Below are 143,836 nucleotides of genomic sequence, written 5' to 3' on the forward strand. Positions count from 1 at the left end.
CATCTCTGTCCTTCCGGGGGAACTGGATGCGCCGCAGATCCAGCCGCTCCTCTGTCACCCACTCATCCAGCCGCTTGTTGTCTGAGAGTGGGGCGGGCGGCCCATGTCAGCCACCGTCTCACCAGCGAACGAGTCCGACTAGTCCGGCGAGGCACCTCCACTCTGCCAGCTCCTAGAGACACGGTAACACTCGCTTGCAAGCGTTGTAAGCAAATGACACACCACCAGACCATGGCAGAGCTGAATGGATGGCCTCTCCAATCACCAGGCTGCCATGAGACGAATGCCGTGATAAGAATGATAGAACCTGGCCTTCGATGCTTTCTCCCCATCTGAGGCCACATATCGAAGCGCAGTCGCAACGCACCGACTCGCATCTTATGATCGCAGTTATAAGGCTGGGAGACGCGCGGCGGGCAGACAGCGGACCGTGGGAGACGCGCGGCGGGCAGACAGCGGATCACAGGAGACGCGCGGCGGGCAGACAGCGGACCATGGGAGACGCGCGGCGGGCAGACAGCGGACCGTGGGAGACGCGCGGCCGGCAGACAGCGCCCTACCCGCTGCCGGCCACCACCACTCACAGTCAATGTAGTGGACGTAGAACCTCTGTCGGCCATCCTCATCCTTTGTGCTGACAATCTCGGCCAATGCTGGAACACGCAAGTTTGGCGTCACTATCGGCATGGGGAATGCGCACTGACTCATGGCACTGTGGCTTATCCACCACCTAAGCAAATCACCATGGTCCAGAACAAAGTGAGTCTGGACACCAAGCTTACAGTGCCGACTGGAAGCTGCATTAATGGTCCAGTGTTGATCTTCAAGAGGTGTCCACACTAACCTGACCATCAATTAATCTAAGCAACTTACGCCACTCGTCGGTTTTCAGCATGTGCACAGGCAGCTGACATCCTTCCACAACTGAGGCCTGTAATGAAGGAGTCATGTCTGGTAAGTTCACACTTTGGGTCATGATACTTCAATTCAACTTTGTAGTCAAATCAAAATGTTATTTGAATCTACACAGCACACAATCAGTATTGAAACAGGTAGTTTCTAGAGTGATTACAGTGGGTGGCAACACGGGGTGCACAGCATCAAGGCAGATCACCTGACATTGCTACAGGTAGCTTCTAGTGATTACAGTGGGTGGTAAAACAGGGTGCACAGCATCAAAGCAGATCACCTGATATTGCTGTGTGTTTTATGAAACCAATAAATGATACTGACTGGGGTCTTGATAACAATACTGACTGGCATGATGGTTGAGGTCTTCTGGCATAACAATGATATGACAACACATGAACTATAACACAGTTTTGAACAAAGCTAATTAACAGTTTGAGGCTGCATTGAATCAGGCATATGCAAATTGAATATCCTGCAACCATGGGCCTCAATTCTTGGAGGAAGGGGGACAAGTTTCACCTTCTCTTGCATTCAACATTGCACTTGTGCCATTGTACATGGTCCTTGCTGGATGTTTTGTTCTATTTGTTCAACTCTCCCATTTACTCACTACAATGTGAGAGTTCCCAATGTCATGCACAAGTTCCTTATGCCAGTTGACTTAGCTTGTTGCCAATGCCAAATGACACCTGCATACTGTACATATTTTACAGATCATTCTGCACTGGCAATCATGCTACATTCTGTTAACATGGTGCAAATGGTCAGTGTGTAGGACAGCAGATGTTACTGACCTTGCTGTGTCGGACAACACAACAGTGGGGTGTGGAAAGTGTCAAGCCATTGCTGTTTGCAATGTAGTTGCAAGATGGAACCTGACCCTATTTAGTGCATAAATTGCATTAAACCTTATCAGTTGCTATCATGCTGTCCATAAATTTATCAACATATTTTAAGCCAGTTTTTACCTTCCTCCCCTAGAGCTGTGCACCTCTGACACTGGGATGAAAATCCTCTGCTACCAGTTAAGGCATTTTAAACATAGCACCCCAAGAAGATGCAACTACAGTGGAATGATGTGTCCTGGCCTTGATACACTTAAACCATTGTTTTTGATTGGATTACAATATTTCAAAATGATTGAGATGAAGTTAGTTAAGGCAAGGCAAGGCAAGGCAAGGCAAGGCAAGGCAAGGCAAGGCAAGGTGGGGCAAGGTAAAGAAGGATTAGGTTGTGTTTCATTGCTGCCATGACATTTTTGTTGGATATCCTAGTGACGTCACAAATGGTTTGCAGTAACGGTTTTGTTCTTAAATGCCACAAATGACATTTCAGAACAAAATCCTTACTAAATACTTCCATTATCTTCACATCCCCTTGCTTCCAAGATGTGTGTGGTGGCCACTGCTTAGAGCATCTGAGCAGCATGAATTGTGACAACCGCTTTGATGCAATAACCACTCAGTAATATGGGGACACCAATATAGTGTGGCTATGCGGTATGCCTGTAAAAACATTGTGAGCATATTTAATCTACTATATACAGATCTTACAACTTATGTTTGAAAATAGCATCACACACATCACAATAAACATCACTGAAATGTTTACCATGAGCTGCAAACCTTCACAGTCAAATCATGATCATACATTTTTCACTGTATAAGCATTCTCAGTTAATAATGTTCCATTTTGGCTGTATGGGAAACACTCATGGTCATGACCTATTTGTAAAATTTGATGTGGAATAAAACATTTTGTATACTTAATATTTAATTAAAATCCATTCTTTCTGCCACTTAATGTGGTATAGGATGCTTACAGCCCATATAAAAGTATCAGGGAATTTTGAATTGGTTGTACATGACAGCAATGAATATGCTGCAAATTTTCCCAACTTGCTTTCCAAGCACAATGTGTCTGTGAAACTTACCAATGAAAATTCAGAAGATGTAGTAACACACATTTTGGAAACATCCATGAATGTGAGTGATACCTTTACTCGACAATTATAACGCGCAGGTGACCGAAATCGAAGCCGCAAAATCCAGGCTAAAAATGACAAAAAGATGTGCTTTACTTACAACAGAATCATTAATCAGGTCTTCAGCATCGGGTAACCCTGCCATGGTATGATTTCGTTGACTGAATTTCCCCACTTTTTAAAATGAAACGCATATACCAGGCTGAACACCGAACTGACAATCGCCACAAATGCCTCCAAAAACGCCGAAAAAATTTAGGACCTAGAGAGAAGTAACAAAGTTTTTAACAAGAAAAACTTCGTTCATGGCTCCGTGTTGAAATCGATCAATAAACCAGGGTAGGTTGGGGGATGGATAAAGCTGGTACTCTAATGATCACAGAGACATCGATATTTTATTCTGCTGAGACCGCATAAAGCGAATTAAGCTACATGGCCGCCTTACACGCGCATCGAACGAGCGGTCCTCCAGGCAAGGCGAATCCAGGATTTCGTCAAGGAGAGGCCATGCTTCACTGTCTGTCCCCTGGAAGTTGGTGCCGCTCCCCTCCCGTCCCAAAAATTAGAGAAATGGGCTGTCCAGTGCAGTCTTTTGCACTAAAAAAGCTTACGAATAGTTAAGAGTGAGCTTGTTTCACCACACTTAATGCTTGCTTCAACATCTTCAGATGTGAAACATTCCCTGAAATTGGTTGCTTGGATTCGGCACCTCTTGAAAACAACTGTTATGGTGCACCGAAATGAAGGTTTTGGTGCCCCGCGCACAAGGGGTCGATTCAGGATTTCGTCGGGACATAAGGCAAAACACCATCAGCTCATTCACTTATCGATGAAGCATTGCGAACTACCGCCGGCCTGCCCGCGGAGCGATGGCCAGAATACGGCGGACCGGCAAAACCCCTTACTGTCGCCAGCGAAGAGTGCGACTGTACCTTAGTGTCTAATGCCTTAAATAGTACCTTATACCAGCGCTATTTTACGAAATCATCTGTCAGTAAAACACTTGTCTGCTCCTGGGGTCAACTTTATTTGGCCGATAGCGCATCACGGACTCACTCAATGCTGGCGGGCTGGTGGAACAGGCGATTTACAAGGCTACGATGTCCATTTAAGATACCCTATGTGATGCGCAGTAAGTGCAGCCATAAGCACATGTCATTGTAGGAGCACTATCGGCCAGCAACGTCGATCACTCCTTTCACTCAGGGCATTGTTCAGACCGCCCCGCGACGGCGTGCCGACGGCGACCGGGCTGCCGGCAGCTTGATATCCAATATACGGCAAATAGGTAAATACACTTGTGATCGCACGCAAAGAGTACCACTGGGCACGTTCCATTGCACTGGTATAGGGCTATTATCTGCCAGGATGACGCAGTTCTCCGGTTAGGGAATCTGTTTTGTTCGGTCCAGCTTCCCCGCCCCCTTCTCACTGGATATTTTCTAATCGGAGAAGTGCGCTTGACTGCCACTTGATAACACTCTACAAGTGCCCACAAGTGCTATCAAATGCGCACAGTCGCACTCTTCAAACAATGTTCTTAGCAATTGTTTTTACGGGCCGCCGTATTCTTGACTTAACGCCACAGGAATTTTCGGTCACAGTTAGCAACGCGATGTCGAGAAGTGGGTTCAGCAAAGAGGGTCACTCCGGCAGATGAACAGCTCACGATGCCGGCCCATGGCGTTCTGCAATGAAATCCCGCGCATTGTTGCATCCTCTTCGCACAAGCAGCCGTGTTTGATATTGGGAAATATAAAAAATAGACCGATAAAAATTGGATAACTTTTGAAAACCTCTGTTGCGGCGACCCGATAGCAATAAGTGGTGCGCTGTCAGGTGTTCAACTAAATGAAATGAAAACCAAAATCTTATAAATATGGCTGTATACAAGCGCTATCAAATGCACACCACCGCACTCCTCGGGGACAGTTCAAAACATTTTTCCAAGGGCTGCCGCGTTCTGGCCATCACGTTGCGGGCCAGCCGGCCGCGCTTGGTAAGCGCCGCCAGGGGTGATTGCAATAAGAAAGGTCATGTCGATAAATAAGCGATTTACAATGCCGGTCGATAGCGCGCCGACAATGGCACCATGTCTGCAAGGTCAAGCCCGACGTGTACGACTCAAAGTTTATTAAACTGGACGCCTTATCTTTTCAAGCCTCTGGTTCCACCGGGCCGCGAACATTGAGTACTACGCTGCCTGGGGTCGACTGAATAAAATGCAAACCAAAATCCGACAAGCATTTTGTACTGTCGGCTGGTAGCCCTGTACCAGTGCTATCGAATGCATACATCAGCAGCATTCGTGCACGGCTATAAGAGCATTTCCCGGGCTAATGCATTCTGGCCATGCCACGAACAGGCCGGCCGCAATTAGCAATGCGCCTTCACGGGCGAATAACAAAGGCTATGCCGGCTGATCGGTGATTTATGTTCGTAGCGAATAGCGCGCAGCAAATGACCTCGTGTGTCCACGGCCGCATCCGGCGCGCGCGAACGAGTGTTTTAAATTGGACGTGGTAAGTTTACACGCAGCCGCTGCGCCACGCTCGAAAGCACTGAGCTAACCCCGTCGGGAGCCTCCCTAATGAAACAGATTCTCTAATTGGAGAAGTATGTCATGCTGGAAGATAATAGCGGCCACCCAAGCTAGATTACACGAGCAATATCGAATTCACGCAGTCGCATTCTCGGCCCATTAGGATGCCATTTTTTCGGGTCACCGTAGTCCTGCTATGACCCTGCGGGCAGACTTGACGTGGTTCGTAATTTGCCGCCGGCAAGAGCTAATTTCAACATAATTGTCATGCGCATCGAAGTGCAATAAATTTACTGACAGGCAGTACTCTCACAATGACATCATGTGCGCATGGGTGCACCCTCCGCGCACGAAACATTCTGTTTTATAATTTGACGCTGTATCTTTGTAAATCGCCACGGCGGTCTTCTCGCCAGCTCTGAGTGTTGTAGTGTCCAGTGGTCGACCGAATTAAATGAAAGCCAGAGTCCGACGGGTGTGCTGTACTGTAAGCCAATATTTTCATTCCGGCGCTATCAAATGCACACGGTCGAACTCTTCGCGCACATTTGTAAGTATTTGTGTGACTAGTATGTGTGTGATTTGTGTGGCGACTAGTGATAGTCGTAGTGTTTTGGCCACCACGCTACGGCCGGCTGAACGCAGCTAGCAATGCGCCGCCGATGGATGATCAAAACAGGAACGGATACGTCGGCCGATGAGCGATTTACATCGCCGGATGATAGTGTATCCGCAACGACATCGTGTGCGCATGTTGCACACTTCGCGCACCAGTAAAAGTTTTCTTTTTTTAAATATGCATCGTTACCTTGCAAATCATATGTGTGAGCGACCCACCGGCATTGAGTGATATGCTGTCGTTGATCGACTGAATCACATTGATACCCAGATCGGAAATGTATGCTGCGCTGGAAGATGATAGCTCCATACCAGTGCTATCAAATGTACGCAGCTGCACTCTTCACGCACGACCAGCAGCATTTTACCCGGGCTACTGTGTTCTGACTGTTGCGCTACGAGCAGGCCGGCCGCATTTAAAGGGAGTGTTCCGCATTTCAATGGTGTTTTGAACTGAAATAGCCATTTCTGAGCTAGCTGCCCGCAAATTGGTGTGCACTATTTCGTGCTGGGTATTTCAAGGTCACCCAGGCATGTATGACGCCATAGAAATGTTACGCAAACTTTACCACCCGAATGACCATACCGTGCTCATGGTCAAGTTGAGTGTAATCTTCAAACCATTGGTGTCTGGGGTACATAAGCACGATTTCTGGCAACAACAGCGTTCAAGTGGCTACAAAGAAATGGTACGCGTGCAGTACGAGTTTCGCCCACGGATCACGTTTCGTATTACACAATACAGGACTTTGGACCCTGCTACTAGATGTGACAGAAATAAGACTGGTAATCGAATAACTTGAAGATAACGCTTTAACCAGGGGTATTAATGCAACTAAACAACCAAGAATCATGAATCAGCATGCAAGAACACCTTGAGAAAGATCCAAAACATGCGCAGATGACGATACTTGGGTTCTGCCAACAACGGACCGACAGCACAACACCTCTCAAGAAGTTGAAGTGCCACAAATGAGTCAGCCCCTCCGCTACGATAAGAATTTCACACGACCAGTTTGGCAATACTTATGTTTCATGGCGCAATCGAACAATTATGTATTGAGGAGCATACTTACAAAATAATTGAATATTGTTGTCTAATGCAGGTTTGGGCGCTTAAAAAAACATTCCAAAAATAAGTTGGATTATTTCATCTGATCTGATCTGATCCCTGCCCCAGTATCCTTAAGTGTAGAGCGTTTTCTTTGAAGAGGGCGCTCGACATGTGTATGAGGGTTTTGAACTGAAACAGCCATCTTGAAATTCATTCAGTACAGTTCAAACTCCTGAGCTGCTGAAAGGGCGTGTTCTATGGCCGGCAGTGTAACTGGCTTTTCGGCCAACGTAGCGTTTTTGTTGAAATCGCATGTTGAAAACGCATTGATAACTGTTTCCAGCTTGCCCGTAGCATGATGGCCAGAATACAGCGGCCTGAAAAACGTACAATTGTGAGCGAAGAGTTCGACTCTGATGCTAAGCACTGCCGGCGATGCCGGCATTGTCACTGTGATACCACGGCCGTCCTACCCGTAGAGTGATGATCAGACTTTGGTGGACCGAGAAAAATGCTTGCAAACATTCGCGAAAAGTGCAACTGCGTGAGCTTTACAACACTTATATAGGCTATCGTCCTCCAGGCGTAGAAATTTCTACGAACAGGTAAGTCTATTTTGTTCGGTCAACCTTTGGAAACAGTGCATCTCAGTGCGGTGCGGTAATCTGCAGCGGCGAACCAGGAAATAACTGCGCCCAATTTCAGATGCTGCTCATCGTTAGGCACAAAGCTCATCGTCGGACGTTGCCTTGTTTCTTGAAACAATTACATAATGAAAGTTAGTAGTCGTGGCGGGAAATAAAGTAATAATCCGATGTGGTAGAATTTGGTATTTGGTAGCACTTAAATCAGCTGATTTTCCTCAGGATAGGTCGGGCTGCTCGAGACATCGCATATCCTGCGAATGAAATCCGTAGACGTGGGCTGAAACCAATCAGTGTGCGCTAAGCTCCGGTTGTAATCTACAATTGGCGAGAAGCAGGGAATGTTCGTTTTTGTTGGTTAGAATAGAGCAACTTTCGTTCTGGAAGTGTAAACAGACAGAACGTGCAAGTGATTGTCGTGGATGGTGTCCACGAGGTTGCTGCGGTAGTGGCTATTGCGTTCATTTTTGTGGGCCTTACGTATTAGTTGGGTTTTGCCACAAGACGTCATCTGAAGCTGCTCAGCGCAAATGTGTGCTCACCGGCTGCTTTAGGCAGGAACGCTGGTGAGTGTTGGAACGCGCGCAGTCCCTTGTACATGCATTCATTTTCCCACTAATCATCTCAGCCATAAGGTGCTTCTCCTTGCCTGGTGATAATGGATTTGTCATGCTTTCTGACATCGCGAGGATGTTTTGGGAGTAAGGAAAGAAAGGACACCAATGTTAATGGTCATCGTACACTTGCATAAGCTAATTTGACAATTTTTCTGCCTGATAAGTGTAATGGAATTTAGGTACATACATGAGAAATCAGGATGGTCTTATGTATGCCAGCTTGGTATTTCATCATTAACCAGTGGTGTGAACTACTACAAAACCTCAGTTGTCATTGGTTATGTTACCATATTTATGCTTATGTTGTTGATTTCTTTATGATTATACACTTCTTTGTGTGTTTGATTATAATGCATATCTAATGTATGGTTATACACTTCTTTTGTGTTTGATATTCAACATGCATATTAATAGGAGGCTGCATGCTGCACCTCATAATGGATATAATTTTGCATTATGATGGTCAATGCCATGGCATAACATTGATGCTCAACATGCCTAGCATGTCAGGTATGTGGTTGCTGGTGCCTAGTTTACCATTCAGCATAGATAGCTTTGAGTTTGCAATCCATTTCCAGCCATTGTGTTTGAATTTAGATGAGAAAGCACCACTGACTTAAAGTTAGCTCTGAAGCAACTGAAAGCTCAATAGTGCAACTGGAAATACTGTTTGAGACCAAAAGTGGTATATGTAGGGATTAGACCAAACAAAGGGAAATTGCATGCTTGTTATCACTTTCTTATTTCACCAAGAAAGGCCAAAGTAGATAATTCAGTGCAAATGCTCGGAAGTCTGTTTCAAGGTATCTGATCAACTTGTGTGACTTAGGAATTGCAAAAAATATATATTCAAATTGTAAAAGTACCTGTTATCCAATTTAGAATACATTTAAAGTTTTCACTCTTAGTTCTTGGCAGCAGTGCTCTTTAGTATTTAATTCTCTTTATGGAAAACATGACATCAGGTAAAATTATCCACCAGGCTTGCTGTGTGCTTGCATGGTGTGACAAAAGCTGTTGTTGTATATGCTGCTGTAAGCTGAGACATGTTGATGTGTGGGTGTATGCAGCAAAGCATCATCAGATCTCACTTGGAACCATGGGCAGGCAGGTTACAGAGGCTCTGATTTGGATGCTTATTGGGTGATTGAAGCATAATGATGATTCACCCATGATTTGGGTGAGGGCAGGGCAGGACACCACAATAGGAGTCCAGGTTCCATTGAACCTTGTTTGTGGTTTAAGTGTTTCTGAGTCATCCATTCCCTGCAGGGTCAGGGTCGCACACAGGAGTTCGGGGTGGGGAAGAGGATGGCGCAACTCCAAATTTTTCATTGAGACCCCTGTTAAGCATGCCATAGGGACACAAAATTGTGTGCTTGTATGCTTAATTTCATGTTTACATAAAGGGCTATGGCCTGGTCTCAATCTGCTTATTTTTATGCATTTTATATCTTATTTTCAAAATGGTGGCCTTTATCTATGCTCATAGAAGTGCATATGATACTTTCAACAAGGACGAGAGGGATGTGTGCCCCTGGTGTTACTTCGTGAATGGGCCAAAAATTACACGTCGATCGCGTTGGAGAAGGCCCATATTGAATTTAGACAGAGTGATGAATGTTTTGCTGATTGTTGGGGAAGGTGTTACGCTTCAACAAGCGAGCTGCGTTAACCACGCCCTAGATCACGTGACTGTCAGCCAGGCTCACTTAAGTTTTTGAGGTGATTCATGTTGGCTTGGATTGTCTTTGGATCTGATCTTGGGTCACTGGATTGATTTGGTGGCCAGAGGGGGCACAGAGCCTGTCAGGATCGGGTGGAGCTGCTGCCCACGTCACCGCTCGATGGACGGTGACCGAAAGCCTCGCCAGTTGTCTCCCCTCCAGGACTCAGATGTCGCCATGGTCCACAGTGAGTGTCGCTTCTCACTGGGAGCGCGCTGCTGAACTGAAACACGCAGAGAAAACGAGTAAACGTTGGTAACGCCTGCAAGCATACTGACCTGCAGACACGTTGTGGCTTGTTACATTCAGACAATATTGTGCGTTTGAAGGAAAGCTGATGCGTTCCGATCAATGTAATGATCGCTCAGCGAGATCGCGCGGCTGGATCACCTGATGGCGCCCAGGCCGAACGCACGAGCCCCGGCCGATCCCAGTCCAGCTGTCTCCCGCAGCTGAGTGCCTCCCTCCTGGGACAGGTCGCAGGCGGCGAGCAGCGCTGCCGGCGGTTCCGTCGGGGCCGGGCCGAGCTGAGGCTGCGACTTGTGCTGGCCTTCCGCCCTCGCGTGTCGGCTCTTATACTACCGCTCTGACTGCCACTGGGAGACCGACATCAGCTTCCCACCTTCAGACCTTGTCTGACCGTGTCAACCTAACGCGGTTTTCTGTAGGCATTCCTCTCTAACCGTGTTATATGACGCTGGCCCTCTGAATATTCTCCACAGCTAAACAAAACGACAACAGTGGGGTCCTCCGGGGCCTTTGTTTTCAGATGCACCTTATCATGGTGCTAGTTTCACGCGACATACACGACAAAATCTTCAGGTCCTGGCGTCGTTGTGACAGTCCGGACCACACGCCTCCTACCCAGGCCACCAGGTGGCGCGTGTGTACACGCAAGGGCCGTCCGGACCCCTCGGGCCTCTGAATGGGAGGACTGATGCGATGGCAGGAGGAAAAGCCGTGCGCCCGTTAAATGCCGCCGGGCCGATGAGCCTTTTTACAGACATGCCATTCTCGTGAACACACCGCCGCGGGCGACGGCTGGTGTAGCGTTAATCCCGGGGCAGGGCTATCACTCTCCATTTGCTGCTATCTACCAAGTTGGAGTCTGTAGATGATTAGCCTACCGGAGTCAGGATTGAACCACAGACCTATCCCCAACATTGCCCTCCGCATTAACCACGGAAAGTGTTCATGTTCTGCATGGTTACCTCCCCTTTGACGCTGTTCCACCGCCGCCGCCGTTCCATACCCGACCCTCCTGTCTCTCTGTGACAGGGTTCCATCCTGTGGTTAGCTCCCTCTGACCTGTCGCTTCGATCCGAACCACCTGAGCCCGGCCCTCCACTCGTGCTCTGGACACGACGGCTCTGTCGACACCGCTGACGGCGCGGAGCTGGGTCGTGGCACCGCCGCCCACGCTACACACGCCACACACGCGCACCGCCGGGTGGGACAGTGCGCAGGCGGTGGTCGGCGCGGCCCGTTACTGAACCTCCTTTTCCGGGCGCCACCAGCGCGGTGGCCCATCGGTATCGGCCATCGCCCACGCCGATGTGCGTCTGTTGCGATGAACAGCATCCAAGATATCCAGCTGTCTGCACGTGTTTCTTCTCCGTGAAGTAGGTTATGGTGTGCTCTACAGCCCGAGAAACTCTGTGCCCTCGCCATCATTATGTACTATGGGATGGAGAAGCGCTTTTAGAGTCACCAGAATCGAGTGCTGCTCACACCCGTTAGACTTCCCGTGTTGCGGTTTGCAGCAAGTTGGGTGTGTCCAACATGTTGCCTTGTTGGCTGTGCTACGTCTTGAATTGAAGGCAATGAAGGAGTCACGCCGCGTGTTGTCGCCGAGGCCTGGATCGCCTGCGACCTGTCGTCGGGCGGCTCTTGTTCGGTATCCGCATCACTAGGGCTGTTCGCATGTCTTGCGTGGGCGGCCGGTCACTGGGCTGTCGTTGGCCCATTGCCGGGTTCTCTGACATACGACGCTGGTGGGGCTTGCCGGGTCAGGCGCGGTCAGGCAGGCATGTGGGCTGGGCTGGGCTGAGTCGATCACTCTGGGCAGGGTTTTGATCGGCACAGAGGCCCTGATAGCGGGGTCATTGCTATGCCACTTAACAAGTCGGTGGCAGCCAACCCTCAACGATTCCGATGCAATCTTGTCTACATTTCTTTCGCCAGCTCTACACTCGATTGTGAGAAAAGAGCGATGAGAGCTTCCGCTGTGAAATGGTAGCCGTGTTTCACACTTTGCATGTTTCGAAAAAAGTACTCATACGTTTTAAACGACTGTGTCTAGGAAAGTGTCAATCACAGTCCCGAAATTCAACAACAAAGCGATAGACCACAAGCACGGCTACATTTCACATATCAGTATGCTATAATATGTATGACATACATGTGTAAATTATTAGTTCATTTTAAAAATATGCGTGTAAAAACATCCCTTTATATTGCAAAATAATTATGACTGATTCCCCATACCTTGTTACCATGGATTCCATGAAAAACACACGGCCATTTTCATAACGACTCATTCAGCAAGCCCCGAATCGGCCCTCCCGCGCGCAACGGTCGGCCGCCATTCTCCCAACCGCCGCTACCCCTAACGTCGAGTTTCTGACACTGGCTGAGGCGGCGCGCAGGGGGAGGGAGCGGCGGACGTCGGCTGGCACGCGACATGGCCGACTTTGAAGGAAATGTTCCAAATTTGGGGAGATTTAGGCAGCATCAATTATGACGAAAGAACTCCTTGCTAACTATTGGTGTGCTTTTAAGTGGAAAAGACTTCAAGACAAGACAATTTTTAAAATAAATGTGCTCGTTAAAACGGCGTTGTTTAGCTTCGTCATTGTGCCTTGCAGTACATGGATTGAGAGCCAATTGACGGCCGTTTTATCTGGAAATCTGGCTCACCAACACCAGATACGAACGTCTCGACACTTATATGTTTCTCGGCCTTGATCGCCGCATGCTAATGGAATGACGGGCTTTGAATGACGGTGTTGTGGTGTCACGGATGCCTAGGTGACATTAAAATAGCCTCTCCGAAATAGTCTGCGCATCTTCGCGGGTGTGTAGCTAAGAGATTAGAGGGATTTAGGTTTTAAGAAGGACGGCTGTAAACCGCACCGAATGGTCTTCAAGATGACTATCTCAGTTCAAAATACCGCAACAAAAGTGAAATACTCCCTTTAAGCGCGGTCTAATGGTCTTTTAAAGGAAACATTTGAAGATATTGAAGCAAACAACAGATACGATGAAATAAGCTCACTTACAGCTGTTGCTATACGTTGAGGTGGAAAAGACTGCTACACACAACACACTTTCTCTGTTTAGTGAATATGCTCCTCAAAACGCCGTTGTTTTATTGCGTCATGGTACCCCCGCACTACACTGATTGAAAGCCAACTGACGACCATTTTAGCTACAAATTGTGCTCACGAACGCCACATCTGAACGACTCGATCACTGTATTTTTTGGACCTTGATCGCTGCATGGCTTATGAAATGGCAGGATTTCAGTAACGTCATTATGTTGTGATGGATGCCAAGGTGACTTTGAAATACTCCCACCGAAATGCTCTCCCCATTTTCGCGTACGTGTTAGGTTGAAACTAGAGGTGTTAGGTTGAAGGGAAGGGCAGGGCTGTGAACGGCACTGAAAGGTCATCAAGATTGCGATCTCAATTCAAAATCCCATGTAACTATGGAACACTTCCTTTAATGCAGCTAAGGGAGAACAATTTTATTAAGGAAAGGGAATGCATTGCATGCAGGGTTTTGGATCAGTATGCATGCATTAGAAACACGGAAGGCTACATAATTAGACCAAGCAGAAGAGAAGTATGATTTAGTTTCACGTAACCAACATCACCTAGACGTCAAATCACTTTGAACTATGCAAAGGTTGCGGTTCAATTAAAGTCATGACAATAAAGAATGTTTCTTCACATGAGAAAGCAGACCGGCTCAGTCCTGGGCAGCGGAAAAGTTTTTGGTAGTATTCCCAGCCCAGCCCGACTCGACGCGGCTTGACCATGACGCCATCCGAGTGATCGCACCGTTGCAGTTTTGCAGTTTCACGCAGTTTTCGAAAGCAAGAAACTGCACGTTGTTTTGCACTTGTTGCCTGCAGTGTTAACCACGTCTGTGCGCACAAGCTATTGGAGTCTGCAAATTGTCATGCTACAACGATCTGACACAAACAGCCTCCTTTTGGGTGTTGTGAGCCTCTCTCGCAATGGTCGGCAAAAAGAAACTTTTGATATGGCCTGTTGAAGAACCACATTTCAGGCCTTTGTATCTTCCATGAACTATTTTTTTGCGTATGAGCATATTTATATTGCATTTTGCTGGGCTATATCTTGTCAAAACACCTAGTGGTACCACTCATTGGCAAAAGACTATGTGAAAAATGCGGCCGCAATGAAATTCTCACGAGAGCAAACCATGCCAAAACTGCTGTGCTGGGACTCACCAGGTGGTTTTGTCGCGCAAATGCAATGTGCGTTATCATTTAACGTGGGCTGTATGGCTCACTCTATGGTCCACTCGCAGTCAGTGACAAGTTTTTAGTTTGGTTTAGTTTTTAAGTGTAGGAATTAGCGTTCTATGACGATGGCCGTTCATGAATTGCCGGTTTCCTTACAAAGTTTAATGCTAGTATGCACACACAGCCAGTAAACTAATTGTCAGGACCGATGTCATAAAGTTGTTATTTTTTTAGAATGGTATTGAGATAGGACTGCAGAGTAAGGTGCTAGGATTTTCGAACGATATTAAATTAGTAGGGATGTTGAAAAATATCGGCCACGTGAACCAAATTCAACTTGAATGAGGTCAATTAATGAATTCGGCTCCTCTGCGGCAGATTTCATACCATTATGTCAATCAGCTAAAGCATAAGCTGAGGTATCTGGGTAGTTCGGGCAATGAGGGCATCAGCTATAAAAGGGGAAATTAGTTACGCGCACGGGACTCTAGTGGTCGCACCGTTTGTGGGAAATTAGTGTGAAGAGAGCGCCCCAGCGTGATTTATCTCATTCTTGCCGAGCACCTCCCTACTTTATCAACAGCTGCCCCTCCCCTTCCCCCTGCGCGCCGCCTCAGACACCAAAGCTGGGGGGAGGGGGCGGTTGGGGGACCGGCGGCCGACCACTGCGTGGAGGACCGCTTCGGTGTTCGCTGGATGCAGCTGTATTTTTATCGATAGGGCTGTAACACGTTAGTTGGCAATTTATAGATATGTATGTCGACTTTTTAACACCTTTGTCGTGAAGTCTAGCCGTGCTTAAGGTCCATCGACTTGTTGAGTTCTAGGTCTGCGACTTTTTCCAGATACGGGAGGTAAAAAATGCCTGTTTTCAAAGGACGAAACATAAAATTCGCCTTTTTCTCCAAAATGATAGCTGCAACGTTCCAATTTGCTCAGAGTCGTGTTCAGAGCTAGAGAAAACAGCATGGAAAATTTCGTCGAAACCTCGGATGGTCGGGTGTCAAAAGTGATCTTTTGTTGGGTGGGGCGGCAGGAAACGACCAAACCAGTATCACCTGTCCCAATATGTAGCCCATGCTGATCGGATCCTTGCTGTCATCCGTGCCGGGTCCGGCGCTGGAGACATCAAGCCTTTATGGCGTATCACAGTGCTGTGTTGGGCATGGCCGACGAGCCGGTCAGCCGTGGCGTGGCGTCGGGCGGCGGTGCGGCGGGCCCACTGCCAGGGCGGCGACTGTTATAGACGCGGTCGACGCCGGTCTGCGCGAGCCGCGGACGCCGGCGCGTCGCCCGGCTCGGCCCGGCCGTCGCCGCCTCTCGGCCGGCCGCAGACGCGACGGACGAGCGGGCGTCGTCGCCGCCGCCGCCGCCGCCGCCGCCGTGATCGGCTCCGGGCACGGCCTGGCGTGGCGAGCTGTCGCTCGGCGTCCGACGCTGGTCGGCGTCCGTGCATCAGCGGTGACCGCCGGCCAGCGCGTCTCGGCGCGGGCCGGTGACACCTGTTCCACCCGGCTCCACCGACACCTGTCGGGGACATTCCCGTGAGTGGCGCAGCACGCACAGAGTGCTGGCTAACCCCGCATGTAAAGGCTGCAGCCCGTCCTCTTCGGCTCGGTGTGGGATATCGTGTCTCCGGGGCGCTTTGCCAGGTCTTGCCGGGGGGGCCGTGGGATGTACTCTGTTCCCAGTCTTGTTGGGTCCTGTTTCTTGCCCGGACTTTCAAATAAGCCTAACTGTACGAGCCGCGCGCATTGTACGTTTACGCGTACATTACGTTCCGTAAAAACTGATCGACCTGTCTTGGAAGTGTTGCCTAGTGCTTTGACATGGCCCCCTCCCCCCGACTTCGGTTGATTGACCGGCGTTGCCGCTGCTTACTTTGGCGAGTTGCCGGGGCGTTGTTTTATCGAACCGAATCCGGCATATGATCACCGTCAGCAGCCTAGGTTTCGTTACGTGTTGAGATCGGACTGCGGGTGGATCCCCGTCCAATTACCGCCTCCTCTGAGGTCGGTGGGGTGGCTGTCGGTAGTACAGTCGGTACAGTCCCGCTCTGGCCGCAGCGTCCGTCGTTACGCAAGGGCCAAGTGAACGCCCTACCTCCGCCCTCCTCACTGGAGGACCGGGCGACACGTTCTGGCCCTTGTTTTGTCCGTCTGCCCAAGGGAGGCCGGCGGTATCGGGTCGCCCGTGCCTTATCGTGTTGCACATGAGTAGGTGTGGTGATGGAGATTGAAGATAGGTTGTAGCTGGGGAGATACCTACCCAAGGAGGGGCCAGGGTTCAGGGGGGCCCTTTCAGAGGTGGTTCACGTTCCCACCCCTCACTCCCCGTCCATTGAGCCCTATGGGTACCTACTCTGTGTAGCGTATGGCCATTGCATGGCGTCTTTCTGTAGAAAACGGATACGAAGGGATTAAACGGAATGCTATTGAAACGGTCGACTCCACTAACGTGGAAAATTCCCGGATCATGCGAAAAGGTTCTCGAAGCCTGGAACGGTCTCCGGGCTTCCGAAGGGCGTACCCTAAGCGCATAACTTAATGAGTTCCACTTGCATTGAGAAGTAGCCCCCAAGACAGAGTCCACTGGAGCGAACAGCATGTCACTTTCCTTGAGAGCTGCCCTTAAGGAAAGTTAAGGTAAGGAAAGTAAGAAAGTCTTTCCTCGCGCCTGGAACGTATGATGTGTCAGTGGGTCCTGCCATGAACCTGAGATGACAATCTGTAGCGGACTACTTGGGATCGGCACTCGGAAAAACCCGTTGTGATTTTAAACGGACCTCTCAGGTTTGTGGCAATCTCTCGCTTGTCGGGAGAGAAGCCTCAAAATTGAGAAGCGCTCATGAGCTTAGAAAGTCAGCCGTTTTCAGGTCACGGGCCAGCCTGTAGGCAAGGATCCATCACTTCCAGCTGCAAGAGCGTCTCTCATTCAAGGCACCCATATGTTCAGTGGTGCCTTACTCGTAGAAGGGCTCAAGCATCTTGGAAACGTCCCGAAGCTGCCAAGGATGCGTTCTCCGCAAGTGATTTCCAGAACTGGGGATGTTTCGACCGTCCTTGTTGGTGCATCTAGTGCAGAAACATAACCCAGTGGGTATGCAAATATTTTTTGGCGTAAACTGGTCCTGTAAAGATGCAGTGATTCAGAATCCGAAGCATCCTGTCAGACTCTCTATGACACCACCTTGATCTCTGAAATCTACCTTTTGTGGCTTACCCTTCTCTTCCTCAAGATCTCTAGAAAAGGTCCCCAGGCCATGTGTGGGTCTGCACGGAGAGGTCAGGGTTTGCAGCAGCGCCCACAAATTCGATATGAGCTTATCCACCGGCCGAAAGGTTGTCACAGGGTTCAAAGGCCCTGAAAGCTACTTGTGAGATCCTCTGTCTCAAAATGGGCGGTTTGAACTAGTACCGGCATCAGGAGCCAGTGTCAGGGACTTGAGAACCCAAACGACCTCTGTACGTGGACTATGCAGGCAGGCAAACGGATTCTCTCAATACGAGGCGATCTTGACGGCCTTTTTTGATGATGGTAGGCATGTCGGGTGGAGCTTTCTTGCTGTGATCAGTGTTCGTTGTAACAGTTCCTTACGCCCCGAATACCACGGCTCCTTTTTCACACTTGGCCCCCTTCGTGACGAAACTCCTTGTACGCCACTGGTCGAGGGCACTCTTGCATGTCCCAGAATGGATTACACCCGTCGCGCATCACATGATGGACTCATGGTCTGATCTAAATCGAAGGTGTCCGTTTGCATTGGTTTGCTTAAGTTAGACAGGGTGTTAACGCCCTGCAAACGTTGTTTGACGTCATGACCCCGTGATATATATATATATATATATATATATATATATATATATATATCCATTCAGTAAACGATCTATCTGAGCAGGCAACAAAAACATCTGCGTGCAGGGTATCCAATCGTTTTCCTTTTCGCTGTTATGGTTTCTTCTGAAGTCTCCGCTGATCAGGTAACTGGCAATTCTCGTTTTGTAGGTTCTAAACCTATGTTTGCGATGGTATTGGATCAGTTCGTCATGTCTGGCTTCCCGCTGGATGCCTTACATTACCCTACTTTCTTACGTGAGGGGTGTTGTATGACAGCTGGTTTGCGCTTTCACCATGCAGACGTCTCGCGTGCTGCTCTGCAGGGTGTAGATCGTTACGAATGTGCCAGTGTGACCTTCAGCTGGTCGGCCAAAGGCGCTGACGGCGGCGCCCATGCTGGGGTGAGTGAGTGAGTGAGTGAGTGAGTGAGTGAGTGAGTGAGTGAGTGAGTGAGGAGTGAGTGAGTGAGTGAGTGAGTGAGTGAGTGAGTGAGTGAGTGAGTGAGTGAGTGAGTGAGTGAGTGAGTGAGTGAGTGAGTGAGTGAGTGAGTGAGTGAGTGAGTGAGTGAGTGAGTGAGTGAGTGAGTGAGTGAGTGAGTGAGTGAGTGAGTGAGTGAGTGAGTGAGTGAGTGAGTGAGTGAGTGAGTGAGTGAGTGAGTGAGTGAGTGAGTGAGTGAGTGAGTGAGTGAGTGAGCTCTGGGTGGGCGGGTGGGCGGATGGTTAAAATGTGCCGTTGGAGTTACGAATGGCATGCAGCTGCAAACAACACAGCCATGCTTTGTTCTCAGTTTGCGATAGCAATATGCCATTAGGACGTTAAAGATGTATGTATTCAACTTAGACTGTGATCAATAAATTCCGCCTCGTTGTCTGAATATCGTGCCACGACGCTAGACTCCTGGTAATGAGCCCACCACGCGGCCCATGTTGTTGCTCATCACAGTTTGCAGAAATATTGCAGCATGGTGGGCAAAAGCGAACGAAGAATGAGATAAACGTCGTACGGTGAGACGCTAAAGTTTGGGACCCTAAAGGGTGCGTGCTACCTTGTAGGTCGGCATTTTATTGTACAGTTACGTATGTAGATGGAGCGTATGTCCGAGGGATGCTTCATGCGGGCGACCAAACCAAGCTTTCTAATTGGTCGCCCCAAGCTCGTGTGTCATTAAAAAATATTTTATGCCATCGGACTTTATGCTCATGACCGTCAACAACACTGCCTTCGCGAATTTACTGTGGTTTGTATCCACTTACCGCTAAGAGGTGTTAAGTAGACTTTGTGACCAAACCGCTGGTGCGATGCATCTTACGAGAACGTAGGCATCTTTGGTGTGTGGAACGTCTTCTTTGGGTGAAGTGTCTCACGTCGTCTTGCATTCCATTGCTGTCGTTATGAAATTATTCACTCCATTGCAGTTTGGCAGGTTCCCGTAGTGTCGGTGCTTCCATGCTCGTATAAGTCCTTCGCCGCCCATGTCGCTCAGTCGATAGAACTAAAATGCTTCGATCGCTTGGCAAATAAGTATGTGGGTTTTGTACCCCAAAAACGGAGCCGGTGTTGGCGTTGTCTGGTTGTCAGTTGGCACTGGTCGATAGAGTCAGGCTGAAACAGGTCGCGTCGAGGCACAACCTCTCACTTCAAAACTTTGTCGGCAATAAAACTTCGTCAGCAAAACTTGTGTTTCCTGCTGATTTGTTTTATGTGAATGTTGAGGGCCGGCGTCCTTAAAGAAACTTATTTTAGGTTAGTTTGTTAACCTATTGGCTGTAGGGCATGGCGGCGAGTTGGTTAGATCTCGAGTTTTTTTTACTGTAGGTTTTCCTGTCGCCTTTTCACCATGACACCGTGCTTGACCCTCAAGACCTCACCGTGTGATCTGCATGGTAAGCATGTTTTATGTGCGGCCTTGTACAGTACGATAGATATGGGTGCTGCATGACCTCCCGCAATCGACGCGCTCAAAAACCCCAAATCATTATCATCAAATATCTCTATCGTCATTGGTTACCGACCAAAACAGTGACGAAAGTATCCATGCTTGAGGAAGGATAGCGCTGTCCACCAGTTACCTAGTTTCGCAAAATACGTTCGGGGGGGGGGGGGGATGGCGGGTGTTAGGCGGGGGTTAGGTGGGTGTTAGGCGGGGCAATTATTAATTGGCGGGGCAATTATTGGGAGACATTATGACAATATTTCGTTGGAGTCCCAACAATAAGAAACTTTGCCCTGCTGTCCACCGCCTTGATTGACTTTTTGTAGTTGGTTTACGCCAAACAACAGGGTTATTACATGCATCAGGTCACCTGGTTGCTCCTGGTGTCATTTGTAGCCCGAATGTTTTCCGCGTTCATCGAAATTTTGTGATGGCCTCCAAGGATGACACTTCCTCATCAAGAGGCTTGAACCCGCCCAAAAGCTGCTCTTTGGTTACATTCATGGGAAATTGCTACGCCCGATTGATGTGTTAGTTCTTGCAAATCGTTCATCCTTTACTGTGATGACGCTTAGTATTTGGAGCCACGAAAAATACTAGTCCATTTGGCTCCCTCGATCTTTGTGCTGCAATGTCTGCAAAGTTTTGGCATATAAAACGGGATCTATGGGAGACGAATGCGTTTTATAGGTTAATCACCAGCTCCACGCGATTGTCATGGGTCAAGGCGTTGTTGTGCCTTGTGTTGAGAAAGAATCTCCAGGTGTCACATTTTTACCCACCATGAACAAAATATTCTTCAATGTCTTCGCAGGTTTTGTCCCGTGTTGTGAGTAATATGGTGAGTTTTTAGAACTTTCAAGATTCAACTTCTTGGAGGCGGACTGCAGCTTTCAATCAGATCCGTAACAGCCTTTTTTAGCGGGCGCGCTTTGTATCTTGATTTCGTGTCGGTCAAAATTCACACGCTTATTATTGCAGTGCTGTACTGCAGCAGCCAGCTCAACTAAGGTCCCTTTATAGCCCTGAAATAATGCTTGCTGTTACATAGCTATGATTTCCAGTGGGTGGCCCATCCGTTGTCCTCCCTCCTCAGCATTTTGCCAGTATGTAAATTCTGGAGCGGGTTTCCCCGTTCGCAGTCCGTCTGACAGTTGTTTGTGCTCGCTGCTTCGATGACTGCTCTCGTTGTGTCTCTGCGTGTTGGCTTGCGTTATGTTGGTGTGATGTACGGCAGCGTTGGTATGATATACGGCCAGCCCACCCTTTTCGGGACCATTCTGCGGCGCCGGTAATCGGCTGGACCGCTCCATCCTTTTACATTGAGGCGGCGCAGCCCCCGCCGCGCATTGTGTGAGGAACCGGGCCGCCTTCCAATCGGTCTGTTGTCATGGCTACGGCGTACTGGCCGCCGTCGTCATGGCGACGTTTACGGAGGATATTGAACATCTCGTGCAGCCGCCGGCCGATGACTCCGACCGGTCGGCGCGGGTTACCGGCGCGCCCGGAAGGGATGTTCGCCGTGGGGGAGGGGGGTGGGGGGAAGGGAGCGCAAGTTCGGACGAATTGGTCAGCGCTCGCGCGTCCGTCTATAAGGCACCTACGGGCGTGATCTGGGGTGTAATGACAGGCAGCGGATACTCTGAAAAGGGAATGCGTTTTTGTGTTATTATGATGGTGCGAAACACCATGTGATTCCTTTGGGCATTTTTGCAGAGATTCGACACGGGCCGCTTTTTCCAATCCTGTAATACTGAGCTGGGTGCAGCGAAGTCACTCGAGTTTTTTTGTGCGTTCTTTATAGAGAACGGTCTTCTCGGTGTGATCGTAATCGCGACATTTTGCTTACGGAGTGAGACCAAACCATGAGTTGTCCTGCGCTCGAAACAGCCACTACGTGTGCGTAGTCGGAAGCAATGCTGACATGCCGACGAACCGCTCCAGAAGTGAGCTTGATGTAGGATCTTCACGCCGAAGAGTTAGTCGTGCTGGTTCACGTAGATTTACTGCGGTACGGGCGGATTCCCTACTTGCTCCTGCATTGTTTGGGCTCACTACTTCTCTCAGATATGCAGATTACCATTGAAGGTCTCGTATGCTACACCACCACACATGAAGCTCACGCCCGATCATCGTTGAGCTCATATTCATCAGTTGTGATTGTGTGATGAAGCTGGGCTTTACCGCCTGACAGCAATGCGATGAAGCTGTGTCGGAATGGAAAATCGGCTCATCGGTCCATATTAAGGCCAATAATCACGCTTTCATGTGAACCTTTGTAACGAGTTTGAAAGTGTGTGAGGAATACGATTTAATGGCTATATGTTGCATGCAAGACTGGTCGTGCGGTAACATTTGGTGGATTGTGGAATGGGTAATCCGACATGTCAAAAGCCAGGAAGTCAAAGGACAAATTCAAATGTAAAAAACTGAAATGATAAAAAGGCAGGTGGGACAAAAGTTAGCTGGACCAAAATGAAACGGAATTAAATCGTAGGGAGAAAATGGCAAATGGTAGGAAGCTCGAAACATGTCAAAAGCACCACATGCCAAAGTGATAGAAGGCAACACAGTAAGGGTCAATCGGAAAAAAGTCGACCGGGCAAATTCAGAGGTAGGATAAATCAAGTTAAAAAGGCAATAAATCGAAATGGAAAAGATAAGTTAAAGGAGTTCGAGTCAAAAGAGTATGCAGATTGCAACAACTCAGACGAGGAAAGCGTGAAAAGGCATCGAAGTCAAGGGTGTCCTAAAGCAACCGGTCGTGCGGGACCTCATTCAGACCAAAAATTGGGCATTTAACGGGAGCTCCTCCGCGCAGCTGTAAGGCTTGTTTGTCCCATTTACTTGCAGGCTGAAACCCAGTTACATGTCTGTGAGCCTTGACACACCAATCAAAGTCAAGTGAGCCCTGTTTGTGGGCGACGTTTGGTTCGGTGTACCCGGCAGTGGGAGAGGCCGTGGAGTGAGGTGACTGCCCCGTGCCCGCCGGTAGGACTGGGGCAAAAGTGTGGTTTTCCCCCTCACTTCACCATTTTCGTAGGCCCCTTTTAACCAGTTGAAAGTCGTGCAGTTACGCATGCGACGTCAAAATTCAGGTCAAGGTAGCCCTGATGTATGTGGCCCCCAGTTGGGTTCAATAGACGCTTTTCTACATGAAAAGACCTCCAGATTGGGAGACACCGCCTTTAGATTAAGAAACCACTGTTCTGGAACGGAGATCGCTTTACGTATCAGAAGGCGTCTGTTCTGGATCAGAAGACTCTTTCTGGATATGGAGATCCTGCGCCGGATTCGACGGCTCCCTGAACATCAAGGAGCCCGTGGTGGTTCCGTATCTGATATGACCCGAAGCCGCGGCAAATCACGCTTGACCTGCGCTGTGATGCGCAAGCTTCTCTCCACTTCCCCAGTTCTCGAATCAGTTAAACACATTGGCCACACTAAACGTCCTCAAACCAGAATCACCAATGCTTGGATTATGAATTAATGGCTGCCGGGTCGATTTTAGCCCCTTTTCCTGTGAACCCTTAATTTAGGTAATATTACGTGGTTATTGATGTCACACACAGCATTGTCGTGATTGCCGTCGTTACTTTTCAGTTATTTTTGCGTAATGCACGGCAGACGGATACCAGCCGCCATATGGAGCCCGCCCTCCTTTGAGAGACAAGAACCTGTGTGCACTAAGTGATCGAAGTGTCCGACTCCTATATTGAAAAAAAAAACAGAGGCCTTTAACGTGCCTGCTTACAGAACCCATGAATAACTGGCCAACTAATTCGAAATCAGTTTCTTCCCATATTTATCAAATGTCTGTGTGGTCAGCAAGTGATAACAAACCGAGCACGACTTTTAACAGCAACTCCGCTGCTTTTCGTGTCTTAAAACTGTCGACAATAATGTTCATGTCACAGGGTGAGGATTAAAATGGTTATCAGGAAAAAATAAATGTCTTAAGTCGTAATATGCTCTTATTACCGACTATGACTCGCAAGATTGGGCTGCCTTGGCTCTTCAAACCCCCAAAGCTCTTCAAAACACGATAGAGAACGAAAGAGAAAAGCGACTGAAGGGAATCGCGAACACCGTTTTCTCCAAGTTGGGGAAGTACTGCAGGCATCGTTTTGAGGAGTAGGAATAGGTTGTTGTGGGGTCTTCTTGCCCTCTTCAGGCCCAACTCAGCAGGCCCGTTGGAAAGCCCAGAAGGTCACCCTGCGAGGCGACCCCATTTTGTCGAGGAGCCTTCGGGAAAATCCTTCCCCAACTCAAAATCCATGGCTACGCCTCCGAACATAGTAACTGTATAACCATGGTGTTTTGAGGTCTAGGGAGTCCATAGCAAGTAAGTGAAAAAACCTCTAACGTCGCGCGGATGACCCTTCCGATCCCATTTCCGGCCCTTCATCCCTTCGACTTCCATGTCTTCTGGCCTGTCGCACTTCCCTTTTATTCGTTGGCTTTTTCCCTTGGTCTTTTTTGGTTCTTTTCGCCTATGACCTCTTTGATCCCTATCCATTCCTCTGCCAACTTTTCAGTAGTGGTACAATAGTAGTTTTTAGATCGTCTCTTAATTTCAATCAGTGATGTTCGTTTCGATGAAGGCTTGTTGACAAAATATCAATGCATTTATCTCTCCATTCTCTGGGTTGTTCTGCTCGGGATAAGACTATTAGTTCTGTATTATTTATATGCATAATGTTCCTTGCAAATGCACTTATCAACGTACGTAATTCACTTTTTGTTCGTTGATTTTTCGTCATGGGTTTGTTGGATTGCTCAAGTTAATGCGCGGAAGGAGAAACGCTCGGTCTTTTCCACCATTGACCACTTCGAGTGGCTTTTTCGTTGAGTTAGCATGTGAAGAGTTCATAGGACTTGTGTTGCTGTTTTTTATCTGACGCACTTATACCAGTGCGTTTACGGTGAAACTTCACAGCGTTGGTGCGTTGTCAAGCTCTATTGAGTGACATGCAGTACATCGGGCTTTTATTGGGTAGGTTCGAACAGCAGAACATATTACGAGGCGGGAACGTGTGAACGGCGCTCTGCGGGGTGGTAAGCGAGGTCGCCGACCCGACGCGGGACGAGCGCGCCTTCCAGCCGGTACGGGCAGCATTGGGCCGGCCTCAGTGCGCCGCATGTCTCGTGATACGCGTCCCGGGACGCCACCGGTGTGAGGAGCGGTCAGGTATGCATCAACTCTGCCGGACCCGCTTGGCAGCAGGAAGGCCCAACTATGTGCTCGGACACAGGTGGTGTTTTTGGGGGGAGAGGGTGGAGGGGGAGGGGGACAATCGCTTTCAGTGATGGCGACTGGCAGGAGGATGCCGGCGTCCAGTAGTGCAAAGTGACCTACCACACATCTGGCGTTTTGTTACCTAGGCGATGAAACATTTGTTTGTTGCCAAGGTAACAAAATGGACTTACTAATGCGTCTAACACGCCAGTGGTACAAATACTAGCATTCTGTGCGTGCACGGATAAGTTGCCTGTAGTTTAATGCTATGAGGTATGGCATGTTTTTTTTTTACTTGTGGTTGGGAGTACCCGTAAAATGCACCAATTCGCAAGGGAAATGCGTAGCTTAGATTTCATCGGGATGATCACGGAGTCTAAGCAGCTGCATTATTGGAAAGCCGACAAACAATTTCAAAGAGCCAGAGCAGAAAACGCCCTCGGGAGAAACGGAACTTCCGCCCGCCCTGCTTTTGTAGTGGTCATGCTCAGCTGCCCCCTCTTCACTTTCGCCTTCTGTTGAGCTGCTTCTTGAGCTTCAGCCCAGTTAGCGTACGTCGTCGGTCGACGGTCCGCAGGTGGCGGTCTAGGATATTCAGGGGTGTATGGAGAGGGGGGGGGGGGGGCGTTCCCGTCTTATCAAGGCCATGCGTGTCTGCGCACGCATATGAATAAGTTTCTACAGTAAAATTTGCCTTATATGTACGTGTGACATTAGAAGATTGAGAACGTACCATGTTATTTCACGCCATGTAAAATCCCGCGCGTTTATGGTGCTCAGAACTTTGTTGTGGGCACATTTGAGTCGTGTCGGCCTCTACTGCAGATTCCTGCATGCGCACCTGCGTGTATCCATTGCTTAGCTCTTATCTGTACGGATAGTGTTCGCTCACCAGGGAAACTTGTTCCAGCAGGTCGTGTAGAGTAATTACAAGGAATGGAAGGAGTGATGGGCTGAGAGTAAAGCGCGATCAACCGATTGTAGACGGACGTCAATCACCGCCACATCCATCGGGCTTCAGTCGGAGAACCTATTTGCAGAATCGGTCAGGTCGTTTTACCGTGCCATCGTCGGCCCAGCTGATCAACTGATCTGAGCCAGTCGATCAGCTGGTCCGCTGGTCAGCCAGGCCGGCTGTTGTTTTAGGGCTGGTCCACTGGTCGGCCGCCCCAGCTGTTCTGGTCAGCCGGTGCGGTTGGTCGTCTGGTCTGCTGGTCAGCCAGGGCTCTGGTTTGCCAGTCAGCCGGTCCGGCTGTTGTTCTGGCCAGTCGGTCGGCATGGTCCGCTTGTCACTGGTCATCTGGTCGGCAGGTGGGCGAGACCTGTGTTTCTCGCTACGGGGGCAGCTGCTTAACGATCGGACAGCACACGAGCTCGGTCCACTTCCAATTGGTGGCGAACAGTGCGATGATGCCGTAGCGTCTGTCGTCGGGACACTGGGCGGTCCAGGCGGCGTTCGGGTCGGCCGCCTGCTCTTCCGTCACGTCCAGCGTCGTCTGCGACGCCAGCCGCACCTGCACGCAGTCTTCGCCGACGCTCCAGCCGGCGCCGACCGCCGTGCACTTGGCGTGGCGCGGCTGCTCCAGGTAGAAGGGCTTGGTGATCAGCGAGCGCTTCGGGTCATGCAGCGCCGTGATGACCATGTGGACGGGACAGGCCGTGTCGGCGTTGCCGGCCGTGTCCAGCAGCGGCAGCAGGCGCACCTTCTCGTGCAACAGCCGGAAATCGTTGCCGGGCCGCGCGCACTTGAGGTAGTCGATGTCGGCGCTGTGCGGGGAGTTTAAGAGGGACAGGCTGTCTGCGATGGCCAGCAGCACGTCGTGGCTGGTGTGGTCGCGGTTGCAGTCGACCGGCCACGGCTGGCCGATGTCATTGGGCAGCGGGCCGACTTGCGATTCGGCGGGCGTCACCCGCCGGCTGGCGTAGGCCGGCAGACACGCCGACGCCGTGTCCCAGTCGCTGACGAAGCCCGGACGGCACTCGCAGGTGGCGCTGACGCCGCAGCGGCTCTGGTTGGTCGGACAGTCGGCGTCCTCTAGGCACGCGCCGCTGGCGGGGGGCGCGGCGGCCGGCGGCGCCCAGCGCACGTACGTGGCCGCGCCTCCCTCCGCCAGCGGCGCCGGCGCGACCTGTTGACAGAGCACGCAGCGGCCGGCCTGGAAGCGGAAACTGTCGGCTTCGCGGCGGCTGGCGAGCACGGCGCAGACAGTCTCGGCCGGGGCGGCCTGGTCGGAGCCCACTGGCTGGCAGCCGACCGGCTGCAGTCGCCAGCTGACCGGCTCACTGGCGGCCGGCGCCAGCAGCAGTACAGCCAGCGCCGCCAGCGCCGCACGCGGCACCGCGCTGATGAAATGACCAGGAAACGGTCTCTTGGTCCCGCTGGTGGGCTGACCTGGGGATGGCTTCATGGCCTCGCTGGTGGGCTGACCTGGGAATGACTTCATGGCTCCGCTGGTGGGCTGATCCAGGCCTCGGGTCGGCCGGGCGGCGGCTGGGGTCACGATCCGTGGGCCTGGATCACAGTCGAGGCGACGATCGTTCTGGGCCGGTGCCCGCCGACCGACTGGCCCGGCTTGTGCGTCGCCGGCCGGAGCCGGCGGCTCCACACAGGGCCGCCGGAGGTCGTGTTCCGGACATCACGCGGCGAGGAGCCATGGTCTGCCGGCCGGCCAAAGCGCCCGATCATTGTCCTGGCTCTTTTCAGCAGCTGTGCGAACGGAGACAGTAGTGAGTGTTTGGTGTACACCTGTGGTGGGCGCCTGCCTGGCCGGGCCCACACCGGGCTGGCACGGGGTGATTGGTCACCTAGTCCAAGTCCATGGTGCTGTCACCATCCCTGATCGGCTAGACCTGTGTGACGGCCGTGTCTGTTCCAGCGGCCGACCTCGCGGCCGATTTATTCGTGAACGGCAGGAGGACAGTGCGGCGGCGGCCCTGCCCTATTCAGAACGTGTCTTTTGTGTCAGTGTTACGGACGTAACGGCGCATGCAAACCCCCGTGGGGGTTTCTATCATAAGGCCTGGGGACCTGTTCACAAGTGTGCGGTGGTGTATGTGTGTTCGCTTGCAGCAGCTGTGACGCTTCCAGCTTTGGTTCATGCGTCGGTGCGCGCAGACTGCCGTTGACTAACACAGCACGTGTAACTATTTTCGCTCATAGCGTTCACTAGGCGAAGTGGAAACGTCGCGTATGCACCGGACTCTTATGTTCTTGATCGCTAATGCATTTCTGTATGTGCGTAAATAACGCATACAATGCCAATGACGAAGGCGTTACATGCTTGGTGAAGTGAATGACCGTTCTTTATACGACGGCCAGTTTGCGATTATCGGGTTCAATCATCAGCTGAATGGGAAGTATTCATTCGGTCAATCTCACCACTTCAACCATGGCACGGTACTGTTCCTGAAAACGAGCAAGCACAGGCCCCGCGAGCATCGACCCGCAATGAGCGCCTAATGCCTGCTCATTCATGGGTGATGATATGGCCCGGTGATGGTGCCGGAAGGCGGGTAAATCAGGTGTCGCACGGCATGCAATAGCAGGCTGTAGTTCTTCCGACGTAAAGTGCCCCTTGGTGATGGTCGACATCGCAGGTGGTGTGGTACAGATAGGCCGCCGCTGCTGGCCCGCTGTCTAGGGCAGGTGGTTGGTGCGGACGGGCCCGTTGCTGCTGGCCCGCTGCCCGGGGCGGTCGTCTGGGACAGGTGGTGTGGTGCAGACGGGCCCGCCGCTGCTTGGACAGTTGGTGTGGTGCAGGCGGGCCCGCCGGTGCTGACCCACCACCCGGGGCGGTCGTCTGGGACAGGCGGTGCGGTGCAGACGGGCCCGCCGCTGCTGGCCCGCCGCTTGGACAGTTGGTTTGGTGCAGACGGCCCCGCCGCTGCTGGCCCGCTGCCTGGGTGGCTGTCTGGGACAGGTGATTGGTGACCACCTGCAGCCAACCGGGTATGCTGTAGGGCCGCCATAGCGAGTGAGGCCAGTGTATCTCGCCGATGAGTCGACTACGGCAGGTCTGGCGGGCACGACCCTGGCTCGGTGGGGAGAGCAGCTCACATTGGGCACGCGCTGGCGGACGTAACGCATCGTTGATGCCGTGGCCACGGGTCATAAGGTCTGGGCTCAGGTACTAAATTATGTATCAGTTGAAAGAAGTATACAGTTTTTGATCTTGCTGTTGCTTCAATGAGCTGTTTCTGCTTCTTTGTGTGGATGATAAATTTTGTGATTAAGATATGATTGCATAAGTGCTAAAATTACTGCTATTGACTTACCAGGGTTTTATCAGTGTATGCTGGCAAAGCCTTTTAACCAGCTGGCAAAAATGAACGGTGTAAACTAGAAACTGGCATAAGGTAGTTTCTGTAGGCTAGAATGCCAACCCGGACCTTGGAAAGAGTCCCGAAATCTTTGACAAAGCACAAACAGCGTAATAAAGCCTCGTTTTCAGTCAGTGTAGTCTGTTTACTGGTCGGTTAATGATGAGACGTAGGCTGAGGCGCGGCAGGGGAAACACAGATGTTTCATGGATATACCGCTTTGGTGCTTCATTACTTCAGTAGCGCCAAAAACTGTTTTGTGCAGCTCGGTTTCAAAATTTTCCCAAACGCGGGTTTTGAGTGCGTGTATTGCTACGTACGCAAGGCCTCACGATGCCGGAAACCGAAGAATACGATCACTGCTGACGGCCGACGCTGACGTGCAGGTCCAGCGCCGGCTCTGACGTGCAGGCCCAGCGCCGGCGCTGGCGTGCATTCCTGGCGCCAGCTCTGACGTGCGGGCCCAGCGCCGGCTCTGACGTGCGGGCCCAGCGCCGTCTCTGACGTGCAGGCCCAGCGCCGGCGCTGACGTGTGGGCCTAGCGCCGGCTCTGACGTGCGAGCCCAGCGCCGGCTCTGACGTCAGTCCCAGCGCCGGCGCTGACGTGGGGGTCTAGCACCGGTGCTGACGTGAGGGCCCAGCGCCGGCGCTAACGTGCGGGCCCAGCGCCGGCGCTGGCGTGCGAGCCCAGCGCTGGTCGTGCCGCAACGGCTGAGACGCTCCCCTGGCCGTGGTTGGGCTGTCAGCCGGCGCTTGTTTGTGTGGGCCCGCGGTGTGTGTCAGCGGGTCTGACCTTCGGCCGGCAGCCGCTCCGGCGCGCCGTGCCACCGCGTGCCGTCCGCACAAAGCAGATGGGCTGCGCCGGCATCGACGCGCCGCCCTGTGTCGATGCCGTTGCCATGGGGACCACGCGGCGTCGGGGCGCTGCGCCCGTTCTGGGAGGTGTGAGAGAGCGCGCGCGCGTGAGAGATCAGGCCGTCACCAGCCGCCAGCCTCGTGCGGAGCAGGCGCCGCCGCCGGAGGCGCGCTGACTGCCGGCCGTCTGACACCGCCGCAAGCTGGTGAGGTCGGATCTGGCGGCGCCGGCCCCAGGCAGCACCATTGCCGACCGGCCGCGTTGTGCTCCCCGCGCCCGTCTGCCGCTGGCCCGAGGCCTGACCATGTAGAGGAGGGCGGCGTGGTTATGCCGGCGGCTGCTCCGGTGCCGCCGTGACGTGGCTGTGCCGGCGGCTGCTCCGGTGCCGCCGTGACGTGGCTGTGCCAGTAGCTGCTCCGGTGCCGCCGTGACGTGGCTGTGCCGGCGGCTGCTCTGGTGCCGCCGTGACGTGGCTGTGCCGGCGGCTGCTCCGGTGCCGCCGTGACGTGGTTATGCCGGCGGCTGCTCTGGTGCCGCCGTGACGTGGTTATGCCGGCGGCTGCTCTGGTGCCGCCGTGACGTGGCTGTGCCAGTGGCTGCTCTGGTGCCGCCGTGACGTGGCTGTGCCGGCGGCTGCTCCGGTGCCGCCGTGACGTGGCTGTGCCGGCGGCTGCTCTGGTGCCGCCGTGACGTGGCTGTGCCGGCGGCTGCTCCGGTGCCGCCGTGACGTGGCTGTGCCAGTAGCTGCTCTGGTACCACCGTGACGTGGCTGTGCCGGCGGCTGCTCTGGTGCCGCCGTGACGTGGCTGTGCCAGTAGCTGCTCTGGTACCACCGTGACGTGGCTGTGCCGGCGGCTGCTCTGGTGCCGCCGTGACGTGGTTATGCCGGCGGCTGCTCCGGTGCCGCCGTGACGTGGCTGTGCCGGCGGCTGCTCTGGTACCACCGTGACGTGGCTGTGCCAGTAGCTGCTCCGGTGCCGCCGTGACGTGGCTGTGCCAGTAGCTGCTCCGGTGCCGCCGTGACGCACGCTCGGTCCGGCAGGAGGCGCCCGATGGTGTCGCTGGAGGCGCCGGCGCCGGCCGCCGCTGACGGCGCCCAGCCGCCGCCGCCGGTGCCCGGCCGGCGGCCGCTGGCGCTGCAGCCGGCCGCCTGCACTGGCAACGCGCTCGGCTTCACACCCACCCAGCGGGTCCTGCTGCAGACCGGTCAGTGGCGGCCGGCGGGGCCGCGCTCGCGGCGGGACACGTCCGGCCTGCCCCGCTCGACACCTGCGGTTTACGCGCTCCTCGCTGTATGCGAACCCATTTTTGATGATAGTTGGGGCTTTAGGGCGCGCCGACTTCTAGGTCATTTTGCGCTCAGTGAAAGCATGTGCACATGTGTGTGTGGTGGCAAGGTGTTTGCGAGACAGCTTAACTCGCACCCGATATTCCCATTGGCTGCGCACACGTGATGAATAATGACCCGCCTAATGTCATATCCAGGGGGTTTGAAACTCGGTTGTGATTTGATTCATTGGTCGACGATTTTGTATTTTTTTTTCCGTTTGGAACTTCGTTAACCCATTGCAAAGGGGAAGAGGACTCGCTCACAGCCGCTCGCTCAGAGGACGCTTCAGAAGAGCGAATTATGCTCCGCGTGAGCATAGTGACTGACTGGCGTTGTCCCCGGTTCTAAAGTCAACGCTGAAATGCTAGGCCCCCGCAGCTACGTCAGCAATTTTAGCCAGCTCATGGAATTGTAAATGTCTATGTCACATCTATTTCCATTGTAGCCGGAATGTTTTAGATGTAGGCCATGCCAGGTCATTGGCTCAGACGGCTGTACTTTGCTGCGTGTCGGAACAAAGTGTAGCTTGGTGAACATCTGCTAAAAGTGATGCGCTCCAGCGTGGTTATTCCCCACTCTTGTGAGTTTCTCATCTCGTTAGCGCGCTTTCCTGACATGCAACTAGTATCTTGAGACTCAGTAGAAGAAATCACACCGCCTACGTCCAGTGACCCACTACGTCCCCCTGTCACGTACCTCCACGTGACAGGGGGACAGGGGGGTGACAGACCAGTGCCGCGACGCTACACGTACGCGTAAAAAGGCCCTGCGGGTTTTTGATCGGCACAGCGCTACGGGCGACTCAGTCGCATTTCCACCAGCTCGGGCGGCAGCCCGACGTACTACTTCGGAGGCAAAGCCCACGTCGTGGCGCTCATATGTGGACCGGCGGGTAAAGCGTATAGCAGGCCAACACTCCTCAGTGCCGCGCCCCGTGCTTCGTATAGATGGCCAGGACATACTGCACCCATCTGATGTGGCGAATGAAGTCGCTCGCGCGTTTGCGGAGCGTTGTGGGCGAACAAATACCGTCCCCGAGTCTATGCACCGCCGTGCTCGTTGCAAAGCAGCCGAGGTAAACTTTCATGCAGCGGAGGAACTCCTATGTAACAAAACTTTCACAGTGTGACAACCTCATAACAATGCGACCTAAGAACATAGCATATAACCATAACAACATAACATTGTAAACAATAAATAAAATGAATATAGCCAACATTTCACTCAACTTTGTCCGCAATTGAAAGAGTGCTTCACATTTGCATGGGGTTTCGAACTGAAATAGCCGTCTTGAACATCACTCGGTGCAGTTCACATCCCTGCCGTTCTTAAGACCTAAACCCCTCTATTTTCTAAGGCGCACGCCCGCGGACCTCTTTCGAGGAGACTAGTAGACTAGTAGACTAGTAGCCTCTGTCGAGGAGACTATTTCAAAGTCAGCTAACCATTCATGACGCTACAGTAAGTCATTCAAATCCTGGCGTTCCAATAACCACGCGGCGCTCAAAACCAAGACAAGTATGATTGTTTAGTTGCTTGTATCTGGCGTTCGTGAGCACAATTTCCAGCTATAACGGCCGTCAGTTGGCTCTCAGTGTTGCGTAAGATGCGGTGATGTACTCAGACAATGACGTATTGAGGAGCAGTACTCAAGCAATGACGTATTGAGGAGCAGTACTCAAGCAATGACGTATTGAGGAGCAGTACTCAAGCAATGACGTATTGAGGAGCAGTACTCAAACAATGACGTATGAGGAGCAGTACTCAAGCAGTGACGTATTGAGGAGCAGTACTCAAACAATGACGTATTGAGGAGCAGTGCTCAAGCAATGACGCATTGAGGAGCATATTTACTAAACAGAGAAGTTGTGTTGTCTAAAGCAGTATTTTCCACGTAAAGTATGTCAATAGTCCTAAGTTACCTAATCCTATCATATCTGATGCTTGCTTAAATGTCTTCCAATGTGGACCATTCCCTTCAACTTTCTGCGCAGCGTGACGAAAGGCCCAGCCCTCATTTATAATGATATGCTCCGGTGACTCCTACAAACAGCAGCACAAGGGATATTGGCGGCATGCAACCAGTTGTGGAAGAAGAGAAAGTTTCCGACCACTTGGCGGAAGTTGTGCATAGTTCTGCTGCAAGGGCTAGTAAGAACGTGACAAATTCTTCTGACTACCGCTCAGTGGCACTTACCTCGTACATGTACAAAGTTGTGAACGAATGGCTAAGACACGATTGTCTCGGTTTTCAAAAAAAAGCATTTTTACAAACGCTATTGTGGTTTTAGACAAACCGTAGCATTATTGGTCATATTTTGCCTTTTGGCACTAAGACACCGAACTTGTTGAAATACGTGTCACGGACATAATACGGAGCAGATCGGAAACTGCTTTTATTGTTGTATCGTCCACTGCTTATATCTAAACTTGACTACGGTGTGTTATATATATGACCGTGCGTCCACCTCCTTCGAACGTCGTTTAGACACCATATATCACGCATCACTGCGCATAGCAACCAGTGCGTTCGAAACGGCTCCAGTTGCAAGCCTTCTGGCAGAGGGAAACGAACAGCCGCTCTCATTTCAGCGTGAAATGATGCTTGGGATGTGGTATGCTCGTAAATTGGCGTAGTTCCTTAAACATCCCACCTGCCCGACAGCCTTTTCGTGGAAGAACGTCTGTATCACTTTGAACAGCGTGACCGGTCCTGACGCGCTGTGATATAATAGGAGACAACTCGCGCTGCCTTGAATCTAGCAGCTCTCTTTGTTTCTTAAAAAGGTAAACTTGGACACTATTGACACGGCTCATTAGTTAGGTAAAAGCGTCGTTTTCAGCGCCAAATGACCACTGCAGTCAGCGCGCCGAAAAAAGCTGATAAACAACACGTGTGACGAAGCGTTTTAGAGACAAACGGAGAAAGCTCGTTATAATTTAGAGACGAACGGAGAAAGCTCGTTATAATTTAGAGACGAACGGAAAAAGCTCGTTATAATTTAGAGACGAACGGAGAAAACTCGTTATAATTAAGAGACGAACGGAGAAAGCTGGTTAGAATTTTTTGCTTTAGCTCCGGTAGTTGTTCCGAGAGAACGGTCTAAGACGGAGAGGCGTGTTCAGGTGTAGTCGCCTGATGTGAACTCCATGTTAAGTATGTGCTCCAATTGTTGGTCTTTCATGGGCACGGGTTGAAAAAACGAAGGCTTGTCACGCGCGAGGTACTTTGGTTGGGGCGCTGGGGCTTATTACCTCATGTGAAGAACACGTAACGACTTTTGCAGACGGAGCCAAACCGGATCGGGCGCTGGCTCTGCGTTCGTTTGTGGCCATGCCTCTCTTTCATTCTCGCTGCCAGAACACGCCTCTGTGTATACCGCAGAACTTGCTGCCGTCATTAAAGCACTTTGCTGCACTGAAATTACTGGCGATAAACGTCACTGGGTCGTATCTGACTCCGTCAACAGCCTCCCGGCTCTCAAGATATTTTACATTCAGTGTCCTTTTTCAGGACATTCTTACTCGCTTAACATGTTTGAACGGCGTGAGGACAATGGTAGTGCTATGCTTGATCCCAAGCCACGTAGGGATTGCGGGCAACGGGCTTGCCGACACCGCCACAAAGCGGGCCACCCTTGGGCCTTGCACACGTTGTTCTCCGCTCCCAGCTAGGAGCTTCTTCCCAGCCATCACAGATTGGCGACATGTTGGGAAACGGCTCTTTATTTTTTTAATCAGGCCAGGTGTTTCTATTTCTAAGACTCGTAAAGTTTTCAGGGGTATTTACTACTTAATAGTTGAGACATAGCACAGCCCAGAACAGCCGTCATGGGCGCAATATGACCTTTGATGTCGACGCGTCCTAAAATCTCAAATCATGTTTTGATCCACGGGTCGCATGAGAGTTCAAGATGTCGGATGTTTAAACATTTCATGTCAAAGGATGTCATCATGTCAGTGACTTCATGGGCTAGTTTAAGACCATAGACTGTTTGTGGAAAAGTTAGAAGCAGCCTGATTTGGGGACAAGTCGTATATAAACTACAAATTTAGGGATGAATACCCCGCACCCTGCTTTTTATCGATGCCATCTGTGTCATAGCTCCGGGACAATCTTGTCATCCCGCTCCTCGCCGTCCATTGCGCTCTGTCTTTTGGTCTGGTTAGATTGGAGATGCGCTGACCTGGAAGTGTTAGCTGTGCTGTGGGATCTAGGAGATTTTACCATGCGGAGGCCCTGCGTCGGTGTGCGTGTGCGTCTGCGTGTGCGTGCCAGGACGGCCGTGAGACCGACTCATGCCTGGAGGCCGGAGCATGCTTCTGATCAGACAAGGCGCTGCGAGAACACATCATGAAGCGTTGAATGAGTAATAGAGGTAGTTCGTTCTCTCTCCTAGTCGGCTCTGAGTTGGCACTAGTCATTCAAGTCCCGTCATTGTAAAGATGCATAGTCTCCTCTGGTTCAGAAAACAAGCGTACGGTTCCGCAACGCGCTCTTACCATTGGCACCGGCTTTTGACAGGCCAGGTGAATGGACAACCAGTTATGATGCTGACACCGGAGGTGGCGCGTAGCCTGGGCATAGTTCTGCCATCTCGTGGAGCCATGCCAACTCGAGATTACGCGGCCGGCGTCAGGAGTCCGGAAATCAAGTCTGAAGTGGACTCGGAAGTGAGTGCTGATGTCTGGCCGTATCGCCGGAAGCCCCGTCTGATCTTTTGACCCCCACGACAAGATTCTGCTCGTATCCTGGCGTGCGTTGACATGAACACGGTGGCGTTACGATTTATGCCGCCTTGAAAGCGATGTTTTCCCCGCGTATCCTTATGGTGGCTCTGAGCCTATGTCGTCTCCCTTTACTTATACCATGACTGAAAGCTGCCTGTGCACCGTGCAACTATATACTTCGGCCAATGTTTCACATCAGCGAGGCTGTAATGGCCGAGAACGACCAGTCAACACAGTCGCTGCTTCGTTGTTCACAGATGATAGACCCCGACCAGTTTCTGGAAACGGAATTGGCTTCTGGGAAGCCGGAGTCGGTGGTGGACGAGGACCTGACATCACTGTCATGGTTGCATAACAAAAACCTGCTAAAGGGTGAGCGTCATTAACTGAAGTACTGTAGGCTGAGCGCCCGTGTCTGGCAAGCTATGTGTGCGTTTCAAGTTCAGCCGGGTCCGTCCAGCTTCTAACGGCGATGAAGGCCGACGATGTTGACCCCAGGCAAATGGCACGTGTTATTTGAACTCGTTCAAGTGTAACTTCTGTTCTTGATTCACATGGTGTATTTCTTGTTGCCATGTGTCGTTCGCTCTGTACGCTGCAATGTTGATGCAGTATTGTCGTTGGCATGAGTCTCTCGAGAGCCTGGTGGAATTTCCGTGAACAATAGGCATTGATGCGGTGCGGGTCCAGTGCCCAGACGCGTGAGTCGTGGTAACATGTGCAATTGTGACAGCATTTGTCTTCTTTTTTTTGCTTGTTAGGGTTAAATATCTGCCTTATCAATTAACGATTTAATCCTTGTTTGATGGGACGAGATGATACCTGTTCAGTCACGGAGTTGTCTGTTGTCGCGTGTCGGCTGGCTCCCGGTCAGTGTGAGCTCCGTCCGATGATGCCTGGTGTGGCGGCCGGCAGACATTCAGCTGCGGCCGGCGCCGGCGGCCGTCTCGCCGCCTGGCGAGCTGTCGCCCGGCCCGGGGCCCGGCCACGGCTCCCCTACCTCCGACTACCTGGAGGAGGCGTCCGAGCCGGCCGACGAGTCGCCGCTGCGGCCGGCGCCCGACGCCAGCCGCTTCAACTGCCGCCGCCAGCCGCATCCGCTCGCCTACGACCCCAAGGTGGGTGCGCCGTGCGCCGCCCGGCCACCGAGGCGGGCTGTCGTGACACGCTGGTACTCGTGTCGTTGTGGCGCTGCTAGTGTACTGGCTGGTCAATTAGACTGGTGCGGTTGACTGATGCGAACGGAAAGTGTTAAGCCCTGTGGTTCTTGTTTATGGTGATGAATTTACAAGTGCCTCGACATGGTGGAGAGATCTGGCTGCTGACAGGATTGTCTGGCCAGACGAAATCTATATTGCTCACCTGTATGACGGTTGAGGCCACAGGCTTGCTGAATATTGCTTGAACTATGGGACAGTGTTCTCCTGGTGTGGGCCGGCACACCCCGACGCCTCACCGTTTTTGGAAGCTAATGTGATTACGAACATTCATGACATCCTTATGTAGCTTCCAGCAAGAAGAACCGCAATCGTCTGACACTTTGATTTGCTGTTCGTAGGCATTTGCGAGCAAGCTGTTGGCCAGGCGGGGCTTTTTCCAACATTGTAGTATCACTAAGATTTAGTCCCTTATTTTGTGAACCCTCGCCCTGATTGAGGGGGGAGGAGTCGAAGCGCCCCTCCCTTAAGTTTTTTCTGAGAATGTCTATCCGTCATGTCGTGCAATCGCGCCCAAATTTTTAATAGCCCATCGTGCATCAATCGCGCCTATTTTTGGCACCAAACATCTGTCCTTAGCATCTCCGGCTTCGGAATCCCGGCGGCTTAGGTGAACAGTACACGGCGTTCTACGGCCAGTGCGGGTAGCGGGCGGTAGTCGACGATTCCGCAGACCGCGCGCGCGACGAACCGACACTGTTGCACTAACATAGCCATGCGTGATCAAAATATATCAAAAACACCTACAAATACCATTGCAGTCAGGATTGGCCGAGGAATATGCCTGTTTAGTTTTCGTGTCGCGACGAGTGTGGCCTCACGCAGGTAGGCATGTTACGCTGAGAAGTTTGATTTTCAGGAAAATTTTACCTTTGACCTGGCATAATTAGAGGAATTATTACGCTAGAAACGTAAAGCTTATTACCAAACGTGAGATCCCGCTGAGATCAATTCATTAGTGTTTGCCGTTAGGCTCAGCTTTGTTAGTTAAGAAACGGCATCGGGGTGTCGCATTGACCCTCCCCCAATCAGTCCCCGTTATGAAAAGCGGCGAATCAGGGTGAAGGTTAGCATGAAACAAGGAAGGTTTTCAAAATGCGAGAAAGTCATGTCATGTCATGTCATGTATTTATCACGAATCGTTTCATATGCTTGGATTGATATTTGAATCAAGTCAATGGGTTACAAGTCACACGATAAAACGAAGTCGAATAATTTGGTTGGAAATCAGGCCCAGATCTCGACGATCCGTCTTCGCAGCGCTAAATAATATAACAATCCAGGATATATGATAACACAATAATGTAGCATAACCGCAGCACAGAATCCACTACAGATTCTGCAGACTTCATCTGTGGAGGACTACAGTCCGTCTTGTAGCTCTTTTTACTCCGCTTTGCGGGCCCGCGGGCTGATATGTGGCGCCTCTAATCTACAACGCTTGACGGCTGCAGAATCTGCAGTGAATGCTGCAGCTATTCTCTGTAATGCGCTAATGGGCCTTGATACATACCGTCGTGTGGCCGGTTGAATACCATTCGCTGGGGTTGGTGGGGTTCAGTTTGAGCCCCGCCCAACAAACAGGGTCAGAATCCAGATTAGTGCCCAAATTGTCTCCAGACCTCCTCACGCAACGGCCGTGAACCTACATACCTGATCGAAACAAAATGTCAGTGGTTTTCATTTAAGATCATTGACCTTGTTTGACCCTCATGAGGGTTTAGTGAACAAAAACTACGGGATTGCTCCTATTTTGTCCTTGAAATAAGTATCAGGGGCCACGCTAGAGGGCATGTTCCTAAAAACAACATGTTGACCTGCTATATTTTAGGTCACTAACCAACTCCCTGACCTTAAAAAAGTCCATGGCATATATCTGTTGCGGTCCCTATTACGAATAGATTCGAAATGAACACCGCCAACTGACTCATGAAGCCAGCTCTTTGAGTGAGAAGCTGGTTGAATTTGTTGTAATTCTGAATTCAACTGGTTTATTGCCTAAGAAACTATCTCAGAGATGTATGGATTCGTCTCACCTTCTGTTGTCACATCAGATTAAACGATTCCCCAGCAAATAGCCTTCACCTATAGCCACGACCTGGCTTGGACCTGCCATAGGTTTAGCAATTTTGCGGGATGCATTTTATTTTTTGTACCAAGAGACTCACTATTCAGCTGCCTGCAGTTATGCAATGTTTGGCCTAGCTTCACCGCGCCGTTCGAAAATCATTCTGGGAAAGCCTTCGGGGGGGCAGGGGCAAATTCACCCCTACCCTGGCGCATGTTAATACCCGCCCTTCATATCTGCACGTTTTGTAACATTTTTCTCATCAAGGTGTCGAGCACGTACGATCGGTAGTCTTTTCATCGCATCAGTGGTATCCATGGGTCCTGGATGCTGAAGGCTTCCGGCTGCATTGGCGTACCGACCTTCCCACACTGTGCAATGCGTCGTACCCTTTGCTTTAGCAGGGAATTCATCATGCTCTGTGTTCAACCCACTGACCTATAAAAGTCACGCCGACATCTCTGCAAACCACGCTCATCACGACACAGCCCTCCTACCGGCAATGCTGGGTCGCCTCAGTCCCGTGACGTCCGGTTCACAATCGTCGGTCTTCTCCGCCGGCGGCCCGTGCGGGGCTGACGAGTGCCGCAGTACGGCGCGGTGGGGCTTCGTCCCGCGCTGGTGGGCATTGTCAGAAGCCCCACCGCGCCCCCACCCCACCCCACGCAGCGCGTCCGGCCGAGGGCATGGGTCCAGCGTCCGATCGGTCCGAGTCGTACGGCCAGGGGTCCAGCGTCTCGTGGCCGCGGCAGCCAGCCCGCGTGTGCACCGACGTCGATGTGCAGTTCTCGGCCGCCGCTAGTGCCGCTCCTCAGCGTCATCTTTCTTGCTTGGTCATTTGACGTACGAGTATCATTGTAATGAGGAAGCTCTTCGAAACTGCAACATTGTGAGAGGCCTAGAATGGAGTGTTATTTACAGGCGTCGTGTTAGTGAGACAGTTCACTGTGATCGCCGGACGCATGTCATTTGTCGTCCATGAAAGTGATCCGGGGTGCAAACAGACAGTTTGTGCAGGATAGCATGGCCTGGCATGTGCGGACTAGAGAGACCAGAGAAGAGCGCGCACATGGTGCAATGTCCGTGCGGAGGTGACGGCAGATATGGCATGTGTACTGCTGCGAGGCCCCTGTGCCTAAAAGTGGAGCTAAACTTGTGTGACCCCAACGGTCTGATGTCGATGACTGCAAGGACAGAGTAGGTGGGACGTGGTGACCGAATGGGGGACCGGAGTGGCCACCTTGATAATAGCGCGGCCAGCGCCTTGACGTGAATTCAAAGCTGTAATATATATACATATATATATATATATATATATATATATATATATATATATATACATAATATGTAAGTGTGCCTTGTGTTCGTGATGCGTTCGTTCGACAGCATAAATTAGGAGTTTGCTTCGGAAAGCATTCGACCTGCAATTTTCGAGGAGGCACTGGCTTAACGACATTATTGAGCCATCAGTGGTTATGTTGAGAACATTAGGCGATTCATAGCTGTGTTCATCGTCAGATTTCGTTGTGAAAGTCAACTGACACTGAGCCGATTTTTCTGTCGCTCTGGAACACACCACACGAAATGTGTCGATTCCATTCGTGGACGCCCTTCTTGCGATGAAGTCAGGTGGCAGATAAATCGTCGAACTTACATTTGAATCCGTGGCCGCCGCTATCATATTACGTTATGATTCGGCACACCTACATGACTACAAAGCAAATAGGCCTTGCGTGTATCGCAAAGGCGGAGAGTGGCGCGTGCATATTCTGCGGAGCGGTTACCCGTAACACCGAGTGAGCTCCTCCGCTTGTGCGGCGCGCTCTCGATTAAAAAAGCGGGTATGCGCACAGGTCTCGGGGGCACGTCCTTCCTTACGAAACGTGTAACGTGCATTAAGAGACGCGCGACTAAGTGCTGACAGCTCAGAACTCCAGGCAGACAAGTAACAATGAAAATACCTCGAACGCCAGATGCTGTTAAGCCCCTAGCCCCTCTCCGACGCTTTGGGAGTGGCGCCCAAAGCGGCTCTCGTGCCGTGTGGCGATGGTGGCCTGGTTAGCCGATCGCTCTGCAATACTCCGCGCTGCTGGTCGATGAGTGGCGGCATCCCCCAGTTGGCGGCGGCCCACCGGCCTCCTCGCGCCACAGGCTGGCCGACTTAATGACCGAACATCTTTGGCGATTCTGTCTGCTGGGGCCATTTCCTACGCAGGCGGTTGCCATGGTGACTAATTTGACGTGATTGGCTGCGGTCGGTGCATTGTCGATGGGGGATCGTTTCCGCCGGGATGGTCGTGCAAGACACTCAATCAGAGGCACGGATCGGCCTGATTGGCTGTCCCGCGCCAAGGGAGCAAAAAGGCTGAGCATGCGCCCGGCTGCCGTGAGTGGCGAGCCACTGGTGCTTCCGCTTCAAGACTTACAGTTATGTGCCCCGTGTGGCCGGCTTTTCACCCGTCTAAACACTGCACCGTGAAAGTTCCATGAAACCTGGAGATGCGGTCAACAACGAAAAACGTGGCATGCAGATACGCCATAATTTTGCTCATGTGTTCAGGACCGTGCAGTGTTGGGGAGGCAGGACAACACAATGTTCTCGGCAATATGAGATCGCGCATATACCGTCCACCACAAATTTCGATGTACGATGCCATTGTTTTGGGACTGGCTTCCTCATTTCGAAGCGAAATATCATGCACATCCCTCGGAATTCCTTCGTGTAAAAGCGTTTAACTGCATGCCACCCGTAACGACGAGGCATCGTCAGATGAGACTGGCACTCTTGTGATTGCGCTCGCGGCTCAGCCAGCCGGGCCCGGTGCCGCCGTCTGGGCGAATGGTGCGGCGGCGGGGACGGCGGGGACGGCCGGCGCCCGCCGGGCCGCGCCGACGCCGGAACCGGAATCGGCCAGGCGCCGCGGCCTGCCCGCCGGCCGGCAGCACGCCGGCTGCCCCTGTGAGTGGCGCCTGAACGCCTCGGCCTGCAGGTGGTCGTCCTCTAAATGACCCCGCCTTAGTGACGCAACTATCAGTCACCAACGTCAGACTGTCCCCCAGGTCTGCCCCCCCCCCCCTTTGATTGCCCGTCCTCCGAGCCAGCCGCCGTTGCAGTCGTCTGTCCTCCGAGCGGCCACCACCGTCACCGTCTGTCCTCCGAGCCGGCCGTCGCCGCCACTGTCCGTCCTCCGAGCTGTTTATGCTGCTGATGTGGACCCGCAGGGACGTGCGCCGCGTCGCCGCCGCTGGCGGGCTGTGCTGTTGAGCCTGGCCCGTCTGCTGGCGGGTCGCGCTGTTGAGCCTGGCCCGTCTGCTGGCGGGTCGCGCCGTTGAGCCTGGCCCGTCTGCTGGCGGGTCGCGCTGTTGAGCCTGGCCCGGCACCGGGCGGAGTGACGGCGCCCGGCCGGCCGCCGCCTCCACTGCCGCCGACCCCAGACTCCAGCGCAGGCCTGGACACGCTGTCAGCCCCCCTCTCCCGCTTGTTGCAGGTGCACGTGCACTTCAAGCCGCCGTTTTCGTTCTCGTGCCTGATCTTCATGGCGATCGAAGACTCGCCGCGCAAGGCGCTGCCCGTCAAGGAGATCTACGGCTGGATCATGGAGCACTTCCCGTTCTACCGGGCGGCGCCCGTCGGCTGGAAGAACTCGGTTCGACACAACCTGTCGCTCAACAAGTGCTTCAAGAAGGTGGACAAGGTGCCGGTGAGGCGTAGGCGCTGTGTCAGACGCAGGGAGGCTGTTGGCCAGCCGCAGGCGCTGTGTCTGGCTGTGTCGAGCGCAAGGTGGCTGGTAGCCGGCCACAGGGGCTGTGTTGGGCGCAGGGTGGCTGTTGGCCGGCCGCAGGCGCCGTGTCCGACGCAGGGTGGCTGTTGGCCGGCCGCAGGCTCTGTGTCAGGTGGAGGGTAGCTGTTGGCTGGGAGCGGGCCGTTCGAGCTCCGTTGTTACCCATGTTGCACGCTGATGACCAGCTCCTGCTGATGGGTAACTTGCTCGAGGCGACGGATCGCGCTTCTGTTCGTATCGCTTGGGAGTCGCTTCTGCAGACGGGGACAGTTGCGGCGGTGGTTGCGTTATGGTGTTTCTACGCGCATTCAATCATCGGGGTGCGCATAACTACCTTCCTTGAAGTTAACATAGACAAAGCCACGCTTATTCCTTCGGATGGACGCGATCCATGGCTTTCCGTACGTTTGATTTGATTCACCTAAAGAGACATAGTTTACCGTAGTTGTGCGTCCAGAATGGACATGGTCCATGGTGTCGTAACATGCTCTGGAATGCATTTGGCTGATTTAATCAGTGTGGTTGTTGATAGTAGAAGTGTCTTCGATGGCTGGACACCGTACGGAAGAGCCCTCCGGGGTTTCAGGACTCATTTAGGTCAAAAAGGTGTACGATACACGATAACTTGATTGCAGACTTGCGTGAATCTCAGGATAGGTGTGACTCTCAATGCCGCTCGGTCTTCAGCTCTAATGACTTCGCGCTTGCGACGTGCGGACAGGCGTGTAATGGCACCAAGTCAAGTACGCCGGCCGTTATCCCCCTGCGGTATCCCGGCGCGGGTCTCGTCATCACTGAGTGCCGTGTTAGAGCGGCGCATGGTTCTGGCGAGTTGACGGAAGTCTCTCGAAGCCGCGCAGGCCTGCTCTGCCGGGGCTGCCGATGTTGAAGGGACGGCCTGTCAGCTAACCCAGGGCCGCCTCCTCCGCCGCCAGTGCATGGGCAAGGGCTCGCTCTGGACCGTCGAGCCCATGTACCGGCTGAACCTGATCCAGACGCTGAAACGCTCGCCCTGCGTGCACCCCTGGAAGGTGGAGAGCGACTCGGCAGGCAAGCCGTGGGCGGCGGCGGCCGCCGCGCTCGGCCCGGACGACTGGCCGGCGTCGCCGCGGCGCGTGCGTGTGCCGCGCGCCCGCTACTGCCCGCCGCCGCGCGCCGACCGAGGTCAGCCCCAGCGTGCCCGCTCCCTCGTCACGCACTCGATCATGTGTTTGCTGAGCGCACACATATGCGGCTAGGGCGCTCTTCATGCTTTTGAGATGTTGTAGATGCATTGCATGCCTTCGGTCTGGCAGGCGCAGTACAATTTTTAAAGTATTAATCTTGTTCTGTGCCAGGCAGATTCATCTTCCAGTTGAGGTTGAAGTCTAAATTAAGCAAGATGCCATCGTGCTCAGATGTGCCGAGAAGTCCTCATCTTTGGTGATGGTGCCACTGGGGATTGTGGAGGATCTACGCTAAGCAGGGGGGGGGGGGGGGGGAAGGACAGCAAACAAAAAGGGAAAGTAAGTGGGTTACAAAGAGGAGGTGCGAATGATGTACATCAACCATGTCTTAACGGCATACCAATGGTCTATCCGACAGGCGTCTGTCCTGTGACGGGGCGCTCTTAACGGCATACCAATGTTCTATCCGACAGGCGGCGAGGAGCGTCTGCCCTGCGACGGGACGCGTAGCAACGAGAACTTGCCCAACCCGGAGCTGTTCCCGTTCTTGGCGCGCCGCCTGTTGTCGGGTGCAGACGGCAGTACTGCACGCGACGTCCACCAGAGCGGCGTTGACGCCATTTCGCTGGCCGATGACCGCCTCCTCACACCAAAGCTCGGTATGTGGTGACGACGTCAGCCAATCACTTCCGCGGGCGTGAGTGAAAATGTACATTTTATGCTGGCGCGCGGTAGCGCATGGAATTGGCTGTTTTTAAATATTTCTGACGTACTACAGCTGTTAATTTGGGAAGGTGACTAAACGGCAAGGGCGTGTATCAAAGTATTATATGAATATGCATGCATATGTGCATATATGAACATGCACCTTACGTGCATTGCGTTTTTCAGCAAAAACGTACAAGCGGATCAGAGAAGGAGACTTCGAATATTTGGCTACGGGGAAGATGAGGAAGATCGAGAGCAAACGTTTGGTGAGTCAGAAGTGGCATGGGCGATTTGAAGTGAGGCGATCAGTATTGCGATACACCAGTTTCAGTCACATGATGCCTTGTGTAAGTGTGTTAAGCATCGTTTTATATTTCTTACGTCATGTTCTTCATTGCGCGTAGTTAAGTTGTTTAGTCTTTCAGAAACAGCATTTGGTGCCGGTATTGTGTGTGAACGATTTTACCGTATCATGCCCTTTCGTTAGTTGTACTTTTTCGTCACTGTATAACTGTGGTAACGAGCGTCATGCGTTTCTCTGCAACTGTATCAGTCTCGAGACATTGTCATAGTATGTACTTGCCCACAGCTCCTGAAAATAAGCACTGTCTTGGTTTTTGTCCAATTGCTTTCAAGTGTCAGTCCGGCCCGTGCTGTTGGTGTCGCCCTGACTTTTCCGCTCGCTTGTAGTCTTCCTGAAACAGGCCAGTGTCCGTTGTTCAGTGACGGCACACTGGGGAGGACAGTGCAGTGTTCTTCCGGGATCGCTGCTGATCGCTGCTACCCCGATAGTGTTCTCGGCGGTCCGCTGCTGGCCACTGCGCCCCCGGCAGTGTTCTTCGGGGACCGATGCTGACCACTGCTCCCCGACAGTGTTCTCCGGGGCCGGCTGCTGACCGCTGCTCCCCCGATAATGTTCTTCTGGATCTGCAGCTGATTGCTGATCCCGGCAGTGTTCTCCCGGGTCCGCTGCCGACCCCTGCTCCCCCGATAGTGTTTTCCGGGGTCCGCTGCTGGCCTCTGCTCCCCCCTCTAGTGTTCTCTAGGGTCCGTTGCTGGCCTCTGCTCCCCGTCTAGTGTTCTCCAGGGTCCGCTGCTGACTGCTGTTCTCCCGATAGTGTTCTCCGGGGTCCGCTGCTGACCACTCCTCCCTGGCAGTGTTCTCCGTGGTCTGCTGTTGGTCGCTGATCTCCGGCAGTGTTCTCCGGGGTCCGCTGCTGGCCGCTGCTCCCCCTATAATGTTCTCTGGGGTCCGCTGCTGACCGCGGGGTCCGTTGCTGGCCGCTGCTGGTCGCTGCTTCCCCCCTCTAGTGTTCTCCGGGGTCCGCTGCTGACTGCTGTTGTCCTGTTAGTGTTCTCCGGGGTCCGCTGCTGACGTCGCCGGCCGGCCGGCCTGCATCCGGCGTGTGATGATGATCTCCCGCTCGGCGGCCGAGGATCACACGTACGCCGTGCACGAGCGAGAGCGCTCCGGCCCGTCGGCCGCCGACAGCGAGGACGAGGCCTTCTCCGACGACTCGAACCTCTCGCACGAGCCCAGGTCAGAGCAGGTCAAGTCAGATAGCGTGAGGGCTGTCCGTTCGCCGTTTCGCGGGCGACTCACGTCTGTACACTGCTGTCGTCCAAAGGCAAAACCCCGAATGTTCATTCCCGGCCATTTTGCGTTGTTTTATGTCATCTAATTCCTCTCGTCATGCTGAATGCGGATATCTAAACCAAAGTTGAAATATTCACAAACGTTTAGCGGAAAGAAAGGGTTAAAGGCTTGCGACAATTTAAATTGATTGTTTGAATAACCGAATTCATCATGAGTAGACGAATCAGGTGACATAAAGAAATCCAAGACGACCAACATTAACATATGGGGTTTTACCTTTGGCGGCAAACTGTACCGGATCAGAGACCGAGAGAGAGTCGTACGCTAGCAAAACGAAAATGATTGTCCGGCCAGCGGGATCACTTGTTCAACGGCCGTTCTCTGGAGTGTAGCCACACTTGGCACGCTGCGCATGGGGCAGAAGCCGACTTTGTGTCGGCTGTGGGTGTCGTACACGCCACGGCTGCCTGGTGTGGAGCCTGGTTGAGCCCAGTGGTGATCGGTGCGGAGATGGTCGGCAGAAGGGCCGCTACGATCCAGCCGCTGTCACGCTGTGTGTCCCGCTGTGGAGTGGACCAGCTGCGACGGTCGCCTGGCTGACCTGCGCCGCTGTCGGCAGCGGGCGGCGCGGCGACCTGACTCCCGAGGAGGTGGAGCGACGCTTCATCGAGGAGGGCGCCGACCTCCTGCTGAACCTGGCCGGCGTGCCGCGCTCGCGGTCGCCGGCTGAGCGGCGCCGCCGCGGCCGGTAGGCCCGCCGCCGCCGCCGCCGTCGCCGTGCGTCGGCCTGTAGTCCTCCTGTTGTGTGGTGGTGTGCGCGTGCGTGTGGTAGGGCATCGGTGCGCCAGAGCCGGGCGATAGCCGGCAGCCCATCATGTGCCAAAGCGGACCGGGCGGAGCCGGCGCCTGCCGGCCCGGCGGCTGCTCGCGTTAGAGCTCGCCGCCGCCGTTATACACTGGCTGCGCGGCGCGGCGATGTCAATCATGCATAGTTCTCAGGCGGACGACGGACGCATATTTCTGACCGTTTGTCTTGCATACCATAAGGAGTCGAGAAACAACGTCGAGTTTACCGTGTTTGTTACGTCGACTTGACGCTTTTACCCTCCGATATTCGGTGTGTTCGTACATGGTGTGGTTAGGCCTATTCCCCTTGGGCGTTTGGTGTCCCGCGCTCCACCGCTCTCTTCGCTTCCCCCGGGGCCGCAAAACGAAGGTGCCGTTTGGCGTCGGCGCGTTTTCACGTTAGCGTTTTCATTGGTCTGGTGGCGCTGCGGCATCGGCATTGTCTGTTGGAGTCGCGTTGGTATTGTCTGTTGGAGTCAGCGTGTACAAAGCGGCGCTCCGAGCCGGAGCGAGCGTTGCCCCGGCTGGGGACGGCATACAGGCCGGCTGGGTCTGGCCCCTGTCGAAGCAGTAGCGAGCGTACAAAGCCAGTCCACCTTCGTGGAGCTGTTGAACGGCGCTGGGCAGACTCGGCCGGGCGACTGTGAATCAAATACAGGCGTAGTCTGGTGGTAACGCCGTGTGTTCCTGACGACAGGGAACGCTGTTGGCCTGGCCACGGGCGAGAACACATTGTCGGTGTCTGCGCCTTACACCGGGTCCAGTCTTCCAACACCGGGCTCAGCCCGTCGGTATCCGAGCCAACACCGGGCTCAGTCCGTCGGTATCTGAACCCAACACCGGGCTCAGCCTGTTGGTATCCGAGCCCAACACCGAAACTATTACGTTGAAAGTCGAAACACAAAGTCGAGCGAAACGCGAAGCGTACCTAGGATAGCAAACTTCGGGATCCCTCCGCGCCCAAACTCGGCGAATTCTCGCTGTGGCTACCAGATGGACGGTTCATCCACTCGTCCTACACAGACAGGACAGTGAACCGGAACAGGCGGCACATTATTTCTAGATAGTTGCCATCAATGAGGCTTCTTCGTTGGAAAGACAGCTGCAAGTTGTCTGACACGGCCGCGAATCTCAGGGCAGTCTAGTTGGGTCTTTGAATGGTGCCTGCAGGGAACCAACCTAGACGGGTAGCGATACCGCGACGAAGCCCGTGCCAAGCAACCACAAAACCGCTTGCGGCAAAGCAAAGCACCTGGACACGACAGGCGCGCTCTGGAGGGCAGTGACTCGAGCTCCGAGCTCAGTGTGCATGCCCATATGGCGTTTGTAATGCGCGGCTGGCGGGTAGCGTGTGAACCGAAAACAATAGAATTCAAAAACCGACGAGTGTATTGTACTCGCAGTTGGCCATGTACCAGGGCTATCGAATGCACACAGTCGCAATCTGTCAGTTGAATAATAAGCGTATTTCCCGAGCCGCCATCACCGGCTTTCATTCTACATGCACACTGGGCTAAGGAGTGATTTGATCAAACAAGGTCGTCTGCCGCTGCGATATTGCCGGTTGATACCGCCCTACGATGATATCGTTAGTAGAAGGTTGCATCTTTCATCATTTGGCTAGGTGCCCAGGTGAGATCATTTGTCTAGGTGAAATGTGCTCATTCTATTACCACCCTTTAAATAACCCTGAGCCCCTGAAATATGATGCATCGAACATTTGCTGCTGCTTGAGCTTGGTTCGAGCGCTCGTTTCCCCCCTGAAGGACCGAGCGAGGTGAAGAGCTGGTCGAAGCTAGAGCCCGGTGCATACTTTCCTGACTGCACGAAACTCAGAAATGATCTTGGACATAAAGGGTTATTAAATGGCTGGAGGTCATGCATGCCGTCGGGAAGCGTGAAGCGTGCCACGTGCTGCAGCCCTGGTGAGCGGTAAGATCAGCCGCGGTTGTCTCGGGATGTTCTCGTTCGCATGTATTATGGCAATGTTAAAGTTTCTGCTGATGAGCAAGGCACGGCGAAACAGCTCGACTGTCAATAATCACACATATCCCAATACCATTGGAATAACAACGCAAATGGCCTTTCAAAATCAGAACAGCTCTCGATTGCACAGCAGTAGGCCACCCCTTGACGCCGGCGGCTGTGTCATGCCATTAGCCACTCGCCTCTCGAATGAAAACCAGGAATGTGGCCAGTCACGCCAGCGACACATGATGCCAGCTGAGCCCCGCGCGCCCTGCCCCGATGTCGGCTCGGTGGATGCCCGGGCGCCTCAGCCGAGCGCAGCGCGGTCGGGCTAGCGCGGCGGCACGGCACCGGCCGAGCGGGCGCGCTGGTTCTGGCGCAGCCGGCGCAGCGCCGCGGCCCGCCGCCTGTTGATCTCAGCCTGGCGCAGACGCACCGGGTCGGCAGGCGCACTAACCGTCGGTGGCGCACCGTTTGCCCTCGCTGGCCTGGGCGCCGCCGGCAGCTTCTGGTGTGTCACGGCGCCGCCGCTCCGGCCCGGCGCCGCTGCACCCGACCGGGCGCCACCGGCCGTGCCGACCGCCGTCGCAGAGACGCCGGTCGTCCGACTCTGCGTGCCGGCAGCCCGGCCGGGCGGCGCCGGCCTGGAGCCGCTGGCCGCGCGGCAGTCTGGCACGGACGCGGGCCGGGGCAGACCGCGGCCCACCGCCGCCGGCCGCGGCACGGCTGGCTCGACGTGAGCGCAGGAGTCGCTACTGACGCCGCTGGAGGACTCGGCCGGTGGTTCGGCACCGCCCAGCGCCTCGTCCGGGATCTGGCTGAAGATCTCGTCCTCCTCGTCCGGCATCGCGTCCATGACGAACGCGTTAAATGAGTGCGAGCGGCGCGGACTGGACGACTGCTCGGCCATCTGGGAGCAGCGCAGCAGCGACCGCTCCAGCTCCGGGTCCGACTCCATGTCGGCCGGCGCCGGAGCCGCTGGCGGCGGCGGCTCAGCAGCGGGCGGGCGCCGACACAGGCTCTCGGCCGTCTCCAGCAGCGCTAACAGCTGCATGTGCTGCTGGCGGGTGGGGCGCTGCGCGCGACGGCGGCCGGCCGGCACCAGCGGCGCCGGCGAGGCGGCCAGCGGCGCCGGCAGCGGCGGCACCCGGTCGCCCGGTCGGTGCACGGCCCGCTTCAGCGCCTCGGCCCGGCAGCTCGGCACCTCGTCGTCCCAGACGATCTCGCACACCTGAGATAACGGCGGCGGACTGAAAGGCGAGATCGGCGAGTCCCAGCAGGCCGTCTCGGCGGCGGGCGGCGCGCGCAGCGGCGTACTGTAGGCGTCCGGTGCGTGCCGCTCTCGCTCATCGCTGCCGCCGGCTGGGCTGGGACTGGTGAGGCCGCGCGACTCACGCCGCGACAACTTGGAACGAGCTCGTTTCAGCACAGGCGTCGTGTCCATGCTGGCTGGCTGGCTGGCACTGCTTGACAGCAGTGCACAATGCCAAGGAGCTCAGAAACCTGACAGCTCAGTGTAACAGCTCAGTGACCTGAAACATGGATGAATCTTTGTGTCTGCAAGCAAAACCATGAGCCTGATGAATCCTGTTATCCATTGCCTAAATCACATGCGCAGTGTCAAACAAATGCCTGGATCCCAAACATGAATCTATGATCCTATAGGACTCCATATTGACAAGATCCTTGGACCTTTTAGCCAGTTCAAAGCCTCAAAATTGTGTATCCTGATCCAGGATATTCAGATCCTTTTTATGGCTCCACACTGCGGGTTCATCCGGTGTGTCAATTAAAGACAAGTCACTCTGTGAGATCTAGTGAAATCAGAATGAAAAGTGGCACTCCACCATGAAAATAAAATGACTCATGTATATCCATATATCCATGTGCCAAATGTGCATGCAATGAAAGCATTACAAACACCATAGCTCACTCCTGACACCAATTGTGACTTTGCATCATGAAATATGTGTTTTGGTGTTATGTTCTTGAGCTTAATAGCAGGCACAGCAGAGAAATTGTGACAATGTGAGAATACAATCTTCCATTCAGGTTTTGTCTGACTGAAAATTCAACAACTGAAAAGGTTTATAAGGTGCTTAGCATAGCACATTGAAGTGTTATGCCTAGATCTCCTTGACTCAAATGCTGTTGGATACCCTGTACAGCCCAGGCACATTTCTAAATCCACATAAACTTCATCCAGATCCAAAGAGTGTCAAATGTTGCATACAAGATTGTCTTCAATTTAAGCAACAGGGGAACAATTCTTCAAGAAATTATAATGTTGTGCTGGTGTAAAATAAAATAGTCACAAACAGGTTTCCATACAGAAATACACTGTGACAATTTCTTATGCCTTTTATGAATCCCACACAATTCATCCTGTACTGTTTGACACATTGGTGTGCAAGCTAGAGCATATCAATGTCATGGATGTGCCAAGCACCATGGCACATAGTGGTTAGAAGAGTATCTAGGAAACCAGCAGTGTGGGCTTTGGCTCCCCATAGTACCTGTCAATCCTGCCTGGGTGAGGCAGGGAATGTCAGAGAACCTTAGCAGCTAGGTGCAACAAAAATCCTCAATGAGGTGTTATTAAACACACAATATGAGACGTTCAGACAAATTTTCCTGGTCTTTACTGCGGAGTTTATGGGCAATGCATAAGAAAAGATAGTGAGTCGCCCCTTATAATATTCAAACTAGATCGAAGTGGTTACAATGAAGCCTGTACCTTCACACACAGGTACATTCTCACCTTAAACCTGCAATAATTGCAGATGACAGCACTCAAAGCTTGCTGATCCGACACGAGCTCCACCGCTTACCCCTGCATCAGTGAGGAAGTCCTAACGGAAACAAGCGCCCAAACACCGACGAATGCCGACCAAGGCTTAGAAACCACTCCGAAACAGACTTCCGCACACAACAGGGCAATTTCATTGATCTGCACGATAAACTGTGCTGTCAAATGATCCTGGCGCGGCCGGGCGCCATAAACGTGAAATCTTGAACATCAATTGCTTCCATATCAGGGAAAACTATTTCAGCGCCGTTTGAAGTTGGGAACAGGGATCCGCGCTTGAAGGGCGAACCGAGGCGGCGGTAAGCAAATAGGAGCATGGTAGATATATCGCCTTGGTAGCTGTTGTTTTTTTGTCAGTGAATGCCATTTGCATCCATGAATGTCACTTTCTCCCTGATTTGGGGGAACAAATGATGGCTTTGGGGGGGCAAACCAAGATCTGGGGAGCTACTTCATCTGTAAATGGCATGTTTTGATAGGGCATCGTGAAAGCACATTTGTGTAGGCTAAATAGAGGAACAAAATAACGCTTAAAATTTGAGGGCAAGTGTCACCCCAGTCCATATTCCGCTTTTCCCTCTGTGCGCAAACTATATCCATGCTCGTTATTTTCTGCTTGTCAACTTTAACATTAGGTGTAGCTTGGCATGGCATGAACAGTTCTGCCATACATATTTTGGCGGTGCATGAGAAGACAGAGTGTTCTGTTCATCTGGAATAACACAGATCAAGTGGTAGATTCACCACATGTCAGAAAAGTACTCATCCCATGGGCTTTCACATGCATGTAGGAGGGCCCACTGCAATCATGCAGGCAGCATGTTAAAAAAAAACAGCCGCTGCCCTGGTTAACTGACACTTTACTCTGCTGTGCTTTGTGACTCAACAGATGCATAACCTTTTTGCCTATGGTAAAGTGCATGACACCTGAGATAAATCTGATTTTTAAAGCAACTCCTCTGGCTCTGTTAATGGTAATGATTAGTAATAGCCTTATTCCTCAGAGAAATATCAGGAGAATGAAAATATACATGGATTGATATGTCAGCATCATGCCTGTATTGAAATGATATCAGCTGTATCTTCTGCTGTCATTTTTAAAAAGGCATGCTGCCAAAATATCAACCCATCTATATTTCCATTCTCCTCATTTTCTGTGATGATTGAGGCTATTACTACTGTCTTATCTATGTGAATAATGTTTTCACCAATGCACTGAACAACTTAATGGTTAATGGCAATATTCCTGTGCAATATGGGGTGAGCAGCACAGTAACAGGAGACCCATCAATTGTCAATGTGTAGATGATACAAGAACCTATGCATGTGGAGGTAGGCACCTTTGGGAACCCATGCCAAGGGCTGTGTAGCTAGTTTCATGCCTAGCTAACCCATTTGATAAGATCCATGGCAGTTCTAGCTCCATACAAAAGTTGATCCATACAGGTTTGGTCAAATGTGTTGGGGCTGCAGTGACTGCCAAACTGGATCATCAAGGCCTGAGGCCTGTTTTGGCCCATCCTGTGCAGCTTTTTGTGATAAGTTTCATATTTATTTGCAAGGGGAATGGGAAGGCTTTATTTTTTGAAGATACCATAACAATTAAAAGGTGTATCTTATCACAGAACACTTCTGAACTTGTGATTGATTGCTCCAATTTTGTGAGCTTTTGGCAAGTGTAATGGCTCAGTTGGGCTGGGCTATAGTGAAAATGGCATTGCTGTTGTGGTGAAACTTGCCTGGTGTGCAGTCTTGCTTGTAACTAATGGGAACGTATGATTTTTCAGGCAATGGCTGCTCCGGTTCGATTATATGATGCCCATTACATTCCATTACCATCACAGGGTAATGTCTACAGCTTGGCATTTCTACAAGTGGACAGGGGAGTTACAAAAGTTCTGGTGGCATCATTGAAAAGAAAAGTGAGAGCAAATCGCATGTAAGAACCCTAACAGTCTGGCATGCTGGCTCATCTGATAACACACATGAAGTGTTCATTGTGTAACAAAGCAGCTAACTTATGCCATTGCATTGTCACTGTAGAGGTATTTTGTTTTCCACAACCCTCAAGGTGCTGTCCTGATGTCTCTAGCTCTGATTGTGAAATGGGGAAAAATTAAAATGATTAACAGCTGTGGTCCATCTCAACCGTCGATTAAGGAGTTAACATTTTTCTGGTAACTGATGATGCCACAACTTGTGCAAAATTCTCCAAGGATCACAACAATTTTGTAATGACTTCAAGGCTGTTTAGCACCTGGGATCATGTTTAATCTTAGAACCGGCACCAACTGATAGAGCGTGTTCTTGGGTTCCAAAATCAGATATGGTGTTGACAGAGGTCGAGGGCTAATGTCGGGTTAAGGTCAGATCACCCCATCACTTGCAATTTTCCTGTTTGTCTGGCTTGGCATACAAATGTGTTTGATGTGGAAATGAGTTAGCTATATGGTCTTACTGCTCACAAATGGTCTTGACAAATAATCTTGTTTCAACACCATTTGGAAAGCTGCCCTCATATTTTTTTCTGACGATGGCCTGTTGTGACCATGTGCAAAGTGGCCAGTGATGACAGATAGTGAAACAAGTTGATTTATTGCTTCAAGGCAATGAAACTGATGAATTACATCAAAGGAATCTGAAACAAGGGAGGAATCTTGGTTTTGCCGCATTTTGAGGCAAAGATCATTTTTTACAGGCCTACTTTGATGACATCTCAAATCATTGACCTGACCTAACATCAAAGTTATATTTGATCCACAATTTTTCAAACCGATAGTTTGTCAGGCTCTGAAATTTAGTGAAGGTGACAGACATGGTCTGCAAGTTCGCGAAAGCCAGATGGGTTACTTGTAACCCCCAGATGGTCATGGGTAAATGTGTCGGTCTTTTTCACTGGGCGCCCAGCAGTAAAACTCAATTGTCTTCATGTATTGTCCCAATTTATGTGCATCTTTACAGTGCCCTTTATGGCGGTTTCCCATTGTCATATAACTTGTTGCAGCTTTACCACACGTGTCATGACTTGCCTGGTCTCGTGCTCGACTCCTGCGGGAGTCGTAGTCGGCTCCGAAATCAGCCAGACTTCTGTCGAGTCTAGGTAAAATCAGTTCCTTTTTAAATAGATGCGAGTGGGATCTGGATTTGAGCCAACGTGATTTGTCTGCCTCATTGATATGTACACTCTGGTAAAAAGGTAGGTAACAGCTGTTGATCTGTCGTGCGTTGAAGCTCGTGCACATCGCGCTCGTGATTGTGGATGTGCAGCAAAGGGAGCGCAGGTCGCGTTATAAGCTCTCATGTCAAAAATATCCGACCCTAAACACACCAGGAGGTTATAGCTGAACAAATAAATCAGGCTATCAATGAGATATGTTAATTCAATGACCGTCGTTCCAGACAAGTGGAAGTGACATGTCAACAAGGTTTAGCACAAATGATGTGCTTTGGTTTATGAGCACCCCTTGTACGTTGGGTTCAAGCCGCTTTAAGCGCTCGCCTTTTGCACCTGGCCGCGCTGGCTGGTGGCTGATGTCAGTGGCTGCGCTGAAGGTCAGGTCTGGCATTCCTTGCTCGGTTGATGGGGCCAGGGCGCACCCTGTCAGTCGAATTGTATCAACTTTAAGTCAGAAGAGTCATTTCAAAACTGGAACGTGCTGCTCAGAGTCAAGGTGGGAATCACTCACCTCACTAAGTGTCAAATCGCCAGGTGTATTCGCTGGAGTATGTTCACGACGCGCGTGGAGTTCTGCATCCCACCGTCAACGAGATTCCCTTCACCTACCTGCCGGAGGGCTCTGAGATCATCTCTATCGATGCATTCAACAAGAGCGAGAACAGAGAGGAAATGGTGGTGGGATTTGCCATCATCAAGGTGAGCGAGGCGTGGTGGGGCACGGCCAATGCCTTTAAGCCGGTATGGGCTACGATGCTCGTGTTATGATGTTGATGATAGGGGCACGTGTGAGACGGGCGTGGGTGGCTGGGGTGGTGCCTGCCCTTCATGTCAGGGTGAGAGGCAAGCGACGCCATGCTGTACCCTCAACAGCTGACGGCGTGGCGAAGCCCTAATGGAAAAACAAACGGAACGACAGTTTTAATACACGTTATGGTCAATTGTATACAAGCCAACATATAGCGAGTAGATAAGATCGTCGCGTCGCACCGTTGTGCGAGTCATGCAGACGTTGCTCTGAACGCTCCGATTCACGCTGCTGAATGCAGCACACGGTACCGGTATTGCCCGAGGGAGAGGGCAGGGCCGACCCGCGGCTGTCAGGCCGGTGTGCGGTGCTGAGCGGTGACCGACCCCGGCTGTCGTGACGGCGTGAGGCGCTGGGCGGGGCCGACCTCCGTCTGTTGTGCCGGTGTGATGTGCTGAACGAGGTTTCCGACCGCTCCGATTGGTTGTCAGGGGATAGAGCAGTCGGTCAGGCGGCAGTCACCAGGTCACGTCCGCTGTCGGACGCCGATCGGCCGCTAACTGGACCTGACCTGACCTGACCTGACCTCACTCCGCCCCCTGCCAGGACGTAGACCGCGGCGACGGCAAGACGTCACAGTACCTGAACATCTACAGCGACTGGGAGCCGGAGTTTGGCGCCAGCCCGCTGGAGACGCTGGCGCAGAACTGGCGCCACGTGGAGCTGCCGTTCATCCCGTACCAGCTGCAGCACGCCGTCGTCGACATCAACGGCACGCTGGACGTGAGTGGTTGCAGTCGGCCGCCAGCTGTTTGTATGCAATTCCTGTAGTGTTCGGACGCACAGTGCTGACTCTCGGGCCTCTTGAGATGTCAGTATGCTGCGTCGCAGTGACCGTACGCCTGGGTGGGGCGTCATGCGACCAACGCAGGCGACACGCCCCAAAAAACTGAAGTCATTATCATGCGCGGGGCGCGAAGGCACGGGGGGGGGGGGGGTCACCGTAGGTCGTGGGCTGTCATTTTTGGGGAAAAAACGTAATCGTACGCCGGAAGCCGATAAGGATCGAAGCTATCCCTTCCGCCGTGTTCCAGCCCCCTCGTATTCTTTGTCTCTGGGGTCTCAAAGGGTCGACCGTAAACTGGAGCTAACGATTTGTCAGTCCCTTGCCGGGGACCAGACCCTTCACTGATAAGAAGAGCACATTTCCATCAGTAGTTTTTGTCACTCGGCGCTAAATCACATTCATTTTGTTTTTGTCTGGTTACGCACTGTTTTGCATTACAGACCTGTTTCCTGCTGAGTGGCAGCGACAAGACAATGCACTTGTATTGCGAGGATAAGCCCAATCAGAGCTTCCGCGAGGAGCCTCTGGAGCCGCTGTTCCCGGAGTTTGCCGACCTGCCATCTGTCGTCCTGTGGACGAACTTCTACAAGGACATACCCGGACTGTGGGTGGCACTAGAATGTTGTTTGTGGGAAAAACGATATAAACTTGTGTGTGCATACGAAGCACTTCAATGGACACCAGTGGGTCCCAGCCATTCCACAGACCTTTCGTCGATGGACTTCGAGTTGCAAAAAATTTAACTGCACGGTTCTAAATGTCACCTAGCTGTTCTTTATTATGCAGTCCTTTAATAACTTTAGCTGGTTTGCCCTGGTTTGACAAAGGTCGCTACTCTGGGTCACGTCCCGTCCCGTGACGGCCATCGCGGGTGGTCCGTCACAGTAGTACCGCCATCACCGCTGCAGCCGGGCCTCGGCAGACCTCCAGCGACCGCCGTCTTCCCGGCCTGGTACGCTCAGACGGCCCCCTCTCCCGTTGCGCAGGCGCGTGACGGCCCTGGCGTGCGAGTGCGGCTACATCCGGGTGAGCGTCGTGGACCTGTCACTCCTGCGCGTCACGCACGTCTGGTCCACGACACACGACAACCCGGTGACTTCCGTGCGCCTGTTCACCCTGGGCACGCGGCTGGAGGCGCCCGAGTTTGTGCGCGCGGCGCTGCGCGACCCGAGCGACCTCGCCACCCCTGCCGACCACCAGCCGCTGCACCTGCTGGTCACCAACGCGCTGATGCCGTCGGCGGTGTACAGCGAGCTGCCGCTGGCGCCCGGCCGGCCGCCGCCGCGCCGGCATCTGCTGGCCGACAGCGACGCCAGCGACGTGGTCACCTGCTCCTGCGTCTGCGACATCAACATGGACAGCCGCAACGAACTGGTGCTGGGCACCTACGGACAGGTGGGTGGCGGTGGCCCCTCCAACTGCACGGGTGCTTTAGGGACATCAAGCCCTTTGAGACTTTTCAACAAGACGCACAAGCGGCCTTGAATTCCGAAGATATTGTGGGTTTCTTCTCCTCTTCGCCCTTTGCTCTGCGGCGAAGCCCATGATTGCACATTTCTGTGCATCTCACGGGTGCAGCTGTAATTTTCGTCACGGTGGGGCAACCCGGCTTGTTGGAGCTGAAGCTGGAGCTGGAACTCAGTGAAAGCTCGTCACGCTGATTCTTAACTTGCCGTCAGGAGCTACCCCTACGTTGCGAGCTGTGGGGGAAAATGCGGGCCGAGGGGATGGGGTGGGGGGGGGGGGGAGGGGGCGTGTCAGTAGACCCCTTCTTGGTTGCGCCTTTGGTGCACCTCACGTGTTGAAAGTGGATCCTGGTGGCGAATGTTCGTCATCACCATCGTCCGAATTACGGCTACTCCGTGACCGGGTCAGTCGTGTGGAAGTATTCGCTGACAGCCGACGCCGACATCTCCGCCGTCTCTCACCAGGAGATCCTGGTGTACAGCCTGCAAGGCAACACGTGGGCGCAGATCTGGCGCCACAGCTTCTCGCAGCCGCTGCTCGGGGTCACTTACGTGGACCTGATCGGGGACGGCATCAACGAGCTGGTGGTGCTGACCAACCACGGGCTCCAAGTGCTGCAGGTGAGTCCGTGGATCGCTGCTGGAGTTGTTGAGTTGGTGAGCTGCGGCGGCATGGTCGGACGCTGGCTAGGCCTTAAGTGCGTTGGAAAACGACAGTGGTCATAACGCTGCCGCGGGTGGCTTCAGAAATCGCGCTTCACTTGACTGCAAGCTGTTGTAGTGAGTTGGGACATGAAAGTTGCGTTGTTGTAAGGAAATGCAAGGTGCCGTTGCGATGAGGGAGATGTGCGTCGCATCTGTCGCTGCGTTCCATTTGATGACGAACCCTGGACTGTAGTGACACCACCGTTAGGCCCATTTTAGGCTGCAATACTTCGATTTCAACTACGCTTCGAAATACGACGTGCGATGGCTGGATGGATCGCTATTCGTAGGTAGTTTGATTGCCCCAAACGGAACATCCGTGTTTCTTCGGTTGGACCGATTGATGTGCCTGTTGGTTATCATGTCCAGTGCACCTGGGTAGCGACAGGATGATCTGAGTGCACAGTCCCGGCTGCGCCCGCCGATCGCCGGTGCTGCGCAGCTTTTGCCATCGAATGCGCGTGGGCGCCGGTTTCGGGCCGCCAAGCCTGACCTGACATGACCTGACCGGGACCGGCGGTCGGCAGCACGACACGCGCGAGGCAGCCGCCCTCTGCCGCCAGCGGCTGGAGACGTTGAGCGGTCTGACCAGCGGCGACTTGGGTCGGCTGGTGGAGGCCGCCCGCCGACCGGCCGGCCAGCAGCAACCCTGACCTCGGCCGACTAGAAGAGATCCTGACCTCGGCCGGCCAACAGTGACCTTGACACCGGGCCGCGATGCCAGTCTGCCGCCCGTTGACTCGGGACAGTAATCCAGCCGCCCGACAGTAACGTGAACCGCGTGCAGCACTTCACTTTAAACACAGTGTAGATGTTTTCTACGTCGAAACATATCGGTTACCGGTGGTACAGCTGGCGGCAGCTCGGGCTGGGTGGCGCCACAAATGTCGCCCGGGCCGTGGCGGCAGTAGTCGTCACGACCGCTGGCGGTCGCGTCTTGAGACCAGGCCTTGCGGGCCGCACTGGCTGTGACCTGGTGGAAGCGGACGCCCGCAAGGCCGGGCAGGGCGCCGCGGCTTCATCCAGGCGGGGTCAGTCACGCGGCTGTCCGTCACCACGCTCACATCGCCCAGTATTTGTGCCTCGTTAGTTAGTCAGCACTGGTTATAGATCATGACAATCTTGGATTGGAAAGGAAGACCGACTTGTTTGCCATTGTATGCTACGTTGTTTCTTCCCGTGTGGCATTTGGACGGGGTGAAAGCGACGGTGATAATGTGACTGGGATCGTCTATGTCACGCCGGGTGGAGGCCGTGTGCACATGAGGCTGTTCAGGTGATGTGCAATTGCAGCTGAGTAATCAAACGTCTGTGTGGAGCTGATGTCACCGGTCCATTAACCAGGCTGGGGTCGGAGGGCGTACGTGAATGTTTGTGAGGCGAACGTACGCCTTCTGAATAACAAGGACCGACGTGGCTGTGTTTATGGGGGTACTCTGAGCCGGCTCCAAGGCTGCCGGTGAACGGTTCGGGTGAACACGGAGCCCGCTATGTCATATGTTCTGTATTCACACTATGGCTGCAGTTCATTAGCAAACTATCACAGTTCGAAGGATGGCGCCCCGGCGCGCACGACAGACAGCTGAGCACCACGTGAGCCCCGCCTCCACCCGCACACGGCCCACACCTCACGCCACGCGGAGTCCCAGCACGGCCCACACCTCACGCCGCGCGGGGCCCCAGCACGGCCCACACCTCGCGCCACGCGCGGCCACAGCACGGCCCACACCTCGCGCCACGCGGGGCCACAGCACGGCACGCATACGCGGGCAGACGCGCGCCCGGCTACCGCGGCCGCTGACGCTAAGCGAGCACGCAGCGCCCGGTGGCCGCGCAGTGGCCCGACAGGCGCAGCATCTGCTCCCAGTCGTAGCCGAACAACTCGAAGTCGAGCCGAAATCGGTGGCCGAGGCGCGCCACGGTGGCCGGGTGCACGGGCGCCAGGTAGCGCCTGGCGTGCTCCTCCAGCGCCGTGCTGTTGCGCTGGAGCGCGTTCTGCCGCGGAATCCTCACCGACGAGTAGATCTTCATTCGGTGCCACATGTACTGCGCGGAGGTACCGGCATCAGGCGTCAGTCGAGACGGCGGGCACGGATCAGACAGGAAGCATGGGTCAGACGGGAGGCATGGGTCAGACAGGAAGTGCGGGTCAGACAGGAAGTACGGGTCAGACGGCAGGCACGGGTCAGACAGCAGGAACGGGTCAGACGGCGGGTACGGGTCAGACAGCACGTACGGGTCATACGGCGGGTACGGTCACAAACTTCAGACGACCAGCACGGGTCAGACGGTGGGCGGCAGATGCCGGGCACAGGGCAGGCGGCGGGTACGACGATTGGGACGGCGGGCAGCTTGCTGCATATAGACCACACACTGGCGGCTGCGGTGACCGCTTTGGTCGTTCTCAAAGACTGCACGGTGAGAGCGCGGAAAGGTTACGGGTAAAGCGTGCCGTTATTGAACAGTAAAGGCGAAGTTCATGACTCGGGGATGAGCAGGGCTTTACCAACGTTCATCGCAACCGAAAATAACGACGGACAGGCAACAAGTCAGGTACATTTGGGTGCTGTGCAAGCTGTCATCCCGGCTCAGATGTAAAATCCACTAAGATTGAGCCAGCTGTTGCGGTGCTGCATGCAGCTGGCGGCTCCGCCCCACTGGCCGTGACATCGTTCCCCGTCGGTGACCCCCCGCCGGCGGGCATGGGCTCAAGGGATGCGCGAGCTAGCTCACCTTGAAGTCATCAGCGCCGGTTTCCAGCATTCCGATGACGTCATAGTCCATGTGGCAGGGCGCGCACTGTCGCCAGTAGGGCGTCCAGTGACTGTCGAAAGTGTCTCCTGCCCGCCGGCGACGCGCAAGGTTACAGGCGTGGGGATTAGCGCGCGCAGGCGAGACTCGTCCGACGCTCATCCTACGCCTCAGGTCACCCATCGAGGCCAACTCGTGTAGCCTCAAACGGGATGAGTTGGTACAATGCTGCTGCTTTCTTTGCTTCTCGTATGAACATTTGTGGTCATCGCGAGCTGTTGAAACAAACACCGTAGAATGACATCGTGGAATGAACTACGAAGCTGACATTATCGACATTCGCATTAACTGGATACTCGGAGCGAGCGTTACGTCTCGTCACCGTCGTTCTCGTCAAATGTAATCGGAGTCGCCGGTACGGACAGCTCCCGACGCGGAACCATCGAGACGGACGGCGAGACGGACGGCTGCCGAGGCTGTTTGATCGACCCACCGGTGGGCTCACTGGCCAGCACGAAGTCGAGGAACTCGGCGAATGTGGGCACGCCATGTCTCTGCTCCACCTGGCCCCGGTACTCGGCCAGCTGGGCGTCGTAGTCTGCCAGCAGGGCCGTGTCGTTCCCGGTGCCGGCCCTGCCGATGGTAGCTCACGTTACCGCAGTCGGACACGCCGGCTCGCACCGGACAACACAATGGTGCACCCGGGCCTCGCCGCTGGCGCACACCGACAGCACCGGGCGCCGGCGGTCGCTGCTGGACACGCCGATCCGCACCGGGCGCCGGCGGTCGCTGCCGGACACAGCCGGTTCGCACCAGCAAGCGTCACGCAACCGCACGTCCAGCCATTGCAGGACCTGCATAGTACGCAAAGATGGTAAAGTCCACCATTCCTATGGACGTTTCGTGACCGTGCTCGTTGAGCTGTCACGAACACGCGCCCATTGCAGGTCATGGCGTATACTGGGCATTGTCCTTGTGCGCGAATGATAAGAGTCCTCGCTGGAAAACCATTTCAACGAACTGACACAAAGCAGCGCGACCTGATTTAGAGTTCGAAGCAGCTGATACCGATCGCAATCGTGCCCCATTGCGCACCATAGGCATCGATCACGTCTGCTCTTCACCTCCGCGTCAGCAAGCGACCTTTACAGCTGACTGATGACATCGTTCGTTGTGAAAGGTACCGCGGCTGTTTGCTGCGCCGCATCACGCAGCACTAGCATCTGCCGTCGTCGTCGTCGTCGTCGTCGCTCGGCACCAGCTGGCGTACCTGAGCAGCTCGTAGACGCGCTGGCGTATGTAGAGGTCCTCGTGGGTGGCCAGTATGGACCTTCTGAGCGCCAACAGGCTGGGGTGGTTGGCACGCACCACCTTGTCCTCGTAGGCCGAAATCAGACGCTCCAGCGGGTGGCGCACGAACATAAACTTGAAATACTGCTTTTTAGCAAGCTCGAACTGGCCCGGCTTCTGTGCAAACGGGAACGTTGTATGATTAGACGGGGGATCGGACAGCGTACTGCAGATACACGAAGCTATGCATACAATGAAAAGAGGATATGCAAGTTCATGGCCTACAATCGAGCTCGCGTGACCAGTCGCGCATATCAAACAACGCTTTGGCCGCTGCGGCTTTCCGTTCTCTCCTCGATCAAAACACATCGGTTTGGCGTCATTGCAAGGCCAGGGCCGTTAACGTCTAGTCCCAGTCTCGAGTTCCTGGCCGCGGTCTCACCTCATGTTGGGCATGCCTTTTGGCTGCTGACACATTTGATGTCTCTTACGCAATGTGTCAAAATTCAGGGTTTTGGGTGTAAAATACATATTTTGTAGCGGTTTTGGACTTGTGGTTTGAACTGCCTCGTATTTTCCGTCTCCTATTCCTGGATAGATACACCACGTCAACGTTCCTGTAAGCACCACTTTGGCGTCAATAAAGAAATGCTATACCAATCTATTATTCCTGACATGTGCTCTATGGCAACACAAAGCAACGAGGCTGTTGCATTCATCTTTTTTTCGACCGGAGTTCACAGAGAATCTCCACTTGCAATCGGCCTCAAATGCTTAAACTCCATAAATTACTCTCCCATGCGAAGGTTTTTTTCTATTGTGGCCTTCCGAAACAAAGGAAAACAAAGAATGAAATGACGTCCGCCAAGTTGGCACCACATTCACATTCAGATTCAGGTCCATATTCGGGACTCAGTGGACTCCTCAAATTGCCCTGAAACTTTGCACACAAATGCAGTTTAGCCTCCTGAACACAATGAGCACACAATATCGGACCGGCACACCCTAATACCGGAGGTATATCAATATCAAAAATTGAGTCAAGGATGAAGAAAATGTGACCCATGCCCCATATATGCCATACCTAAGCAGCTTCGGCATTTGAAAAGCTATAACTTTTTTGATACAGCGTGCCGGTCCCAAATTTTGTGTTTATCGTTATCAGAGGGCTAATATGTACCAACGCACGGATTTCGGAAAGGATTGAAGGAGTCTGCATGTTTTATTGTGATCTTTCATATTGTGATATATCCAGTAATAGGGCGTACCGGTCCGAGATTTTGTGCTCGCTGCGCTCAAGAGATCCAACTGCATCTGTTTGCAAGGTTTCAGGCCAATTTGAGGAGTCCGCTGAATTTCGAATATGAAACTGAGTTAAGCATGATAAAATGCGGTACGTGCTGCATTCGCGACCTTGACATTATAACAGCTATAACTTTTTTGATACAGCGTACCGGTCCAAGATTTTGTATTTATCGTAAGCAGAAGGTCAATATCTACGAGCATGCAAAGTTTAGAAAGAATTGAAGGGGTCCGCCTTTTTTATTGTGATCTTTGATATGGATATATCACCGGTAATAGGGCGTACCGGTCGGATATTTTGTGCTCATTGTGTTCAGGAGGTTAAACTGCATCTGTGTGCAAAGTTTCAGGGCAATTTGAGGAGTCCGCTGAATCCCGAATATGGACCTGAATCTAAATGTGAATGTGGTGCCAACTTGTCAGACGTGAATGAAATGACACTTAAATTTCTAGCACAAATTGCCAACAGCTTGGGGCAATGTACATGCCATTAATTTATCTACACCTAATTTAATTGTCTTTCGATCGCTTAAGATTTGTTTGGAAACCTTCATTTTGCTACTGGTGTTGCAGCGCTCGTTCAAACATTTCGTCACCAGCCGGGGGTCTTACGGGAGGCGTCGGGAACCCGAAATGGAACCCTACGTTTACAGCTCATCGTGGGTGTGAAAATATCGTTGCACATTTGAAGGGATTTAGTATGACGCATCGAGATATTGTCTTGCTGAAAATGACCAACGACACGTAGATGCAGGATGTCAGAGAAGGAATTTACATCAACTAGGAAGGAACAAATAAAGTAACAAGTGTCTTGATATTGTACGCATGAAAACACGAATATGTTTGCACTCTTAAATTACTGCTGATATCAGTCTCTTTTCGGGATTTGGCGAGGACATTTCAGTCTCCGTGACACGTTTTTCTGAGGCGGTTCTGACACACTGCTCTTACATTAATAGAACGGAAAATGCCGCGATGCACCGAAAAATCTGGCCTGACGAAACCCCTTGGAGGCAAACGCCTTCAAATTTACACCGTTCGACTAAAAAAGTGCGCTTTTTGGTGCTGAAAACTGCAAGGAGCAGCGATCAGTGGTTGCAAAGATATTTCTTTCTAAGGGGTGCAGCGGCTGGACCCGGCCAGACCGGGTATATCAGATACAAGGTTCTCACGCTGTTGCCATAGGACTAGCGCAGGCAGTAACCGAGCTCGTAATGCAACCCATCAGCTGACATAATATCATCGATGGCAGACTTTATCTAGAGCTGGATGTCGTATCCAGTGAAAGTTAACTTTTCCGACAATCTTGCGACTGGCTTCTTCCGATATATCAAACACAACTGAAAGGGGCCACACCATTCACATGGCAGCAAATAACAAAAGTTAAAGCGAAGGCTTAATCGATGACGTGATTCCAACACACCTAGCATCGCAGATTCTCTATGCTCGTATATCAGCTGGGCAATAGGCATGTTTGCAGACATTTAAGTGGCCTGCGCGCCGTCCAGGGGTCAAAGGTTGCCGTTACCTCGCCTGACTCATTCTGCGACCGGTCGTCGGCTCCAGTGAAATTGAATTCATGAATGCGTCTTCTCACGAATTGCTAATGCACCGCATTACTATGCCAATGTCAAATTCGGTTTACTTTCTCTTGCTCCAAGGCTTTCGTTTTCACGGTCACTGTCTGACTAGCGAGAGGAATCATGAAATGTCAGCACCATTGAAATTTGAGCTCAGCAAAAAATATCATGAGCTTGAGATCACATTGGTTTCTTTACAACTCTCAGTGATTTCAAAAGAGGTTACGTTTTACTTTGGAATGCTGCGAATAGCTCCCAAATGCAATGATGAGCTATGACATTCGTTTCTTTTAAAACAAATACTACAGTCCTCGCAGATGGTTGCCCATCTGTTAGATCCAAGCCGGCAGCGATCGTTATCTGAATTCCGGTGATAATCCTCTGAATCCATCGGAGTAAGAAACGAGTAAAATCACTGAAATGGTGCAAATGAAAGCAACAAACCCTGGCAGGTGTAAAAAGCAGCGGTCTGTGATGGGTTTGTCGAAATTCGTGCGCAGCTTCGGTCTGATCTCACCGTCCAATGAGCGAAAACACAAGGCTGAAACGATCGGCACCGATCGCCGTTAGTTTGACCACTTCGCCGCGCTCAATCGCCCAGCCATCCACCGCAGTCAATGGGCTGGCCAATCAGCGCCAACTGTCGCCGATGACCGCCTGCAGTGTTCTGCTCATTAGAAAGTGTCAGCAGCTCTCCGAACACAGGCGCTCAAGAGATGCGCCGATACTGGCTGACGCGGAGCGAAGCAACGGCTTCACAGCACCAGCGGAGAAACCGGCGTGTGGACCGGGACTGGGAGCACCCCGGCACAGCTCGAGGCCGCCGGAGAAGAGCAATGTACCGAGGATGGCCAGCACCGGTGTGTGGACCGGGACTGCGAGCACCCCGGCACAGCTCGGGGCCGCCGGAGAAGCGCAATGTACCGAGGACGGCCAGCAACGGCGTGTGGACTGGGACTGGGAGCACCCCGGCACAGCTCGGGGCCGCCGGAGAAGCGCAATGTACCGAGGACGGACAGCACCGGCGTGTGGACTTTTTGGGCTTCAATTTTGACAAAACACATGCGAGAGCACACCATAAATGTGCGGCGCGCATTTGTACCCTATGCGTTGCTATACCCGGTGTGCCTTTGGCGTTGCATAGAAATGCAGTCAAATTGATGGCAGTAAGTTGCAGAGTGTCAATGCATCAAACTGCATGCTGGAATTTTTAACAGCGATCATGAAAACTCATAAAGATCGTAAGTACACACCAGCTGTTTGTGATGACATAAACACTAAGAACTGTACGCTTCTCTTGTTTATGCCAAGCATTGATTAAGTGTCGCATGCGTGGCGTTCATTTGTTGCTGCGAAACACGCTTCATGAATGGATCCTCAAGCAATTCCAATTTCAAGGTGCTGCCATTTAATGTCTTTCCTATGGTCAAAAATGTGGTTTTGCGGGATGACGCCTACGGTAATCGTCTCGCCCGCCGCTTGTTTCGCGTCAATTTCAGCTGATAACGGTGCTGTGCACAATCTTTGCGCCCGATTGGTCAAGTCACATTCATGCAGACCAGGCTCATCACTCCTGTTTTTATGAGTGTGGATGCGAGCCGAATAGGTCTTACTTGGGCTATGACGCAATTTTCAGCTCGATGACACGTGACGGCTGAGCCAGGTCGGCCAGGCCGCCTTGGCCATCACGCATTTTATAATTCTGTAATCACTGATCGAATGTTGATGTGGGTTTTAGTATCTAGAAACGAAATTCTTTTAAGATTGTACGGCATGTCTCTTAAGCAATTTGCGTGCACAAGTTTCTCCATCAGGCAGATTCTTCCTGTGTCCTGAATTTCTCTATGACCACAATTTTACTATTTTAGTTGATAAACGTGGCAAACATAAAGTTATTGAAAACCTCTACGTGTCAGATTGGGAAAAAGTCGATCGGGTGGGCCTGAGAAAACATCCGATTTACGGGGTAAGTTCGGTGACAAATGTGAACACTTTTGCGAGCTATTTGGTGACAGAAATTGCGGAAATGGAAACAGATGACGACAGCACATCCCAGTTGCGCGAAACTCAAAGCTTAGTATTGGTCTGCAATTAGTATTAGTATTGGTCTGGTCGCTACCGCTTGCATCGTGAGCTTACAGTTGCAGAGTGCATGCCGAAATATTGATGTTAGCGCTGCATGAGCAAACTTCACTAGGCGGTCAGTCTAGTGCCGGACACGTGGTCTTCCCTGTGCCTGAAGGGCGCTCCTGAGACGGGCATACGGCCCCCTCTGTGCCGGGCACCCGGCCGCTCCTGTACCGGACATCTCGCAGTCCCAGCGATCGAAATAGCGACGCTCCAGTGAGCGGCTCACCGTCGCTGCAGTGAGGTACTGGCGCCGCACACTCTGTTAAGATAATGAACATTCTAATGGCACAGTCCGATTAATGCAACAAGTATCTCACGTATTGCTCTTTTTGATGAACTCGTGGTATGTGGCTACTAGGTCCCCGGTCCAAAGCTGGAACATAGGATGGGCTGTATGTGAATATACCCATAACAGGTAGCGGATAAATTCTGTTGGTGATTATGACACGTGCTCTGTCCAAATGCTATTTTAAAAAGTGGCAATTTTGATCCAGGAGCGGCGCTGAAATCAGAATAGTTGCTAACCACTAAGCAAAGTCCCCACATAACGAAACAGTCGCAGCGCCCGCAATCCAAATAACTACCAATCTCACTAAGCGCGGCTCATTACGAGGACATTGACTCGTTATCCACGTGAACTAGACCATGGAAAATATTATCCTTTGTTGGATTTGATTGCTTTTTTTGGTGGGAAGAGTTTCTCAGGCGAGGACTGTAGTTGCTAGAAATCTGAACTTTGAGCATTACGGAAAGCTATGAGATTCATTGCAGACACTGCAAATATAGACATGGGCTGTACCCGTGATTTGAAACAACATAGCAATTCTCAACTTAAGGTAACGCAGTTTCTAACATCAAAGAAAGTGTACAACTGATTGCAAAGCGGTGGAGAGTGATTTTGTATGGATGGAATGAAACCTGGTATAGTCCTTTCTCCAAGAGTGGCATTGTCCCAGAATGTCGTGAGACGGAGCATTGGGTCCGTTATTTGTCATTTATTGTCGTGATGTCGTCGCTGAACAAACATGTTCTTGACTTTCTCCGCACACACGACGTCTTAAGTTTGAACCGAACCGACATGTTCGCCGGCCTGAAGCCCGCGGCGCCGCCCACTCGTGCACTTAGACCTACGCCTCAACCACTGGGGCTTTTGGCAAGACCGGGAAGTGACATTTTTAGGAAGTTTTGGCAAGAAGGCGTTTAGATTTCGACGATATGGTGTGGGAGTGAAGCAAGGCCGTCATAATAACGGGTAATGACGGACATCATTTTACACGGAAACTTATTTCGAACTACGATAAAAAAGCGTAACTTTCTGCGTCGTGGCCATTGTGTCTGACTGATCTGTGCTGAGATTGCAGAAGTTTCATCAGACGCCTATTGTTTTATATGTTCAGCGTTTTCACCACACATCTTCAAGATCCACACCATTGACCACTTCATACAATCCAAGGTTTTGGCCGAGGCTGACCTTCTGTCGGTCGCAGCAGTGGCGATCCTGTTCAGTATTCTCCCCGGCTTTATTAGTCTCTTCTCCCAAGCCAGCTGTCATCATTCTCCTCACCGCATTCAACTAACGTGCAGGAAAAGTGCATACACGACTAAAACTGAAAGATGGCTGAATCTTTTGACTAAAACGCAAAACCTACTCAATGCGTTTGCCGATTGCATGCCACAGACGATTTCCCGATTAAGTTTTTATCATTCACTTCCTTCAGCAGTTTTAAACCTATAACGCTTCATTGTTTGCGCCAAACAACAGATTTCTCTGCCTACGCAAGCGTGACTTGAAGACGCATTGTTTGTTTGAAGCATTTACCAGAAGACAATTACAGACCAGACGTGGCGCGTTTTACAGTCAGGGCGAGCATGGGTCAGCTCAGTCGATCACCATGTAGCTATACAAAATAATGCGTCACGCCAATGATGTGATGTGATTTGGCTAGTGATAAAAGGGTTATGACATGGCCGGGGGGACATATAACCAGTTTAAAAACGGCGATGTTAAGTACCCATGCTGTCATATTTTGAAGCATGTGATGACGAATGGAAAAACATTTTCGAGAACCAGTTTTACACCAATAAAAGTTTTCGTCGCCAATTTATCGCTTTTACTGGATTGCAAGACGCGACATTTGTGACCCTCGGGCTCCACTGCTGCTTGATATCCGTGGGACTAAGAAAAGAATCAGCTGGGAACAGAAATGCATTGAATGGGTTGGCTGCCAGTTTCCGAGGTTTCCGACTGTGTGACGAATGATCGATGATCAATAGCGTTCCAACACTATCTTTGTTCCTAAATCAAGCTCGGTTTACGGAGACATACGTACATACAAACGCGGGTGAGTGTATGGTACGAATTAGAGGTCATAGAAAAAGAACCAAATGGGAAGGGTCGAGGTGGCCGTGGCCAGGGGTGTCGCCACGCAATTTTGGTAGGAGGGGACGGACTATGGCTAAAAGTGGACCAATTCTCCCGTGCCCCACATTCCTGCAACCCCGGTCTCACCCCGTACTTCTCCGATAGTCCCTCTGCTTCTAAGAGAATGTTTCTTAATTCGCCATCTGGATTTCATTCTGAAGAAAGAAAGTCAGATATGGGGACAAAATATCGAACGCAAAATATTGACCGAGTGACATGCAGAAACTGCAACGCGTTGACGCGCTAAACATCGACCCGCAAAATATCGACATCGCGCAACGTCGACAGCATAAATATCAACGACTGGTATGAAGGTTCTCGTAACACGGTGTAGCGTAGGAAAACATGCGGACCTGAACAAATGATTCATGGACAAACTAATTTGTAACGGCCTTAGCCACATATGCGCCCGTATGTGGGCGTTAGTTGTTCAAATACCTCGCCAGGAATATGATGTAACAAAAATGTCCTTTTATCTTACAAAATATTTGGCCTGACCTCACAGGCCACTCGGTGATGTAAAAAACTACACCTAAACGCGATTGTTTGCATCGTCCAAAAACTTTTGTTTGCCCTTGCTCAATAAAGGATGATGTGGGATGGAGGAAGCATGATAGTTGAATTGGCCCGGCATCTCACACATCAGCGGAGTCAAATCGCTTAACGCTCTCGGCATCCAAGGGACAATACATTTAATCTGTCCTTTTTACAACTGCTTCTTTCATTGATCAAGCAAAATTGTGGCGTATGTTGGCACGCCTCCCTCAATCACAGGGAGTGGCAGCCACAGAGGCCTTGTATGGTGGCCTCTGTATGGTGTCCATAGAGGCCTGACATTCCGTGCAGGGCCGTCTTTTGTCGAAAATGTTTGCGTTGTCGTCTTAAACTGGGTACCACACCTAGCTGAGATATTTACGACAGCACTGGAGCCCGCTACTTGGGGGTAAATAATTCACGTCTTCCCAAGTGGGGAGGAGAGGCAATAGTCATTTTTGGTTACTTGTTTCCAGTCAACGCCTGTCGGGTCACTGCTAAGTTTCAGAAAATGGAAGCCTCCCACCATCTCCACACACACCTGACCCACCCTCCTGTCGTTGCAGCAGCTGGAACGCCCAATGCTACCAGATTCCCCTGTTTCGTTTATTCCCACGCCGCAGGCCTCTGAGAAAGAAAAAAAGTGGGTCGTCGCACGGCCACGGCCGAGAGCCGTCCGTGACCATTTACACATGCTCGCTGCAGAATTTTGCAAACAAACTTACGGGTCATATTCGGGCAGAGCTGTGCTCTCGCGGTCACTACATCCCACACCACCGCACCATGCAGCCGTGATGGTGACACGCCTGTCCCGGCCAGCCGGGGCAGTGTCCGGCTGGGGGTGCAGTGGTGACGCGCGCCAGAATACTCCCCTCAGTGCAGCCCCACTCCAGGTCATGGAGGTCGCACTGTCACCTCAATTACTGTGCATAGCACGCCGCGGTCCAACACGGTGACCCTGGCTTTCACCATGGACGTTCGAGCTGATATGACAGCAGGCCTCGATGTTATATAGGTAAAAGCGGGCTCCTCTAGGACTCAGACTTCCTTTCCCTCCCCAATCTTTGGCACTGAGCTGTGCTGCCTACCTATTGGGGGTAAAGGCACAATGGCTTGTGGGCGCGTATACTATTCCGGCTTGATGGCATAGTAATCTTATCAGAGCGAGGTCGCAAGCCAAGTGAGTTTTAAGGTCTGATCAACTAATGTGGCCATTTTGTACTTTCAACGACCGAGCACGGTCCGGCTCGGTCAACTACGCCTTCGACTTGTTTATACGTTTGTGGTCACTTACTGTATTGTCATGCGATCATAGACAACCAGTGGCGCGTTACTTTAAAGGTTATGGTGCAATACTATTAAGGATTTTGAACACAGGATTTTCTGCAAGGCAAAAGGAAGGGCACCAAACATATTTACGGCGAAGACCTGCCCTTTTATGTTCGTATAAGCCCTGATGACGTGTGCACACCGTCGTCGTGCGTTTTGTGCACAAAACATTGTGCACAAACATTCGTTAAAGTCCTTATGACGTGTGCACACCGTCGTCGTGCGTTTTGTGCATAAAACATGGACCATCCGCTTCGGGGCATTTAAGGAGAATGTTCCACATTTAAAGATATTAAAGCTTATGATAAGCTAAATAAAGATAAAGATAATGATGTAATAAGCTCACTTAAAACTATCGACTTCACAGACAGGCGGGTGTCGGGGGATCAGACCCATCGGGCCCCGGAAAACAAGAAAGCTGGGGGTTCCGAAGGTTCAAGGGCCTCTTGGGAGAGTACTGTTTGGCTCACTCGGCTCGAAGAAGAATGAGCGTACTGGATAAGTGACACTCTTGTGTTTCTTCGGAAGAAAAGAGGTCCAGACAGTAACCAATTGCTCCGTCTAGGTGCTCAGTAGACCCCATGTGGCAACTTCGGAATCCTCTGGCAGTTCTATAGAATCTTTCTGGTCACTAAGGGTACACTGCCTTTATAGCTCCTCAGAATCTTTTGCCTCTCAAAGTCCCCTCAGAGCCCCAAGGGGGCCTCGGGATTAACCAAGGGCTCTTTGCCTACCGCTCATAAGTCACATTGTCTGTCCAGGGCCCTGTGTGTTAGGGGCCCATCTGGCCGCTCACGAGCCGTTTTGGTCGCTAACGATCTTTCGGGCCACTGAGGGGCCACTCGGGCTATTAAGGAGCCCCTTGCCAGTGGCTTTCTCCTCTGATTTCTCAGGAAGACAGGGACGGAACCCCGAATGTCATAAGGTCTCTTGCGTTGGTGGGATCCCCTGCTAATAACAAAAAACATGGAAGGGGCCATGAGACGGTGGAAGGGCCCCTTGTCAATCAGGGGTCCTAGCACCGAACAACGGCTGGGACCCCTGACCCACACATTTTATCTGGGGCACACACGTGTCGACCTGGGGTCCCTGTGCCATTTATTGAACCCGGTACGCCAAGGACCTTAGATGAAACCAAGGGACCTTTCAAAGTCGATGAGGGGTTTGCACGTCGACCCAGGATCAACCGTGCCGGCCAGAGGACCTTCGGAGTCAGGGAGGGGACCAATGTGTCAAAACCCCATTCAAATATGGAACACGCCCTTTAAGGACTGATGCTACATCTCGGCAACCGCAGAAGGTAAAGACGTGAAATCATCTGCCCGATATAGGCTAATATGCCATCCAAAATGATCAGGTGGTCTCTGCACCTTCCAACCAATAGGTGTGTGGCAGTTGCCGAGAAACGGTTGTCAGGATTACGACACGCTTTGCTCTAAACCGAAAACAATGTCCTACGGATACTACAAAGAAGCAGAGACGAGCCCGATGAAATAAATACCTATCTGTAACATAAAGCAGGAAATTCGGACCACTCCTCTGCGTTTTTTTTCGCGCAGGATTCGCGTGATGATTGAGCTCGGTCCCTGAAACTTGACATGTTTTACTAACTTTTCATTACCCAACCGATACTGCGACTTTCACTTTTGAATATTCGCCATGCGCAGTTCCAGGGCTGCCTGCGGATGGAATGCGTTTGGATCTCTCGTGATTTTCATCTTGATTCAGATATGCTCATTAGACAAACAATGCATTCTGCTCCACAAACAAAGAGAACTCAATGCATGGTTGCAAACATCCGGGCGCGAATGTTTGCAAGCTACTCTGGCAGGAAGTAGCCCTGCACAATCCCGGTGCTGCAGTGGCCACTCACGCAGACCATTCGGAGGGGAGAGTTCACCAGCCGTCCTGGCACTGTGACGGTTCGTTCCCAGGGACGGTGCAGGGCGGGGGTCACCGGGTGAGGGTGTCGGCACTGCTCGCCCGATGCCGGGCGCCCCGCGGAGCTGACCACGTGGTCAGCCGCCTGCCATGAGCCTCTTCTACAGTCTCTCTCAACTTTCTCCGAGCGCGGCCGCCCACTCCTGCCCCAAACCGAGTGGATGATTGGTTTGAACTATGGCGAAATGAACCAAGGGCGAGCCCACGTCTCGCCATTCTCTCGACGCCCGGGCCGGTACCAGGCGCGCAACGCACGACCCAATGACAAAACAAAACAACGTACGGAGTATCCATCAGACGTGGATTTTCAAACCGACCGCGCTGCTGTGTATCAAGCGGTAACTCATATGACTTAGAGCATGCAACATGCAACATTGCAACATATTGTGACCTATGCGTACTGTACTAAGACCAAGCAACCACACCAATAGATGAGGCAGATGACCGCTGGTTGGACCAGACTCACTGGTTTCTACAGGTCTTCTTCCGCACCTAGCTTTCAGATTGCTTGAAAGCTTTCATAAATTTAATCAGGTGGTTTGAAAATGAAGCCAGGCAGCTTTCACAAGAGCCATAACCAGGTGGCTACATAACCAGGTAGCGTAGCCGGCAGCTTTGTCGCACGACCTATCCTAAAGCCTATCCTCTGGTCTCTCTGCCTGGTGGTAACGCAGCAGTAGTGACCTTGGAGCCGGAGCCGTCCTTGGATTGCCGAGGACCTTCTGAAGGGTGAGCCGCCGTGCACCTGAACACGCGATGTATACCGTCAGGCGTAAGAAGGTGCTGGGTTCTAATCCCCATGCAGGCGACTAGACAAGACTGGTGGATCTGGCCACTGGCGGGAGCGCCGCTGAAAGGCCTCAGCCGATTACGACGGGCACAGTCGGTGCCGCCTGTGTCTGCAGCACCGTTATAGATGGTCACGGCTGGCGGCACCCTTGCAGGGAAGCTGACTCATCCCCGACCTTCTGTGATGCCGCGGCAGAGGAGAGCGACCTGCCGCTCCAACCGGAGCGATTTGTTGGCTAGCAGCTGATCCGCTCACGCTGCCGTCCCGACGAATGGCGTCGTGCTCATGTAAGCAGCTCCCTCCTGCTCATGCTCCAAAATGGGCACCCAGGGAGGCGATCAACTTATAAAAATGGCCGTATATTAAACAGACGAGATTATACATTTCGTAAGATTACCAGTGCCAAAGTGGTACCATGTCAAGGACACAGTCTGCGCATTCCTGAGATCGGATTACTGTATGAGTAGCAATGACATATTATGACATCTAGCCATTTGCATGAGGACTATAATCCCTGCAGCTTCTGCAATGCCGTTGGAATTCACTTTTGATATTAAAGGATATGTTAATCATTTACACATCATGCGTTATATAAGGATTGAGGGGTGTGTTTAACGCAGCAATTTCATGCTGTTTAATCTCCATTATCCATAAACTGTCTAGCGCCTGTTTCAACAGTTACCTCGGCCCGCTGCCACGCATGGTTACCTCTAGCCAGGTGAGCATGCACTCCCGTGAGGCTCACCTAGCTGAGATGTCGACAGAGAGCGGCGTCGGTCCACCGGCGGGGACGTGCCCGGCTCCGGTCATCATGCAGCGAGAGGTGGTCGCCCACCTACGCCGAAAGTGAAGGGGAATAGGAGAGATGCCAATGTCAGCCGGCAGTGAGCCGGCCGGCGCTAGACGAAGGCCAGACCGGGAGCCGGCGGGCTGACACGCCAGGACCGTGGCAGGAGCCGACGGGCTGACACGCCAGGACCGTGGCAGGAGCTGACGGGCTGACACGCCAGGACTGCGGCAGGAGCGGGCGGGCTGACACGCCAGGACTGTGTCAGGAGCTGACGACGGGCTGACACGCCAGGACCGTGGCAGGGGCCGACGGGCTGACACGCCAGGACCGTGGCAGGAGCTGGCGGGCTGACACACCAGTACTGTGACAGGAGCCGACGATGGGCTGACACGCCAGGACCGTGGCAGGAGCTGGCGGGCTGACACACCAGGACTGTGTCAGGAGCCGACGACGGGCTGACACGCCAGGACCGTGGCAGGAGCTGGCGGGCTGACACACCAGTACTGTGGTTGGAGCCGACGACGGGCTGACACGCCAGGACCGTGGCAGGAGCTGGCGGGCTGACACACCAGTATTGTGGCGGGAGCCGACGATGGGTTGACGCGCCAGGACCGTGGCAGGAGCTGGCGGGCTGACACACCAGTACTGTGGCAGGAGCCGACGACGGGCTGACACGCCAGGACCGTGGCAGGAGCTGACGGGCTGACACACCAGTACTGTGGCAGGAGCCGACGACGGGCTGACACGCCAGGACCGTGGCAGGAGCTGACGGGCTGACACGCCAGGACTGCGGCAGGAGCTGACGGGCTGACACGCCAGGACCGTGGCAGGAGCTGACGGGCTGACACGCCAGGACCGTGGCAGGAGCTGACGGGCTGACACGCCAGGACTGTGTCAGGAGCCGGCAGACTGACACGCCAGGACCGTGTCAGGAGCCGGCAGACTGACACGCCAGGACTGTGTCAGGAGCCGACGAGCTCGGCACGCATGGATCACGCCAGAAGCCGGCGGGTTTCATATGCCGGGCCGAGATCAGGATCAACCCAGAAGCCGGTGGCCGGGCACGCCACCTGGCCACTTCGGTCAATCATAGGACCTGCTCGCAGCCACTCACAGATCACCAGCAGCTGCCGCATAACAACAGCCGAAAACAGTTCTTTAGCAAAAAAAAGGACTAGGCTATGTCGAGCTTCGGTAAATTGGGATGTGTTTCGCTGTAAAATCCAAGGCAAACTAGAAGTGGTCTATTTACAACCTTTGTCATATACCCTACGCTGGTATTTCAAAAGCCTCCGATGGAAATGTGCAACTGGACAATGTCTTTCAACTTGTCTCTGACACATTACTTGTGACAGCAAAATTCATTAAGTAGTTATCGCGATGATTAAGGGCACCTTTTGCAATAATGCTTTCTACATTTCACCGTGAAAGAACCAAACGGTGCACCATTTATCAAGGACTTTTGATTAACTACCAGAGTGGGATACTGTGTTAAGTCCCGTTATCAGCATTTCGAAGTTAGATTGTTTTGCCACCCTTGCATTTACCAGCGCTGTGATCTAAGGATGGTGTTTACATTTTGTAATTTCTGCCGGCGAACTATGAACCCCATAAACGCCGCTCTTAAATTTCACCGCTTAAAAACTGACCCAGGATTGGTTAAAAACGTTCAGTTCTCTCATTCTTATCGTTCATTTCCTCTTTTTCCTTCAGATGCTTTCCATTCCACTTTACTTCCCAATGCGTTTCCATTCTTTCCAGATATTTCTTATCTACCCCCCCCCCCGCCCCCTCCCCCTCGCGTCATCGTGGATTGTACCACGCCTAGGGTCTACCAGGCACCGGGATTCTTTTGGTTCACGAAATTAATAATCGGACTGAACTGCGCCCGATACGAAAATTTTCCATGACTTGCCCAGATGAGTTGGAACAGATCGGAGCAGTCAACTAGATTACGAAACTGAATGTTACCCATGCATGCTATGTGCATTTTTCGTTTGAACGCGAGATAAAATGTAGCGGGTTGTCGCCGATTTTCATGACACATTCTGTTGTGTGCGATTGAGTAGTATTGCAATTACTTGTGTCAAATAGTGAACTGGCGGATGAGCGTACTGGCGGACTGATCGTATCAAATCCGCGATTGGATCGGACTGGCACGAATGACTCCAGAGTCATACGAGCGTCTGGGCCGAGGCGCGGTGTCTTACCGTGGGGTGCAGCACTTTGGCGATGGAGTGCGGGCTGGGCTCGGCGGAGAACATGGGCACACCGTGACCGGTCAGCTTGAGGAAGGTGGCCAGCAGCGATGTGGAGGCCGCCTTGTTCACCAAGCATGTCATCGTCTTCAGCGGCGGAACCACCGTAAAATGGGTCAACTTCACCTGCTCCACTGGCGAGTCTGCCGGAACAGGAGCACACGGGTTGAAGTCGCAACTGACACCCCGACACAGGGTAATACCACGACTCCTCTTCACATACGAGACGGGGGCACGACTCGCACCTCAGACATGGGATGGAGGGGCGACTCGCACCTCAGACATGGGATGGACGAGCGACTCGCACCTCAGACACGGGATAGAGGAGCGACTCGCACCCCAGACAAGGGATAGAGGAGCGACTCGCACTTCAGATATTAGATGGAGGTGCGACTCACACCTCAGACATGGGATGGAGGGGCGACTTGCACCTCAGACACGGGATAAAGGTGCAAATCACACTTCAGACATGGGATGGAGGTGCGACTTACACTTCAGGCATGGGATGGATGTGCGACTTACACTTCAGGCACGGGGTGGAGTGCGACTTACACTTCAGGCATGGGATGGAAGTGCGACTCGCACCTCCAGGATGGGGAAGAAGTGCAACCCACACCTTAGACATGGGGTGGAGGTGTGAATCACACTTCAGACATCGGACGGAGGTGCGACTCCAAGGTGGGAAAAAGGTGTGACTCACAACTCAGGTACAGGGTGAAGGTGCAAATCATACTTCAGACATGGGATGGAGGTGCGACTCGCACATCAGACACGCGATGTAGGCGCAGGTCACATCTCAGACATGGGATGAAGGCACAGCTCACGCTTCAGACACGGGATGGAAACGTGACTCACATCTCAGATACAGGTTGTAGGCAAACGTATTTTTCACCGTTTGGTGGACATCATCTGAGATTAACGTTGCGGTCAGCTGGTTAGTGTGCGCCACCGCACCAGCAAAACTGTCATCATGTTTGCCAGGATTACAAATGGGTGAGCAGTACGAGAAACTGACGAACACCTTGCACAGCTAAGTGACAGTGTCACTGCGATCAAGAAGTGGTCGAGGCTGACGAGACCAGCCAGCTAAATCGTGAAACCAGCACCGGAAGGGGCTATCAGGCACACGAAAAAGAAAGCCAGTTGCTTGCCAGTGGCATGCCAGACCCAAACAGCGAGCACACCTTCTCAATTTCAGTGTCGTGGGGCGCGCCGTTGCTGGGCGCAGACAAACGTGTACGCGAACACATCGGCGAACCCCTGGTATCTGAGTCATGTATAGTGCGGTATCGCTGGCACGTATCATATCGATTGATTTTTGACCAAAGCGCGACCTGGACCAGGTAGTTTTGGGTGGACTGATCTGGAATGATGTCATTCACGGGCAGCGCCACGTCCCCTGCTTCTCGTTCCGATATCGGCGGACGCGGTGCGCTGGTGAGCTGCGGCCGTGGTGCCGGCGGCCTCCTCACGCGCTGTGCGTCGCCGCCGCAGCCGTCCCCTGGACGCGATAAGGCGGTGCGCACGCCGCCCGCCGCCGCGCACATCCGGCACGCGATGGACCCGCGGCCGGGGCCACACGGCGGCGGGAGCTCGGGGACCGTGCGTAGGCCGGCAGGGGTGGGCGGAGGAGCAGGCTTTCCTGCCGGCGCGGCGACCGGCAGGGGTGGGCAGAGAAGCCGGGCGTCGCCCCGGTGCGGCGGCCACGTCACGCCGGGAAGTGTGCCAGCCGCACCGGGGCACGACGCCGCCTTTCAGGAGTGGCACGCCGCGTGACCGAAACGGGTCAGAGAGAGAGAGAGGCCACGACTGCACCTCATCCGAATGTCACGCTCGTGAGAGTTGGCAAGCACTCGAATCGGACACGGACCGGGCCGAATCAGGCTCCCAGTTCGGCCGGGTCCCAGTGAATTGAAGAGCAACTCTTGCACCACATTGCCCATCGTTTATATGCTATATATATATATATATATATATATATATATATATATATATATATATTGAGCGAATGCTGAAGCTCCTTCCGAAACAATGACAATTATCTCAGCATCAAGAATTCGCTCTGTGTGGCTGGCCTCTGTTAGAATCGGTCATGATCTCCTTATCGCCCTTACCTGATCTGACCTATCGTTAATGACATGATTGGGTAGTTTGGTTTAGGAGCCGTCTCAGCTAAAAACATCTTCTTTGAAAGAATTTGTAAGATTTTTTACCAAACTAACTTAAAATTGAGAACTGAACGAATAGTGCGTCCGGAAAGGAAGCCCAATCCAGTAGCTGGAAAACTGCACGGGAGGAGCGGAATCATGGCCATCGCTAGGATTTGCCAACTAAAAGAAAATGTTGATAATAATTTTAGCATCAATTAAGTGTTGGCACTGAACATTATTCGAAATGAATATTGAATAATGATTTGATTGCACCTAATTATAACTATCTGATACCATGCCATATCAATTAAACGTGCACATGCGCCACAAATAACTATTTGCTCCCATCCCGAAAGTCAAACCGCTTGAGCTGCAGGGCTATCGCCTCCACCAAAAGGGAAGGAAAACATTCAAAACACAGGTGAACATTGCCCCTTTCCCTCCCCCCCCCCGCCCCTGACTGGGGAGGGGAGGGATCACTCGACTGGTCTTACAGGAGTTGCGTTTGAGGGAGGGCTCCATATTTGTAAGGGATTTTGAAATGAGATAGATGTTTTAAAATCATTGATACCAGTTCAGAGTCATGCCCTTTTTAGGCTTAAGCCCCTCTTGTTTCAGAGCTTGACGCCCTCGAACTTGTGCAGACTATTTAGTGTAGACTATTTCATCCAGACATTCATGACGCCATAGAAACGTCACACAAATGCTGCCGTCTCATTGGCCATGAAAAGCTGAAAGCCGAAAACACATATGGTCATTCAAATACTCGTGTCTCGCGTGCGTCAATACGATTCGTGGCACCAGCTGTCATCAGTTGGCCGTCGACTGTTTGACGCGTTGAGTGCAAATTTCGAACACAAATCACATTTTGTGTTATATACACACATAAAAAGGAAGGTGAGCAGTGGCACAAGTTATGACGAAAGTAACGTCAAGTTATAAACCAATATGGAAATATGGGAACGATAGGTCAATGTGCGAGGAGGTGCCGACAGTGTAGTGGTTATCGCGTTTGCGTTAACCACTGCGCGTCTGGGAAACCAGAGGTACGGGATTCTCTCCCCGCGGTGCCCGCCCTTCCTGCCAGGGTGAGAGGCAGGCGACGCCATGTGGCCTCAGCAGCCGAGTGCGTCCAAAAGCCCCAATGACACACAGGTCAATATGATAACCAAATAACTTAAGAATCGCACCATCACCGTATATGTGAATGCAAGCAAACGGTGTAAAATGATGAATACATATACAATACACGACGGGAAAGCGTCAAAATACGACAAACACGAGAAAGCGCATGAAGATACTAGGGTTTCGCAACTACGCACCAGCACGCGCGCCACCATGAAGTATTACAAGTGTGTTAGCCCGTCCGCTACGGCGCCAATTACATCACGGCCATTTGACAGTGACTCTGACGTCATACACACAGTCCATGACATAAGCAGACGCATTGAGGAATTTATTTACGGAATCATAAAATTGTGTTGCCTTGAGAAGCTTTTGTTGTTTTTAAAAGCATGCCAATAGTTACAAATGAGCCCATTTCATCATATCTCGTATTTGCATCTATCCTCAATTATGCCACACTGCCTTTAAAGGGAGTGAGTGTCCCACCTTTGGGGCATCTTTCAAAAACATACTCTTGTGAAACCTCAGGACTGGTGACGCCTTATAATAACATTGGGTAACACCAATGCAGCACTGTCAAGGCATTATAAGAATATCAATTTCCATTATTTTGGAGTTCAAATCACGCTGTCAGCGACTTGTAACAGCACTACACCTCTTCCTTGCAGTCGTGGCCACTGTCGTCATGACAGTCCGCTGTGCGCACCTCTGTTGGTGCGAAAAAAACAATGTTTGTGTTTGACCTAGCGGACGAGGGTCTGTTATCGCCCAGCGCCTTGGTTGAAGTTTGAGCCAGTGCGTCACAAGGGTTATGGAAGCTCCCATTCCCAAAGCACAAGTGGATGTATTTTCTATGTGTCCCCTATAACATTTACCAGAGGCGCTCGGGTAAATGCCATAGGGGAGAAATCGGAGCCACAGAAAACCTTTCGTTGAATCTGCGGGATGAAAGTTCTATGTTCGCCTATCCTGTTTTGTAAGCCAAGTGTTTCAAGCTTTCGTGGCTTTTATTACACGAAAAATATTTTGACCCATTAGTGTGTTACAAACATTGCAGACCACGCACGTTGGAAAAAACAAGGCAAATGAAACGTATTTCTTTCATAGTGGTGAGCATGGAGTTAAATGAGATGTTTCCCGCGGGGTCGGCTACTTCAAATGGAAATGCTGAGCTGTTCAGAATTTCGAGAAAACTGGCATTGCTGATCAAATAGTACGTGTGTGATATTACAGTTAGTGAAAGGTACAAAAATGGGGAGATGCTCCTTTAAGTAAATTAGCATTTACATGAGGCATCAACCTCAATCCAAGCGCAATGTAATCTATTCAAATCTAGTCAACACAAACGGCATTGCTTTAATTTGTACAAAGTTTTGTACCACCAGGACTTTTTCCAACAACGTGATGCCCCCAGAAGACTGCATTCTTTGCCGTCTGGTGGAAGGGTGCTGGGCTTGCAATCTAGCGGCATTGCCTACGAGTCCCGGAGCTGGCGCGGTTTATCCCGACGGACGTGGATAGGTCAGCTGGCAGCTCGCCAGAAAAGGTCAGCCCGGCCCCGGACGGCCGTTTCGGAAAACTGTGTGGCTGTTAAGTCCACCACAATCCTGTCTGACAGCAAGACAAGACCACAGATCAGATTTATCTCAATCAAAGTGCTCAATCAAAGCATCGTCATCAAAGTGAATCTTTTCCAGCATTCTCATGAGCTGACCAGTGCATAGCCACGTGCCTCGAGGATCAATGAGCGGGCGGAAGGGGATATTTCAACGGGCCTGTGGCCAGCGTTTTGTCTGTCAAAGGAAATTGAACAGGATTCGCAGAAGGCGTGATGTCATTCGCTCGTAGCCGTACAACCAAAGTACGTTGCAATATATTTGGTCATGTAGACCGGTAGGCTAGGGTCCACCAACCCTGCAGTGTTTCCCCAGCGCGGACTACACCTTCGTACGGCTTGCGGCTCTATCAGGTCACGGCCCGGTCCGAGCCATAGGGTGCAGCAGATCCGGATCGGCGGTGCCCGGCCGACGGGAAGGGGGGGGGAGGGAACTGAGTCACGGTCCCGACACCGGCCGCTGTTGCCGGCCGAACCCAGCGACGCTCCCACACGGCGGCCGAGACAGCAGTCACCCCATACGGTGCCGCCGACACAACCAGTACTAGCACATGGCAGCAGCGGCAGAACTGGCACTATCCGGCGACAGTAACGGCAGAGCTGGGACGCCACACGACAGCAGTGGCAGGTTGGAACTTCCACACAACAGCTGCGGAGCTTGCGCCATCACACGGCAACAGAGACCAAAGTCAGAACAGCGGGCCCCCGCTGACCCGGACACAGGTCGGTCCGGCCGTCAGCCAAGGCCACGTCACAGACAGATCACAGCTGGACCGAACAACTAGTCTAGGTAGCAACCAAAAGTGAGGTCAGGAAAGGGAAGGGAAGGGAAGGGAAGGAAAGGACGGAGCAGTATCAACTGCAGGATGGAGCAAACATATAACACCAGCTTATAAGGGTCTGTGTGCGTGGATGTTGACAATCAGAAAATGGTGCTAAAATTAATTATGCCACTCCAGATAAGGTGCACGAAACGCGCGTATCCGCAAAAAAGTCCGCCAGGTGTTGGATTCTCGACATGTTACGCACCGACCGTAGCAAAATCACACGTGACTAATGTTAGTCTCGGTGCCACTTTTGTCGCTTAAGGCCTGAAAAGTCAGAGGCATCGCCCAACCGTTGTGTGCATCATGCCAGCAGTCATCGAAACGCATCAGTTTCATAGCTCTTATCACCACCATCATCATGACTAGCGACATCATCATCATGATCATATCACCGTCATCATCATAATTGTTATCATTATTACTATAGACGTTATGCTTATAATCATGACCATAATCATTATCATCGTCCGCTTCATCGCTATCGGCATTGTCCTAAATGTCATCATCATCACCGTCACTATCACCACCACTACCACCACCATCTTCGTTACTATCCTTATCATCGCGGTAAGCATTAGCACCACCACCAACATCACCATAATCACCCCCACCATCCCCATCATGACCACCATCAACGACATCACCATCATCATCATCAGCAGCAGCAGCATCAGCATCGATCACCATCATCGACAACCATCAAAAACATATAAAATATGTTTGTACTGTAGCGAGGCATGGCATTTCCGCTCAATTGTAACACATCTTTCTTTCAATCTTTGGACCCCCTTACGAGTGACTTGAAATTACTAAGTCCACAGTGGCTTCCACAGCAGCTGTAGTGCTGTATCTGCCAATTTCATATATTGTTTTGGTCTAGTTGCATCTTGCAAGATGTCATTGATTCCTTAAAACAAACGTTTCATATCTGAAGAAAGTGAAGTGAGCATCAGATATGGTGAAACGAGCTCACTTATGACTTTTGGCACGCTTTGAAGTAGAAACGGGCTGCTCCGGACAACAACATTCTCCGTTTGGTAAATATGCTCCTTGATACGTCATTGGTTTATTACTGCATCGTACATCGTACAAACATCGTCATTGCGCAACATTGATTGAGAACGAATTGACGGCCGTTATACCTGGAAATCGTGCTAAAAAACGTGAGACATCAACGATTCGACCATTTCATTTTTCTCGGCCTTAATCGCCGCTTAGCTTATGAAATGGCACAATTTGAATGACGTTATTATATCGTCATGAATGCAAAGGTGGCCTTGAAATACGCACCCGAAAAATCTCCCATTTTCGCGGGCGCGTGGCTCAGAAACTAGAGGGGTTTAGGTCTTAAGAAGGGTAGTGCTGTGAACTGTCCCGAAAGCTCTTCAAGATTGCTCTTTAAGTTCAAAACCCTATAGATAGGTGGAACGCTCCCTCTAATGCTCTTCAGTATCAGGGCTTATGTCAGGGACGATAAACTGCCGTATGCCACCTGGTTCTTAGTCCTGGCATGTTCTGATCCAGCGTACCATGATTTGCTCTACCACCATTTTCCTCCCCTGCCGTCGGTCGTTAGAGCATCGTTATCAGGATGCTCTCACTGCGGGCCAAGAAATAGTTGCGAAGAAAACCTTTTTGTGTAATAAATCTGTCTGTCTGTCTGTCTGTCTGTCTGTCTGTCTGTCTGTCTGTCTGTCTGTATCCCTCTTCCCTCCCCTCTCTCCTCTCTCTATCCTCTCTCTCACCCGCCCCTTCTCTCTCTCTCCTCCGCCTCTCTCTCTCTCTCTCTCTCGTCACTCTCTCCGCTCTCTCATCCTCTCTCTCCTCTCATCCTCTCTCTCTCTCTCTCTCGCCTCTCCCTCATCTCTCTCTCTCATCTCCCTCTCTCTCTCTCTCTCTCTCTCTCTCTCTCCTCTCTCTCTCTCCTCTCTCTCTCTCTCTCTCTCTCTCTCTCTTTCTCTCTCTCTTTCTCTCACTCACTCACTCCACCCCGAAAATTTCCGGACAGAAATGCCTAGTAGAACAGGTTTTTCGCCCTCTGCTGATGCTTGGGCAAATTCTGCATCTGAACCAGCCAGGCCAAACTGGTTCAGCCTGAGCGATACCAGACATACCTGGGCGAGCGTCGGCTTCCCTGTCGACGCGCGGAGGCACAGTATTTTTCACCAGTGTTACTTACCCAACGGACTTGAGTCGATAGGCGCTGGGCCCCCGGCCAACGAGATTCGAGCAACATCTCCTGGTCCCGCTTTTTTTGTCCTTCACGTGCCGCACGGGATAATCAAGATGTATATGGCTTGCTGGCGCGGACGTACTACGCATAGCTTGATTCGTCTGTTTACACAGCTGATATGACCGATATTTGGAGCTATATCATCAAATTCCAGTTCCACTAGATACACGTCATTGCCCTGAATCACGCCCATCGCGTCATGGCATGGTGTAGCGCGCCATAGTTACGGTCTTAACGTCTTTCCCCGCCATACATGGCTTCACCTTCGACACTTTGAATGGATCGCTGCATGTGTGGAATATAGACCAATTTCTGCATTCAAGCTGGCGGTCTCCTGCGGTTCTTTTCCGCGACAATGCAGCTTCACTGATCATGCAAATTGTAACATTCTCTCATCCGGTCACCATGAAGATATATTTTCAAACTGTGTCACATAGTATGGTGATGCTGCTGCACATCAATAACGCTAGATTTTTCCTTCTGACATAAGCCCATGTTCCATTCCTACCTGTGAACACCAGGCATTGACCTCACCGTAAGGCGACGCGCGGTTAGCACGAACGGCAACCATTATGCTATTTGCCTATACACCACCCTTAGAATTTGAGGGGCTTCAACGTCTGAAAGCCCTGAAATCTTTCCGAATATTTGTGCGCCCTATCTTGAATGTTTCTGGGAAGTCATAATTTTATGTGTGCACGGGTGTGTTTGAAGCTCTAAGACGTTATTTTGTGGCAAAAAAGTTTTACGCCACGTTAATCAGTAGCTTGGACAAAGGAGCTCAAAGATAAGCCAACGACTGACCCAGCCCGCGATCAGTGAGAACCACAGCGCGAACCGTCGCTGCGGGTCGGGTCATGTGGGACTCACGGGTCAGACTAGGTCAGGGCACCGGGGAAGGTGGCCGGCACGCCTCAGGGCACACACAAGGTCACGGCACAGGAACCCACTAGCGGGAGACTGGGGACGTGAGGTTCCGAAGGTGGCTGGCGGCGCCGTGGCTTGTGCAAACACCTCAGAGTTGGATGCAAAGCCCGTTTCGATGACAGTCACCAATGTGATCGAGAGCCCAAAGCCTGCACGCCAGTAAATACAACTGCAACGCTGGCCACCTTGTTTCGTTGAGCAAGGTAGTTCGAATAACAAGAAACAGCACTTGGCAAGGGCGCGAAGGATCACCGACGTTGAATAGCTAGTTTGAACAGCAAGAAACAACGCATGGCAAGTGCGTAAGGGACGCGTTAGGGCAAAACGGACTAAGACAAACCTTAGCCAAAGACAATGAAAAACAGATCTGGAAGTAACGGAGAAAGGGTTCAGGGAAGTCGACAAGCCCCTGTATGGAAACCCATGCATAAAAGCACCGAAAAGAAGAGTGAGAACAAGGGAGTGACTACTAAACAGTCAGCATGTAGAGATGCTAGAGTGAGAAAGCGAGTCAGTGCCAAGGGGAGGCAGACAGCGCCCAGCGAGAGCGCGCAGGCCAGACGGAGAGCGCGCGGTGACGCGCGATCCATCCAGCCCGGCGCGGGGTGCCGCGTGACGACGCGTGCTTGGTGGCGGCGCGGAACCGGCCTGGCCAGCTCGGACGACCGGTTGTGCGCGGCCGGCGCCTGCCGCGTCGAACAAAAACGTCCGGACGGGTCAGCGGCCGGCCGAGCGCCGCTGACCGTCCGACTGATCGCCGCTGGCCGGCCGCCGACCGTCGCTGACTGGCCGCTGACCGTCGCTGGCCGGCCGGCTGATCGCCGCTGACCGACCTGTGGCTGGTCTCGTACAGCCAACTGACGGAGACAGACACCGTGGGAGCACACGAGCCGACAGCAGATCAATGCCATCGACGACTCTGATACTCATGCCTTTTATTAGAAGGAAGAGGTGGGGGCACTTGATCATGAGCAGCCAGCTCGTCCATACTATACCGATTAGACGGTCGTAAGTCGCATTATCACTTCATGGAACTGATACTTGTAATCAAGAAGACAAAATCGGTCTGAAAATGACATTTGCATGACAAACCGGGCATGGAGACCGCTCAGCTGACCGCTGGCAGGCAGGCCGGCCAGAGCACAGGGGTTTCAGTGTGGCCAGCCCGCCACACTGGAGCCCCTGTGCTCTGGCCGGGCCGGCGTCACTCCCCGGCGAAACAGGGACGAGTCGGCGGGTCGGCCACACTGGGACCCCCTGCGGTGCGGCCGCGGACCGGCTCGTGCCATCGTCTTCAGCCCGGGATAGGGCAGGGGAGTGATAGGTACGAGATCGCAGGACCGACCGGCCCTTGAAACGGCGCGGTGGCACCGCTGGGCGGCTGTGTCGCCAGGCAGTGCGTGCACTGTCCGTCCCCAGCGCCATACGTGACGGTGACAGGAGGGGCATACCCCACGCCACAAACGTCAGACCGTGTCCTTTAGCACTGCCGCGGTAACCTGTCGTAACATGACAGCTGGATGCAGTACAGTGTAATGATACAGCATCATTTTTCACAAAACCCAGAACATGTTAAACCATGATAAGAACCAACCGTGCGGTACAGCGCCATCGCCCTCGGCCGGGAGTGTCGCAAGCCTCCCGTGGGAAACAATGCCACAAAATATGCAGATCTGGACCACGCGGAGGAGTTAGTCTCCGAGGTGAGCGGAGTCCGCCACCCAGCGGCGCGCTGGTGGGCGCAGGCGACCCCAACCGCTGGGAACCACGCGTCATTTATCAGCGGACTCAAATTACAAGGTCTGTTCACCGCGTCCGCCCCGCCGCGTAGGAGAGGCTTCAGCCACAAGGCCAAGCGAGCCAAGGTCTGGCGGTCGGCGACAAAAAAAAACACGCCTGCGCGATCCCTGGGGCCGGTACCACAGAAGGGCGTTGACGTTAAGGACCCACCTGGACGCCTGGAGGTGAGACGAGAGGGGAGTGGGGGAAGAACAATCCGCTACCACACATCAGGGCAGCTGGAGCACGCCGTGCTGTTCGACGAGACAGAGCGGCGAAGGTTTACATGACCGGTGAAGCAGGCAGCCCACTTCAACGACTGCACAGCCCAGTGCAGGTGAAACGCAGAGCCACTCGGCCATCAGAGCGAGGCATCTCCCGTCTGGATCTTCCGGGCCGTCGACCTCTCCGGTCAGAAAACCATCGGCAAGCTCCGCACCACTGACAAACGCGAGTGAAGTGTTAACGTAACAGACACATACCGTAGGATCAGAGTGCATTCAACCCGCGTTGGACTTATTTGGCGACACATACCGTGGGTGCAGACTGCATTCATCCCACGTTGGACTTGTTTGGCCGCACACCCTTCCATCCCTGACAACATCGCCAAACGCCAGGCCCGTGTTGGCAGAATCGCGTCTTTACCTCGTTCCGCTGTTTGTTTGTTCCGCTGCTGTTTGTCTGTTTGTTCCGTAGTTTGTTTTCATGCCGCACCTCATATCTGAGCGGCAGCTGACAGCCTGTAAGCAGGACCACAGCTTCCAGCCAAAACAATGGCCCAATAATACGAGGGACGTTTGATTTGCTCCTGCTGCAGCATGGTAAAAATACGTAGCTGGGGCGTGCAGGGGTGTCGGCAACAGGGAGAGGAATGTTGGGAGACCCGGCACCAGTATCTTGCCCCTTTACGTATGAAACCATGACCCCATGGCACCGTCTCTTTCATCCTTTTCTGACAAGAGTGACGTGACTTGGTTAGCTTTTTTTCGTAGTTTTGGGAATGAGTACCTGGGGCTTCTCTACAGCAGCTCGCTTATCCCACCAGAGTTCTTTTTATAAACAAATCCGATGGGCATGAAAAAATGGATTTTTGGTTCTCCGCCAGCTCACGTCGACATGTAGCGCTCTGAACGTCATCGCTGAAGTAATTTTAAACTGACGTATATTCCTACACCCAAGTCAGCATTATATCGAGGTTTTCTTCTATCTGAGAAGATCCTAAGGCAGCACAATTTTCACGCAAAATAGTAGAAGACTGAAATTCGACGTTGAGATGTAAGGATTAAATCTTGCCTGCAGTCAAGCACGGCAACTCGGATTTAATCCAATGTTGACACATGCTCGTATAGGAATTGGGGCTTAATTTGACTCCGAGGGTCTTTCAGAATGAATGCCGACCTGCACGGCGTGAACTCACCACGTTTTGCATAGCTATAGGCTATTGAATAGTGACCCTCTTGGCACGGCACTTAGATACACCATGCCAGATCGCTGACCTCTGACAGATCGAAGGCGGGCCATGGCTGTAAGCGGGGCAATACCTGTGGAAGCGCTAAACGTGATGTGACAATGGGGTGTCAGACGAAGCCATGCATTCCTGGGATATATTTCTAGACAATAAGCCAATTAGATTCAGGGTTATGACTAATTACATTGACCTTGGGTCAGGCATGAAAGTTAGATCGAGATAAAAAACAGCCTGCTTCTTCACTAAATAGCATGTTTTACGTGGTAGTTTTTGATGCTCACTTCGATTTTGTGATGACAGTGACGTCAACGAACATTTTATTTGAATCTTTTGAGAGTCAAAGGAAGTCGCTGACCTAAAATGTCCGGATCAACCTTTTTTTTAGGTAAATAACGTCTACGCAATCTGTCATGTTTATCTCAATTCAAAAATCAAAACAATCTCGTAGGTTTTGGGTCACTGTGACCTTCGCAAGGCCAAATAAGTTATATGATTTGAAATGAACATTATTTACTTTTTGCTTAGAGCAGGTATATTGTACAGCCGGTTGCATTAAGAGGTTTGGAGGCACTTCGGGACACCGATTTATTTTTTGAACTTGTTTGAATTGTTTACCCGAAGGTCATAACCTAGAGATTTCGCAATTTAGGTGTGTTTAATTACAGGCCTACCCACCCTGCAAGCTTGGGCTTCGTATTTTCCTCAGCTTTTGTGATCTCAGGGGGCTCAAATTACCCCCAACCCCAACCCCGCCTCAGCCAAGCGCGTTGCATTTAACTGGCCACGCGCGCATGCCTTGAAATCCATGTTAGATTCCTATTCACTTCAAAAACAAAGCGTTACGGAGGCACGCAATCACACGGCTCAAGTTTGTCGAAAATACGGCTAAATTAGCTGGAAGGCCAAAGCTGAGTAATTGACTTAAATGCTAACTGATAAAATTCCTAAGTGCATTTGCGAGAAACATTTTACATATAGATAAGACAGTACTTAAGCCATATTTTTCAGAGATCAAGGAGGTAAATGTATTGATATTTTGGCTACATGTCCTTACCGAAACGAAAATCAGTAATAAATTTAAAATTACCTGCAGATCACACTTAACTTTTGAGGGTTCTTTTTTGAAACAGCGAGCCACAGCAATTGACGGCAGCATCAATCAGCATGATCAGCGCTCCTTACCGCACGCATAATCATCGTGACAGCAATTAACGGCGGCGATGCTCAGAAATACCAGGCTCCTGTCCCGCTCACAGTCTGGTGTTTTGCACTACTGTATCGAAGATTTGCAAAAATAGAGACGAAGCCATATGTCAGCGAATGACACTTGACCATGGCATAAGTCAGACAAGCTGCTTATCTTAATATCCATTCAGCTACCACGATAATCGTAACAATAGCGTGCGTGATGTGTCTGAAAATTTGACGTTATTCTGTATCACCCTTTCTTTACTTGCTCTCGCTCAAATCATCCTCCAACCAAGTTCTTTTCCATTGCGTACTAGGTGTATATCACTATGCGTTGTTTATCGCAAGCGCTCTTATTCCTCCGTATTTCCCATAGTTGAGTAAACTTGAGTTCTTGATGTTTTTAAAAATAGAGATACCTGTTTTGAACAATGCCAATTATCATATCCAGTTTTGAAATGAACCTATCGTACACCGCTCAATGGTCTGAAAGAACAGCAAATGCATGATCATAACCAGAGAGCTCAGAAAATCAAGTTAGAAGCACGGCACAGAATGTAAATGGGACGTGAACGTATTACCTTGACACAAAAACTAATTCAAGACTTGCATGGCTGTCCAGCCATTGCGGCACAAATTATCGTAGAGTTACTATGTCAAGTGACCATCAGAGCCTCTGCGCAGCGGGTCACGTGCTGACAAAGCCGATGCAAGCATGCAATGCAAACGTTGACGTTAATATTAGCGGTCAAAGGCACATGGATGAGTTCAGGTAAAGCCAGATTTTAATGAGCAAGGTCCATCATGAGTTCGGGGCATGCTAAGTATCGCCTCCTTGCTGAGTCAATCGAGGTCGTGCGGTTTGGGATCCATCCACACGTTTGCACGAGCAGTGTGCCCTCACCATAGGAAGGCACACGAGCCTGCAGCCAAACAGCGCTGCACCAGGTTACTTGCCTGGGTCTAGTTATGCAAGCTCCTATTTGCGCTGGTGGCGTCGGCACAAAAAAATTCATGAGACCCAATTCGTGTGGCAATTGGGTCACCTGAGAGGTCGGGTCGTCCCAGTCAGGCCAACACGGCTGCCGTGGTGAGTGCTTTCATCTTCTTGACAGCTATGGATTTGGCAGAGCCGGTGACAGCACGCAGCGCCCGCGGCCGGCTTATCCTCGTAACGTCCGACATCTCCGCTGGACCACCGGGACGACAACGCGCGTCCGTTGCTAGCGCCTCACACACATCACCCGTGCCGTCGCCTCGTGACAGCCTGGGCGAGGCTGATCTGTGGCCTGTCGCCGCATCGGGCCTACTCTGGGCGGCGGGCCGCAGCCGGGAGTCACACACCGCTGCCCGGCCGGTCAACACCGCTCGCCCAGGGTGAATAACCTGCAGGCGGCTGCAGGCTGCCGCCAGCAGACGCCCGCAGCCGCTCGTGCCGCTCTCCCAGGCCGGCTCATGAATGTATGTATTGTTTTGGTGCCGGCGCGCGCCTTCCATGCAGCGGACGGTGAGTGGGACGCTGGCGCTCAGCGCACTCCTCCGAGCCTGTTCGCTGGCGCGCTTGATTTAATTTCTGGAATTTTCAGAAATCGCCAGGCTCATGTTGTGTTGTGGCTTATCACTGGATGTTTATTCCCTCGCCATTACTCTGAGAACTTCGCTACTTTGGCGCTTTATCGCCAACACTCCAGGGGGAGACGCCTGCTACCCCTCAGCGGAGAGTGCCTGAGAACTGTAGCCGCGCTCGGCCTCGCGAGGGACTTCAGCTGCAATGAGGCGGCCCCAAACGACGTACAAGACAACCGACCGTGGTCAGCACTGGGACCATAAACATGGCCCTGTGCCAAAACTTGACAGTGCAGCTTCGTAACTAGCCCGACGCAATGCGTCTAGACCCAATTTCACCACACAGGCATCATGCAATCAACTATATCGTCATGGCATAGACCCCGTTTGATAACCCACAGAACATATTGGCATAATGGAATGGAAAATATTAGTATACCGTCTATCACTCTGCTGCAAATGAAGTTGGGTGACTGCAGCGCTGCAGCGTGCGAAAATCGCAATGCTTTCTGTCTGTCCAAAATTCCCCACGCAGGATGGTGGCAACTGGTTCTTGGCAAGTGGACATGCCAGCTGAAGAGGGCGACGCGTGAGAGCCATCCAAGAGGCCAGCACGAAAATCGATTGAACCCATTTCCTTTTCCTCATAGTCGCCAGTCTTGCCCGTGAACGATTCACATCAAACCAGGGTTTTCCTCCACAAATACAACGTGAAGCTCTCGCTCGTTTCAATGGTTCGCCGAGCATTCAAGTATTGTACAGGTCGTCGGCCGCTTCAGCAAGCTCAGCCGGAGCTCGGAGCTTGACACGCGCCGCCTCCGACCGCGGCACACCCTTCTGGACCGCAGCGTCCTCACCTGACGGCTCGCTCGGCTGGGGCAGCACGCTCCTCTCGGTGTTGGAGTCGGCCAGGCGGATGTGTAGTCGCTCGCAGGTGCGCCGCAGCCTGTGCCGACGTTCGGCGTACACGCGCTCGCGGTCGCGCAGCCAGTCGTCCGAGAGCGGCGGCACGTCGGCCGCCTCCACGCGGTCCACCTCGCGGTCGTAGCCTTCGAAGGAGCGCTCCTTCGGCCTTCCTAACGCGGCGGGGCCGTTCAGGTCGCTGGGGCTCACTAGGCCTGCCGGAGGAGCCTGGGAGCTCGGCTCTCCCAGCGAAGGGGCAGTCTGGCTCGGAGCGCCGGCGGCAGGTGCCGGCGGGGCCGGTGCGCCTGGTTCTGTCACTGGCCTGGACGCGCTTGAGAAGAGGTTGCGGGCGGCGCCGTAGAACTCGAGTGGCGGCTGGGAGGCGGATGGGGCCTTCAGCGGAAGGGCCGGGCCGGCGCTGGCCCGGCCCAGCTCAGCGGCGGGCGACCAGGGTCCGCTCACCAACGCCGCCACGGCCAGCGTCAGCAGCACGGCCGCCAGCACCGACCAGCGGCGCCGCATGGCGACCCGCACGCGCCACATCACAGAGACGGCCCACTGGCGGCGTCCACGGCGTCCATCGCTGCAGCCCGTACCGCAATCCGCCCTCTCGCTCGGGCCGACGCGGCGCTACTGAGCGGCGGGCCGGGTTAGCGCCGCCGCCGCCGCCGCCGTCCCGCCCGGGGCGCGGGGGTGGCTGCCCGCCTCCGCCAGCGAGGCGCGCCAGTGATGGCGCTGCCGGCGAGACACGCTCGTCTCCAGCGGCGCCGGACGACGCAGATCTGATGATGCCTCTATCGGGGAGCAGTGGGCTGTGACCAGTGCTGCTGATGATGAGGTGATTGAACGCAGCGACCGGCGCTCAGTCCTGTCAAGTAACGGTGGGAGCGTAGCGAAGGCTTCGCAATGTTAGGGGGAGCACAACTCACAAAAGTTTACTGATCACCGAGTTTCACACAATGCCGGCGCCCGAAAGTTTTTACGTGTCGAAGAACAACATCGTGTGTTCTTGGTCTTCTTATTCATTCGTGTCTACTTGATGCCTTTTAACACCCAACATTTTGTCCGAGAGTAAACTTGGTGAGGAGAGGACACGTGCCCCTGCGGTTGTTATGTACGCAGGCCCCCGGATAACAGCCAGCAACGCTCACTGAAGCTTGTTATTCTCTCGTTTTCTCGCACACACAGTGCAGTTTTGCGTTATTCTTTCGTTGATTTCTTGATGCTGCCAAGAATGACTTAAATCCACGACAAGGCAAAAACTCCCTGGCATTTTGAGCATGCGCCTCCCTCTACGTCAACAACTCTTGTGCATGGCATATTCTCACACATAGCTTTTTGCTCAAACGATTTTCTGGGCCCATGCATCATAGAGCTATCAACATGACTGGTTCGTAACCATTGCAACAGACGTGCAACCATAATGTGTCCAAGAATGTAACATTCCTGCAGCAGTCCTGTTGTCAGCTATTACCGATAGCACTTATGGAGTGAAACCGATCGTTTCGATGTTTCCCATGCAAACCAAACAATTGTCACGAGCTGTCCCGACTAAGCACGCCAAGAGACACGTCCAATTCTTTGCGTCGTTCAACTATGAAGGCTCCGAAAACTGCCAGCATAACCACAGGAGCTTGATGGCAATCACGTGCAACAGATATTAAAGGATGGGTAGAAAGATAGAGAGCTCTCCCTGCCTGTCCGTCTGTTTTATCCAGCAACAGGGAAAGCACGAAAATTCCGACAGAGGGCTGAGTTAACCCCATTATGTCACCTCGCATATTGCTCATTTCATGCCACTTCAACAAACGAGGGGCCATTTTTGACACCAGACCACTGAAATTTTGTTTACAGGGTTCCCACTTTTTATTTTGAGAAGCATTTAAAAGAGAGTCATGCGTTTGGACCCACAAGAAATCACACGGTACTGAGAACCGTAGACGAGTGATGCTACCGTTTGAAGTTATAGACTTTTCCCTTTTCATATTTGACAAAGGAAATTGTTCATGCACGCCCATCCAACGAGCACCGTTCTCCCTCAAGCCCCCTCCCCCCCCCCCCTCCCGCTCGAGTCGGTTGTTTGACGCGGTCTGAGGCGGCACACAGAGAGAATGGGAGGTGCAGCTGCTGATACGAAGTCCGGCAAGGATGCCATAAATCTGTCCTGTGTTACACTAGGATGTTCTGTATTTACGCTAGTTACTTGCAAAGAGTGCGACCGTTTACGTTGAGTGTGCGCGAGGAACATTATGGAACGGGACTCGGCTAGATACTCCAACCTTACCACCAGGCTGATTGGCACTGGCGTGGCTGAGTACTCTCAGAGAGCCAGGCAGTTAAAGGGATGCCACGAGTATGATAAAGCAACGTCACACTGTTACCTACCTACGTCCACGGGTAAGCAGATACATGACAGTGACTGCCGTGATTGGTGCATGGCACGCGCATTACATTTTTCACCGATTTATACCCTGGCGCATTGTCACCATTTTCTATAACTTTTCCCGAAGTCCATGTCATCAGTTACCCCGCCCTTCTCCTTTCATGGTGCTTGGAAATGAAAGACGTCTGGCATCACCAGTCTTGCTTGACGTCTCACTAACGTGGCGTTCACAAGTCTGTTTTCACTCGCCATGATTACATGGTTCACAGCGACGGCCTGCGATCTCCATGGAGCCATCACTTCCGGCATAACGAGCCGGCATTGACGGAATCCTAGCTGTGGTTGGCACAATGCGCTTATGTTTTCCCGTTTTTGGATACCATGTGACAGCGGTCGGCGCAACGCTCGCTGCCCCCCCCCCCCCCCAGACTGGTTAGGAGGGCAGCTGCTCGTGACAGACCTGCGCCTCACGCCTGCAGAGCCAGCCGACGGTGGGCCGCGGCGCGCTCGAGCGCAGGTCGGGGAAAACCGGCCGCCTCACCGCTCGGTGGGAATCAGTTCGGGCTAATACCGACAAAACCGCGATGAACCCGGGTCCACCAGCGCACTTGCTTGTGCTGTTTCCTGTTGCAGCCCGTGTAAAGAACACGCAGCTCCCAGCTCAGTGTGTTTTATTTCTTGTATTTATTAGCCGTATACCAATTGCTCATCGCATGCCAGAGTATTCTCAATAAACTCGGCATGAAACCGAAACAGCTAATAAATCCTTTGTCTGTGCGCCTTCAGAGAGACTTAGGATAACTTGCCCACTTGATTTTCTTTGGCTCGTGTATATAAAGAAAACAGGTGGTTGAGTGGTAAGTTATTGCAAAGTTGACCTCAAATTTCGGGTTCAGTCAAGACTGATCCTGTTGAACGGAGATGTTCGGTGTTCAAGATATACAGTGACGGTGCTGCAAGCCTTCAGTCATGCTTGCAGCCTTCCTCATTGCACTGTTACGTGAATAGTGATGATCCTCCGGCAAATGTTGCCCAGGTTATGTGTCTCCTGCACCACATTACACCGACGTAGCGCTAGATAAACATTTCAGTAGGTGGCTGGTACCTACATGCCTTACCTGATATGGACGCACGGCTGGAGGAAAATGGAGCGTGCATGACGTTTCAATGTGCGTTGTGATAGACTGGCAAGTGCCTGGCCAATGTCACGTAACAGCTGATTGCTGTCTACCAACGAGCCTGTCAGACTGACAAGCTTTCAGGTGGCGTTAGGTGACGTATGAAAAGAACAAGGTTTTTGTAAAGGAATGGTTGAATTGAGGCCCTTCTACCTTGGTGACAATTTAAGGCATGTAATTATCGATTAAAACATTCCATGCATATTCCTAGCAATGCGTATATAATCGTGTAGGTTAACACAGTGATAACTTGATTCTCCACTCTCTGCGACATGCTCGCGGATGACTTCATGCCAGACGTGCTGGCGCCTGACGTTACGTTCAACAGTGTGCACATACTAATCTTGAACTGCACACTGCACGTCGTCGCCGGGCCTCCTTGGACTCCTGGACTCCTGAAGCAGACTGTCTGACATCCTGCACCACTCAATGCCGGGCCTCCTTGGACTCCTGGACTCCTGAAGCAGACTGTCTGACATCCTGCATCACCCAAAGCCATCGAATAAAACACCGGTAGGAGCCCGCGCTCCCAGCCGTCCCGGACAGCATGCGCAGCGCCCCTGCTGTGGCGCCCGACCCCCGCCGGCCTCGCATCTCTGGCCTGGCCGCCAGCTGCGCCAAAAATGAGGCATCCCTGTGAGTGCGTGAGTGCACATGGTGAATGGGTGCAGTCAAACGGCAAGGTCAGGGGCTCACACTCGCTGTACCGGACGTTTGGTGAAAGCTGGCTTTGCAGAACAGTGCACGTGATGGTAAAACATTTTTAAGCTTTTTGGTCGATTTTTTTTAGTGTGTTTTACCAGCACGGACTGCAGCAGGAAATCGCGATAAAGGAGACAAACGTGACGTCTCGTGCTCTGTGCATGTACGTGCGGTAAGCAGTAGCCGCGGCTGCTCTGTGTCAACTGGTCTGCCCTGAAGACCCACAACGTTTGAACCGCCATGACGCCGGCTGTTCGCAGTCTATTGCCACAGAACTCTTTGCGCCCAGATAGGGAGAGGCTGGGCAAGGCGCGCTCCGCATGGCACCTGCGGGACAAGCAGAAACTGACGGAATCCTCCCCAGAAATAAATATTGCATTCATGAGTTTGGCAAGGAATAACGCTCGGGGTTTTCCTCTAGGCATGCGTGTTATTCAAATCCTTGATATCCTTCGCCATCATTGCCGAGTAGTCGCATGGGACTATTCACGCTCTCCGTGCTTGGCAGCACGCGTCAGGCGCTCAGCTCCAAACCACGACTGGAGCCTCTCCGAGAAGTAAACGGGGCGAGTAAGTCCCGGTACCGGTCCGCGCGGCGGCGGGGGGCAGCCGGCCCGCTCGGCGCCGGCTCAACACCACGCCTCACGGCCGCGACAGGGGCGCGACTGCTCGCGGCCTGGCTCGGCCTGACGACAGCGGCAGGCGTCAGTCAAGCGGAGCGGGCTTCGTTTTCGCGGCGTAAAAGCCTGCGCGCTCCAGGAACGTGCGGACCATGTACAGCGGCCTGCCATGGCAGGCGCGATGATACAAGCCCGTCCGGATGGCGGTGCCGATGGACGGGCCGCTGGGTGCCAGCGGAACACGCCACCTGATCACGGACCTCGGCGCTCGGCACCGCCGCTGACGCAGATCCACGTCAGCAACTGACGACGGCAGCCCCCGGGCCTGCCACCGCGGCTTCAGCGCATTGTCTGTGGCGTGTGGCGCGGCTTCTGCGGGCTGTCTATAGCGTGTGGCGCGGCTCCTGCGGGCCGTCTGCGGCATGTGGCGCAGCTTCTGCAGGCCACCTGTAGTGTGTGGCGCGACTTCTGTTGGCCATCTGTGGCGTGTGGCGTGGCTTCTGTGGCCGGACCGTCTATAGCGTGTGGTGCGGCTTCTGTAGCAGGACCGTCAAAAGCGTGTGGCGCGACTTCTGTGGCCGGACCGTCTGTAGCGTGTAGCGCGGCTCCTGTGGCCGGGCTGTCCGTAGCGTGTGGCGCGGCGTCCGCGGCCGGGCCGTCTGTAGCGTGTGGCACGGCTTCTGTTGGCCATCTGTAGTGTGTCGCGCGGCTTCTGTGGCCCGTCTGTAGCGTGTGGCGCGGTGTCCGCGGTCTGTAGCGTCTGGCGCGGCTTCTTCAGGCGCCGGCTCGATTGTGACACGCCAGCGACGGCAGCCGACCGCCGCGTGTCCTTCAGAGTGACCTTGAACTTGACGCTGGCTGGCCCTGAACCTCACGCCAGGTAACCTCCAGGCGCACTGCCTCCATGCACTGCCTCAGACTATTGGTTGTCTGTTGCCGCTTATGTGTGCCCACCGATGCAACATGCGATGTCTACTGCAACATGCAAAATGTTATACAAACACAGTTATTAAAAATCCGTCTTGCCAGCTCGTGGGTACGTGACACACTCGATCGTGCCAGCTCGTGGGCACGTGACACACTCGATCGTGCCAGCTCGTGGGCACGTGACACACGACACGTTTCGATCCTCTCCGACCCGAGGCTGCCGAGGCGTCGGCTCGGTATGGCGAGCAGGGAGGTGACGTAACATAATCGGTCTCCACCTTGGCCCGCCGGCTGTAAAACCACCTAGCGCCGGCAGCCTACGACAGACGAACGTGCGCCGTTAACCATTTCAATTAAAATCCTCGTTGGTAGCAGCTGTGAGATCGGGCGATACCTTTTCATTGTGACGTAAAAGCCGTACTGTAACCCATTAACCGAAGGAAATTTGCGAACAACTTACCGGTGAACACGGTGGCGGACTTTTTTTGCGCCAAAATGCTTACTGTTTTGATGGTAGATTCTAGTATTCGGCGGTTTAAAAACGCTAATATTCGCGAATTTCCCGATAATTTGCGGCGTAAACGTGCGTTCATGTATCTCTCGCCGTTAGGCCTGCAAACGACGGACAGGCAGACAGACATACAGATACATTACATGAATAGCATATTTATGTATTTGGCAGGATCAGTGCATGCTAGCATTTGCTCTCAACATGCATGCTAGATCTGACCAGATCTGACCTTTGGCATATGTTCTCGTTTCTTCTTCGTCCGTGGGCTCCCTCAAGCATGTGGCTGTGCAGCAGGCTGGGGCGGGGATGGTGGGCTGGACGCTGAGTAGTAAACTTAACTCTCCATATATTTATATCCACACTGTAACATACCTCGAAAAAACGAGTTTTAAGACTGGCCATTGCTTCTTGCTGGCTGCACACCAGTTTTAATACGTCTTGCAGAAAATAAGATAGCTGATTTTTGCTTCAAGTCGTACTTTGATTTGCAGTTAGCATTACGACGGTGTTTCTGTCGCGCGCAGTTTGATGTGGTGGATGTCCTTGGTTATACTTTGTTGCGACCAGCGTGATGTCAAATGTACATTAAACTGTTTGGCAAGGCATTCGGAACACGGACATATCAAGGAAAGAAATAAGTAGCCAAGAAAGGGCAATCCCGGTTAAGCTATCATTGGTATGGTAGCTTAAATTAGCTATTTGATAATTAAAAATAAAATAATATACCACTTAAATTTAGCCCCGCTTTCGCTGGCGGTAAGAGCTCCGAGAGTATTGCCGAAGGTAAAAAGGTGTGCTCCGTATATATACAAGTGTGGACGTTTTTTTCCACAATAAGCATCTTGATGCATAGATGCGAGGGAAAAAAGCTTAAGGTATTGCTGATGGATGTTGGCAGTGACCTCTCGGCCGTTCAAGAGCGACTCGTCGTCAACTGCCACCGCCGCCTGCACCTGCAAGAGATTGCCGAGACACGCTCCTGAAAATCGTCTTATCTCAGAAGCCAGGGACACTATATATACCATAGACAAGTATTGGTGTCAAAGCACGTGCAGTAAATGCCCCAGAGGCTTTTGAAAAGATGCTTAGGTATTCAAGAAATGACAGGGCAGTATCCACAATCTTAAGGGAGCACCGACCAGCCCGTGTCAGGGCGATGACTGAAGGATCCCGGCCCTGCGGTCCCTGAATGTCAGTCAGAGGGCCTCCTGCGGCGATGGAGGTCCCTCTGCGATAATGAGAACCCGTGTGTCGGCCAGAGACTACCAAGACCGAACAGTCTGCCACGGCCAGCGTGGGGACCTTTTTCCCAAACAGGGGCAAGGCCGGTGCCGGCGAGTGCTAGTCAGAAGGCCTCTCACATCGGCCAGAAGTCATGGAAACATAAGGGGCCCCACGATGCTGAACAGGGTCCTGTGTAGGCACGGGCCTCGAATCTGCCAGAGGACATTTGCCGAACAGAAAAAGGGACGAGACCCCGCACTTCAGAGAACCTGTTATGTTACTCGGAGGCTCTCTGACAATGGAAGAACGTATGGCAAATGCCAATAAAAGGGAGAAGACAATGAAACTGTGACGTGTCATTCAAGGGGCCCCACTTCCGAATGGCGGCCTTTTTTGCCCTGTTTGGCGGCGCAATGCCACCTTGCGTGTTTAGGCGTCGCAGCAACGTCCAAGCGGTAAAATATGTCACTGACATCTAGCGGTAGTCACATAAATGACTGTTTTCTCCTGCATCCGCGACCTGTGCCGAGCGCGGTATGGTTCTGGACCGTGGCCTCTGTGGTACACAATACGGAGAACCAAGGGGCAGCGGCCCAGGGGCGGGAAACGGTGACCTCCAGACAATTACAGACCCAATGCTTCGGATTCCACTACGGAACAAGCATTTAACACGAGCGTCATGGCCTCGCCATACAAACTTTGATTTAGAAGGTGCTTTGACCCCAAAACGTCTCTTGATTACAAATGCCCCTAAGTGGCATAAACTTCAGTTAGTTAGCACGGTAAGCTCCGTGTTTTAGCTTACCAATGATCTGTAGTCACACTATATCACTGCATCAAGTGTGTCCTGTCCTCCGAATCCGATTGGTAAAGCCGGGATGAGCCCCGCCTCCGACAAGAAATGACCCATTTGACTTTGCCCAGACCAGAGTTCTTTCCCTAGAAACGCCCCAGCGACTGACAGGAATTTACAAATCGATTGAAGCATTCCCATTGTAAGTCTTCGCCCAGCAGTCGCAGCTTCCATGGCGGTGATACTGCGGGAGGACGGCGCTGTTGGGGCGAGGGGGCGCGGCTCACTTCAGCCGGGCGGTGATGAAAAGCGATTGGCTCACCCTGCTTCTCTCACTGGCTCGGATCCGATGACTTGTGATAAGGTACCACCCGCTTTAAGTAGCTTTCCGTATAATTGGAAAACCGCGTACATTGAATGCATGCTTGGCAGCGAGAGCGATCCGGTCAGGACTCAAAAGAAAACGTTTAGCTTAAGCTGTACAGATCCTTACAGAGTACTAAGTGCTAACATTAAGCACACACATGCTGAATGTACGCTGAAGTGAATGTAATAATACGCTGTCGTTGTCGTTGCCTTATCTCTGGCCGTTTTTGGCATCTTGCATGCATCATTTCCATTTTCCTGTCTTTACTTACGGGCAGCTGCGATACTAACGTATCCAAGAATGTTTGTAAATATCTGTTTACACGACATAAGCGTTGGCGAACAGATGCTTTCATATTCCGGTTTGCGGTGTCTGGATAACTTCAAACCTTCTTGTTGGAATAAAAGCTGCTGTTGGAAACAAGGAACTGGATTTTTTTTCGTGCAGATCCCTTTAACACCCCTCCTGGTATGACTTGGAGCCTGAAGAAGACTCCGACCAACCCTTCGCTCCCTTAAAGCCCCTGAGCATTGGTCCCGGTGGACCCACAGGCTCTCTTTGGGCCTGTTCAAACCTTGCCTCTGACCGACGCGGGGCCCCTTGCCAACACAAGACCCCTTATTAAGCCCCGTGGACCCCTGACAGACGCTGGGGTCCCGACAAATATAAATCGCTGGCCCGACTTTGTTCCCAATTGGGAAATGGGCCTTCAAGCACACGCGGGCCGGTGCCCCTGAATGTGACTTCTGGCCGACCTTTAAAGCCCTTAATAGTCGGTCCCGAGGGGCCCAAACGGCCCCGCGAAACCTAAGGGGGACACGTGCCCGCTGGCCCCCTCCTGTCTGCGCCACTGGACGCAAAGCACAGTTAAAAAACGAGTGGAACGGACTCGGTCATCAATACAGTTTGCCGACGGTTCCTCGAATGTGCTGCATTTAGCGTTATCTATCGTCGAATATCCACACCACCAGTTCGGTCCAGCCCGCCGACTGGCACGCGAGAAACCGCTGGCTCCATGGGCGGCCAGCGGCCGAAGGTGAGGGTCTGCTAAGCTGTGAGGAGGCCGCGGCCGCGAATGGTTTGACGACGGTCGAGTACCGGTCGCTGGTGAGGACCAAGCGGCGGCCCGGCACACCGAAGTACGGCTGAGTTAATCCGGAATAACCATCGGGGGGGGGGGGGAGATTTGAGGATGAATTGAACCCTCCTCACCCGAGCGCGTGTTAACCTGCGCCCGGCCGGGGGAGGGGAGCTTCTCCCCTGCGGCTTTTCAAGCACAGGTCAAAAACAGACAATTGCAGCAACACGGAATTTTCGGTACCTCTTCATCTATCAATTTGGCATCCTTTGCACAAATTTGAAGTTTTGATCCATCAAGGTCAGTTATCTAGGTCATGTCAAAGAGGCGAACTTTTAGAGAAAATTGACTACATACGACTTTTTTTGTAAGGCATTTACCATTGCTCAAACCTGCTGTATTAATATAACATGATAGAACCTACAGTTTGCATATCACAAATTTTTCGGAAAACGCATGGTCAGTGACTCGAAGTCAGGTCAGTTTGTGCTATTTTGCGAAAACGATGTAAATATGCGGGTTTTTGTGTAGTTTTAGTGTTTCCATATGAAAAAATACTGATTTAAATGCGCAACCATCATATGACCACAGAGCACATAACTATAATCATGGCCTATGTCATCGTATCTAGGTCATGACCTACCTTTAAAGGGACTTTCTGTAAAACGCATGTTCGGCTTAAAAAAGGCAGTTTCTAGAGGTAATTTGAAGGCGGAATTTGAATACTCCAACGAAAAATTTGATCTAATTTTAATGCATAGTGAGGTCACAACAAGTCATATGAGAGCGTGCAATTGGTCATATGAGGTCATGCAAGGTCATATGAGGTCATCTAAAGTCAATGACCTATTTTATCGGCAGCAGACAGAATACCTGGCGCGCGTAACCACCTACTTATCGTGTTTGTGAAGCTCATGATGTCTAATTCAATGTACCAACAGTTTGTTCTCAGTTTGTTACAAATGCCTTGCCAAGGGTCGGAGGGATTATTTATGGTGTAAACAACAGCTGTGCGATCGTGAGTGTCTGTAGATGTACAGTGCACTATTTCTGACCACGTAAAAACGTTGTGCTGGTGACGTAGACCCGGTCAGCACTTCGATTTTGTTCAGTTAGATGGTCTCTAAATTTGACCTAAGCTGACTTCAGATTGACTCTGAGTCACCTTAAAATGGCATGTTTGTGTCGGGAATACTTTTATTCCATATCTGCATCCAATAAAATAAACTTACCCACAAGCACATTGAGAAAAAGAGCATTGTTCATGTAAGCTACTGGTACAGCAATTTTGAACGGTGACGTGATCTGACCTGATCCAAGTGGGCGAGCAGAAATGGTCAAAATTGACTCCTCACAGTATTAACGTGGTTTGGGATGAGCCGTTCATAATTTGACAAGACCTTTTCCAAAACGGTTCTTTGTGTTTCTCATTTGGCGTCTGGAAGTTGGAGATCCCGGGGGAAATCAATTCCTCCGGCTGGATGCGGCAGTCCGGACGCGGGCTTAACCCGCGCCGGTCCGGCCGGTGGCGGGTCAAGCACAAAGTGTGCTGCTTGCGGGGCGCTGATCCTGAGAACTTATTACGACCGACCAGACATTTGTCAACGGGCTTACCTGTTCTAGGACATTGCATTACAAAATAAGGCCGCTTTACTACTGTGCATTCATGCCACTTTCCAATGCGCCCCGTTAGACGATTACACAAATCCAAGTTTTCCAAGTAAAACATCTCTAAGTTTTGGATTGGTGAACAATTGGGTCGTGTGTCGATGGTTTCAGCATTGCCTGAGTAAACTAGGACTGCAATGGCTGGGCACTGTACAGCCTGTGTCCTCCATAACGTCCTATGTAAATGGCGTTGACGTGAGCGCCTCCTCACTTCCTCGCTTCGCACTTCCTCTAGCCAGCTTGGTTTTCGTCGATGTCAAATGCACAACACAGTCCTCACTGGACCCGTCGGCGAATCAGGCCGAAAAATGTAGCCAGTCAGGAGCCTCCCCGGGTATGCATGAAGTGCAGTTTTCGCTCCAAGTCGTTTGCCATTTCGAGCATGACGTTGACTACGTGAAGGATGTGTGGCGATTGTCTTCTGTTTGGCTGCGATAAATATTCAGCAGCCTTCGGCGCCATGCGCGAAGGACATTGCAGATTTCGTGACTGAAACCAGCCCTTTACCTCGTTTTTGAAACTGGAATCGGATCGAGTTATAAAAAACCGGATGTTTTTCCGAGAAAATTAAAATCTACAATGCGGCAAGGACGTTCTCACGCTTGTAAAAGTGGAAGAAGCGGTCGAAGGCATTTCAGACATAATTAACTCTAGCGTCCGTTAGAGAATGCTGGTGTAATCCAACTTCTGTTTTCTCAAAGGCATCTCCTGAGCTTTACTATGGGACATAATGCAGTTTAAAATAGGTAGCGAAATTTAGAATCTGTTCACATCTTACCTGCAAATATTTCACCGCATCAGGCCACCGAGCTATGATGCCGTTGTTAAGACCCAAAATACGGATGCATCTCATACGAGTCAAAATTCGGAAACATCTACCACGCCCTAACAAGGGCCGTCAATTTCCCTCTTAACGTACATGTCTTCCGGAATGAAAATTCTCGGTTCCTCATAGTGTCTGTGGTCACAGGTCTAAAACAAGTACAAGGTGATGCGTTTGATGTAAGATTAGAGCACGAATCACGTGTCGTGCTATATGACACAGGAATTTGGGCAGTGGTGTGCACAAGTCCTGGTAAACACGAGTTATGATGGAAATACGACTGGAAATCGAATAACTTGAGAAAAACGCCTCATCGAGTATGTGAATGCAATTAAACAACGTATAATCACGGACAAATATGCAACAAGACCACAAAGGGCCAGAGCGCACGCACCCAACGATATTTGGTTTCTGCCAACAACGTACTGATTAGCAAGAAATTTCTTAAGAAGTTGAAGCCCTACAAGTGAGACAGCCCATCCGCTACGGTGGCAATCTCGCACAGCCGGTTTGGCAGCCACTCTGACGTGATACAAACGTTTCATGACACAACCAAACGATGACGTTTTGGGAAGAATGGTTACTAAATAGTGAAATTTCGTTGTTAGGAGCAGTCTTTTGCACATGGAACTATACCAATAATCATAACTCGGTTATTTCATTATCAATGATGCTTGCTTCAGTATCTTCAAATGTGGAGCACTCCCTTTAAAATGTAATGGCATGAGAGTAAATACGTAAATACGAGACAGAATTTTGTGTGATTGTGCCACACCGTTCGTAAGCTATCCGGAAAAGCGTCAGGAGGGGGAGAGGGCAAATTAACGGCCCTACCCCACCATATGTTAAGAGATTTGGCTCATCTAACGTGGTTTCTAGTTACAATCTGCCCTAGAACAAACAGAGAACCCCCATCGGAAAATGGTAGTTTTTTATGCCTTCAAACGCCGAATAGCGGAACAAAGGCACCAATGCGCTCCTTCATGGTCACAGTGCTATGAACGGATTCACTGCTTTGATGGTAATGCCCCCACCGGTCGCCAGTAGCTTCAGTTAAGGCACATCGTAACGCTAAACCTTGTGCAATTTTTGCCACGTTAAGAGCAAAATCAGTGTTTTGATTCGGTGTAGGCTGAGCACTGGTTTTCGACACTCGCAAGAAGGGAATCTTTTCGCCGTTCGGGCTGCAGTGCTCAGCGGTGTATGTACCATCTCAGCGTTAATTTGATTAGCTATTCAAGAAGCATCAGTATAGAAACTTAATGGGCCCTCAACAATCGTGAAAAGAAGCAAACATTTTGTCATAGTTGTTACCCATCATTTGTTATCGCCGTATCACGCGATGTGGACGCGAAACGTGTCCACGAGAACAAGCAAAGGAAGTCAAATAATTGATTGAGTGGACGCGAGTTGTTGACACTTATTCCAACTTTGAGACATTACGGTCAAAATATGTGGCCAACTTAGCACAATGCTACTCTGTCTGTACTTTCCTGCTATGTTGTACATACTTAATGTTATTGCAATTTTTGCGAGAAACCCCCAACACTCCCTTTAAAGGCACTGTGGATACCGCATTTACGAAATCCGTAGATCAACTATTTTGAAGGGAAAATAACATAACGCGGTTAACAAAGTCTCCGCCATAGGCCCTCGCCTTTGCAATGTCAGGCAGTACATCCATCTGTCTACCACTAACATGCAACCCTGGAACCGCTGTTCGCATGCCCTGGTGCTCTCGTCCTTCCGCAGTGTCAGATGACTGTTCGTTTTTACGGGAAGCGCCGGCCAGTAGGGGCTGACGCGAAGAGGTCTTCTTTTCGTAGTTATGGGTGTGCATTGCGGGCAGATGGGGGTGAAGTGCTGTATTATATCAATGGCTTAAGAGCAGAGACACAACTTTTCCCGAAATATCTGCCCGCAGCCCGGCTTGCCCCGGTCAGCTGGTGAACCAGCCCGAAAAGCCCGCTGTGGTTTTTCGTACCTTGCGCAACCTTGATTGAGTACCAATTGACGGCCGTTATATCTGGAAACCGTGTTCACAAACGCCTAGATATGAATGGCTCGAAAGTTTTATTTTTCTTAGCCTCGATCGCCTCATGACTTATGGAATGGCAGGATTGGAATGCCATTATTATCTGAATGACGACGTAATGGCAGGATCATATGACGTCATGAATGTCAAAATGACTTTTACATACTGCCCCGAAACACTCTCCCCATTTCCGCGGGCGTTTAGGTCAGAAACTAGAGGAGCTTGTATTTTAAGAAGGGCAGGGCTGTGAACAGCACCGAAAGGTTATCAGGCTGGCTATTTCACTTCAAACCACCATATAAATGTGGAACACCATTCCAATTTTAGACTTGTACATTGGTGTGCATAAAATGCCCTGTTGGTGTCATCTAATGCACATCATTGTTTCGATAATACCAGTGATATTACTTACAGAACAGTGGCAAAAGTACATGGGCAATGAAGTTTATTTGCCTCAAAGATAAACTCAAACACTGCGATGCCTCTTTTAAACTATAATTGAGTAAAGGTATTGAAGCTGATAATTTCATACGATATTGTAAGCTGCTGCAGGAGCATTACCTCGACAAAAAGCTGTTAAAGACATGCCCAGGAACTCTTTTCACGTTTCGCAAGCCAGTTACGCTGTTTGACGCCATATGTTTGGATGAAAGTATTCTTTTTTCGCGCAGATCTGTATGCAGATAAATATATTAGAAGGCATGGAAAAGCAAACAAGAGACATGTCCTAATGAGACATAGACGTTGAAAACTTATGGCTGTCGTAGTAAAGGTGAAACGCATCATATGCAAGGGTTTTACTACCGTGGTCATTAATTATACATTTTTTAGGTATTAACATACAAATTGAAGGCAGTTTTTCATTGTTCAGTTTTGACACGAAATGCACAATTTGATATGCCAGTAACTGTGACTTGTATTGGCATGTGAGCAAGGCTAGAGTGATAAAAAGGACACAGTTTCTCAGTCATTTCAGTGCTCACCAATACTGATGATGATATGTGAGGTATGGTTTGTGCATGAACCAATAAAGTTTGAGTGCATCTCACCCTCGCAATAACAGACAAATACAGTTTGCAGCTGTTGTTAAATTGGTTCTACCTGGTTTGCTGGCGTGCCCTGTCTGCTATGGGTTTTCTGTTACTGGTGTTGTTCATGCACAAGTAGAAATGATATTTTTATAACTGTATGGCGTTTGACAGCACACTCTAGCTTTTGAATGGTTTTAAAAGTTGAGGAATAGCAAAAACGCGTTATTTTGCTTGTTGAAACTTTAACCCGCAAAGCCAACCACTGTTGACCCACAACTCAGCCAAAAGCCCGCGGGCTCCTGCGGTAGAGATGTTGATAAGTTGCTGGGTTGAAAAGCTGCGTCTCTGGTCTAGAAACCCGTGCTCAGTTCCTACGGCCGGTACGTCGGGACGTTGGCAGATAGCAGAGAACAGGCGGGAGTCGGCTCAGGAGTCGGGAGTCGTAGTCAGAGGAGAGTAGGCGGGAGTCGGCTCAGGAGTCGGGTGTAGCAGAGGTGAGCAGGCGGGAGTCGGCTCAGGAGTCGGGAGTCGTAGTCAGAGGAGAGCAGGCGGGAGACGGGCTCGGGAGTCGGGTTGGGACATTGGCAGATAGTAAATGGGAGCAAGGGAGTCGGGCTCGGGCGGGCTGATAGAGAACTTACAGCACTCTTCGATCGATTGTCTGCTTTCAAAAAATCATTAAACCGGGAAACTCATAGTCTTCCCAAACTTCTGTTTCTCCATACGTGAGCGGAATTTTCACGAAGCGCGCTCTGAGTATTTTCGCAGAATAACAGACACCATGCCTGTTTCAATGAAATGGTAAAAGGGGAAAAGGAGGGATGTTGAGGTCAAATCGGTTCTGTCTGGTTATAAACTTGGGCAAAACTTGTTCCTAACAACACTTGTGCACGGTCCGAGACAAATGAGTTTGAAGAGAAAAGTACCCAGTGGCATTTCCGTCTACCGTGTGCTGTACCTTCCTTCCCTTTAGATAAACGTAACAGAGCTGATTTCCAAATACTGCAGTGAACACGGCAAACCTCGCTATCGGATGACTACCGGTGGGACTGAAATAAGCACTTCGATTCTAGGGCCGAAAGTGTGGCTGAAGGCTTTCAGGATTTCTCGAGGAGGATAGCGAAAAGTCTGGTCCTACGCTGAGTTTCTATTGTTAGACCTCATGTTTTTTTTTTGTTGCAATGCATCTGGTAGACTTAAGTTGTGTTTCATCTATGACGTTCAATGCTGAAAGGCACCAACCGAATATTTTAGGCCCCGTCTGGCGCAAGCAAAACGCAGACACTTAAAAATACATGCCGCCTATGAGATCTAGTTTGATTATACGTGCGTCGCTGGATAGACGCATTCAAATCGAACTGCGAAGTCAACCTTTCAAGATCGATTTGCTCAAGCTAACTATCCACGCTTGAAAGGCAGCTCTCCCAATGTCGTTTCTCCATATTTGCGGATTGAAGTCATGGCCAGCACCATGTCAGATGCTCACTCAAGTTGCATATATGTTTTTGCCACGTCTCACAAAACTATTTTGTTAAGCCCAGTTTGCCCTGTGAATAAAAGTAAGACCCAGTTTTCGTTTCAAAGTGCGATGTTCATCGCAGACTGACACTCAATCTGTTAGATGATTTCTCTGTGATTCAGGTGTCAACGGAAACATTTTGAAGAATGGATTCTGAACTTCGCTCTTTGGAAGTAAATTCATGATTTCATGTCTTTGCAAATTTCAATAGCTTGTCATCTTGTCCATGTTCAATTTGGTAGCATTTCAGCCTTTGCATTGCGTTGTGCAGCAGCATGTGGTTAAAAAACGAGAAATAAGGTATGCGGGTATAAGGAGCTTTCCAGGAACGATTCACTGCTGAGCGTGCGAGTTTTCCGAATCTCAAAGCGGGCAGCTGTAGCCCCAGGTCTGTTCTTTGGGACCATAACTCGAGTCGGATTTCTCGTTATAGACGTTGTTTTTCCCAACACATTTGACGTGCTGTTGGACGCATTAGCGGAATGATAAACTAGCAATACTTAGACGTCCGTGCTCCGTCACTAACACACAAATTCACTTCTTTGATCCTCCATGGGATGGTCCTCAGAGCCAGGTGCGTCACAGAGTAGGACAGCAAGGCGTCACCTTTGATTTCATCTTTGGACGTTCGCATTTATTGTTCGCGCGGTTTTGCAAATGCGTCGTTGCTACAGAAAACTGGCTGAGGTATTCGGGCTTGGCCTGGCTATATTAGGACGGTCCACGACCGGTTGCATGCTCAGGTAGTCTCCATTATTCTTCGACAGCCCTGGCTAGTTGACACCACAGCTATGCATGCACAATGGGCCAAGGACAGAACAGGTTTGTGTGGTAAGAAGCATTCGGGTTTGTTTACTTTCAACTTTCGGCGTCCTTACAGCTACGGGAAACTACGGTCATGTTGATAAATGTCACGCCACTGATGATGTCACCATATGCGACGGCATCAGCACCAAGCGGCGTGTGCTTTACGGACTATGCAAGCTCTTGCACCTGACCTGTGACTCATGAGCCACGCCCAAGGTTTCTGACATCCAGACGAATTTAAGTACTGCAGCGCACGTAATGATGGCAATGCACCTTCGAAATCATCATCGCAAGAAAGATCATCTCATTCCGTCGTCACAAGGCATGATGGTCTCCGTAAAAACCAAACACTTAGCCTGTTTCGAACGGCTGCCTATGAACCGGTCACCAAAAATGAATTGAAAATAATCAAATGGACACTTTTGCCAAAGTGGATGAATGATAACCAAACTGAACACATGATCACCTTTGGGATCATCGTCGCCGATATGGATGTTTTCACCTCCAGTTTAAGGAAGTCGTGTACCAAAATGCCTGCTTGAGTCACCTAATACAAGAAGGATATATCCGGAAAAAACATTATTTCCTAGAAAGGCTGAGGTTCCACCAAACAGGTAAAAACAATTCTCCAAAATATGGCAGGAAATCCATAATCTGAGCCAGAATCTAGGATAACTAATTTTCAGTGCAGTTACAACCATATCTTAAACCAAATTGGCATCACCTCCATGAATTTTTTAGCACGTGGACGCCGGTATTGCCATTACAAGTGCGCTCTGATAATCTGCAAGTGAGGTTTGAAGTGTTGCGTCATTTTGTGGGGTACCGGCAAGCAGTAGAAGAAGGTGGCCGCTAGACTCTTCGGCCTTAAACGACAAAGAGCATGGAGCCTGGTGCCGAGGAAAGCTTACCTAAAATTGAGTGACTTTAGGAAAGCCGTCAGCTCCAGCTACTGCCTCTTCGAAACGTGCAAGGCGCCGCGGATACGACTGAAAAGTCACTGCCAAATGTTCAGCCGAACTAAAAGACTGGATGGACGATGATGCAGGGCAATAGGCGGAGTGCAGGCAGCCAAGAACGGAGCAGGGCAACCTAACAGCACATAGGCTGCAAGTTGGGAGGAAGCCCTGCGAAGTTGTTTACATTGCACCATACCGAATACACTGACGTAACTATCTGGTTGCATGGCGATCGTCTTCATAAACCAGTGGAGAACAGGAGAAGGAAGAAAGGAGATGGGGCTAACAATAAAAATCAAGAAGGTGAGACTATATGATTAATTCAGGTGTCACTCATAGATTAAGCTACGCCCTGATAGCAGAGGGGGAGGGGGTCAATTCCCTTTAAGCTTTCCTAAGGATATCTTTCCGACGGACCTTATAATCGTCCCAAAATTGTCTATGAGTTACTTCTGTGGTGTGTATTGCGCGTGTTTTGATTCTGTGCACATGTCTTAACCACTTTCAGTCTCTGAGACCAGATAACTGTTGAGCGTTTTACGGCCAGTGTGGGCGGCGGCGAGGCAACCGATGCGCGCGCGGTGGGCTTACATCGGAGACGTAGTTTTCCAATTGGTTTAAGGGGGAGTGAGCGGTGAAAAAATGACCCAACGCACCCTCGAAATTCGTCATCAAGGAGTTTCCTCTCCAGGTTTGGCCCACTTTCTTCTCAAAGCTAAAGGAGGAGGCGGAGACTGAAGCCAACCGAACTGAACAGAAAACTACACCACTGGTGACACCATTGCATTGCATTGCCCCTACGTCACGGTTGTATGATTGTTTCTGAATAGTACAATCTACTGCTCAAACTTCAAGTTTGCATTGGCCGGGCATCCTCCTCGTGTGCGTGGTCAAAGGGAGTGCTCCACATTTATTCGGGATTTTGAACTGAAACAGCCATCCTGAAGACCTTTCAGTGCTGTTCGCAATCCTGTCCTGCTTAAGATCTAATCCCCTCTACTTCCTGAGCCACATCCCGCAAAAATGGGGAAAAGTATATCGGGGAGAGTATTTCAAAGTCACCTTGGCATTCGTGACGCCAACATAACGTCATTCAAATCCTGCCATTTCAGGCGTTCGTGAGCGCTATTCTCAGATATAACAGCCGTCAATGGGTTCTCAATAATGTTATGCAAACTTACGGTGATGTAATGAGACCACGACGCAATGAAGGAACACATTTACTTATCAGAAAATCGTGCTGTTTAGAGCAGTCTTTTCTACTAAAAATTATACCAATAGTTATAAGTAGGCTTGTTTCATCATGTCTGATGCTTGCTTCAATTTCTTCAAATGTGAAACGTTCCCTTGAAGGCCACGTCCATTGATTGATGTCATCATCTTATTTCCAGGCTGCGGAAGAGCTGCTCCTAGCGCAAGCCTACAAGCCACTTCAGGTCAACACGGCCCTTAGAAACAAAGGCACTCTAACAGGCAGCTGAAAAAATACCTGGCTCAGGTCCGCAAGAAACAGCTGAATGCGTCAAACAGTACACCGTTGGGCGATAAAGAGTGCTGTGAAGGATGCTCTAAGCCAGGAGGGAGTGCGAATGAGCCATACGTGCGTGCATATGAGGTAAAACATGAAGAGCATGTGTTCGGAGCACGCATGCAATGAAGAAGCTCATGAAGGCTGTGGTGTGAGACATAGGCGCAATCTACAAAGTAAAATGGCAGGGTTACCCTGCAATCATAGCTGGAGTTGCTGATGCAAACAAGCACTTTTTCGTGTGTGTGCTAAGCGTGATGTCTTCGGAGACCAGTTCTGACTGCGGTTGTGCTGAAGGTACTGAGAGACGGTGCCTCTGCATACTCTGAGGGCGAGCGGTGCCTCTGCACACTCTGAGGGTGAGCGTGCGCCAGAAGCTGTGGTAGGCGGCGTGGCGCGGACCACCACTGCTGCTGCAGCAGAGGTGTTTCCAGATACGGTGAGGAGAGTGCTGGCTTCACCTGAAGAAAGCAGTCAGCGGAAGGGCTCGGAGGGAGGCCGCCAAAGCCCGAAAAGTGCTTTTAGACGGCTTGGACAGCTTGCAACTGTCGCAGAACAGTAAGCAGTTTTGGCAAGCAGCCAATTTCATACTGCGGAAGTGAATGGAGGGATGGCCACAATCTGGCTTTCCCAGGTATTTCAGAGACGCGGCTCTGAAGGACAACTGTGCTTTCCACGAAGGTTTCCACCATCGCTTCCCGAGCACCAACAGTGGACAACAGTGGAGCCGTAAATGGCGGACAACAGCTCCCTCTGAACCAGTTCCTATGACAGACGGTAGGCATCGTCAAAAACTGGTCACTGGACCTGAGGATCAGAAACAGGAGTTGTAAGACCGTACCCCTGGGACAAAAGGCAAGAGAGGCCGGTCATGGCGATCCAAACCTGCGCCGCAGCAGCGGGCAGAACAGAAGCGCCGGCAATGATGGGCTGTGCTGAAAGCACTGATGCGGGAGAGCTTGTTGCGCTGTGAGCATCCGATGGGCACTAGACGTTTGTGGCAGCCTCCGCGTGCCGACGCTCCGCTTACACCTTCACCCTTGTTGTTATGTCCGAGGAGCCACAGGAAGACCTGCGCTTTGGGAAGATTAGGCAGAGGCGTTTGAGGGCATGGGTCGTGTTGTGTACAACCAAACAAGTGTTTGTCATGATGAAACACAATCGCATGTCGTGAAATATCCACTTGTACGAATGTACTTCGCCGGCCACGCTGAGGGAAAGGAGAATCGCGGCGGTCCAGAGTGGTCCTAGGGAGGGGTCCAAAGGAGGCGTCTAGCGGTCTGGCACCCTGGATCACTGCTGGCGACGCCCATGGATGAAACTGGCACGGAGGCGTGCCGGAAACAAGGTAGCGCTAGTCCGATGCTTTCACTCTTTTTTATGGAGGCGGACATCTCATGGAATAACGGCCCCCTTTCTCTTTTTGTGCGGCATGTGCGTACATGGGTGGATAAAAAAAAACACATTTTAAAAAACTGATCGCATCAAGCCGTGTTTATTGGCGCGCCCTGCCAGATTTTCCAAGCGTGAATTTCCAGTTCAACGGCAAGGGGGACTGCGTTCAAAGTTAACAGTACTGCAATGCTCGGCACCATCCGCCACACCATCTTTGACCTCCCTGGCCTGGAGCAACCGCTGCCACCGGCCGCAGGTCATCCCAGTCAGCACCCAGGGACAAGTAATGAGCACACATAGACGCAGCAGATGAAAAGTCAGGCCCTTCCCCTTCTTACGCCGGTCCGCACTTCCCTTTCAGCACGATACAAGGCTTCTGGCTGGAATTCGAAAAGTTCTTATTAAGCTGCGCCCTTCCCCTCATCAACAGTTCAATTCTGTGCACACCTATACGAGCACGTGCCTGCCCGCCGTACATTGGCAGCAACTGTAGCCCTCACCCCGGCACTCATGGCTTAGGATCGTTGGGCACCTCTAACCGATTGGCCTACGGTAGGTGAAGGGGTTGTGCTTTTGGCTACGTGATTAATTTGGTTGTCATTCATGCCTCTACACCGGCACTCTAAAGTTTCAGCCTCCATTCTGGTTGGGTGCTGATGCCGGATTCGAACTGGCACCATTGGTGACGATCTGGCACCATTGGTGACGAACTGGCACCATTGGTGACGAACTGGCACCATTGGTGACGATCTGTCCATTTGGTGATAAGCTACCGATTTCTGTTTGCGGACTCGGCTGATCCTAAGAGCGTACATTTCAGTATTGTCCTGGTTCGAACAGCACGCTACTGGAAAGTTCGCCAGTAGCAGCAATACAAGCTTGTAATACTAGCGTGGTGCATGTCGAAGGAAAATAAACATCGTCTTTTTTCTATGCTGCTCAGAACTAACGTCGTTCGACGGCTGTTGTTTTGATGTGAGTGTTGTTGTCCATGTAATACCCCACTTTTCTGGTGGCAATGCCACGCCCTGCATTCTTCCGCCCTGATAACCAGCGGACTCGTACAGCTTTAAAAGTGTATCCTTACTTTTGTGGTGCTCTGCATTCAACCAACATGTTTGATTTCTGAAAAACTTTGTTCGCAACCTCCTATAGCAGTAAATTATTTCAAAATTCACCGCTTTTGTCGGTTGAAATGAACCGGATAGGTTTTTCTAGGCGGCAGATGCCATAACTTGCCACGAAATTTAAAAAAAATAGGCGACACTCGAACTGCAGAACTGTTGCATGATTCATCATCGAAAAAACTAGCTTCCGTTTTCCTCCAAAGAACGTCAGCTTATATCTTCGCTATACTTGGCCCAGCCCGATCAGCTGACTCACATCAAGAATATTCATGAATTGGCGCAAGGTTATTAGAACGTTACATCAGTGACTCCACTTCACTCGCTCAGCTCCAGCAGCAGACGGACATTCCAACGTGCTTGTTACGACGCCATTGCATTGGCTTCCAAAGGCGCCTGGGTTCATCCAATTAGGTTTGCTTACCACGAACATACGTGATGAAGACGCATGTCTGATTGCCTGTCCGGTCTCACGATGTGACGGGGGTCTTACCGGTCACCTCGAAGCCCTTGCAATGTCAGGCTGGGCGGCAGAGTAAAGCAAAATATACTAAATCTCAACTTGGTACCAGCACAGCGATCTCATATGTCAATTGCAATAAATGATTTTAGCAGTAACGCAACTTGCGTGGTATTTTCTTAACGCAAGCTCACTGTCTAAATATCATAACCTGCAATAAGAAGTTTCCAAACTAGCATCCTAAATGGTCTAAGCATATGACTTAAGGTGGCAATGACACAATGTCAGTGTTTCGGCGACGAAACAAAATCGCACTGGCCTTGTTGGCAGCACGAAGGGTAGCATAGACATTTTACGCCGTTGATTGCTTATCGCTTCCGGTGAACATTTGCGTGCGAGTTCCCACCACCCTGACGCTTATGTAATCGTGTTCCCTGATTTGCGTCATAAGGTAGCTAACACACAAACAAAAGCTGTATTTTTAGACCACGCGCCATTGTTAACTTAAAGCTGTGGCTGAAGGTCTATAACGGTCAGTAAGGTGTGCAGTCAAGTGTGATTTGATGTGATGGCGGGTTGTAACAGGGCCCGTCACTCCAGCGATCGCCTCTCACCTCTATCTCACCTCTATCTGGTCGGACGTAACGTTTGCATTGCATCTAACAATAACATCTTTGGTTTGTGGAGGGGGTCTGGTGTGTTGGTGGACTTTGCAGTTAGCGCACTTATGGTCAATCACATGCCCATAATCATTTTGAGCATCACAAAATCGAACACAAACAGTGAGTCCCAGCATTAGGCCATGTACTGCTTTTTATGGTTTGTCATCTGCAATCTTTTGATGCTTGAATTAACCATTGGCATGCAGTCTATCACATGTATTCTTATTGCAATAGTAACAACATCAATGCAATTTCGTGACTGCTGCACCAGTGCCCAGTGGTCAGGGGCACCGCATGGGCTTGGCCCTTAAATTAAAGTCAACTCAACTCAATCGACTCAAACTCAGAGAGGAGAGGGGAGGGGGGGGGGGGGGGCTGAGCAGTGAAAAATTATGCAACCCACCCGAGAAGGCACGCACTCAAAGGTAGGTTTTTTCCCAGATTTAGCTCACTTTCTTTCCAAAGTCCGGGGGGCTGGAGTCCACGTCAGGAAGGGCAGGCGGCGGGGGGGAGGGGAGGTTGGAGCCCCCAACTGAATAGGAAACTACCCTCCTGCCAACTGGAGCAACATATGTCCTAAATAGTTGTCGGCGTCATGTGTGAACTCCTACACACGTGAAGGTGCTCCTATGTTTGTAATACTCAAACAATTACAGACGTTAATAGTTGCCTTGCCATTGCCATTCAGGCATGCCATTTTGGCCACGCCATTGATGTCCCCGAGCATTTCCTCATTACCAGTGGCATAGCCAATATGCTCCACATGGGTGGAGAGGGGGGATGATCAGTATGTTGCCTTTTTTTAAACTCTCCTTTGTTGTCTCAAATGTTGCATTTACCTATATTTGGTTGTGTGTTAGATAGCGCAAGGGAAACACTGGGATCTTGAGGCTCAGTGCTTTGAAAATGCGTTGATCATGCTTGGTCCCAGGGGGATTCGGCCCCTGGGGATCCCACTCCCTCCAGGTATTGTGTCATGCGCCCGGTGCTCCTCCGCTGCCTATTCCAATTATTGTCATAGCGTTTAGCTGCATTTAATATATATTCGATTGACGTTGCTAGAGCTCTGATAGGATAACATTATGTCAGGGCACAAGAACGGTTTGTGGCGAAACAATGCGATCAATCAATGTTGTTGCTTGTTTGCGCCAAGACAGTCTCTCATATTGTTGAAAAAAGCTGCATGCTGCATAAGCTGCAAAGATGCATATATGTGCCGCATGATGCACGGATTCAGTACGGGATAAGTCATGCTAGGTATGGTGGGGCCAGTTAGCTGTTTGCTAACCCGAACGTCATCTTCCTCTCATTTTTTGTACTTAAAAAAACCACACCATGCTCTGCACATCCCATATCTTAAGCATATATCTGCCAGCGAGGAGATATGAAATAAATCCCGCAGAAGATTGCAAGTCAACACTGGAAGTGTGCAGTTAACGATTTTCTATGCATCAAGCCATTTGCATGAATTTCCGCTGGTTTAAAGCTATTAACATAACAGGCGATCTGCAATTTTATCAACATAAATAGGTGCAATCTCAATCAGTTTCAGGCTTCTGAAGGCCAAGGGCATGAGCACAGGGGGGGTGGGGGGATAGAGAGAAGTTTGCAGTATAGGGCTAATTTTTAGTCTTTTAGATTAAATTTTTTATTATTTTAAGTTGTAAAGAAAATTTTGCGCTGTTTGTAATGGCAATGACTTAACATAGACCTTAAAAATGATACAGGAGAACTCCTGTTGCTCCTGCTGACATCCCATATAAACAAGCCCGTATAATATTAATTTCTTGCTGGAATGACTGGCAAACGCCCGGCTGTCGTTTTTGGCGTGCATTTGACGGTCCGCATGAGTATAATCTTACAATTATTAATTTGGGGGCGTAGCTGCATCGGTTGAAGATTGCAAAGAAATCCATGTTGCGTATGGCTACGGCGGTGCACAGAAAGAGCAGTCCAAACAATGCATTTGTACCCTTAACATTTTTTGGCACGTTTCACACGCATGTGCTGACAAGTGGTCCAGGCATTGCCATCGGCAACATCAATGGCAACATCGACACAAATGCGAAATTAGACTGCTTCTGTCTTCCCGGCCCTATTCGACTAGGAAAATTCCCTGTGCCTCTCTTGACATTAAATGCTTTTCCTAGTGGCTTTCGTCCTTGTTATTGGTTGCACACTCGTATGTTTCCTTTCCATCGAGCAGACCGTTCTTTTATACGCGCCACCGGTTTGAGGTAACCCGAAGTCTACTGACGCCCAGAATCGCGCTGAGTCACGCCAGACGCGAATAATTCACGTCATATTTTCGTGACCTTGGGCATTACACGGCGGATGCTGCAGCGGTATTTCCGTACCTTTTTATGGCGTCATGTGTACTTGGTTGACCCTGCAATAGCCCGCATGACGCTGCACAAGTTCGCGAGCGTTAAGCTCAGAACCTAATGTACAAAATCGCACAATAAATACCACGTGGCATGCTGTCGACCAATATTTTTCCATACTATAGTTTATTTGGAACTAGTCCTCCCTGAACTTTGACACAATCCCGGAACTCGACCTGCACACAGGCTTCTGGCTACAGAAACCGATTTAAGAGCCAGCAAAAATTATTTGAAGTCCAGGTTGGCACGAAAAAAACCATAAGTGTTACGGTCCATGACAAATCAGAGCGCATTTCCTAAGTCATTGGGCACAGCGGTAAAGTTACACAGAACAATGAGGCTTGACTTTTGTCGATTTCCTGGAAAGCAAAGTTCGTCCTTGCGTTTCTCGTTTTCCAGTTTGAACGAAAAACTGGGATTCGTGACCGGCACCACTGCCGAAGGTCGCCCTCCCCTGTGGCGTCTCTGTTGTTCGTGACCGTCCTCAGCAAATGACTAGGTGAACAAGTAAGGATCACGATTAGAACGGTGCTCATGGTCGATCGGACACCTTACAAGCCAAAAATGCGCTTAGTTCTGTTGTGAACACTTAAAGGCTGTCTGCCGCCGGTAACTTCTTTCTGGTGACCCCAAAGCCCCGGATTAGAAATCCCCGGGAACGCGCGGTGTCAAAACCCGATGCAGCGGCGGGCGCATGCGAGTGGACACTGGTATATTGTCATGCAGCTCCCCATGAAATTATCTTGGCATGGTCGTCAATGAAGCCCTCCGCATCGCTCCGCACCACCGCGGAGGGCTCCTCAGCAGCCCCAGCAGAGGGGGCGCCGAAAATGGCCAGCGGTGATGCTTACCTGGAATTGGACTACCTCTGAAAGGGTGATGGGCGCTGTCCTCACCCGAAGTGTCTACGTCGGTCATGTGAACAGGTAGGTGAGGGAGAGCTCGGTGCCCGGCTGATCAGTGCCCACCGAGTAAATCGACTCCCGCTTGCTAATGTCAGGTTGCAAGCTAGCTCTGCTTATCATGGGTCGTTTCACAATTCCCCTTAAACATACCCTCTTGGCTTTTATTTTACAAGCATGCAGAAAAATTGTAGCGCTGCTTCGGCACGTTATTGAGAGGCAAGTTGCCTAAATCGCTTGCCCCCTGGCATCACGATCCTGAATATGCGAATACTAGTTTGGAAATTGGCTTAGAAATATTCAGATAGTCTGAAGGCGTCGTTCTGGCAAAAGGAGAATAGCATAATCTTCTGGTGCAAATTTCGCTACAATTCTAGAATACCAGCGGTCGGCCTAACGGACAACAGTTCGCTCCCGGGTGCAATATTCTTTTGAAGTTTGTGAGCAAGTGCTCAGCAAGACAACGTGGACTTTAGATGTAAGTTTGCCAGCCTCACACGGTGCAAGTAGGTTGCCAACCTTGCCATATACCACCACGATCCTTCCTGACCTTCAGATGCCACTGAAAAACGTAAAAATGTTATCAGGTTCTAAATCATTTTAAGTACAACTACCACACACGGAGTTGGATATCCGCTACAAATTGGCCCTTTGGCCAGGATTTGCAAATATCAAGATGCAAGTTGTCGGTCTTCAAGCTTTTCTTCGTGGATCATGGGAATCGTGAGCCAACCCATCCTTGCACTAAACAGTATCTAGGTGTGTAACAGAGCGTCACTTATATTTTTATGTTTCTTTTTAGAAACAAGTATGACCACGACTTCACCTTCTCCTACTGAGGGGCAGCTAATTGCGCAAACCATGCGGGAAACGTATACGAAATTAGGGTTCACGTGCTAACACAAGACAAAATGGATAGGGGTTTAGCAAAATTTCATGATTGGCAAGGGGTATGGACAACATCATACGCGCAAAGGACGATGAAGGCGTGCGATATCTGGCAACCCACTCGCCGAGTGCACCTGCGGAAAAAGAATGCTCGTTGGCCTATTAATGAGAATTCCTTAATAAGACTGGAAAGACCTATGAAGGACACTTAATAACTTAACAGTGAGTGCATGATCTATATAATGCTCAAATGAAGTCGCGTCAAATAAACAGCAACCCGGAAAACATGTGTAGTTTTTCAAAAAGGCTCTAGGCGGTATCATCCGAATCCCTTGGGTGATATGTTTAGGCCCTGGAATTCAACGTTTTGGTGTAACAGTCTTTCAAAAAGGAATTGTAGACGATGGTTTCTGCCGCAGTGCTATCCGAAGCAATTTCGCATCCTTCAGGAAGCCGTTAATTTTACCGGTGCAGAACAAACGGGCTGCACTTTTGAAATGTGTAGAAGATCCATAAGTCCTGCAGTGGAGCCAATGGACGCTCATATATTCCGCAACTTACCCCGTTTCGAAGAAGTTGAAAAATCAGAGGGTTAGCCTCAAGAGCTTGGTTCAAAATTGGATAGAATCTCAAAACAGGAGTCTCGTTCAAACAAAATTCACATCCCTACCAACGAATGGGTCAATGTCATCGCATAGTCCATCAGATACGCATCCCGAAACGGACCGGTGTAGAAAAGGCAACACCTTTTCAATATTAATCCAGTATCAGTCGTCTAAACGCCCGGGAAACGGCACCTTTCAGCAAAGGGATTTGCAAAGTTTCGGAAAACCTTTGCCGTCTCCTCGTCAACACCATCATTTTCGGCAAAGCATGCAGCATGACGCCCGTTCAGGCCATCAATCGAAAAATGACGGTGGACATATATGCGGTATTTGCTTACAGCAGGCAACACTTAACGGCATTGTCCTCAAACAGTCCTCAGGCCTTTAAATTTGCACATACCCGTCCATCATGCCATACCCGAAACTGAACTGTCCATGAGTTCGAAGGGAGCCGAGCGGGAGAACAAAGACGAAAATAATTCCACTGGCAAAATGTGCGAATTGCTACCAAAGCAGACACTCGATGTGTTAGATGTACAAAGGGTAGCAGACAACAGGTAGAACGATGTTTGCACCAAAAAGTCCGACATGAAATAAGAAATCCACTACATGTGCAGTGCAGGCTACATATCCGGCTCATCTTAAACATTTGGCAACCGGTGACTGAAGGTAGCGTGGCATGGATGCTTCGATAGTGAATGATGTTTTATAATGTTCAGATATGAATGAATGAATGATTGTCATTTCCAGGATTTTCGCAAAAAGGCTCCCAAGAGATTGTATACTGCACTGCACTGACAACGCGCACTGGCTGTTAGCAAGCAATGCAACCTAGTCCATAGTGAACTGGTAGAATGATTCTAGAACTGCTTCCAGAACAACCTTCGACGACAGGATATTTTGGTAATGAACTCGGTACTTTCATGGGTGTCATTTTCTAAAATATAGTGGCGCGAAGGTGGGAGGAAGGGGAAGGCTCAGCCGAAAGGCTGACCTAATCTATCCCAAAAGTTGATTTCACCACAGATTTCGGTCACTTGAATTTGCATCTTCAGTGTTAAAATTTAAAACAAGCTTCGTGAGCATTTGAAAGATTCAAAATTACTTTTCTGCGGATAAATGACTTCCCATTTCAAGTTATGATGAGCAACCTTTTTGTGAAAGGCCTAGAATTGGGTGTAACTCACAGCAAGCATCTTAGTAAATCTTAGTAAGATAACACTGATGACTACCGCTGTCGCGTATCGTGTTGCAAATCACTACAGCCACGATTTGGTGACAAGTACACTTGCCACTGTTGGGGAAAACACGCATCAACTTTTATCTGGGCCACCCTGAACTTTTAAAAGCTGCCGTGTATTGCAGTCATATGCTCTTTACTGCAATCTAGGCGTTATCACTGCAGAAAGGTTATCAGTCATTTGCGAACGGGCTGAGCACATGAAGGAGTTTGCAGGACAAAGCATTAGGTTCCTTCAAGATGCTATTTAGTACAAAATTAACATGATGCCCGTAGCGGTGAATGTAGGCACCTATTACCTGATTTACCAATAGTTATAATGATTGTTCTGTATTCTCTTATTCATTTTGTACATATATATATATATATATATATATATATATATATATATATATAAGTACAGATACATATATATATATATATATATATATACATATATATATATATATATATGTATATATATATATATATATATATATATATATATACCACCGACATCTCCCCTATTTCCGTGAAGCTTTTGCCAAAATTACGCGCTCGAAAGTCAACCGCTTTTCGACAAAGAGCTGAACTCCCTTTCAACCCGTTTTTGGACACAGACTTGGAGGGAATGTTCCGTTTTTTATTGTGCTCGCTCGCTATGCTCGCTATCTAAATCCGCCTGCTCGCCCCAGACTGTTTGCTCGTGGTTGTGCTGCACGTGTCGCTTATGATGCGTAGTGACCCGCCCAAGGGCACTTCAACCGAAATGGGATGTTTTGGGGCATTTTGCCGTCAGGTTTTGTAGCGTCCAAACCCATTCAGGCCGTGAGATCCGTTGAAAAGGTCTACCAGGTTCACGTGAGTACTGAAAGTGAATATGCTGTTCAGAATGCTGACCAGGCTACTGGGCTGGTTCCGGTACCTAGCCAGCATGCCAGACTGATGCGACTTTTGCATGTGATGACTGCAAGCTTCCAGCTTGCCATGGAGACGTCGTTGCACGCAGAGCTGAGGTGCATGAGGTACTGACGCGCTGCACGCGGTGTTCAACGCATGTGTGGACGGACGTGCCATCAGGGTTAAGCTCGCTGCGTGTGCTGTTGGGCTTGGTGCCTGCACTTCCGCTGCCAGCGATGCCTTGTGTGCTGTTTATGGTCGTGCCGCTCATTCCGCTCACCACATCGTGCTCCCGCGCAAGTTCAAATGAAGGATCAGACGATCGACAATCGACATTATGGTTGGTTTGATCAGTAGCATCTGTTATTCCCTTGTCGTTGCACCAGGCTAAATTCCGGCACCTACCTCTACGCTCCGCACCGCCCAACCCGGCCGTGTACAACGGTGGCTGGCTGCAGGCGGCTGGTGTCATCTCTGCACCGGTGGAGTTTGGTGTACCCGGTTGCCAAGTCCTTCTGTACGTGTCGCTCAGGGAACCCTGTGCTCAGCAGGGACCTGCAGAAGCATCTGTCTGGTCTCGGGAAGGGGAGTACCTCCGTTTACCTGACAGCGGACGGGACAGGTGAACCCAGGTCCGGGACAGCCGATGGGTAAGTCGCAGGAGTGGCTTGTGCAACAGCCCCAGTCGCTTCTCCAGCCGACTGTGATGCGCCGTCGCTTCTGATCACCAAGGCTTCGTCCACACTGTACGAGAGCTGACGTCCCGCCGGCACTGCAGAATGTTGGGCCACGCCCGACCGATGGTCCGTTACTGGTGCCAGCATCAGTGGAGACGACTGATGACGGCAGGCTGGTCGTAGTAGCCTTAACTTAAGTGCACGCTGCAGGAGCGCCTCGGAACTGACCGCTGAGTCGTGTGCCGACCCCACTCTCAGTCTGTTGCGTTGTCAGCTATAGCGGCCGTGCAATGCACTGTGCAGCAGTGGTAACGCAAGAATTAGAGCGAGTGGGCAAGTTAATACTAATATTTCGGCATTCGGTAGAATGCCCAATTCTCGGTGAGGACAGTTTTGAAATACCAACGTCCCAAGATCGGGCAAAAAACTTCGAATCTTTCCTCCAAAAAAAGTCAAAAGGTCAAAACCTTCGTTTAAAAAGAATGAAGAAAAATGGCTACATTTAGCGAGCAATTTGGAGGAGTAAATCCACTCGTTAGGCGTGAAAGCAAAGAATGAAGATTTCCATTTAAATTACTTACCTACCAAGAATGAAGTAATTGACTGGGCGTCAACTGCAAGGCTGAATTGTGTTGTAAATGAGACACCATAAAGAGTGAACACGCTGACTTGGTATAAACTGTGGTTATCCGCGATACAAATTGGATTAAAACGTTAGCATAGCACTGTCATTTGGTGCTGGTATACCTTACATTGGCCATCTGTGGATGGATATATATCGAAAATAAAGTAAAACTTCTGGTCCGCTGCTACATGTGGGATAGATGGGTTCAATGTTGAAAGCATGCACGTGAACTCCCTGACTGGGTATAACGCTTTTTCAGCGCATCTGTTTTGGCAGTGCAACATTCGGCCAGCAGACGCTTACACGACAATCCTACCCTAAAGAAGACAGCAGTTTGACGGAAAAATGGCACGATAACTGTGTTGACAACAACGTGCCGTTAGCAAGCGCTGGCGTGACGAGAGTCCGTAATTCGAGCTCGTGCGGGCAGCGGGGCGCTCTTGGCGCGGTCATTGACATCGCAAAAGCGAGCCAAGTCACGGCTAACAGGCCACCCTTGATATGGGCTCTGGACCAACTTTTACATAGACATGCCATCAATTACCAACAACATTCCTCGTATGATGCCGTACATGGCCCCTGCTCGACTTTTCCAGGCCCCCCCCCCCCCCCCCATAGCGCGTGGCATGCCGAGAGACAACATGGTGTGAGTGGTCGTCCATGCCCAAATATCGGGAATGTGCGATAGTACCTGGTCCATAAAATTGACTGCGCATTTAGCTGCACCAGCCAGGTTTTACATCAGCCGAGTACACGTAAGCCAGCATTATTATAACACTTTTTCACAGCAAAGCTGATGGCTTTGAGCCCGTGTAGCATCATCCATAAGGTCGTCACATCCGTCATATCCAAGTTATTTGGTGCTAAACTCTCTTTACGCTGTTACCAATTACGACAAATTTGGGTACAGGGACATTTCTCAAATTACGCGGTAACATTTACAGTTGCAGCTATTTGTCGAACAAGAAAAAAAGACTCACACATAGTACGGAGATACACACATAGGCATAGACACACAGTTTAACATACATTACGTTTATCATTTCATAATGCATTATGTCATCTAAATATCGTAATCGGCCTTCCTACCGGCCGTACATTATGAAAATGTTTTCTGTATTTTTCACGAACTCGCAGTACATCATAAAGGCCTGAAGTGGATGGAGCCAAAACAGGGGCCATTTGCATGCGTTAAGTGGATAACCACCTTAAAACCAGCAAGACAGCCAACGTGAATCTCACCAAGAGATGAGCTTAGGCCATCTGTATCTCAAGGTCATCTGTATGTCAAGTTCCCAATGCATCCGTCTGGAAACCAGTTACTTGTTTCGGAACCAGTAAACATCCAGGAGCCAGTCTAGAATAAAGCCGTGGGAGCAAACAAGAACCAACACCCAGCCTCATATGAAAACAAAAGCTTCGTCCGGAACCAAGGTCCGGCCTGCCAATAAGTTAGAACATCCAACAAAAATCACGATTCGCCTGATGCCTGGCTGAGGGAACCGGTAAAAACCAAGGTCCAGTCCGGTATCTCGAAATATCCAGCAATAACTAAGATCCAGTGTACTATTATGTCAAAAGATCCAGCAAGAAAATCCAGTCTGGATCAAGCTGGAATCCAGCAATGGCCAAGCTTAGTTTGGAGCAACGTCAATGTAAGCAGCGAAACACAAATTTTGCCCGAGATTCTTGTCAGCCTTGATTACTTAGGTTCAAAAAATTGCTACTCAGGGACACAGTTTTTCAAAGTAACTGGGGAGGCCGAGTGAAGAAACAGGCTAAACCTACTCCCGAAATACGTAAAGAAACATATGTCTCCTCAAGTTTGACCCACTGATTGAAGTTGGCAGGGCTGGGACCACCGAAATAAATATGAAACTAAACCTTTGCCGTTTCTTACAGTTCATACATGGTACAAGGTACATTAACCATTTCAGAAATATATTCTAAAGTTCAGCCTTTCGTTGCAACCCTGCCTCAGTGAGATCTTACCAAGATCTGCCCCAGCTTGCAGAATGGGACAAAGGGAATGCACGTCTGCGACTTTAGCCATTTCCTGCATGCATGCAATTTTATAGCGATTGTTTCAGCATCTAATTTTGGTACCCGCAACACAAGCTCTGCACCAGGGCTGGCTAGTGAAACGTATCAGACATAGAAAATTGCTGCTCCGACACAATAGTCTCAGATTTATCGAAATCATCGTTTCTACTACACAATAGACCTGTCAATAAGCCGTACTTTTTACGGCTGACTTTGGGCTGCTTTCCGAACCAATTATTTCCTCACAAGCCCCAAGCATAGGTGGCCGCATGCTTCCACTGCTCCGTCTTAGCGACGAGACCACAATGAACGTACTTAAACGCACAAAACAATCCCGTTATTTGGCTCAGGTTCTAATAGCTGATCAGTTCCGACATGTATCAGTTCTACCCAAGGTAGTGAAAACACTTGGAAGCACCGAGCCGAACGGACAACACATGTCTCGGGGATGTCCTTGGTCAGCTGATTTCTTCCGATGACCATTTTGGAAATGAAGTGCTTTATAGACTATTATATTCGTGTATAAAAGTTATTGCTACCAAAATCTAATCAACAAAGAGTATTAAGGTCTGCAGTGAAATAAGCTTGCCGTTGTTGCAGCTTGTAAGTTGACTTTGCCACCTAACGGGTTGCTTATATTTGCTCCGATGCTGTATGTTCGTGGGCGGGGAATCAAGGAACACTGACGAGTTAACCCAATCCGCACTGCTGGCATCATCCTGGTTCTGTCTGTATCTCATTTCGGACGTATATTTCATCTCTTATACGGCTTTGATGTATGACGCATTCAGGTGCCTGTATATAAAACGCGGACATGGACTCTTCTTGAGTCGATAATAGCTAGAACGCTATTGGATGGGAACTTAAAAGTTTAACTGTCAAGGAGAACATGGGCACAAAACAGACTGATTCTTCACAGCTTCTCACTGTTTGTTGACATCGGACGGGAGGGACAATGGAAATTCTCTCAGTTTAGGGGGGGGGGGGCGGGGGCGGATCCGTTTTAGTTATTTCCTTTCAGTCAGCGGCAAGTCAACATTGGCAGTTCAGTCCACATTGACCCTGTAAGGGTAGGAAAATGCTTTAAGGACCACCTTGGATGGGACCAATGATCAAGTCATGGAAATGTTGGAAAAATTGAGGTATTGCAGTGTTTGTATTACCTAAGCTAGCGGGGTATTGCGAGATACCAATGCGGTTGATAAGAACATCCCAACGCACCAGACCAGTGTGGAGTAGTTCAATACCATGTTAGTAATTTTCATACAGGTACAGCTCATTCGCAATCCGGAATTAAATCCATTTGAAGTAGCCAAATAGTCCGTCCAGTTGGGTTTAGAGAAGTGTTCGCATTCGCATTCGCCATCGCATAGAGTTCAAGGGTGAAATTGCCCAAACCACTTGCTTTATTTGGGGACTATGTTCGATAGACATATTTGTATGGATCAGGAGCAAGTTTGCAGCTTCGAGTATGGTGTATTTTGTATGATATCATCATGGCCGCACTGTACACAGCCAACTAAATCAATGCATGTCTACGTTACAGAAGTTATGTCTCACCGTATATACTGCTCCATAAAATGTGAATGTCCTGATGCTCAGAATCTTTTTAAAAGTGCTGCTCCCAGCACCATTATCATTATGTGTTATGGTATGGAGAGGAAGAGCAAATAGCATATGTTTAGCTTGCAATCAGTAAACAACAGAGAAAATAAGAATTTTCATCTATGTGTATGTCATTTCTACTAACAATCTTCTATTTTCTACTAGTCATCCCTAGAAAGCGGATGTTGCGTTATAATGCCTTATTCTTTTTCAGTTCGAGTCGCTTCAGGCGCTCGCTATTTGCTCTCCTTGACGGGTATGGCATGCGGCCGCGATAAAGGTCAGCTGGCGGCCGAGGGTGGGGCGGACTTTGCCGAGCATTGCAGCACGTTAAGCTTTCGCCACCAAATTGTGCCGTCGACCTGTAATCGCGCGATTGGATGGTACGGGTAAAGGCTCACACAACAAACATTGCGTAGCGTGAGCTCTGATTCCAGAAATCCCAAATGCCCATACCCTCGCCAATACCCGTATATATATATATATATATATATATATATATATATATATATATATATATAAAGATGCATATAATGCCATCCCAATCTATATATGCGTATATATGCAGATTTGGGTCTCAGGAATTACGACGCACAGGTCAGGACAGGTCAACTGCAGATAAGACACGCCGCATACACAATATGATAGGTATAGGAAGCGAGCTGAATCTTGTCATTTTCTGTACATGCAACGCTTTGCAGGATGCGGGATGTGATGAAGGAGGAGCTTTAGTTCTGCAGTTTGACAGCCTGAAACATGGCCAGATGGTAACCATTTAATACATGACATGATGCAAACATTTCCCACATTTAATATGGAAAATGTGACACATGCTTTGCTAAGAGTGTATACACTGATTTCAGCAACCGGAAACAAAAGTTATTTCATGACGGTATGCCTGCCATGCGCGCCTCCTAAGGGCAAGATTGTTTGCTAGAGCAATCCAGCCATCAAGAACCATGGCAAATTGATACGCATGACATGTTTTATGTGAAAACTTATTTCAGTCAAACAATCAAGATCAATCTCACGAATCAAGCTTGTACCAACTCTGGGCGATGAATACTGGCGAAGTTGTGCCATTCATATGTCAAACCGATTCTGAACGTCAGCAAATTTCAGTTTTACCTACCGGTGCTCCACCGGCTCTACCAGTACTCACATTGTTCAACGGATTGTTGACGGAATAGGAAAAACCGGGGTTCGGTTGGATAAATGCCTACTTGCTGAATCCCCCCCCCCCCCCGAACATGCCGTTTAACAATTTTGTAAGAGTACCAGTCACCCAAAAACCAAACTATTCTCGTGTGCATCGCTATCAATTCAAGGTACGAATAAACCTAGGAGGGAAATAGGTTCTGAAATTCAAAACGAATATTTGGTGATGAGTGCCAACATAGGCTACAGAAAACAAAGCATCCCAACTGTAGGTGAATCAAACATTGCAGCGTGGATGGTGACGGGGAATAAGCGCCTTAAACCCCATCCACCAATGTGAGCCCGTGATAGAGCGCTTTCACCAAATAAATTTTTCACTATCAACATAAATTTGCAAAATAACTTATAAAGAGACCCCGTGACCACTCTTTTATTAGCCAACAACAGCCAAAGCCGGCAGTCCAAAAAGGAACGCATGACGTAAATGCAAGAAGGGTAATACCACGAGAAGGAAATGTCAACCCAGTGAACATGGCGGTGGAGGTTATAAATTTTGAAGGCGGCAAACAAGGCTTTGATGCAGGGCTGATAGATCCCAATGCCGGACAGCGTATTCAACAGGTAAAGTGAGGTGGACATGTTGATTTCCCAATACTGTGGATGACAGTGAGTATATGATGTATCTGATACAAAGCCAACAGCGTGGATTATTTTAACCGACCTCCTGCAACTATTCAAAATAATCTAGCTTTATAAACTTCTAAAGCAAGCTACGGCAAAATTGATGAACTGGGCACTGATAACTATGGGAAGATGACAAGAGCGAAGTGAAGGGATGGTAGTCTTTTTTACAACGATGGGTGTGATGGGTCACAAACTATTTTCCCAATATGCGTGACAGGCAACGATATATTATAATTTGTGAAGACCTTTGACTTAATCAAGGACCCCAAAATGTGCGCCAAGTAATGGTCCAAATAGCTTGCAGAGACAAGGTCGACGCATCGGCGTTTGCACGCGCTTTGCAGGACGTAGCGGAGCGTAAGCACCAGGAAGGAGAGCCGCGGCGTAGCTCGTTCCCAACGCCAGCGACCGAGTGGCTGCGATCATAGCGATTATTGTCCATAAGCGCCAGAAAACTTATGGGCAGTTTTCGGCGGGCTCGGTCCAGTTCCAGGGCCGTGAACATAAACTCACGTGACGTCGCGTGTCAGCGAGCCGCCGTCTGACACGTCCGTCCATAAAGGGGACGCCCGAATCAAAACTGGCCCAGTTCAGCCGTTCGCCGCTTGACAGTGAGGACTGGCTCGCGGTGGGCCCTCTCCGCAGCGGTTAGCGAATTTTCAAACATGGTGATGCCCTGGTGGCTGCTGCTCATCTTTCTGAAGCATTCATCGAAAGTGACACCCGACTCCTTCAGCTACTCAAACGCGGACGAGTGGAAGGATGCCTTCCCGATGTGCGGCGGCCCGATGCAGTCGCCGATTTCACTGAAGCCCAACCGCCTGACACTCAGCAGGACGCCGAAACTGAAGTTCGCCGACGGTCTGGAGGACGGAGAGATCGAGGCTGTCAACACCGGCCGAGAAATCAAGCTGAAATTGCGCCCCAGAAACCGCGACGAGCCTTTGGTGCAGCTTATCTCCTTCAGCAAGCCGATGGTGGGCGTCTACACCCTTGCCCAGATGCACTTCCACTGGGGACCTGAACCACGCAGCCCCGGCTCGGAGCACGCTATCTCCGACAAGTTCACCGACGCTGAGGCTCACTTTGTCTTCTTCAACAACCGCTACGGCAATTTCAAGGAGGCCGTGCGCCACTTCGACGGTCTGCTGGTACTGGGCGTGATGCTGCACGGCTCGGATGATGAACAGCAGTTTATGTTCCCTACGCTGGGCATGGAGACCCAGCTGGACTCTATCTCAGTGCCGGGCCGGCGACTGATCATCAACTCCGACCTGAACAGCTTCCGCACGCTTCTGCGCCGTGCAGTCAGCAAGTTCTTCAGCTACCACGGCAGTCTGACCACGCCGCCCTGCAACCCTGTGGTCTCCTGGATGGTGTCAGCCAAGACAATTCCTGTCAGCAATGCGTTTCTCAATAACGTGCGCACGAAAATCTACGAGGATGAAAGCAAGAAGGGGCTTCTCGTGAAAAACCGCAGACCGGTCCAGCCTCAGCTGGGCCGCGTGGTAACTCAGCACATCAGCATCGGATAAGCGACCGTGCAAGTGAAACGGGCCTCAAGCAGTGCAATGAGTTGACCATAACCGTGATATGAACAGAAAGCGACGCAAGACGTTCGTCTCCTGGTTTGATGACAAAGCCGTCGTTTGGAGAATCTTGTCAAATTCGCGTGGCTCAACGGGGCAATATTTGGTTTGGGAGTGTTTTGATGCATGTGGAAATGCGACCAATGATTCGCTTGATATGTGCATGGCATGGTGTAATACGAACGACGTAGACGCGAAAGTCTTACCATTGATCATATCGAATTTTTAAGTGGAGTGTTGTAAAGTACCAGCGTGTGTTGTTGTTGAAATGTACAAATGGCATCGAGAGCTCTGGAAATATCATGTCGAAATATCGCCCTGTCATCTTTGTCATATCATGCTGATCATAGTGCGCTGGCCGCCACACTGTAAATACATGACGAGAGACGTGATCAGCCGGCTTAACGGGAGGATGGAACAACGACTGGGAAAGCCTGAACATGACTGATCCCGCTCCGGGCCAGCTGACCACTTACGCTCCATCCAGAGTGATGACGGTTCAGCTGTAAAAGCATTCAGATGTACGGTAAAACGCGGCATGGTGTTGGCGATGCGACCACCAGGTCGAGTATTAAGATCCACGATCTGTGAATCCTGAAGGGACCTTTAGGGGCTGTCAGCGAATTAGCTACACAGGTACGCAGTCATAGATCACATAGTTGTCAAAGGCTTACCATTGTTCCACACGTCTTCCAAGAGGTCTTCTGTATAAGCTTTCCCATATAAAAGACGGCGGGGAAGAGTGAAGGAGCAAAAATGCAACACTCAGCATGATGTTTTGTAAACATCTCAGACCTATCGTACAATCGCACCCATCTGTTTGCAGCCTATCAGAACATTCATTGCTGGTGTGTTGATACGGCTGAAGGGTCTCTAACCTTTTCGGGCTTTTGAGAGGAGGCATGTAAGGAACACGGCACGTTAGATATTCAAGACGCGCAGGCGTCAGTGCCGAATAGCCTAACAAATCTCAGCCGCGTACTAGAACAACGAACTGACGATCTGAAACAACTCTGATCACTGATCGACTTTTCACGTCGTATGCGCAATATCAGAACTTTGCGAGGCGAAATGCGCGTTTGTATTTGATGACTCCAACGTTCGCCGAGCGGTCCATGGTCGCGTGCGGCGCCGCAGTTCAGCGGCCGGTGACCGAGGACTGTGCCGATCACGTGGGACGGGGTGACGCTGTGATATCCGTGAGCGCTGCCAAGGGCGAATAACGGAAGCTCATGGGGGTTCGGCCCAACCCCCTCTCCGTCATAATCGAGTACGGTCTGCTCGCCACGGGATTACTAATATACAAAGTGGCCAAGATAAAGATCAGTCCACCTTTTCCTCAGCGGCAACATGTACATTTTAGCAAGATTATGATTGAGTGGAGTTGAAGTGTCAATTCAACTGGACAGCACGATCACCATCAGCGATTCTACACCCATCAAACTGTGACCACAAAAGTTCGTCCTTCATGAGCGCCCAGGTCAAAGGTCGCGACCCTCGCTCCCTCGCTGACCGAGACCGTAATCAGCCGTGCCTGGCCGTGTGCTGGACCGGTCCATAGCGGGAGGCGTGACAGCTCGCGAATGGTAGCGGGGTGCACGAGTGACAGGCGAGTGACGGGTCGAAAGAAGACGTGAGGGAGGACGTGTGCTAAAGCCAAGTGAAAGAATATCAGGGCTCTAACACAAGCGTCTACGAAGCGAACTCTTCTCGCCTGCTTCAGCGACAATTAAGTCCATAAATCTCTGCGTAACACATTCAATGATGAGTTGAGCCTTGTAATACATTCAGGGAGCTAAAAGAAAAACACGTACATAGCAAGAAACGATCCGAACCCAGTCGCAAGCTGTCGACGATTCTGAGCAGTACCCTGCACGGAACAACCTCAATTTCAACGGGGAGGTTGAGAATGAAAGTGAAAATCCTGTGCGTCTAGCCATTGACATAGTCAGGACTATGTGACTCCAACTGCAGCCAGACCACATCGACCGCGCTTGTCGGCCTTTCCCGGACGGCGGCAGTCGCGGTCTCACACTGATCATCAAGCTCGTGTCTACACAAAACGGGAGGAGGTCTGGAGCGTCCGTTGGGAGCTCTTGACAGGCCACCCGACCCGCCTACCCAGGCGGGCCTCATTGACTCCAGGCTTGAGGCAATAGAACGCTGGGCACTTCAAAGTTTTTCATAGTGGGCATCAAAGCGTGCTATAAGGTTACCAGGGTCAGGATTAAACGGAATGTTTCACGTTTTAACATACTGAAGCAAGCACCAGACATGATGAGACAAGCTCAGTTATAACTACTGGTATGCTTTGAAATTGGAAAACGACCACTCTGAACAACGCATTTTCTCTATTTAGTAAATATGCTCCACGATATGCCACCATTTGATGACGTCATCGTGCCTTACACAACAATGATTAAGACCCAACTGACGGCTGTTGTATCGGGAAATCGCGCGCACGCATGTCAGATATGAACGACCCGACCATTACATTTTTATAACCCTTGAGCGCCGCATGACTTGTAGAATGACAGGACTTGAATGACTTATTAAGACGTCATGAATGCCAAGGTGACCTCGAGATACCCTCCCTGAAAAAGTCTCCCCATCTTCGTGAACATGTATCTCTACTGTTAGCTACTAGAGGGGTTTGGGTCTTAAGAAGGAAAGGTCTAGGACATTGTGGGATCTACAGCGACTCAGAAAGGACGTGCGCTGGAGGCTGTCGGTGATATCATCAGTCAGTGGATTCTTTCGATTGCGTTTGAGATTGTTTTTTTTCGAGTGTCTACTTTTTTCCATTGCTCATTGACAGACTAATACAATTTTCCAAATCTAGATGTGGGTTAGGGATGGGAAATAGCGCTAACAGTATGAATGGAGATGTGGAAGTGCATAGTCGGCCTGGGAAGCGATCCCGGGCTGAAGATGTGGTGGAGAACTTCTGGAATGACGTCGTGGACCGCAATGCCGGTTTACACCTGAGAATAACCTTGAAATGTGGAAAGTCTATGAGATCGAAGGGATGGTCATGGATTCAGGCAGGACTTAGGAATATTATTGGTACACAGACCAAAGTAGAGAAGGCAAGCCTCCTACGGGACGGAAGCCTTTTGATTAAAAAAAAAACAGAACCAAACTGAAAAGCTTCTGAAGGCATCATCACCCGTGAGAGAGGAATGTCGGGTGTGCCGTGACCCCAAACTAAACATTAGCAAAGGCACTATACATGGCTATGACGTAGTGGACCTCACTGAGGATGGGATCGTTCACTGGTTTAAGGAGCTTGGTGTGGTGGGAGCAAAGAAGTCTGCGAAAAAGGTGGGAGAAAGGGTTGAGAATATCCCCACCATACTTCTCACATTTGGTGTACCAACTTGTCCCCCACAACTTGAAGTGAACTACATAACTTATCATGTCAAAAAGCATGTGCCCAACCCATTAATTTGCTACAAACGTGGGAAATATGGGCACCATGAGGGAAGGTGCACAAATGACCGAACATGTCTGAAGTGTGGTGAGCGTGTGCATGAGGGTAAATGTGAGGCAAAGTGCATGAGTTGTAATGCGGCAGTGTACACTTGTCTGTCACATGAGTGTTCTGTGTGGATCAAAGAAAAAGACATATGTACCCTAAAAGTCGAACATGAAATCCCCTATGCGGAGGCTAGGAAACGGTATAATGCTAGTCACCAACCCTCTGCTCGAATGGCATAATCCACTGTGACATGTGCCCCAAACGAAGGAAGGAGAGGAATTGAAGCAGAACGTGGAAACATTGTAGAAAAAGATAGATGAGATGACAGCAATACTTGCAAAGATGCAAAACAACTTCATTCAGACAAGGAAGCAACCATTTCACATGATGAACAGTCAGCAAACTGAAGCAGACAGGAAGATACATGATGAGTCCATGAGTAAGGAGGTGGTACATATAAATGAGGTCACAACATGTGGTGAAAGTGAGCAAGTGACAAAGAAGAAAGAAGACCATGAGGCAGACCAGGAGGACACATGGAAGAAAGTCAAAGGTAAGAACAAGACCAAGAGGCAGACCAGGAGGACACATGGAAGAAAGTCAAAGGTAAGAACAAGACCAAGAGCAAGGAAGGTAAGAGACATGAGATGGATATCAATGGCACAAATGATGAATATTTAGCTTCCCCAAGCATTGGAAGGAGGGGTAGATCCCTGAAGGAAATTCGTGGAATATATACTACCAAAAGGTCATGGGAGGAGGGGACATAAATTTCCATTGATAGTTGTAATGACTTATGATTTTTTGTACCCTTGAGATGATGCTGTAATTTGTGATGTTGATGGTGGCGATGAGATGATGGGCATTGCTGTTGTTGTGTTGTTATTTTTTTTTGGCTTGGTTTGGGCTTAGGGCAGGATGACCTGTGATGTGCTTGTGTTATTTAGCATGGCCCCAAGCATTTTGCAGTGGAATTGCACAGGAGTTCTTTCGAAATGACCAGAAGTTAAACCAGTGCTCCCAAAGAAAGATTTCAGCGTTATCCGCCTTCAAGAAACCCATTTCTTTCTACTGACAGGTATGATTTTCGGATGACTTATTATACGCTATACGGTGGTTATGGAAACATAAATGGAAGGCAAGGAATGGTTTGTATATATGTTACCAACAATTATCCACATTTCCAAATAAATGTGAATGCTCTACTACAGGCTGTGGTTTGTTCAGGGAAGGTTGGTAGGACGTGGTTATGTGTGCACTCACTCTATTTACCCCCCAGTGAAACAGTAACGTTACCTGATTTAGATCATTCAATTTCTGAGTTACCCCAGCCGTTTATCCTATGCTAAGATGTCAACAGTCGACATTACATATGGGGCGCAGACCGATGCGATCAAAGAGGTATACTGTGGGAGCATGCGATACGACAACATGCATTGCGCATTTTGAACGATGGATGTCCAAGAAGAATGGATGATTATACTGGTCTTTGGTCACACAGATATAACCCTCTCATCCAGTAGTATAGATCAGTATATGACATGGTGTACTGACAATGAACTGCCTGTAGTGATCACTGTCCAGTGTATATTACGTTCGAAATTGATCAAACAACGGAACTTAAGCGCACACATTTCATGGGTGGAACGTGAACAAAGCAAAATGGACAGAATTTACAGCCAAATGAGATATGTCATTTGATGAAACGGCTGGTATCGACAACCTTGCGACCATGACTGAGACTATAGTCAGAGTGGCAGAGGAAACCATTCCTCAGAAAAACGGGAAAACAAAATATAACTGCCCTTGGTGGAACGAAGAGTGCAAAGACACTGTTCGAAATTGTAAAAGGGCACTTAACCGATTTAGACGGAGTCGACAGACTGTCCACCTAAAGGAATACAAACAAGCTAAAGAAAAGGCCAGGCAGGTTATTCGTAACGCTAAAATGAACTCGTGGGAAAATTGCTGCATATTTTCAACTACACCACTCCTGTACAACAGCTGTAGGGTATTATGCGCTGATTTACGAAAAAAGAGAGGTCACAAAGGCCGTTACCCGTTTTGAACATTGATGGTGCTATTATTGATGACCCTGAGGAGGTAGCAAATGTGTTGGGAACGTATTACTCCAATACTTGTACTTCCCAGAACTACAGACCATTATTAAGGAATCGTTTCAATGAACTGACACAAGAAATGCCAAACTTTTCTTCTGATAACAATGAGGTATATAGCACTGTTTTCACCATGGATGAGCTCCAACAGTCCATTACATCGTGTGGAAACGCCTCGATAGGCCCAGACAAAATCCATTACGCTTTCTTCAAGCAGATGAGTGGCAATCAGTTAGAGGAAGTTTGGAAAAGGTTTAATTAGATATGGTGTTCGGAAAGCTTTCCGGTCCAGTGGAAACACTCCAGTATTGTTCCAATTATGAAAACTGGCAAACCGGGCGATAAACTTGAACCATATAGACCGATTCAGCCGACGTTGTGTTTCAGCAAATTAATGGAAAGGATGGTGGCCAAAAGACTTTCATGGTACATAGAAAATAACAGTATGATATCAGAGCATCAATGTGCTTTTAGGACGGGCAGAGGTATCTCTGATCACCTAATTCGACTGAAGTCTGAGGTTAGTAGAGTTTTTCTGCCATAAATATACATAAGCGGTCTTTCTTGATTTAAAGAGAGCATACAATCTGACATTAAAGGTGGCACTCGTGACGAAAATGTACCAACATGGTTTCCGACGACACTTAATGCATTACCTAAGGTCTCGCCTACATGGTAGAACATTTCAGATGAAATGCGGTGTACTCTCCAACATATGTGAACAAGAAAATGGACTTGTGCAGGGTGGGGTGACATCCCCTATTCTGTTCAACATCATGATAAACGACATTTTCAATGATGCCCCCCGAAATATGTCCTACGCGCTGCATGCTGGCGACTTACAATATGAGTGCAAGGAAGAAGGATTATGCCATTAATTGAGAGAATGCAGGCAGCACTGGATCGTGTTTGTGCCTGGAGAGACAAATGCTTTTTTCCGCCTCCGAAGCGCAGCACCATTATTTTTAGACGGTTTATGAGGAGCAGGAATTAAGGAATATACCGAAACTCAAGATTTATGATCAGCCTGTGACTTACTCTCAACAAGTAAAATTTCTCGGGGTCATGTTGGACTCCAGAATCAACTTGGACAAGCATATTGAGTACACCAAGGCAAGGGCTTTAAAGACGAATATCAATTCTAAAATGTCTGGCATGCTGAGGATGAGGCACTGATAGAGCCACCCTCCTAGGCATCTACAAAGCAATGATCAGGCCCATTTTGGAGTAGGCATGCCCTATCCTAGATGGGCCAAATAACACAGCGATCGAGTCATTAGAATGTGTTCAAAATGCGTGCTTACGTATAGCAACGGGGGCGTTAAGAACTTCGCCTATCCTTCCATTACAGGTCGATAGTTATTCTTCCCCTTCGATTGCGACGACGTGAATTGCCAACAAGATACTGCATGAAGGCACGAGGCGAGGACAATCATCCGTGTCAGAGACTTACCACCGAAACGGCTTCTTTACACCAAGTGGAAAGAGAATATATGAAAATAATCTCTGGTTTTCCACTGTACGAAAGAATGGCGAGCATATGTAACGAGATAGAATTCGACTTCCCTCATGACTTAGAGACAAAGAAAGGTTCCATACTACCTTGGGAGCTACGCAAATGTGAAACCAAAAAACTCAACAATGAAAATAAGAGTGCTCTGAATGTACGTCAAATACAAAATGACTTTTGTGAACTTGCAATGGATACTCCTGATTGTATTTACGTTTTTGCGGACGGTTCAAAAACTACTGAGAGAGTGGGCGGTGCCTACGTCCACGGAGAAAGCTATGCTCGATTTGAACTGACCGGAAAATGTCCAGTGTTTGTTGCTGAAGCCGCGGCTATATATCAGGCAATGCAATATGTGGAAAGCAAGGGTATCCCGAAATGTGTAATAACCACTGATTCTTTGTCGGTCGTCACTGCACTAAAAAATTACGCTTCTAACCATCCGGTGATGATAAATATGTTTGAAACCTCGCACCGTTTACTAGAAAAATGATTCGAAATTAAAATGATGTAGATTCCAGGTCACTGGGGTATAGTAGGAAATGAAATAGCAGATGCGCAGGCAAGGGCGGCAGTGCTGTGAAACGAAATCCTTGAAACCCAAATTGGCTACAGAGGGTACTTACCAACGTTGCACTCCGCTATGAGAATTGTTTTTAGCAAAACATGGGCACGGACCTCATACAACATTGAAAATGGTAAAGGACAATATAGAACAATTGGGACTCCTCAACGAGGATCAACCGGCACGAAGAAATCATCCTATGCCGACTACGACTCGGACATATAATATATACCCATTCGTTCCTTATGGATCGAGCACCAACACCTAGTTGTGAGAACTGCGTATGCCCTCGAACAGTACAACATATGTTAGTGGAATACCCATTGTTTGCGCGTCAGCGACGACGTATTGTGCAAATCTGTCACAAATATGGAACGCCACTTTGTATGAAATGGCTATGTGTGCAATGATTATCCAGTTCTTAATGACGAAGTGTTTAAATTCTTACACCTTTGCAAGGTTTTGAAAAAAACTATCGTGCCAGTGTATACTTCTGCGTGAGCATGTATAACAAACCTGAAGATTGTAAAAGTGTGCATGTGTATGCATGCGGTTGTCTTTTTGTTTTAGTTTTGATCCACCAAGTAATATGGTTTCTGTGCGTGCCGTTTATCAATGATTTGAAGTTCAATGCGAGGTCACAAGTGTGCTCACGTCTTGTGAGGCATCGTAATTAGTCATGTATGGTGGACAGGTGGTATGAAAGCAGTGATTGATCCAATTCAAGTGTCCTAGAATTGCCGATTTTGGGTGCAAAGCAACACCCTATGAGGAGGAATTTTTCACTCCTTTCCCCATATTTTATGTGAATTTTTCACTCCTGCCTGACATTGTCTAAGCGCGCATGCTAAACCCCTATTTCCCCTTCTGAGGTTTTTAGATGCCATCCAAAACCGAGCTCACTTAAAACCATCAAGCATAACCAAGGCTCCACAGAACCTGGACACCTATGGCTATGTCCTGCCTCACCTACATCTGAATCATGTCTATGTATGCACAGAGCAAGGGCGCCAGTTACCTCCAAGCCCAAGAACCCCAGCGACTCCAGCCGCTTGCACGCATAAGTTTGGTTTGTTTACAAAATGCATCGCAACCGGCAGCCGTGTGCTAAACGCAAGGTTTTCATGCATCCCCTACTTTTTTGGTCTCACCACCAGGCCTCGAAAGCAGAGCTTGGTGCAAAACCAGCAAGGATTGGTAGATAATTTTACCCCACGTATTTCTTTTTTCCCGAGGAAACTTGACCTCTAAATTGCATCACTCCCGAAGTGCAGGAGTGGAGCATTCAAGACATGACTTTTAAATTAAATTTACAAGATGAATATCACCATTTGAGCACTCCTCACATATTCTAAGTCAAATCAGCTGATTACAAATTTGTGTGAGAAAAGTATCAGTCTTTATATTTATTTGTCTTGGTATCATACGAGTGTGATGCCACTTGCATTTTTCCTTCCTTTCCGATTGCCCTTAGAGGTACCACCTGCTGCTTAAAATGTTGAATTCTTTCCCTGCAAGATGCTCCAACTGCAAACTTGTACGTATTTCAAATATAAACTGGATTAATTCGCTAGCCGTCCAAACATGCTTGATGTGCATCCAAGAGTGAACAATTCACAGGGAATGAAAGGGAGAATTTGAAGCACGGAGCTTATTTTTACCGCCATTTTTGCCCTGTTCAGCCTCCGTAAGCCTTTAAGTTTAACCGTTTTTCTTGGTTCATGGCGGTGCTCAATAATGATAAATCTAAGCCTTTCGAGTGTCTAACTCACCAGGCTACCTGACAAGGCTATCCTAGTGCTGCCATACAGAGCTTTGGGACAGACCTAACGCAGCTAATACATGAAGTGTTTGATGGCGAAATTCTGCCCTCTGGAGATGTTTATCATGCACAACCCTTACTTGTTTCGCATTTTAATCTCGTAGGATTGGTGGGCATAACTATTAGTTATATTTAGTCATAGTCGTTACAATATGAGTGAAATATTCGTATGTAACAGTCAGACCATCCCATTTAAAATGTGAAGGTAACATGTCAGACTTTGTCATTAAATATGAATAAACAAGCCTAAATAAATGCTTTTGCTGTAGCTGGAAAGGCAACCAGCAAGACTGGCATGGTCATCTAAAGGTTAGGTTACTTTTGGAGAGGAGGGATTGTTTTGTGGAGCATACCCATCATTGCCCTTGACATAGGTTAACCATGGCAATCAAAATAAGTTGTTCAAAATGATTCAAAGTGTTTTGA

General features: G+C 50.7%; 5 protein-coding genes across 7 annotated transcripts in view; 3 read left to right on the forward strand and 2 right to left on the reverse strand.

The window, feature by feature from the left end:
• LOC119094280 (histone acetyltransferase Tip60) overlaps positions 1 to 3,129 on the reverse strand; it is a 22,918-nt gene extending 19,789 nt beyond the window's left edge. Inside the window, exons 1-4 of the mRNA XM_037217353.1 lie at positions 2,997 to 3,129; positions 874 to 931; positions 585 to 653; positions 1 to 81 (exon numbers count right to left, since the gene is read on the reverse strand). The exon at positions 1 to 81 is cut by the window's left edge and continues 53 nt beyond it. Coding sequence (XP_037073248.1) covers positions 1 to 81; positions 585 to 653; positions 874 to 931; positions 2,997 to 3,041 — 253 coding nt within the window. The 5' untranslated portion in view covers positions 3,042 to 3,129. The remainder of the gene's footprint in view (positions 82 to 584; positions 654 to 873; positions 932 to 2,996) is intronic.
• A 28,746-nt stretch (positions 3,130 to 31,875) lies between these two features.
• Positions 31,876 to 49,581, forward strand: LOC119094281 (uncharacterized). The gene is made up of 11 exons (XM_037217354.1): positions 31,876 to 31,987; positions 36,637 to 36,785; positions 37,100 to 37,214; positions 37,758 to 37,960; positions 43,616 to 43,828; positions 44,845 to 45,073; positions 45,549 to 45,734; positions 45,967 to 46,049; positions 47,136 to 47,323; positions 48,000 to 48,110; positions 49,575 to 49,581. Exons 2-11 carry the CDS (start codon positions 36,660 to 36,662, stop codon positions 49,579 to 49,581), a joined length of 1,461 nt encoding a protein of 486 aa, XP_037073249.1. The 5' UTR covers positions 31,876 to 31,987; positions 36,637 to 36,659.
• A 3,683-nt stretch (positions 49,582 to 53,264) lies between these two features.
• Positions 53,265 to 61,267, forward strand: LOC119093199 (KICSTOR complex protein kaptin). 3 transcript variants are annotated; one of them, XM_037216114.1, is made up of 8 exons: positions 53,265 to 53,302; positions 54,791 to 54,925; positions 56,713 to 56,877; positions 57,533 to 57,709; positions 58,214 to 58,377; positions 58,760 to 59,168; positions 59,705 to 59,860; positions 60,472 to 61,267. In XM_037216114.1, exons 2-8 carry the CDS (start codon positions 54,794 to 54,796, stop codon positions 60,595 to 60,597), a joined length of 1,329 nt encoding a protein of 442 aa, XP_037072009.1. In that variant the 5' UTR covers positions 53,265 to 53,302; positions 54,791 to 54,793; the 3' UTR covers positions 60,598 to 61,267. The 3 variants fall into 3 exon arrangements, with proteins under 3 accessions (XP_037072009.1, XP_037072007.1, XP_037072008.1); XM_037216112.1 differs by lacking the exon at positions 53,265 to 53,302 and adding an exon at positions 53,313 to 53,321; XM_037216113.1 differs by lacking the exon at positions 53,265 to 53,302 and adding an exon at positions 53,936 to 53,977.
• Positions 61,268 to 61,433: 166 nt separating this feature from the next.
• LOC119093200 (carbohydrate sulfotransferase 14) lies at positions 61,434 to 95,456 on the reverse strand. Its single transcript, XM_037216115.1, has 6 exons — positions 94,797 to 95,456; positions 79,014 to 79,204; positions 63,966 to 64,162; positions 63,189 to 63,328; positions 62,678 to 62,784; positions 61,434 to 61,990 (listed from the first exon to the last, which is right to left on the reverse strand). The coding sequence occupies exons 1-6, from the start codon at positions 95,383 to 95,385 to the stop codon at positions 61,748 to 61,750; spliced, it is 1,467 nt and encodes a 488-aa protein (XP_037072010.1). The 5' UTR covers positions 95,386 to 95,456; the 3' UTR covers positions 61,434 to 61,747.
• A 37,487-nt stretch (positions 95,457 to 132,943) lies between these two features.
• On the forward strand, positions 132,944 to 134,296 carry LOC119093876 (carbonic anhydrase 3). Its single transcript, XM_037216890.1, has one exon. The coding sequence runs from the start codon at positions 132,992 to 132,994 to the stop codon at positions 133,859 to 133,861; it is 870 nt and encodes a 289-aa protein (XP_037072785.1). The 5' UTR covers positions 132,944 to 132,991; the 3' UTR covers positions 133,862 to 134,296.
• Positions 134,297 to 143,836: the final 9,540 nt, after the last annotated feature.

Source organism: Pollicipes pollicipes, unplaced genomic scaffold (assembly GCF_011947565.3).
Source record: "Pollicipes pollicipes isolate AB1234 unplaced genomic scaffold, Ppol_2.1 Scaffold_4002;HRSCAF=4701_pilon_pilon_pilon, whole genome shotgun sequence".
Taxonomy (NCBI): domain Eukaryota; kingdom Metazoa; phylum Arthropoda; class Thecostraca; order Pollicipedomorpha; family Pollicipedidae; genus Pollicipes; species Pollicipes pollicipes.

Coding starts and splice junctions, on each gene's coding strand:
- LOC119093199 (XM_037216112.1), top strand. Junction 54,926..56,712: donor TGGCATCATTGAAAAGAAAA/GTGAGAGCAAAT, acceptor TCAAATCGCCAG/GTGTATTCGCTGGAGTATGT. Junction 59,861..60,471: donor ACGGGCTCCAAGTGCTGCAG/GTGAGTCCGTGG, acceptor GGCGGTCGGCAG/CACGACACGCGCGAGGCAGC.
- LOC119093200 (XM_037216115.1), bottom strand. CDS start 95,385: ATGTGGCGCGTGCGGGTCGCCATGCGGCGCCGCTGGTCGGTGCTGGCG. Junction 63,329..63,965: donor CGCGTCTACGAGCTGCTCAG/GTACGCCAGCTG, acceptor TACCATCGGCAG/GGCCGGCACCGGGAACGACA. Junction 62,785..63,188: donor GCTGGCCAGTGAGCCCACCG/GTGGGTCGATCA, acceptor GCCGGCGGGCAG/GAGACACTTTCGACAGTCAC.
- LOC119094281 (XM_037217354.1), top strand. CDS start 36,660: ATGATGCTGACACCGGAGGTGGCGCGTAGCCTGGGCATAGTTCTGCCA. Junction 36,786..37,099: donor AGTCTGAAGTGGACTCGGAA/GTGAGTGCTGAT, acceptor CGTTGTTCACAG/ATGATAGACCCCGACCAGTT. Junction 37,961..43,615: donor CGCTCGCCTACGACCCCAAG/GTGGGTGCGCCG, acceptor CGCTTGTTGCAG/GTGCACGTGCACTTCAAGCC.
- LOC119093876 (XM_037216890.1), top strand. CDS start 132,992: ATGGTGATGCCCTGGTGGCTGCTGCTCATCTTTCTGAAGCATTCATCG.